Consider the following 144,179-nt stretch of genomic DNA (forward strand, 5'->3'; position numbering starts at 1 on the left):
CAGGATTAGAACTGTACAGTTTGACTTGACAGCACAGCTGGTAAATATCTGATCCAGCGAGGATAATTGAATGTGTGCACTGGAGAAGTAACACTGCCCGGCACACATATCTATTATATGCTGTAACAGAGAAGCACAAAAGCATGTTGGGTATGTACACATATAGAAAATTAAACTGGAAATAAGATCCTGAATGATCTTAAAGAATTTCCCCAAAAAACTTTGTTTTATCACATTTTCCTAAAGAAATAGTCATTATTAAACATTGATATTTTTATTATATAAAAAACATTCATTCCCCATTGCTGTGAAACATTGCTATATTTTTAATTTCCTTATCACAAATGCAAAGCATATAGTTCTATAATATGAAACAAATATTACACAACCGAATCTATTTAGAATACCATTAAATGTAAAGGTCACATTTAGCTGAATACAGTCATCACACCGGCTTACGTTAAATTTTATTTATAGACTGCACATTCTGTAGCACTATTTACAATAGGGGGAAAATACTGGTGCAGAATGAAAAGAATACCCTGTTCTTGCAAACCCACAATCTATTTGGACGTTCAGGGAGAATAAGACTTCTTGGAAGAGAATATAAAGATTCTGAGCTGAATTTCACACCTCAAAGCAGAAGATCATATGGATTCAAAATGCATGTTGTTGATATTAGATGTAAGGGATGGGATGGTGGTTAACTCAAAGTCAGTGAGCTTGAGCTGTTGAGTAGATGTGGAATTTTCAAATTAAAGAATTAGGAACAGCCGATCTTAGTGAGTTTCTGTTGAGAGTAGGGTGAAATGTCTCCATATTAAATAGTCTGTATTAATTATATCAGACTCCTCCAAGGATATAGTTGGTAATCGTTTTAAGGGTTAGATTAATTGGCATATAATTAAATCATTTATATTTATTCTAAGAGCTGTATGACTCTAGCATACCATAAATATCATACCTTTTGATAAAACTGCATAGTCATAGGGTGGTTAATGTGGCTAATGTTTGTTTAAATATTGTTACACAGTAAACTTTTTCCTAAAAAGACTTGTTATTTTGTAAGATGAAATAGTTCATAAATGTACAGCGTGCAATGATAAACACTTATTGGAGAACACACGTCATATTTGTCAAGGCATAATATGAGCTATTAAACAGAAGAATATTGTTGGGATCAATTAGGGTTTTTTTGGGGAGTTTCTCCACATTTAGCACTCTATGCTTTCATTATTCTTATTGTCTTGATAAATGTGATCATCTGTAACCAAAAAAAATGCAAGGTTCGTAAAAAAAAAAAAATAGGAACACAGAAACAGGATAGCTGGAAAGATGGGTCAGTCTATTACAGTAGAGGATAGTATTAGAAAATTTTTTTGAAGATGAAGTTGAAATGGTAGGCATATATGCCATAAATATGCCTTTTGGTGACAGCTTTGAGTTTTAATTATCTTTTTTAGTCTTGGTGCATTGTTTCATATGATCTAGTTTATTTAATAGAAAAAAACTGAACAGGAGCGAGTACATGTGCTTTAGGAAAAAGGCTTCTAATGTCCCACCAAAAAGATGAGCTATGATGGAAGCATGAAAATATGTATGGGTATGGTCAAAAGTTAAGCTACACTAAGCCATTACATGTTGTGCTTGAAACAAACGCTCGCTAGTGTAATGCATACACTGCCTTACACGACATTTATTCCTGGATGTACCTGTTTCAAAGCCTACAAATCAGAGAAACAGCCTAGACTACAGTAGCCCTATGGCACAGGGAGGGAGGGGGTTAAGAGGCTTCTTGGTGCAGGAGTGGGTTCTGTGAACCTAGCCCTAATCTATTGTTTAGGACATCTGTAATATTTTATACTCATCAAATATTAAGTGTTAACATTTCACTGATTAATATTTTATATTTCCACTTACATGAAATCATATATATTAATTCCTCAAAATAGACTACAGTTTGAATGACGAGCACTTAAACTATGGGTTTACAAAATAATATGTTTGAAGCTCACATTAGTCCAAGATAGAGACATGTTATTTAGAAGCCTATTTGTTATTAGTAAATTAAAGCTTTCTTGCTCTTGGACCAGGTTAAGAGAACAAATTATAGGAAGTTATTACAACATTTAGTGACTTTAATGTAGCCGAAGGTTTGCGTTCCTTTCATCTTTCACGTGTCACATCTGCTACTATCCATGTACTCTCAGACCTCCGTAACACCAGCTGGTCAAGACAAGCAGAACATAAAGTAGCTCAAAATAGCTGATTAAGAACGGTCTTTCAATATTTATCTGCACTGTCCATGAAATTTATACAATAGAATTATATATACCTGTACATGGGAAAGGGATGTGAAACATAAACAATGGGTCCCTAGTTTTTCCATACACAAGCTAGAACTAAAAAGGATCCTTTTGTAGAATTTGTAAGCATTTTGCTTATGATAAAATTGTGGATCAATCTGCAAATTGCTGAAAATATTCAGGTCAGGGGCAAATCCAGCCAAGTGGCCCAGAAAAATCAAGACAGCTTCCACCTTGCTTTAGATTCAAAGATACAAGCCCCCTCTTGGACGTTAGGTTGCATGCTGTAGTCACCGATACTCCCACCGGTCAAAAGCAGGATATGACTCCATGCCAACAATAAATGAAACACTGGGCAAATAGAAGCTTGTGCAAAAAAAAATGCATTTATTTTCGACACTTGTCCTGGTGGATGGCGTCATAACCTGTTTGTTTGTTTTTTTAACATATTGGGTTAGGCCTAGGGCAGCACCACCGTTACAGGGTCCTGTCCTAGACCTGCTGTCCTAGACCTGGGCCTATTCGGCCTATGCCAGAATATGTCACTAGCCTCGGTAACAAAGTAGCCAAACACACATTCAGCAGACAATGCATTCACTATGCACACAACTGCCTTCGCCAGGGTCCGTTACATAAGAAACTGCAAGAAAAACACACAAAACGGGTCCAAGCAGTGTTATAAAATATTCAAACAAGGAATAGTTATGAACTGCCATTGCAAAAGTATTCATTTTGGACATATGAGAGAGAGCATGAACAAACTTTTGTAAGCACACCCACCAGAAAACCGCTGGGGCTACCAGTTGCAGTTGCATAGGAGTATTAATGGCCATAGGAAAAAGTCCTCTAAGAAACACTTCTATAACAGGTAATGTGCAACATACACAGATTAATAAACTTTACATGTGTGGAAAAGCATGGAAAATACTACAAAATGTGTACTTACTAAATCTGTCTTAGCCAGAAGATAAACAGTGCTATCAAGCAAAAACGTTACAACGGATACTTAGAGGCAGTTTTGTTTAAAGTAGGTATCCTGAAACAGTGTATATTCAATTACTTTGTTATGACAACCAATGCTCCCAACATTTCTCAAGTGAAGTGGAAGAAAGGGGTAGCAATTTATAGTGCCTTGAGCAATCCTAGATTCCTTTTGATATTCCATGGCCTGGAAAGAAAGGAAGTATTATGATAATAATACGATTATAATGATCATCTTGCCTTTTTTTTCTGCACCCAATACTGCTATACTTTTTAAATGTATTTATTGAACTTTAGCAGAACCGTCAAAGCCCCAAAAACCACAAAACACAATGCTTACCTTCAGTTTCATTATATAACTTGCCACGTGTATAGAACTCAGTCTTACGTTCAATGAGTATGATGATTAATTAAGATCCGAACGTACCCATAAGGAAACAAAATGAACATCAACAGATGTTAATAGAAGTCAACATCTATGGTGTGTATTGATTAGTTTTGCACCAAAAATTCCTATCTGGACACTGAACTATTCTATTCTTTTCTTCTAAAATGCATATTAACTACCTATCAGGATGCATTGTTTGAATTACATTTCACTTTTTTAGATTACTTTAAGAATGCAACTTCACATAACACCTATCAGGACTGGACTGAGGATGATTATGTGGCCCTGGTACCATTGGCCATGACCCATGTGGTCTAGTGCCAGATGGCCAGTTTGTGCACTCACTGCCCTTGTATTTGTCAGGAAATTAGTCACAATAGGGTTACTTGAATATCTTCCAACATCTAATAATGCTCAGAAATCAATTGTAATACCCAATATTGTGCAAGAATTGCCTGTCCATCTGTTATCACACAGATAATTATTATTAGGGGAATAGTCACAAAACTAGTTTCTTTTTAAAATAGTCTCAGGCACTTATTATGTTGAGTAAATATAACAAATTATGCATGCGTAGAATAAAAGAACAATCCACACACACACACGGATATAAATACCGCATGTTCTATAGAATCAGGATCTGAACCACATATTTAGTTGTTATCTGAGCTAATTGTTGTGCAGACAAGTAGAAAATGTTGTATTATGAAGACAGCTGTTATTTCTCTTTCTGTTAATGTGGATGTTAAGACCGGGAAAGCCCCCATAGTTAATCTCCTCTTTTTTCAGTTAAGAACCAAAGGAAAGAGAATTCCTTGTAAAACCCAACTTTAGGCGTGTATGAACAAAGAGCATTGTAGTAGACCCTCCACAAATAATATACCTGAATGCTCAATTGCAGGAAAAAAATGTGGAATATCCTGCCTGCACAATACCAGTGATTAGAACTTATGTAGTTGTCAATGAAAATGTTTTTGTGACTTAGGCAAGTTCTATTTCCAAAACATTGATGTAATATTTGCACATAATGTTAGTCATAAAAGCTTTCAAGGGAGACTTCAGCCATCATACACACTTTAATGTATATGATAGCTAAGGGCTCACTTAAAATTTACATGGTGTCCTCCTTGCACCTACATACAGGGATTTGTCAAAATCCACCCATATGCATTTGGCCACTGCCAGCTATTTTCTATTCAGGACATGTGTTCGACCAAATACATCTCCTGACACATTATATACTTACTGCCAATCAGCTCCAGTACTGGCTTCAAAAACTACAAATGCTGAGCCGCAGCTTCTACCTATATTTTTCAATAATGCCCAATCAGAGAGTACTTGCTTTGTTCGTTAAAATAGCTCCTTGGGAGATTCCATTCCAACAGTCCATTTGATTGCTCAGATTTAACTAAACATTCTATTAATTGTATGCATATCTTCATTAAAAGTATTAGTGAGGTATGAATGCAAGCAATGTCTCCTATACAGCATTAAGTATAATTATAGTGAAGTTCAGGTATCTGCATTTTGATGACACTTGAAGGAGCTGATTGGAAAACTAGTGAGCTGTCCTTTGAGAGAGAAGTAATGAGGAACCTTCTGTACAGAGAGAGATAGACATGCAAAGACACTGATAGAAACTCAGGAACGAATGTGATGTATGATAAAGATAAAAAACATGGAAATCCAAATAACTCTAACAAGGCTTGTGGGCATCATAATTGCGTATGGGGCATTCAGTGAAATATCCTTTATCAAACCTGTTGCTGCCTACCCCTATAGAGATGCATGTGAAACAGAGAGAGAGAGAGAGAGAGAGAGAGAGAGATTTGGTTGGGAGTGGAAAGCAGAGTGCAGAAGAAGTGGCAGGGGGGGCCATGATTGAGATTAATAGGCGATGTAACCCAACTTTATCTAGGTTTGCATATCTGGTCTATATCAATGTAAAATGAATTCATGCAACGAAAGCAACTGCATTAAATTATTTTAAGCTTTGTCATTCTTTATGTTCTTCCTAAACAAATAGTGGCTAAGGAATGTTAGAGCTTCCCAGACTTAGAAATGTCTATATTGTAGCAAGCACTGCTACTGAGATAAATATCTGGGGCCCGTTGCTTACATATTGCTATTGCCAAAATGACCACTATATGAAAAAGGAGTCTGCAGTACACCATTTTTTGTTTTCTTCCCTCCAAAATGTTAATGAGCAGCTTTGGGAGATAAGTGATCCCCCCTTTTAACTGACCTGCTGAGCACTGCTGCTGCAGGGAACAGTCAACAGGTCTGAATATCCCACTGCCTTTATCTCCATGAGGGTTGTGCTATCTTAAATGTGGTGGTTTCCTTAAGACTTTTCTTATAAAAAATTTCACAACTTTCCAAATCAGTAAGAATGTAATACCGAGAGCAGTTTTCTAGTAGAAATGGAGCAGATCCAGGCCAAGGCATTTCTGAGAAAAAAGAGACAACGCAGAGCTATGGAGGAGAGTGGGATTGGCATTCACAACAAGTGAGAGATACAACCTTAGATAAGGTCCTTTAATAAATGGGGACTCTTGTAAGTTGCTTAACCAAATTACATAATACCTCTTCTTCTATACAAATTCCGATTTCTCACATGTACAATTAATTTTATATGTGCAGTCTTTGTATATTTATTGATGTAAATATGTGAGGAAAAGGGATAAACAATATAGTCGTTTATCCAAGTGCAACAGCACCTTTAAGAGGTTAATTAGCAGTATTAGACAATGTTTTCACAAATAAAATCCTTGTCAGTGAAGGTTCTTACAATCCTTAAACGCATGCCACCCACTAAGAGTTTTATGTCTTACCATTACCATGAAATCTTTTCAGATACATTCCATTTTAAATATGAAAGGAATGGTTCTATATGGTGAGAAACCAACGCAGTTCTTTGATCCATTTGCTCTGTAGGGTAGTATAGGATTGCAGCTCTCTTCTATGTGCTCGGCGTTAGACTGACAACTGTTTTGATAGTTGTGTGATAATGAGAACACCTGTTCTCTGTTATTTTCTTATTATATACCAAATAATCACATAGTTAAAAAAATTATATGTGCGTCTTAATAAAGAATGGCGCTCATCCATCTTGGCCAATTTCACATTGTGTTGGACTTGCCGTTGACGTCAATGGCCACAAATATGTGTTGTGCGACCTGAGTAAGATTATTGTATATAAGACAAACTTTTATCAGTTTATCCTTTTATTTTTTCTTCTTAAGTTTTAATCTCATTCAAACAACTAAGAAACACCAGTTTTAATGGGAATGGTCTATCATTGTCCACCCTTGTGTCATGGCAATTAAGTGTTCTCAGCAAAATTAAAAGAATAAGATAAACTTTTACACGATTATAGTGAAGCAAAAAATTGGTTAGTACTTTAAATGTGCAAAAGTAAAATTGATATTGATACTCCAAAGACCTATGATGTGCTGAATGATTCTAAGCAAAAAGACCCCCATGTTTAACCTAACATTTCAGTTTTTGTCAAACTAAATAGTAACAGGTGCCAGAGGTTCCAATCGAGTAATACCAACAGGAGGTTTGTATGGAACTAGAAAGGGGTCAAATCTTTCCTTCGAAATCTTACATATATTATTTCTATTTTTGTCCTTGAGGTATAATGTTACAGGTATCTGTCTTCCATCCATCAGAAAACTTCCATTTAAAGGCTCCCCGCCTTGAACTCCAGCTTCCATTAATGATAGCTCTGTAACAGCAAGTTCTAGTTCTGTTAACATAGTGACAAAAATGACATGCAGTGACTAAACTTGGGAATTCTCCGGGTTTCACCCAGAAACTCAGAAAGAAGTGCTGCTTCTATGTGTCACTACCAGAAAACTCTGGGTTGTGGAAGCGGTGTTGTTTCACTCCCCGCCTATTTCCCCCTTAAACAGCTTTGTGTCCTGCAACGTCAATGGGACTTCCTGCCTGCTTCTCACAATGGAGGGCTCCGGATAGCCGGAGCCATAAAGATCCCAGCTATGGCAGTGACCAGGTGGGGAGAAGCCTTTCTAGTACACAACTGGGGCAGATCGCCCTCTCGGGCAATCAAGCCTCCCCCAGTGTCCAACTGCACAGTGAGCGAGTTACAAGGGAGATCTCACTGACTTGCCTACTTATGCTATGGAGGTGGTTCAGTCTATTTGTCTTTCAAGGTGTACTTAATATGTGACTAGGCTGCTTTGCACTTTTCAAGGTTAAAAGATTTGTTCAAGATTGGAAGTGAGAGCCACAGTGAAGCCGATTCCTCAATCTTCGCTTTCTTAAACAGCAAGTTGAAGCTGATTTCAGAGTCGGCTCGGCATTGTCCTCCATAATCTAAATATGGCCATTGGGGAGATCCAAGATCTCATGCCATCCATATTTCTTTAAGAGCAAGGTTGGTAGGGAGGTGTTTCACTTGGATCATTGAATGCCACGAAAGAATTGAAGCAAGGTACAAAAATGGCAGTTGATATGATGTTAGATGTAGATCCCTCAACAAGTACTATTTAGAGTAGATTGAAAGGATTGTCTGCTGTTTCATGCACTAATAAAGAATGCATATTGAAGTACTTGGTAAAAATGAATGGCGGTGAATACACCACATGAGCTCAAACAACGGAAGATGTGTTAGGTCAAACAAATCTCCGGCAAATCAAGGAGCTAGGGTTGGAGAAAGAGGCAAATGCATACAAAGGAATACTAGAGCATTCACCATGCACTTCCAAGGGGACCACACAAACATTTAAAGGGACTACTGAGCTGTCAAATGTATTAAAGCATATATGATGGCTAGAGTGTACCTTTACTGTATTGTCAAATTTCCTCATTTATATGGTTTGATCTATCTACTCTACTTTGATCTAATTTTTTAATTAAATGCAGTATTGTAAATGTTGTTATCAGTATTGCTGAAAGCCCAAACCTTCCCAGACATAATAATTAAATCCTAAAATGTTACTGAATTAATAATTTTTGTATAAACTGCAATATTATTGCCATAAAAACTGGAATAAATATATGTCTTCTAATGTTTATGTACTTAGCATACCAGAGAGAACAATCATTTATCTTTCAAAATGTTTTAGTGTGCACCTCTCCCAGACTTGAGCATCACTTAAGGCCCTAACCAGAAAATCTGCCTGTCAAAACTATGTGAGACTGACATGCTACCCCTAAGCAATTACAAAAGTACTATTTCATAGTGAATTGTTACCATTCTGTTGTTTTGCAGAGACCTGTATTGCTGAAATTTGCTATTTTACACTTTAACTATTCTTATGTTACTCGTAGTAATATTAGCTAGGGTACACTGCTCATTTTCTTTGATATATATGTCAAAGGAGAAGGTATGAGAGGTAGGAGAAAATCACACATGAACTTTCAACTGTGATCTTCTGGTGATACTGCTTCACTTGAAATTATAATATCCTGTGAACTTAAAATACCACTTTTGAACAACCTCTCATGATATTTCAGCCAAATTCCATTCTCATTATCCAGCGGTTTAAGTGCTAGTATTGTTATGCAATGGGGTTTATCAAATTAAGTGGATGTTTTGAAATATCAAAAGGTAGAGCAGGGCAGAAAAAAATACCAAGTTATCACATTAAATATCACTTATGTTAAATCCCTTCTCAAAGGAACATTCACAATTCTCCCAAGTACCTTTGATTTTAACGAAAATAATGTCACAAAAATTAAGATGTATTTAATATAATTGGCAAAGCTATACCAGTGGCTGTAACTAGAAGATAAAACAAGAGTTCCCAAGGAATAGAGGCTTAGTGTCAGGGCCGGCCCAAGACAAAATAATGCCTGGGGCGAATTTTAAAATGCCGCCCCCCCCTTATCTACCCTTCCTCTCCCTCCGTCCCTGCCGCCCCCCCCCATTATCTACCCTTCCTCTCCCTCCCTCCCTTTTATCTACCCTTACCCCCCCCCCTTGTACTTACCTTTCAGCAGTCCTGCGGCGAGTCTCCCTGTTCGGTCTCGGTGCCGGCTTGTAATGCTGAGTGCCGGAAATGAGGTAATCTTCCGGCACTCAGCATTACAAGCCGGCACCGAGACCGAACAGGGAGACTCGCCGCAGAGGAGGGAGAGAGAGGGCGCCGAGCGGGTACTGACAGCTTGGTAAGCGAAAACCACTCGGCGCCCTCTCTCTCTCTCTCTCTTTTGCTTTAAAAAAAAAAAGGTGCCGCCTGGAGAGGTTGCCCCACTCGGCTCCATTGTCGGGCCGGCCCTGCTTAGTGTGCCTCTTTACTATTATGAAATTCTGGCTAGAGAATGGTTGGAAACTATTTGGTGATATGCAAAAATGATCTGTATGGACAGTGAGTATGACGATGAGATTGTGTGCAAAAGCCATCATCAATTAAGAAGGTTTTAAAGGGACATTCCAGTCCCTCGTTTAAGTAAAATGCATACTGGGACCTAGTGCATCTTAGTACATTCATTGTATTGCTATTGGAGTTAAAAATATATTTCTGTCAGATTTCTGATTTCTGTCAGAATAAAAATATTTTAATATTTTTTTTTTTAGACTCTGAATTTTAAGAAATAAAGGTGGATAAATTTCGAATTTGACATACAGCATTGCAGCATTTACAGATTTTTTTTGTATGAAGGAAATATCCTATTTCATAATAATCACCATCTTCAAATAAGGAATAATAATATTCTTTAACAAAGAATATGTATACAAATATTATGCAGAACAATCAATGTGCAATTATAAACCAACATTAACATAAAGTTGGCAGTGTAACAGTCCACTAAACATCACATACATTAGTTAACACACTGCCTCAAAAGGTTTAGCCACTTTTATAACTTAATTAAAAGAACACTGATTTCGGTAAATATTTTAAATTGGGCAAATTGTAACACAAAATATTCATATTAATTCATTAAATCACCTTTAAGTCATCAAAATTAGATACATTTAATCCAATAATAATTGAACTAAATTTGATTTTATGTACAATAACTATATATATATACATATTTCTACCAGTAAAAGGCATAAGCATCTGCAAGCCACCATCTATCTATAAGCTACTTGCAAGATAGAACAGCATTTTCTGTAGACCTGTGCATTTGGATGCATATGATTTGCAAATGTAACAAAATTTGCATATCTTGTCAAATTTCCAAAAATAAGGAAAAGCCCACACAAAATTAACAAAAGCAAAGCAATTACCTCCATTCATTCCCACTCTCTCATACTCTCATTGACATTCTCTCACACTATTATTCACTCTCACACTCTGTCTGAATGTCTCTGGGGACATGATCCCCATTTAACACAAAAATGGCGGAGGCTCACTTGACATTGTCTCCACCGATTGGAGCATCGTGGGAGAAGATGTTTCCAGAAGGTCTGCTCTTTTACCTGAAGATAACCTCCCATGAACTTTTACAAAAATGGTGGAGCGTCTGGTGACATCTGATTGGAGAATGTCACGGGAAGCGCCGTCATTTTGCAGAAGTTCAGTGGGAGTTCATGTCTGCAGAGATGCAGAAAAAAAAAAGAAGATGGAATACAGAAGAGATAGAAGAACAAAAAGATACAGAGGATGCTAGAGAAGAAGGGGAACTGCAAGACAGGGAAGCCGAAGCGCATAGTAGAGACTTGATGGTTTTCAACTTGAACTCTCCCCCCCTCGATTTTCATCCAAAACGAATGGGCAGGAAACAGAATTCGTCTGAAAACAAACCGAAAATTGAATTGTTTTTGGTCCATTTGCACATACCTAGTTTTCTGTAATATCTGAAATTTCTGCAAGCTACCACCTTGCCACAAGCTTCTTGCAAGATAGAAAGTCTCATGAGCCTTTTTGGAATGATTAGCCAGACTTGCAATACATTTATCCATTTGTATTTCATCCTACAATGTATTTCTCATGTGTAAGTACCAAATATGTATTTTGGGGACATTGTTTCTTTTTTCCAAATGTTTGCCTCTTCAAGTGTACAGTCTTTCCATCCTGATCTCCTTCTCACACTGGCCTCTTTCACATTTCCACAGTCTACTAGGAAACAAAATTCTCAAAAATGACATGACAGGAGTTGCACGGTAACCATAGGACTGTGATAGGGCTCAATGGTGTTATTAAGTCTGTGCAACATTTCCTCCATGCCCCTGTGCTGTTCAAGTAATTTAATATCAGTCATAGATGGGATGCGTGGGGACTTCCCCTTTCTAGCTAATAGGAGTTTAGTGGAAAGGAAAATTTGAATAGAGAGCTTTCAAAATGATTTGGGCAAATTATCAGGAAACATATGTAAAATTGTCACCTGGAAGAAAACGTAGTTCCTCTCAAAACAGAAAAAATCACTCAGCATACTGTGGTCCACATAGTGGCCAGCAAAGGGCAACTCCACCAAACATGCAAGCTTCATGTAGTTGTTACATTGGGAGACCTCTCTCATTTTTAATTCCCCCTCTATCCATGGCTCTCTAGGGAGGCCTTTGGCTAATTCTTTCTCCTTCGCTATCATGTAACCCGGTTTAGGCATAGACTGCCATTCTCTTATTCCTCTTTCTCTTCCCCTTCTTGATTTTCCTCAAGCATCTGCAAGACATCATGTTGAAAGCCTACCCTATGCTGAGGGCTCTGGTAGTGGGATAGGGACCATCCAAGTACCCTTGGGTATCATGAAATCGGCACCCAAAGAGTCCCACCTGTAGGAGAAAAAAAGGTTCACTTGCAACTTCTTAAGGGACCATCCAGAAGTTAAAAAAAAGCCTGTCGAAAAAAAGTTATCTATTTTGAGCTGATGATTTATATATTCCTGTGCATTAGCAGCCCTCAAAATAAACCTATATTACATCCTCCATTGACTTTAGTGGTACTTCATTGAAGTCAATTGAATATGTAATATAGGCTTCTAACACTTCTTACAATTGTAGCTGATATAAAATATTTAGGGTAACAGGTGCCAAAGATTATATAATTGTTCCTATATCTCATTTCTCCTCTGCCTGCTTCTGTTAAAACAGGATGCATACTTAAGTATGATTCCCATAAATGTTATACATGTATACAAGCTGAACTCCTGGTGCTTGCATATACCTAAGTAGGCTTCATTATAATTATTATTATGACCTATTATTTATAAAGCACCAACAAATTATGCAGGACTGTACAATTTAATTGGGGCAGTTAACACACACATAACAAATGCACATTAATACATACAGACACATCGGGAGCTGGTGTTGCTTTACTCCATACAAGTTCAATAAAATTAGGAAGCATTTACTAAAATTTCTCTCTAAGCAAGACCCAGATCATGTCCATTTATGTATAATTAGTTAGAAAACACATGGATAATCAGATATTTGTAAGTAAATGTAAAATTTGCAATTCATAAATTCTAGCACAGAACATGTAAAACTAATTTGATTAAAGCTAGTACCAAAAAAAAAATAAAAAAATATGTATATATATATATATATATATATATATATTAATATTGTGTTTTACCTTGAGACATCATTGCATGCAAACATGCATAGTTCCATTCCTTTTGAAGAATGGCTATTAATTCCGTGCCATTTCTGTATTAGTTATGAGAGGAGTGCTGATGAACAGGGCTTTGTTTTGTTTTGGCGGTTGCTGTTTTGTTGGTGAATAAATAGTCAGCTTTATTTGGCAACCAGTAAAGTGTCAGTTGTAGTACTCAATTTCTAATTTTGAGAAGAAACTGGAAGTGATGAATTGTGAAAAGAGAAAAGAGGGCCTTGCGGCCAGGCTTTCTTCATAGTTAATAGCCAGGCAAATACATAATTATTTATGATGCAATAGAATCATTATTCTATAGAACATTTTCGTTTTAATGCAATATCATATTCTTTATGTGTACAAGAATGGTGTAATAGTAAAAATTATACATAATGTTGATTTCCTCTGTGGCATTTTATGCTCTAAAATAAAAGTAGGAATGGAAGGCTGATGAAAGACTCGATAAGGCAAGATAGCTATTGAAACAGCAGCTAAGAGCATCTAAGGACATGTCTCAGTTTAATTTAATTATGGTTAGCACGACAAGACTGTGCAGGAACTTCCAGAAGCAGATGAGAGGGTGAGTGAGACACAGTACCAGAAAAAGATGTGGAAGAAGCCTATATTTAGGAAATGGTGTTAATCCTGTACTATATACTCCATCGTAACCCAGAGGTGGCCATGCATTGTATGGAGAAAAAATGTCAATGGGATACAGCAGGTTAAAATAATTTCTGCAAATTAGTAAGTGTTAATAAAATGTGGAGAGGTTGGCAAAACTACATTATGCTTTGTTGGAATCAAGTAACTGGAGGGTATAGTTTTAGGCAATGGTTCCTTGGAAGTTTGTTGCTTGATTATATTGGTTCAGGTAAAAATGTAGAAAAACATATAACTTCTCATTATTACCTTTCTAGCTATAAAAATTGTTATGTTGACGATAATACATGTGCAAATGGGCCAAAAACTATTTGGTTCGCTTTTGGCCCATTTGTTTTCGGACAACCAATTTACTCTCACTCCCTCTGAGTTTCAATCACCCTCTCACACTCACATTTTCGTTCACTTTCTCTCTCATGCTCTCCCATTCTCTCCCTACCTTTTTTGCCCACCACTTTAGCTTCCATGTCTCACAGCTCCGCTTCCATGTCTAGTACCTTCTTGTTCTACATCTTCTTCTCCTCCTGTCTCCTCTCTTCTGTCTTCTCTTTTATCTCTTCTTTCTTCTATCTTTGACTGAATCTCCACCGGCATAACCTCCCATTGAACTTCTACTGGAATGACCGAGCTTCCAGTGATGTCCTCTCCCCCAATCTTCCAGAAGCTCCGCCATTTTGGCAAAAGCTTACACGAGGTTATCATAGCGCAAAGTGGTAGAGTATATTTAAAGGGTAGTTCAGACACTTGCATTTGAATTACATCACAGAAGTGACTGCTATAAACTGACTGAAAATCCACAGACCTCTCACATTGTATGATTGATTGGATGATTGTGATGGGACTGCTGACAAATAGTTTTCAGATGAATCGGAATCAGCTTTAATAATACCAACCTTGGTGAGCTTCTCCTGCAAGAAGAACCAAATTGGCAATGTATAGATCAATAGGTGAAATTACTTTCAAGAACAGTCACTGGTTTTACAATGCATTATATTCTTCTTATGGGAAGATCATGATCCATAAAAAAGCTGTTAAATCCAAATCGTTTTAGTAGTTATGAAAACTTATGAAATGCATTGTCGTTAAAACCATAAACTGAGAAGGCAAGGTGGTCAGCACAGCTAGATTTTACCATCATGAATTGCCACACAAATATCTTTAAATTACAATACGCTCATCTACAATACGCTCATATAACCATTGATCAAAACACAGGAGCCTTAGCGATTCTAAGCATGGACATCTGTATGAGCTGCATATAAGGGGCATAATTCCTATATGTTTTGTATCATTACACATAATACAATAAATAACTATTCTCTAAGCTATAGATGACCCTCCCCCTTGAGGTTAAATAGAAAGAGTACTTGTTAATGAGCAGATAGATAAGCAGGACTTTGGCACTGAAAGGGTTAATGTGTGTATATATATATATATATATATATATATATATATATATGTGTGTGTATATATATATATATATATGTATAAATATACATAAAGGGTTAATGTGTGTGTATATATGTATCCATACTTCCCGTGGATTAATGAATCACTTTGTCATCTTTAAAGACAGTAACAGAACAAGATACATTATAGCAATAATAAAAAGGTTACTGTGCATGTAGCTTTTCACGCTGACCCACTGTGGGTTTATATTATTTCCTTTTGAGAATGATGTGATGATCCATTTATAACATAACTGAACTTCGAATCATAATACGGTTAACCCTTTAGGCACCCAGTAGGTTCCAGGTAAGGACACCAGACAGGAGCTCTCAGTCCTACTGGGTGAAGAGGGGGCTGCCAGGCGTGGGGTTATTACCTTCCACCTGTCCCTGTGCAGTCCCGCAGGGTGACCGCACAGCGCTGTCCCCTTGGACATTCTCCTCTGCAGGTCACCTCTCAGGCAACCTGCTAGCGGCGGCCCCAGATGGGAAGACTGACAGATCTTCCAGCTACTCCCGGACCGTCTTACGGTTTCCCCGGGGGCCATCGAACCAATCAGCGCGCCGGGAGACTGAGCGCCCCTCCCACTTGTTGCTCTGGGACTAACAGGAGATTAAAACCCTGCCTCCCAGCGAGAGACCGGTGCACTGGGAGAGGGGAGGGAGCTGACTCCGGGACCCGGCTGGCTTTCTCTGCGGGTGCTGCTGCTTCTGGTTAAATGCCCCCCGCCGTGATTTAACGGACTTGGCAGAACACTTTGCTGGGACTTTTCCTGACGGGCACCTGATTTGAGGGGCTGAAAGCATGAATGTCCAGGGACTTGGCAGCAGGGCGGCTCTTCTCAGGACACACACAGTGCTGGTGTTATGGCTGCTGGTGGCTGCAGAAGTCAGCGCCCAGAAGGGGGTCGTGGACTGGTCTCCCTTGTCTTATGGACCTTTAGAAGACGACATCTTGGCAGCTAACAACGGCATCCGAGTACCCTTCGGGAGGTCGGTGTATCTGGATCCCATCAATGATTTAGTGATCCAAGTACAGCCAGGAGACAAGTGTCACATTAGCGTTCTGGACAACGATCCACTGTCTCAGGGACCTGGCCACCTGTCTCCCAACAGGTTCCCGTGTGAATTCGGTGCTCGGGAAGTGAAATATTCCCACTTGGGAGCCCGCAGCCCTTCAAAGGACAGAATCAAGCTTCAACTCCGCTATGACACGCACACCCGGACCGTGATTATACCATTTATGATCGAAGTGGATGTATTGTTCACCCAGCTGGAAGTGGTGACCAGGAATATGCCACTGACAGTGGAAAAGCTCCTGACCACCAGCAACCCCATTGACAGAAAGATTTTGGAGTTTACCTTTGATAGAACGTCGGAAGATTGCAGGATCACCCCGCTGGTGGGACTGGGTGGTCTTCCTCGGTACGGAGGGTTGCTAAATAGCCCTGGGCAGATGATGAACTGTGGGGATTTCTTACAGCAGGGGGTTCGCTATCAGCACACCGCTACCACACAGTCACCCAACAAGGATTTCATCCCTATGCTGGTGGAACTCTATGATAAAGGAGGGAATCTGTTGAAGCAGGAGCACTTCCAGATTCTGGTAAGAATCAGAGAAGGTCTGGAGAACACTCAACCAAAACCTAGTTTCATAGCCATGATGATGATGGAAGTGGACCAGTTTGTCATGACTGCTATTACTCCTGATATGCTTGCTGCTGAGGATGCAGAATCAGACCCTGGGGATCTCATCTTCAACATCACTTCTACGTTTGGCCCTAAGCAGGGGCAAATTGTAAGTACAGATGATCGCAATTTACCAATCACTTCTTTCTACCAGCGAGACTTGCAGGAGTTCAGGATAGCCTATAAGCCACCACCCGAGGACTCAGACACTGAGCGAGTCTTTGAAGTGGAGCTGGAAGTCGTGGATACAGAGGGTGCAGTGTCTGACCCATTTGCTTTCATGATCGTTGTAAAGCCAATGAATACTCTAGCTCCAGTGGTCACTCGAAACACCGGACAGCTCTTGTATGAGGGACAATCCAGACCTCTTTCCAGTGCCCAGAATCTCCAGATCAGCGATGAAGACAATCTGAGTGAAGTGACGGTTACTGTTCTGGATGGCCTCAGACGCGGCCAGCTGTCACTGCTCAATTCCCCACCTGGAGGCTCCAAGTTCTTCACAGCTTCAGACTTGGACCAAGGTAGGGTAATCTATCAACATGACGGTAGTGACACCTACAGTGACAACATCATATTTCGTATGAGCGATGGACAGCACGAAGTAGAGTTCCTTTTTCCCATCACTGTGGTGCCAACCGATGATGAGCCCCCTATTATAAACGCCAACACTGGGTTGATGATCTCAGAAAAGGAAATAGCCCCTCTGACTCCATTTGTGCTCAGTGCCACAGATATTGACTCTGAAGACACTACTATACTTTTTACCTTGGAGCCCGCTTACTCTACCATGGGGCAGATGGTGCTACGGCAATCAGAGATTCCTCTTGATCCCTCCGAGTGGCATTTAATTCCCGAGCTGAATGTGTACGAAAAGGTGGTGAGAGAGTGGACTCAGCAGGATATATTAGATGGGAAACTTCACTATAAACACACGGGGCCACACAGTACCGAACCGGTCATGGACCAGATTGTCTTCAGAGTTCAAGATGATAACGACCCACCAAACCAGTCTGGAGAACATATCTTTGTCATTAAAATAAATCCTATAGATGATTTACCACCAGAGATATACCCTGGTACAACCCTGAAGATGATAGTGCAGGAATATCATCTAACCCACTTTAGGAGGAAATTTCTTCGTTATACTGATCTGGATTCTGATGACAGGGACCTTAAATACACAGTGACTGCCCCACCATCAGACACAGACCAGAACAACCCAGTTCTTATGGGATTCATAGTCCTCACTGAAAATCCAGACCAGGTTGTTACCGAGTTCACTCAAGCCCAGATAAACCACCACAAGATTGCCTACAAACCCCCTGATTTAGAGCTTGGCATCACCCCACGCGTAGTACAGTTTCGCTTCACGGTGGAGGATACATCAGGGAATGTAGCTGAAGGAGATTTTACAATATTTCTTCAACCTGTGGACAACAAACCTCCCAGTATTGTTAATACAGGATTTACAGTATCAGAAAGGGGAATTCACTATTTCAGCCTAGCAGAACTAGATGCCACTGATGCAGACACCGATAGGGATAAAATTACATTTACTCTCACACAGTCGCCAAGACATGGGCAGATCTTGTACTCTAGCCATGTCATGGATGTTGGTGAAGCTTTTACTTTGGACGACATAAAAAAAGGAAGAATAGCCTACCAGCACAATGGTGAGGAATCTTCAAGCGATTCGTGTACTTTGGATGTGAGTGATGGTGTACATGTCCTCACCATCATTGTGAAGATCAGTGTGCGCTTAGTGGACGATGAGGTGCCACAGCTAATGTTGCCAGCAGGTACCATTGGTTCTTATTTAGATGTTTTAGAAGGGGGTTCTGCAGAAATCACAGCAAATGTTATCCAAGGTACAGATGCCGACACCGATGACCTAATGCTTACTTTTATAGTAGAGGACCCACCTCTCCTTGGAGAAATCCTGCTTAATGGGGTACCTACAGAACGCTTTTCTCAGAGGGATATCATTGATGGCTCTGTTGTGTATACCCACACATCTGGCGAGATTGGTCTGCAGAAGAAGGAAGATTCCTTTAACTTAACCTTATCTGACCTGTCAGAGGAGTGGACCTTTGGGGGCAATACTGTCAGAGGTGTACAAGTTCAGGTCACCATTCTGCCCTTAGACAATCACCCTCCAGTAGTTTTCGTGGATGATCAGTTTACTGTTACAGAGGGTGAAAAGAATGTTATTACACCTTCACACCTTAGTGTGCAAGATACTGACACTCCTAATGATGATATACTTTGCACTATCGTTGTGCAGCCGACGTCAGGATATATTGAGAATATCTCCCCTGCCCCAGGCTCTGAGAAATCAAGGGCAGGAACTGCTATTAGTGCTTTCACTATAAAAGATATCCGACTGGGGCATATTTATTATGTGCAAAGCATCCATAAAGGCGTGGAGCCACTAGAAGACAGATTGACTTTTACTTGCTCTGATGGTATAAACTATTCCCAAAGACATTTCTTCCCAATAGTGATTATTCCATGCAATGATGAAAAACCTGAGATTTACATGAGGGAATTTGTTGTGATGGAAGGAATGAGCCTTGTGATTGACACCCCAATATTAAATGCTGCAGATGCTGATATCCCAACAGATGAACTTGTATTCTTTATTACGAAGCCACCAAAACATGGACATATAGTAAATCAGCTATCGAATGGAACTGTAAAGGTCAACAGTTTCAGCTTGGATGACATCAAGGAGAGCTCTACCATTCTATACGAACATGATGACACCGAAACCAAAGAGGACATCTTTGAAATCAAGCTTACTGATGGGAAACACTGGGTGGTCAAAAACGTGCTGATTATGATTATTCCAGTGGATGACGAGACTCCCAGAATGACTATCAATGATGGACTGGAAATTGAAATTGGAGAAACTAAGCTGATCAATAACAAAGTCCTTAAAGCAACAGACCTAGATTCAGATGACAAGACTTTGACTTACATAATACGCTATGGACCTGGCCAGGGTCTCCTACAGAGGAGGACGCCACATGGGGGTGTTGAGAACATCACATTAGGTATGAACTTTACACAAGACGAAGTAGACAGAGATCTAATACAATATCACCACTTTGGTCAAGAGGGCATCCGAGACCTCTTTAAATTTGATGTCACCGATGGCATTAACCCTCTAATCGATAGATATTTTTATGTCACTGTGGGTGGCATTGACATGGTCTTTCCTGATGTGATAAGCAAGGGGGTGTCTTTGAAAGAAGGAGGAAAGGTCACCCTCACCACTGACCTGTTGAGCACAAGTGACCTAAACAGCCCAGATGAGCACTTGGTTTTCACCATTACCAGAGCACCCATCCGTGGTCACCTGGAATGCACAGACTTTCCAGGAGTTCCTATCACCTCCTTCACTCAACTGCAGCTTGCAGGTAATAAAATCTACTACACGCACACATCAGATGACGAAATCAAGATGGACAGCTTTGAATTCGAAGTTACTGATGGCTATAACCCTGTTTTCCGCACATTCAGGATATCAATCAGCGATGTGGATAACAAAAAGCCAGTGTTGACCATCCATGAACTGTCTGTGAGAGAGAGCGAGAATAGACTGATAACCCCCTTTGAGCTTACAGTAGAAGACAGGGATACCCCAGATAAGCTCCTAAAATTCATTATCACTCAAGTACCAGTTCATGGAAAGATCATGTTTAACAACAGCAGAGCAGTGACATCCTTCACTAAGCAAGACCTGAATGACAATCTTATCAGCTACAAACATGATGGCACCGAGTCAACCGAGGACAGCTTCTCGTTCACAGTTACAGATGGCACCCACACCGATTTCTATGTGTTTCCTAATACAGTCTATGAAACGAGGAAGCCTCAGATGATGAGAATTCGAATCATAGCTGTTGATAATGGGGTGCCGCAAATTGTAGTGAACAAAGGGGCTCCAACATTGCGCATTCTAAGCACAGGGCATTTGGGGTATATGATCACCAATAAAGCCCTTAAAGTAGAGGACAGAGACAGCAACCACCTTACCCTGCTTATCAGAATCACACAAGGTCCAAGTCATGGGTTCCTCATTAACCTGGACAAAGGCAATCACAGTATCAATCAATTTGCTCAAGGTAAGCTTCATCATTATTCCTCTGTATTTTACTGTCTAGAACCATCTGTATGTATGCCATATGATCTCTTTCTCATCCTTTCCTTCATTCTTTCTGCCTTATGAGTCTAAATTTTAGTGTTGGAAATCTTTCTCTCTAGTGATGTAGACTTTTTTTTTTAAATAATTCTGCAAAATTTTACATCTTTATATTATATTATTACATCATTTAATGTATTTTATGAAATATATAATAACTTTGTGCTTAATATGCTTAGAAATTTAGTCACACAACTAATTTATGTAGCTCCAAATGAACATAATCATATACTTAAAAAAGCACATGTTACCAACTGGTTAATAACTAAATGGATCCACTTCAATGTGACTATGTGAACCTGTTTTTATATCCATGATGTGCTCATAAATGTAATACAGGACTACACTGTAATCCTTTTTGAAAGGGGTATGTCAGATTGACAAGTGCCAAGTCTTAAATGTATGCACAAACTCAATATCCTACTGGCAATATTCATACCAACAACGTATTCATTAACTAATTTAACTTAATTGCTGAGGGCATTAATTATTAATTGTACTAATTAATATTAAATAAGCTTCATAGGATCATATGGGAATTGGACATCATTCCATCTTGTTACATCTTAGCTGGTGTTTTAAATGTGCTAAAGGGTACCTAGCTAGAAGCCATTTGCTAGTGCCTTGTTTGGTTAACCCTTTGAGGACTTGTACTCACCTGTAAAGTAAATATCCTCACCTAAATAGTTATTCGTGGTTTGTGAGTGTAATGTATCCGTTTCTGAAACAGTTAAAGGTTAATGAAATTCAAGCTAGTAATTGTTACTAGGAATTTGAAACATTACAAAAACAGTCTCACTTCTTATTTTTCATTTAACCCCTTTTCCTACTGCTACAGCTCCTGACTGCATTTTCTAGGTAAAACCTATAATTTAGGCTGTGAAGTCTACTGGCACAGTCTGCTGGCACTTCTGTGTCTTGTCTGAACTAGCATGTCTTCCCTTTGGTTTTATACTTACCATCTACTTCAAAAAGTAACTAATCACACATAGCTATTTACATTATTCTGTATATTAAATATTGATATTACAGGTCGAAATACATACAGGTCAAGAATTAGGAGTTTTTTCAATTAAGGATTTTTCTTTCATACACGTATTTTGGGAGACGTGTGGCTCTCTATCCAATCTCTGTATACAGCAGAACCATATCAGACATGTAATAATTGATTTAGTAAATTCCCTGCTTCCACTGCAAGTTTCTAGACCCTCAGTGCTGTTAAATAAAAATATTCTATGTATGAATCTTCAAAGCTCAAAAAAGAAATACATACAGCTGCTGAGACTTGTATGTATCTGGCATCACAGACAGATTAAAATGCATGGAAGTGCACAATTACTCTACAAAATGTGTTAAGGTGCCTAGGATGGACTTCCACAGCAGGTAGACCTTTATTAAACTTCCACTGGGTGCGAAACAAGGTCTCTGACAGTGTTAATGCATGAAATTTAATAGGTCTCTTTATCAGCATTATTCATTTAATTTACTATACTTACTGAGCCTTATTGAACTAAGCATTAAATACAAGTCTACAAGCAAGTGTACATACAAGTAACAATATGAATGTATGCACTACATCATAATGATATTCATATAAACTAAGCACATGTCTGTATCTATCCATCTATCTATCTATCCATTACCACTAACTTCCTTGGCTATATCCTTTCCTTCCTCTACGATTATTTGCCCAGGGATAGTCCTGTACCCAACACCACAGGAAAACTGTTCCTCTGTCTTCCCCAACCACACACCCTTACTTAGAACGTGGAGGGTATTGTGCCCTCTTGTGCCCACGCTCTCCTTGCATTGCAGAGGTTTTCATTGCAACCCTGGTAGGCACCAGGTCTACTTACACACATTGGTGACATTTTGTGGGGTAACAGCTGGTGTCCCTTCCCCAGACCAGTCTCCCAAGTGAGTTGCCTTGGTCCCCTGGCACTAAGATCAGCCCTGATTTTATCTCATTTCTCAGCCTTACTCAAACCCTTTTTCTCCAATCTTTTTTCAATAAGTCATCTTGGTCTTTGTCACCTTTCCTTCCAAAGTCCTCCTCACTTCCCCCCACAATGTCTTTTTTCCCAACTGCAAGCCTCCACACCCTCCATATCCATTAGGTATTCACCTTCCTTACCTATCATCTCTTTACCAGCCTCTTGTTCTTATCAGCCCACCAGCCATAATATTAATCCACAGACAAAGATAAATGAGTAACTTGTTACGATGTACAATTTGCTAGTAGTTAATACAATGTTTTTGTTTTCCTACAGCGGATATTGATGAAATGAGGATTTGTTACATTTTACGGGACAAAGAAAACGCAACTAGTGACATTTTCTACTTTACTGTTGAAGACACTGGTAAGTGCATGGAGAAGTGGAAATGAACATTTCACGTATATTTAGGAAAGTGACTCAGGGAACATCTATGTGAAGGCAGCTGGATTTGAAAATGATACACGTGTTTGAGTATATTTAGGCTCTTTTCAGGGAGGGGTTTGTTTTTAGTGCGTAATGTTTGATTGTGTTTTATTACCGCCTAAACCCAGTGGTTGGCGCACGTGAAATGACTCTCTGGGTTGATAAATCAATATATGGCATCAAGAATGGTGCTAAAAAGACATAGCCCTAAATGTGCTATACATTCCCGCAGAGCATATATTTTTATGAATTATACCTTAGGAGTACCACTAATGATTTGTTAACTATTGTTGCTATTTTTAACCTCTCCCAAAGCTGTTTCTGTTCCATATCATTGTAACATAAAAATGCAAAAGGCAAAGTATACCTACAGCTAGAAATATGTCATGGATACGGGCGCCGCCATGGTGGCGCTGGACTCAGGGAACCTTTAGGGCTTCAGCACCCGTCTTGAAATCACTTGATTTTAGCGTTTTCCTCTAGTGTCTCGGCCTGTCTGGTGTACACGGTGTCTGGGATTTTCTCACCAGCAAATGCTTGACCATTCTACATAGAATTTGATGGCAGATAAGAACCATTTGACCTAGCCTGCCCAGTTTTCCGTATACATGACTCGGGTCCTTCATCCTGTCTTAGATACAGGAGGGCTTTATGCCTATCTCATGCACATTTAAATTCCCTCACTGTTAGCCTTTACCACATATGGTGGGAGGCTGTTCCATTTATCTACCACCCTCTCAGTCAATTAGAACTTCCTTACATTATTAGACTACACCACCAGTGTTTTCAGTTTCTCACAGTCCACGAGAAATGCTGACAGTTCACTTTTCTTGAGTGATGTGTGGGGCCCAGCAAAGTGCATGGCCTTGGGCAACTCCTCTGGTTTGCCATTTATAAAGGAAGACCCTGGGAGTCAGCACATCACAGATGCAGTTTCCAATAAACATACACTCCTACACGAACACACACATATATATATGTAATGTATATATGAGTCTGGTATGGGAGATGCTCTAAAACAAAACCTATTTGGATTTTGGCTTTTTGGATGCCAGCGTTGTGCGGTTCTGTCCATTTTTTATCTCTGTCATCTCTTTGCACGAAAGTCTGATGCATGTTATTATTAATGTTCATGAAGGAAAAGCCTCAGAGCCACCCGACACTCCGACTGGGATCACACCTTACTTTGTTCAGACACGTTGGCCGAATATGTTCTGCAGACACCCCAGCATGGAAAACATTTGAACAATATTCTTCTTAATAAACGCGTGTCATTGTTACCTTCACATTCCGCATTTATTACTTTGGTTGAATAGAATAGCTTAACCCTTACAGTACCCTACTGCTGCATATTGCATTGTGCAGAACAATTAATATCGCCACTGATTTTGAGTATAAAATCTAGAGGTTTTAAGGTTTATTTTTATACATTGTGACAAAGAAATGGCAGAGAAGAACCATTTAGCACATCTAGCCTGACCATGTACTGGCCTCTACCACTTCTGCTGGGAGGCTGTTCCACCTATTTACCACCCTCTGAGTAAAGTACAACTTCCTTTTGTTAAACATTGTATAGAAGAATCTCTACATTAGTATGGAATATCGTGATGCTTCCTTCAGAGAACTGTTATTTTGCAGTAACGCTCTACAGGAGGATTCATAATATCCTCTAAAACCGTACTGTATGTATATGAAAGTATTAACCAAAAAAAAGTAACCATATTTTTTTAATTCTGTATTTTTAAGAGCACAGTATTGCTTTTACTTATTTAGTTAATGTATGTAATATGTACTCAAATATTCAAAATATTTAGAGTCATATATGTGACAGTGTACAGAAGAAATAAGTGGAAATCAGATCAAGCAGCGGCACTAATGGCAGTCTTTGTTGAGCTCAACTAGTGACTAACGCCATCAGTCTGCTAGGAATCTATTATTTCGCTCCAGAATAAAATGCTTATCTTTCTGTGGTTTGACCCTCCCATAAAAAATAGACATCAAAGCTTCATGCAGTGCGGCTCAGGTAGATTCTGGCATAATGTCAGCATTGCAGACGTTTGTTTTTATGTTCCTGGGAAAAATCCAAGTTCTGAAAGAATAAACACATTACCGAGAGGACTCAAGGACTCTTTATCGAGTACAACAAAAAAACTAGTGCTTTGAAAAAAAACACTTAGAATTGCCTCATGTCTCAGTTTTCTCCAGTTTGTGTTGACTCTTGGACTCAGAGATACATTAAGTGACTGGTCATCCCGGTGCACATATTGAGCATGGCCATTCACAAAGGATTTTTTACATCATTTTGTAACAATAATTTTTTCTTTAAATAGATATAAGTTGGATCCAACCAAATTAATGTAACCGTTATCAGCAATGGTTTCTGTACTATACAAAATTGTCTGTCTAGGGGCACTTTAAGTAGACATACAGGAATTATGTTAGAAACTCAAAGGTCCAATATAAATTGTAGTCACCAGTCTTTAAATACCGAAGGGGTTTATTCACTGATGAAGGAGTTTGTAGGCGAGTTGATCCTTGAAATCACCTGTTTCCTTATGTGTTCTTAAGGTGGGATGCCCCGGTTTCTTGATTGAGGACACTGTCCCTGGATCAAGATGCATGTTTGCACAGAATTCCAGACATTTTTAACTGCTATACAAGAAATTCTTACTTTTTAATTTAACATTTAAATATATGTTGTTCTACATAAAACGATGTAGCTGCCTCAGTCTGGACTTTTGCCCACTAACACTCAGTTTACTTGATAGGCCTCCCCCAGCCTACTCAGTATTTTCATTCTCTAATTATTACCCTCATTAACCTAATTTCCACATTGCCCTGCCATTCTGCTTGTAGATTAATAGTCTTTGTTTTCTATAGATTTCAGTACAATGTTGATAATACCAGAGCGTTGAACCCTGTTTCCAAATTTGTTAGCTTAGCTAAACAATGGAAAACTATGTAACATGCTTCTGACCCATGCCCTCAGGGCCGGCTTTAACTCAGGGCAAATAAGGGTAGCTGTGCCAGGCCCAGGCTTATCTTAGAGGCTCACAGCAGCCGTCCTTTGAGCCCTTCAACGGCCACCATAGTTTGGTGGTGGTCTGTGCGCCTGCCAGCACAGACCTCTAAGACTTCCTCCATCATGTGTGTACCCTCTTGCATATCATCTACTGTTAAAGAGTGATGATCCTATATCCCCATGCCTAGAAGCAGGTGGCACACAGATCTAATAGTAAATGTTAGTGGAGAGGTCTGTGGTAGTAGCTGCACAAAACTCCACTCAAGTAGAGTAGAAATTGGGTCATTTGGGAAGCTTCTTTCTGTTGACTAACAGAGAAATGGTAGAAAAAAGGTTATATTTATGGTACACCAAGCTACAGTCCCTTATTTTAACATAGCTTGTTTGCCAGCTTGTCCACAATTATGGATTGGTAATATCTGGTTCTTACCACATCAAAACCATTGTCCCTGTCCTCAGGGACACCTTATCTATATTCTATTAATGAAATAGTTTTACTCAGTGTTTCATTACTGGAATTTGAAATGAAATCTTCTCCATGTGTTATTACCACATACCAGATCCATACTTCATGACACTAAAATGGCCTTCCTGGAATCTGTAAGCATCTGGCTTGAAATAGAATGAAAAGGAAGCTTATTGTAATGTGACCCAAGATGAGAAGCCATGAATGCATTGGACGTTTGTAAATGCAGACATTGCTTAGCTGAAATTATATTGCGTGCTTGTTATTCCTGGAAGTCCTGGTTGGGAAACTATCATAGTTTTGCAAAAAAATATAAAACAATGAATTATTCTTATTACAAAAGTTTATTTACTGTAGCCCGTGTTACTATTGTTAGATCCCTGCATGTGAACCATGTGGCTCTGCAGGTATTAGTTAGCTCCATCATATGTAAACATTACATTTACTAATAAACAGAGACTTATATATTAGACAGTGTGCTTCACTTGTGGTTCAACATATAGCCACCAGTTATCTAGCGTAACAAGGACTTGTTACTCCAAATGCCATTAGCCCCTCTCTGCCACCCCTTGCTAGTTTAAATTTTCTTTGTTTAGCGGATTTGCAGAAAGCTCACCCTCTGATTGCAATGGGAGCACTTTCCTGCCACTGATTAGCTGCTGAAAACTACCTCTGATCTTGCTAGGGTTCATAAACTGAATGCTCGGTACATGCGCACCCATTATTTCGGGTACAAATTTTATAGCAATGGTAGTATTTTTTTTTAAAAGGTGTCTAGCTGCTAATCCAGATTTATTGTTAATTATTATGTCTTCTACTAAAATATTTATAATAAGTATTTTTAGAATGTATCACAAAGTAAAACTTCTAGTTTTATGTTCTTATTAAGCTGAAGTGGATTTATTGCAGTATTTTTGGGTGATTTAAAGAAAAGTTATAGCTGCTACATTATATTAATGTATTGAATAATTAATTCCATATACTCCTTTGAGTGGCTAATCTACTATTGATTTACTATCCCAGCATAAACCTGGGGATCTCTCATAGTTAGAATATTATTATTATTATTAAAAAAATATTTTTAGGAAAAATATGTTCTAGTGTCCTTAAAGGACCTTTATTTTTCTTCTAAATATGAATCTGCAAGTTTCAGCTTATTGACTATCATTATTTATTAAAAAAATTCTTGAAAATAATATATCCTTTCCACACCTTCACATTGAGATATTTGTAGCATGACTTAAAGTTGTGAGACAGTAAAAGGGCAGGTGTCTTTTGCACCTGGTGGACTCAAAACAAGAAGGGTCAAAAGATACAAAGGAGGCTTAAGGCATTTTTCTTTTTTTTTTTTACAGAACATTTGCTTGGAATGACTTTTCCATTTTTTCAAATTAAATAGGAAAAGGAAATCATCAAGACCCAAATTAATCATTTTTATTTATTGCAATCCATCTCTTTAAAATATCTAGCTAGGTGTCTCATATTCTTTTAGGTGATATTTCGCTTATTCCTCTTTCTAGGAGTTAAGAATATTTAAGTTGCATTTAAGTGCTTCTAAATGGCAATGAAACTCACCTTGTGATGGAAAAACATAGATAGTAGGGTCCATTTAAACAGATGTGTATTTATAGTAGTTATAGTAATATTTTTTAAGGGTTCACAATAAACATTTTTTTTTTAGTATTTTTTTTTTTAATGTGATACACACAGCATGTTATAAGTACCTATCAGCATTGCATGTTTCCAGCTTAAAGAGCAGTAGCACCATTCATGAACACATTGAGGGGATACACAGAAAGAGAGCCTGTTATGGAGTTTGAAAAGTGGTTTTATTTGTTTTCCTGCATATTAAGATGTTATATCACCAAATGCACCAAAATCACTTTTATATTATAATATGTTATTATTTGACCACTGTAACTTTAGTAGAAGTTATACATAAAGATCAGTTCTCATAGATGATAAAGTGGTGATGTCACCATGGCATCCAAATGATTATTCTTGCTGACTGCTCCACTTTTACCACTAATATATAATTTGGAGCGGCAAAATATTGTATCGTTATTTATACTCCCACATCTCGTTATGTTTGAAGTATCCAAGCCATGGGACTTCAGTTCTTCTTAGCATCTTGTTTTTTGAGCTTGTTATGGCATCACATGGTTTGCCAACTTGTAAGGTGTTACCACTCCTGGGTTAAATGAAAATAGATTGTGTGACAGTTCCAAGCACCAAGCTTTCCTAATATACATATTCACAGAAACACAATCTATATTTACAGGGTTGGTGCTAAATGGCACCCCAGGCAAGCTGCCCCACATACGCACTCATCATACCTTTTTTCATACTTTACATTTTATGTATTTAGAATACCAATGTAGGCATAGAGCTGCTGTTCACACATATTGTAGTTGCGCTCGCTGCACCCCAGACCAAATTCTACACCCTACAGACATTTTCTTGGGTGACTTGCCAGTGCCCTCCTGGTCCAGGCACCCCGGACAGCTGCCTGACGCTTCGGGCTTTAAGACCAGGCCTGTATATTTTGTATTAAGTATAATATTTTTTTTACTACCCACAAAGAACTCTGCGAATCACATAATTTGCCACCCATATTAAGTTAAATTGCTTGATTTCTGGTTAGCTTTAATGATAACTGGATGACACTGGATATATGCAGGCATGAATCACGGCTTGTTCCCAAGGGTCCATGTGGCTTCTAATCTAGGACTCTGAGCATTTGACTTTAACCTGTGTGATAGGAGAACAATGTGCCTAAAGCCAGCAGTGAGCTATCTGATTTAAAGACCTTACCTGATCCCCCCCACCCCCAAACTGCCACAATGTCCTCTGCCTACCAGTGACAACATAAGCAAATAGGAAATCATATGCTATTCTGTAGATTCTAGGCACAATCTCTCTATACATTTAACTTCCTAGGTCCTTGTAAACATGAACGAGACTGAGGGATGTATTAACGACTCCTGGATGTTTCAGTTAAAAGCTTAATGTGTTTGCTTTTGTTTTAAACCTTTCCATTCTACACTTGAATTCTTTACATGCCTGGACTGGTATTGTACCTGCTGATAAGTAAATGTTCCTCTCTCAGGCTGAGATTTACGCAAACTACCTGCGTTCCTTTTACCTTTTGTGTTTTAGCAAATGTTTAGCAATTTCATATTTCATACTTTAATCTGTGCATAAAAAGGGGAAATTTACTCCCAATATAATGTATTTAACATGCGTTACTTTCTAAACATTTTCTATAAAATGTAGATTTACGTTGTGCTGCTTCTACATTTTTATCACTACTTGCATCAAATGATTTTTTTAGAATAATATAGCAAAATTTAACTGATTTTTACTTCCTAAAGTTGGGCGATCAGAAATACAGAGTATACGGCTATTTTGAAGGCCTTCCGTACACATTTAGAATGGTCCAGTCAGTAGGCTCATCCTTTTAGTTTCTAAAGTGTTTATTATTCTTAGTCTATTATTAATAATTTTGCAGATACCGTATTGGCTCGGATATAGGCCGCACTTTTTTCCCCCACTTTAAGTCTTTAAAGTGGGGGTGCGGCCTATATTCGGGGTCTAGCGCCCGACGCCCGGGACATGCAGTCCCGGGCGCCGGGCAGGCAGCGGGGTTAGGATACAGATCCCCCGCAGCGGTGCAGGGGACCTGCATCCTACTCCCCGATACGCTCAGACAGCCTCCCCTGCCAGCACTTCCCACGGGGGGGGTGCCGGCACGGGAGGTTGTCTAAGCGCATCGTGCGGTTGTCTAACCGCACGATGCGTTTTACCTCTGGCCCCCGCCTGACTTACCGGAGCAGACTCCCGGGTGTCTTGCGGGGCCGGCGGGGGACATCTACGCAATACGCGTATACAACTTCCAGTGCCGGCACATCCGGCACCGGAAGTTGTGTACGCGTATTGCGTAGATGTCCCCCGCCGGCCTCGCAAGACACCCGGGAGTCAGCTCCGGTAAGTCGGGGGGCAGAGGAGGACAGTGGCAGCATATCTCGGGGAGGGAGGAGGACAGTGGTAGCATATCTCGGGGAGGGAGGACAGTGACAGCATATCTCGGGGGGGGGGGGCAGAGTGGCAGCATGTTTTTTTGGTGCTTTTTTAAAGAAAAAAACTTTTTCTTTAAAAAAGCACCAAACTTTTAGGGTGCGGCCTATATACGGGGGCGGCCTATATCCGAGCCAATACGGTATATCTTTTATTAATATGATGCAAACAAAAATTTGCTATTCTCTAGAATGGGTTATACATATAATACAGTGAAATACAACCAGAAGGCAAGAGGGTGCGATATTTCATCATAAAGGCCTTTTTTTTTCTCCAAATAAACCTAGCGTGAAGTCGTGAAGGAACTCTTGATCAAATTTCATTGTATTTGTGTACCAGCCAAGGACCAGCAACAGTTACCGAGAGCAGAAAAATGTGATGGCAACTTATAATTTACTTAATAGCTGAGCCCCAACAATAGGCAAGGGTGGTTAACAGGACTTTACTGAACTCAGAAGATGTATATAACAGAGTTCAGCGGCATAATACAAAGTGAAATCCGTGATGAATATACAAAGCTGTATTTGGGATTGGCAGTATAGTTTAAGATATGCATGATTTTAATACAGAACCATCCAAACAAGTTATATTCTTCCTAGGCATCTTATCTTTGCTTCTATGATCGGTATCCTTGCTCATGGGAGCGTATGATAGGGATGCCTTTAGAAATGTATCTATATAACAGAGAATTCAAGTTATTGATAAACTATTCTATGTGCGTTACCATTTATGGTGTTTCAGTAATGTTGATACGTTATATGTATTAAAGAATTTTGAAAATATTACATAATAGATGCAAAGATGTTGTGTATCATATAGCTGACATTAACCCACAAAGATTGGCACATCTCATAAAACCTTATTCTTCCATAGACCCATGGTTAATACAAGATTTTTGTTCTGTGCTCTCAAAACCCATGCATTGGCCACACACCACACACACACGCCTCAGTTAACAATGTGGAGAGCGGTGGAAGTCGCAGGACCTGCTATCACAGTGCTTGGCTCACTTATATGATTCACTGTACTCAAGAAGCACACTCGCAGATCATAGTGTTTGTTTCATCCTGTTCTTGGTGCAGGGATCTTTCTGATGCTGCATTTGCACTAGTTGTTTATCTTAGTCTTATTTATTCTAAACCAAGTAATAGCAATGATAAACACCATAAAATGAACAAAAGAACAAAACTACTTTAGCTTTCATTTATCTTGACATTCATTCTCAAAGGAAAATGTGGCATTAAGCAGTTCTAAGATTCTAGCCCCTTCTGGACTAATTAAGATTAATGTCACATAGTTCCACATGCTTGGCCAGAGCCCAGTTGCACAAGGCCACTGTTCTAGGGAGCCTTTTTTAAGATTTTGCAGAGCCCCTTAATGACATGCTAGTATTATATCACAGGCTGCATGAGTAGGCATGTTCAGCCACCAGACCAGGGCTGTGGCTGCAGAGGTGGCCACCATAGCATACCATTGGCCTTGTTCCATGAACAACTACAAATGAAATGAGTAGAACTCAGTATGATGTTGATCAATTCAGCAAATAGTGGTTTGAATCCATTGTACCAGTGTTCTCTATAATGTTAACTGGCCAAAGCTCTAACCAGTGAAGACAAAAAAACATGCACTGACACACAAACACAATATACAGTTTGCATAGGAAGAATAGGTCATCAATACAGCAACGTGCAATGTGGTTTTCAGGAGGAATATCTGTTAACTGTTTCCATCATGGACCAGGGCCCTAGAGACAATATTGTTTGCAGGTCCAAATATCTTCTTGACTTCAAGGTGCACTCATGCAACAAGTATTTGGTGGGATAAGTAAATTAAACTATGTTGGTCTTAGTCTTTGTGAGAAATGCTGCTCAGTTACTTACCTGGTAGTTCTTCTTATCATCTGTCTGGTCCTGTACTCTTTGGTACCCTCTGGGTTCTGCAATAATCCCAGTGACCCCTTTATGTTCCCAGGGTACAGCAAGCCTAAAGACAGGCTGAAGTACCAGTGTAGGCAGATTTTGGGGTTTTCATTTTTTAAAGCCTGATCACCACACCAACCAGTTAGCAGAACTAACAGAAACTACTAATATATTTTTGCTAATTGCTTAGCATTTACTTAATTCATTCACCTAACATATCCCAGGCAATGTAGTTCAATTAATCTGTATCCTGAGTCACAACTAGAAGGAAACAACAGAATACCCAATGCTAACCTAAATCAGTGGAAATTTTTATTTTTGCTGTTAATTATCTTGCCAATAGCACGGATGTAGGTTTGCGTGCGATTTCCAATATGTTTTGTCTACATGGAAAGCCTTCTCTGCTCATTTTTCCTTTAAATGTTTTTATGTGTAATCCTACCTCATATTTTCACACAAATCTTTCATGATAACACCATGAGCGAAACATGCACATGCAATTCACATATTGTTTTAGCCTGAAGAAATACCAATTTCTTTAGCCCCAGAAATATTCTTGGTTTTCTTAACATTCCAAGCCAATATTTTTATGCATTAGCTCCTCGCAGCTGTCATCATGTTTAAAATCCTGATGCAGTATGTCCGGACAAAAAAAAAAAAGGATTGAGATCAAGCTTCCCCTGTCCTCAAGCCCAATTGGTTCATTGAGTTTTTTAAAGTTCTTGTCATTCTTTAGATCCCATGATTACTAATCCCTTTATTGGTTTTAATATTGCATTCACACTAAATAGGACTGTATGAAAAAAAATCCTATCATGTTTCAAAAAAGAATGTGTATTTGTATAAAAAAATAAAAATAAAAATACTTCCCAGGGAAAGGTTATGCTGGGCTGCCAAACAGAGGTATATGTAAAGTTGGTATGTTGATGTACCTCGAAGTCCTTTAGGTAGGATAGTTTCTATTCTACTATCTATATCTATCTCAACTATCTTTAGAGGATAGTTGAGACCTAATACCTATGTCCCCCTTTTCTGAATTTCTGGTGGGTTTTGAAACAGTAGGTAATGTGTTAATAAATTTAAATATTTACATAAAACATATTTTCTTCTCTTATTTGCCATACAGAATTTAATAAACACATATCAATATGCCAGATAGCCAAATGAAAGGTCTCAGTAAACCTCCACCTCCTAGGAATGCTGTGAATCAAATGTCCCTTTTTGAAATGTTGCCCATTATGGAAAAAGCTGCCGTAGGGTAGGGATTTACGTTTGTATTAAGGCCACTCGCTGTGCCGTCCAATGTACCAGTGTCCTAAAGGGCCACCTTCCAAATACTAATGAGTGCCAGGAAGAACGCAGAACATACTGACCTTACTGTGATTTGTGGGTGAAAAATCACATCAACAGCTATATAATTAATGCTATATACATTATAATATGCTTTTCCTGCAAGTGTTGAGTTGTCCCTAATGCATAGTTAAGTAGCAATTAGAAATGTTCAATGCCATACAGCCACATATTAATGAATAAAAACAGTATTGTCTGTAGGAATGGTAACATATACATGCATCGAGAGGGATTTCTCTATCCCCATCAGGGATGGGATCAAAAATATCAGTAACCCTAAATATCTATATATGTACTCTTTTATTCATTTTATACATTGTTTATAGCAACCTTAGATGCCCTATTAACGCGTTAATATTTCAAGAATCTCTGGTTAGCTAATTTAGAAAGTACATATAATAAATCTTTCATAAAGCTCTGAAATTTATGGTTCCTCGCTTCTATCTACATTCATTAATTTGTCATTGAAGGAAACTGTATGCTGTTGCTTTTCTTTTACGTAAGCCTCCAAGAAATCATTTATTTTTAGGTATTGCCAGATATGCATAACTAATTGTGCACAGAAGGTTATGGATGGGTGAAGCCCTTGTCCGGACATGTTTGTCCAATTGTGATGTTCCTAAAGCCTTCCAGGTCTATTAGTCATTCCACTTTTGTAAATGAAGAATATGCCCTGTGGAAACATTGTTTTACTCAGTATCCATTAAATGAAATAATCTTCTGACAACTTCAGAGTTTGAATGTGTCATAATTATGGAGGGTTGTCCAAATACATTCCCTATTTTCAAGATCTGCCTCATTATGATGGTAAAGACAATGGCCAACAAAGAACTCTTACACTCTTGTCAATTTTGCTCAAAAAGAAGAAGTTAATACATGAATGCCCACCTTTGGCAAAATAAATCTTAAAATGATACACACTGCCTGTCTTCTGGTGGTCCACCCTAATTGTGGAGAAGCCTAGAAAAGAGAAAAAAATGGCATGTGATTGAAACATTTCAATTTATAAAGGAATTCAACGAGTAAAAGTAGGTATATTTCAAACAAGGGGAAAAGTTAGGACAAAAGGTTGTACACTAAAATTAGAGGGTCGAAGACTTAAATGTAAGGTAAGAGGGTAATACGTGTAAAAGACTTCTAGTAGATGATGTAGAGGTTAATACAGTGAAGAAATATAAACATGCATGGAATCGACTTAACACTATCCTAAACATATGAAAACAGCAAAAACAAAGTAAAATGTAGCTTTTTTTTTATCAGGACAAAATGTGCATTCTACATAGGCTATATAGTTATATCTGCTGTCACATTCTGTATGGTTATACCTGCATCTGCGACGACTTCAATCAAATATGTGGCTTCTTGTTACCTACACATTATTAATGGGGTTGAAAATGGCCCCTGTTGCACATTTTTTATTCAACGTTTTATCCAGGGCTTTTGGATCTACTACATACAATTTTCTATGCTAGCATAAATAAACCCAGTTTAGCTGCAACCTCTGAATAAATTGTTTCTTTCATTATATATCCCCTTTATAACATTAACGATTTTTTTTCCGTGTATGAATCTAACTTCTGGGTCCTTAATATGGACTTTCCTAACAATCCAAAGATGCCATGGTTATCCTGCCTACACAAAAGCTCTTGCATGGAGACCTAATTTGGCTACTGCTCTGTTTATATAGCTCTCAATGCATACCACAGTTGCCAGATTTTGCATTGTATACATTATTACACTATATATGTCATAAGAATAAAATAAAAAGCCTTGTTAGAGAAATGGCCGTGCTATTTGTTCAACTGCTCTTCCTATTAGCCGTCCATGAAAAAATCTCAAGCAATTCACTACGCAATGTTGAATATGTGGAAATTAGCAAAACAATTAAATCCCCTGAGCCATTGGATCTCATAGATTGTAACATACAAAGCATCCCTAAAGTGACCTATTAAGATTTCAGTTGATATAAATAAAATATGCATGGCAAACAGATATGAGATAGAGGCACATCAGATATATATCACATAAGAGACATGAGTTCAGCACAGGTATTTAGAATGCCCAGGTGAAGGTGCTCATTTTAAACATTTGTCTAGATAACAAAGTTGTATAATTTGTTTGCTCTGGCCTTTAAACTCTATACAACTCTGTAAAGTCAGGATCAAAGGAAACTAATGCTAATACCATGTTTCCTATGGCAGGCTTTAGCTCTTTTGCTGTATGTGCACAATAATGAGTACATAAACAGCTGAAATGTGTAAAGTAAAATGCATTATTTTTATGCAATATAAATGTCATATAATATATATATATCTCACATGCATAGCTATCAATGTAAACCTCCATCCACTATATGATAGTTACCTGCCTACTCCTTTTATATCATTATATCATTATTTCTAAACATGGTACACATTCTACCAATAGCGTTATCTTTTTTACAAAACTTCACTGGGGGGGCTGGCATGGGAGAGAGGGTAGGAGGGCAATTGCTGCCTTGGCTCGTCTGGCAGTCATGTTCTCACTTCCCAGTTGGTCTAGAGGTTCCTCTCTCATGGAAACATAGAATTTGATAGCAGATAAGAACAATTCTGCTCATCTAGCTTGCCTTTTTTTCCTGATGTAAGGCTAGTTTTATGTTTGTGGCAAACATGTTTAAATTCGTTTACTGTATTAGCCTCTACCACTTCTTGTGGAAGGCTTTTTTATTTATCTACCACCCTCTCAGTAAAGTAAAGCTTCCTTGCATTCTGTTACATTATGTTATGTGACCCTGCTGCGCTCCTGCTTCTCCTGGAAGGCAAAAGAGAAGTTGCTCACACAGTGCATGGGCACCACAGAGAAAGCTGCATGTGAGGAAGGGGATTGGCAGAGGTAGTATGAATGAGTATGTGTGTGTGAATGATTATGTATGTGTGTGATAGGTTGATTTAGATGTGTTAGTGTTTGTGTGTTTGCATGGCAGGGTGTTTGGGGACAAAGATGGTCCAGGCCGTTTTGGTAAAAAGAAGGCAGAGACATACTGTTTGGGGAAAAATATGATAAGTCTTTTGTGTCTAATCTGGGTGCTGGACAGGTCCTGTGGATGCAATCTGGGTGCTGGTGCTAGTCCTGATCATGACTCACATGTCCTTTTCGGCCACTTGCTGGACTTGCACCATTAATTTTCTATGTTTTGTTTTTGTGATGTTGGGGTAAACGGTGTGATTGCATGCTAGGGAGCATGGAGGGGGGTCAGATGCTTACCAAGGGTCCAATCAATATTAAAGACGGCCCTGCTTACATTACATCTAATCAGTAGGATTAGTAAATAGGGAAGATCAGAGATTGGAAACCGAACTGCTGCTCCACTTCTGATAGCATTAAAGTTCCAAAAAATAGTCAAATCTGGAAGAATTTCAAGATTCGTTAAATGTGAAGCCATATTTCAAGTTCACTGCACAGGTGGGAAAAATACTAAAAACGTCTCTTGCATTAAAATGATAAACAATATTGTTCAGCTAACTGGTAAAGACTTTTTACTTATTAGTTTCCAGGAATGTGGTTCTGTTTTACTGCCATTTTCTGCACGGCAGCTGCTGACTAAAGAATGTGAGATGGAAGATAATATTTAAACAAGTTATGTATTAGAAGGCATGAGAGACACTAAAAAACACTTTACAAATATATGAGAATATGATGGTGCCATCACTGTGCAAATATGATTATTAAAATTAACAGATAGATATGAAAGTAGACTTTACAGTTCCTAGATTCCTATCAGGATTCCTGTAAACAATATAAAGACACAAAAAAAAATAAAAAGGTGAAGGGTCCTTAAAGAGAATTTATTATAACTGTAAAAATATTGGTGGTTCAGTAAATTTACATTTTTTTAATATTTATAATTGACAATGCAAGTCATTAATATAGAATATATCAGTTTATCAGAAGGGGAACTTTCACATATGTGGGTAGGATAAGCTCAGAATAACTCAACTACCTACAAAGTAGTTGATGGTGATTTCACCTTTAGCAATAATATTTCCTTGCATGATCCTATGACCCTTGCCTTAGGGTAATGAAAGTTTAAGAAGGGCAACATGTACTAGAAATGTTGCTAATGGGCAGTTCATTTTCAGCACAAAGAAAGATTATGTTTTTGTAATCTTAAATATAGCAAACATAAAAAAACATAAAAAAGTGCTGAACCCATACCTACTATTCACGTAAAGAGAATTGCGACGTTTGGTGGTTTCGTAAGCATGTCCACCAATGACGTGAGTGATTAAATATAAACTAGGTGTCTTCTAGGAAACAAAGTTATATATTCACCCAAAGTTGTAGCAAATAGCAATAAAAATCACTGTTTTTTGGCAAGTAATTAATAAACATTTTCTGTACGATAGAATGTATCCACGGTAGATCTGATTTACATGGAAAGTGTGTACAGATAGCGGGCCAGACGCACTTGTAAAATAAATAGGGCAACCTACTTATGATTAAATGAAAGGGTTATTTTGACTGATAAAAGATCAGCATTATATGTGTAATGCTAGGGAGATACAATATTACACATTTTTTTCTAAAAGCGAGAATCCATCATGATGATGCCATCACAGTGTTCTATAGCCATTTAACAATAATATCACAATAATGGGTACTTACACAACAGAAAGTGTCTTTATACATGATATGGTATAAATAAAATGCCTCAGTTTTACGTAAACTTCTACCAATGCCCCTAAAAAGTCCCCTTTTTCTATCTGAACTGTTGGGTTGTATGCTTGTCAAACTATGTGTGTAATTCCAGGTTTATATGCACATAGCTGGGAACATTGAAGGGTAAGTTACCAGGAGTGGGTATGTCTTAGATGCCCCGGGTAAAGAAGAGAGTGACTCAGAGACTCGGGGAAGCAGGGTTCACCTGTAGACTCCGGGTCAAACCCCAAGAGTACGAAGGTATATATAGACAGGGGCACAAGGTTTCATCATTTTAAGTTTAAAAATTCACATAAGCTTACACTGACTTGTACCAAATGTACTTATTAGAGGATTATAAAATCAGTTTAACCATAAATCATTACAGATGTGCTGAGGATTTGAAGAAAATGCTCGGTTTGCTTGTCTGCTTTTTTTTGTGATGAGAAAACTGATTGCTTTGATAGAACTCTATCTGTTATGACTGAAGTTGATGGAACATACTCTGCACATGTCAGGGATATGTGATCAGGAAAGTCCATTTTACGAAATAACAGACAGATCTGTCACCTCTCGCACTTTGATCTGTAACATGCACATCTTATTTAGCTACTTATAAGATAAGGCAAAAACAGATAACATTGCTGATTCCAGTGCATACAGCATAGAATATATTTATGCTAAAAAATAAATTACTGAGGAAGTCATTGTGAAGGCAAAGCTAGGACACATATATTTTCTCTAATTGACCTTTCTTCTGTGTTGCTGTTTTAACATCTGCATTTAGTGCAAAATGAGCATACAGACCTGGCAGGGCTAAATACGTTTCTATATTCTATTGGGGCACTCTTAGGCTATCTTTGCCAACCATACTTTTGTACTTTATACGTCCTGACGTTATGAACAAGCCATCTGCGCCAGAGAGAAGGAAAAAGACAAGGAAATATAAATGTCTGTCTCCTTCAGCTAGACATTAATCAATAATAGCACAAAAGGCTTGCCTGTGTGCTGTATTTACATTTTTAGCATATCATATGGTAGTTTTTAAGTGGAACCATTATTATCTTTTATTTGTATTATGTGAACAATTTACTTAGTGTTTTATGCACCACATGGAGTATTCAAAGTCAAACTGACAGACAGACATAGCACAGATAACAAATTGTCCTCTGCTGTCCTTTGAGTTTCTAGCTCTCTGTCATCACCATTAACATGTACTTAGTAGCCAAAATTAGGAGCAGGAGCATTATCTCATTGGTGTAGGTAGTAGCCTGTGTGGCTTTTATGGAAGGGCCAGCCCTCGTCAACACACACATCAGGGTAGGTTCCAGGAAATTATATAGCATGAAATCATACAAGTAAAGTCTATTTTCAATACAGAAATAAATTATACATAAGGTGATGTTCCTTACGTAATGTCTTTTACCCCATAGTACAATGTTCCAATTCCTTTTTCTCCTCTTCAGGGCAGCCCTTCAATACAAGTGGCCAAAGTGGCTGCCCAGAAGACTGAATTTGCAGGGGACACTGCTACCAGTTTCTCTCCTACATTAGTAAGTGTATACAAGATGAGAAGACATTGTTCACTGACAACACTGGAAGCCCTGCTTCTTCTAAACTCAAATTCCTAAAACCTTGCTTACTGTAAATGCTCCCCATTTATTGAAATGGCCTTTAGATTAATTGCAGGGTTGTTTGGAGGGTGATACCCCTATGGTCACCCATAGATGTTTCAAGTGTTCTGTTTATCCATATATGTTATTCATAAGCAGTTTTATGACCTTCTGATCATAGTTGGCAACTCTAGATTCTGGCTTGGACAAGGAGGCTGATGTTTGTGCTCCGGATTTTTTTTTTCCCAATACCTACCCCTTGTCTTTTGTGACTCTGTAGGCATCAGATCTGTCTCATCCCTACTGTATCCTACCCTGGGCCATCTTTAACCAGGGAGGCCAAAGGGGCAGCTGCTCCCGGTCCAGTCATTCCTGAGGGACCCAATTTGTTGGCCACCACCACAACTGACCTGATCAATAATTGGCCTGGTCTTCTCTAATTATAATATATGGATACCTATTGGTCATTAGTAGCAATTATAGATGAGTAAGCTGAAATGGCTCAAGCCAGACTTGAGCCTAATTCCTGGCTTGGCCTAAATTGTGAAAAGTGTTGGAGTGCAAGCCAGAGCGAAGCCAGCTAACACACATCATCTCATCTAGTATTATGGTTCTTGCAAAGATCTGTACGGACTTTTCTTGGGCAGCAGGAAACTTGGCTACTTGGCAGATTGTCTACTTCTAGTAATAATTTTGAGTGAGTGAACATGAATCCTGTTTTTAAATATACCTAATGTAAAATAAATCGATACTTCATTTAAGTAACATTTTGTAATTAAGAAAGCAAATAGCCGAGATAATTTGCTTTATAGTATTGTGGATATTTTGCCATCTTCTGCTCATTTATCTCATGGTACAATTTTAATAGTGAAATGATAACTGTATATGTGCAGAGGCTCCACAAGTAATAAGCTACATCCTACATACCAGTCAAACAAACAATGAAAGTAACTCTGGACAATATCATTTAATCTAAACATTGACCGGGAATATCTATATTATATTTAGGTTTAGAAGAATGAATAGAGATTTCATACTCCAGATCTCAGAAACATCACAATTAATTCCAGCTATTTATAGATTTTAGTTATACATTTAAACAAATCCAAGAGTAGCTCAAATGGTAAGTCTGTAATGTGCGGTACCTAGACATTGTACTAATTAGAGGATATTGTCTTAATATAATCATCACCACCACCACGAAATATGACTTTCCATAAAGTAAGCATGCCTTCTGTATTAAGAATAGAAGCTAAAGTATACTTCTACAAAAAGAAAAACAACGTTGTAATATTTGTAAACATGTTCATTCGATTTTATCTCGATTTTATCACAAGAAAGCAGATGTACCATTTCAAGATGATCTTACCTTGCCAAGTAAGGTCTTCAAGCCAAGTAAGGTTTTCCTTGTGAACTGTCAGCAGTTCTAGCCTGGCGAGGTTAACGTAAACATGAGTAGAAAGGATTCTTACATAACTTGTGCCCACTCAACATTGAAGGCTAATCTTTACATTTACTTATCTGGCTGGAGATGTCTAATGAAGGCTTCTCTTCCCTTATGATGAGATGTTAGCAGGTGAATTAAGCACATTTTGTTTTGGCTTACAGCCATGTCATTTGGGAATCTGTTAATTAAAATAAAAGAGTGAAAAGTTTACAGTAAAATGTTTCACGTTGTTACTTTACTACTTGTGTACCTTAAGCATTAGAGCATGATGCTGGTTAATTTATATTTATTGCTATTTTTGTTTCACATCTTCAAAGATGTTAACGTTGTTTAAAGGCTATCCTAAACATAAGACATGGGCAAGGACCAAGAAAGGCTTGAAAACCTACTATAAGGATAGACAACATTGGCAGAACAGTACATTGTATTACGAAGATGAGAAAAAATATCTATTTTTATGGGCCTATTTTTATGTGTGCAAAAAAACTATTTGCATTAGAAATTCATTTTGTGATATGTACTTTTGAATTTTTCTTAAATATGTAATACTTTTACATTTATTTCTTAGATGTTTTAAAGGAATCACACAGCAAAATTATAATTTTGGATACTTTTTGAATAGATTAATTGATTGTCTCAAAAAGCAAAAGGGAGTGCTAAAAGTTCTCATACTTAATCATTTATACTAAAATTTCTCTATTCACACTACCCAGGGCACTGAAATCCAAATATAATTAAATGAAAGTTCACAAGATATAATTCATCTTTCACAGATCACGGAGGGGTCTTCTTTTAACTGAAAATTTAAGTTGGTACAAAAATATGTAGGGGTACCCCACCAATGTAAGTGCACCAAATATAGTATAAACAACTGCTTTAACTCCCACCACAAAGATTTGAGATTAAAAAAATTACGCTCAGGATAATGAAAGACTGGTAATAAAATTATTTTATAGAATTTGTAACTTACAGAGTATGCCAGCAGATTTTACTCATAAAAACTTAGAAACATAGACCTCAACATCAGATAAGAAACATTTGGCCCATCTAGTCTGCTGGTTTTACCTGCTGTAAAGACTTAAACCTTAATCAGCCCTTGGTCTTGGCTTACGTCCAAGAAGTCATATGCCTATCCAATGCGTGTTTAGATTCCCTTACTGTATTAACCTATACCACTTCTGGCAGGAGGCTGTTCTACCTATCTACCATCCTCCTACTAAAGTAAAATTTCCTTGTATTACATCTAAGTCACTGCATTTTAATGATTTAGTCATTGGAAAGGTGTGGCAGATCTGTGTCATACATAGGCGTACCTAGAGTATTTGGCACTCGGGGCCAACCCTGTATGTGGCACACGCCACCTACACTTTGAAATGTAAAGACACGCACAAAAAATAATGTTGGCAAGAATATTTATTTTACTAATTTGTAAACTGTATGTCAGCTGGAAAAAAACTAGAAATCTAAAAAAATTATTAACTTAGAAATAAATGAAATACATTTAAATAAATAAAATGTACTGAACATATATGGTACAGCATAACTCCTATCATGATATACTGAGCCAGGCATTAATGGTGCTACAGCATAACCCCTATCACTATATACTGAGCCAGACATTGAAGGTTGTACAGTGTAACCCCCATCACTATATACTAAGCCAGACATTTATGTGGTAGGCCTCTGCCCCTGATGCAGCCTGTCTGTGCTGCCCCTGCCCCTGAAACAGCCTTCCTGTGCCCTTTTAGCCCCTGAAACAGCCTGCCAGTACCCCTTCTGCCCCTGAAACAGCCTGCATGTGTCACCCCTGCCCCTGACACAGCCTTCCTGTGCCACCTCTGCCCTTTGAGAAGTCTGCCTATGCAACCCCTGCCCATTAAGCCCATTAAGCTTACCACTGTGGTGCCTGCACATTGTTTGAGGAAACTCTCTTTTTCTGTCCAGGAGAAGCAGGAACCTGGGCAAGGAAAGCGTTTCCTTGCACTGTGTATGAGTTCCACAGCAGTAAGCTGCAGGCCCGCATTAGGCATCCATTCAGTTTTCCTGTAGGTGGCACCCTCCTTATGAGTGGCAGCCGGGGCAGACCATCACCCCCCCTTAGGTACACTACTGGTGTCATACTTAAGTAGGTCTTTCTACGGAATCTTCTTATGGAACCCCCATGTGCACTACTAAAAGTCCTCTTAATGGAAAAGTCCATTGTATTTTGTTGTATCAATATTTATGAATTATTTAAAAATATAGTCTGTATAAATATTCACTTTTTCCTATACCTCTACGAGAAACAAATGAAAACAAAGCATACTTTGTAGATTGCATTGAACTACTGTACTGTATGGTACATAATAAAACCCTTTTCATGGTAGTATCACTAGAGTGTTTGAACAGCAAAACAGCTTTGCCGTTCAAAAAAAAAACTTTTTGAAGATACTTGGACCACTTTTGTTATGTAGTGACCACTGCAGTCTGGGAACACCCCAAAGTGCTGCCATTTTGTAAATGCTGTGACCCAGTTGTCTATCCATCACAATATGGCCCTTGTCATTTTTCCTTCGTCTAGCACATTGACTTTGAGGATGAAATGTCCACTTGCTGCCTAATATATCCCAGTCAGGTGCCATGATAACAAAATTATCAGTGTTATTCACTTCACCTGTTAGTGGTCATATTTTCATGGCTGATCGGTGTATTTACAAGCACAGACATGTCAGGTTTTTTTTCTATAAAAACTGGTCTATTTCAGAAGAGTGGAATTATCAAATTCCTCATTCTCATAGAAAGGTTTACTACAGTATCTCTGTTTCCATCTCTTTTTTTTAGATTAAAATTTCCACCGTAGAATGTTTTGCTAAATCCACAATGTTGTTAGAACCTTGTTAAATCTGCTTTCTTCCACACCTCAAATGTTTGCACTTTTGCTATCATGGAAAGTCAACTTTGGGATTTTGTCATGCAAATACTTGTTATACATTTCAGACTTCTAAGGTGTCTAATTATGTGGCTGAACATGTGGATAGAAATAAACAACGCCAGGGATTAGGCTGTCAAATTGTAAAAAAATAAAATAAAAAAAAAAACAAGGCAAATCATCTAGGCAAGTCTCTACATCCATGGGTATTAAGAGTATTTGTCAAAAGATACCAAATGGTTATTTTGACAAATTAGGCAATTCAGTTACATTACGTTGGATTTGTCATTGTATTTTTATCATCCGCCATTATTTAACCTGCTAATACCTGCCTAGTCTTGTCTTCCAGGTTCTTTTAAAACATATACTCCAGATTTTTTTCGTTGATTTTATTAATAAGAGGAGAAGCCCTGTTTGAAGCCCAAATCACCTCCCTTTCACTCCCTTTCCTGTTTGGCTGATCACAGACTAAAGAACTACCACAACTCATAATGTCTCGTTCTGCCCGAGGCACACCTCATGTACCCAGTACTTTGACAATAGTAGTTGGCCATTCAGGCAATTTCTCATAGCGATATTAAAAATATTTTTAAATTGCTTTTATCATTCTGTTTGTTCTTTTCTTTATAATATATGCCCTAACATTTTAATTATAGCTTGGTATACTGTAACCCAACCACCCCCTTCCCTGTCTCTTCTTCTTTGATGAATTAGTTTTTCTTACTGTAAAATGTAATTCCCCTTTCATACCATAACACATGAAATACAACTTTTGATTGAAGGAAATCAGTGCTTTTATTTCTTATACAGACTTATTAACATTTATATCTTAACGAAGCTGTTCGGCCATCATATTTTTTGTTAGATTTTGTTTATTGCTGGTGATGATTTTTATTTTTAAAAACTCCCACCGTAGTTCTTCCCTTTTTTTACTAAAATCACTCAAAGTAACAGACAACGAAATGTTATTTTTATATTTTACTCCATGCATCATTTATTTCTTACGCCGATGTCAAGAAAAAAACAAACATATTTTTCAAAGATTGACATAACATTAGCAGGAGACAAAAAAAAAGGAGTTTGCCTATTCATGCATTATTAAACGTTAAATAGTCCAGATTATGCAGCACAATTAATCTGAAATAAATTAAAACTAGAATGCAGAAACACACACGTGGCATTTATCCACCACCTTTCAGTTTGGCATTTAAGTGTTTTTCTGCCAAAACACAGTGAAGTGCAAAGAGAAAAAAAAAACATTTAACATTCCTCTAGAAGATTAATCTTACAAGGCAGCTGACAATAACACAGAATTAATCAGATTTAAAAGGGTTAAAAGCAGTCATAATGTGAGTTGGGTGGAAAGGTCATGGTTATTGTTCTTTTTTTTTGTTCTGATGATTTTTTTATTTTTTCGATGTTTTTTGTGTGTAATTGAAGTCTAATTGAATACCAATAAATATATTATAAGAAGAAGAGTATTTTAAAGGGCAATGTTGGGGTTATTTTTTAAACTTTATCTGATTAAGCAGAGGATCTGGGATCTCCTGTGCTACAACCTTTTCTGGCGTGAACAGGAATGCTGAGAATTTAATCAATTTCAATCAGTACTGGGCAAATCATCGGTTACACGGATATTTCACCTCTAGATGGCCTACAGCCTAAAACAACAATGAATGTTCTCAGTGTAAATCTCCAGTGCGTCACAGTTAATATTTTATTGTCATCTCCAATATTTCCCCAGCCTCTTATTTTTGCAGGATAGACAGATAACCCTTGTTTTTACTCCTCCGATAATTTTACACGCAGTGTTACAAACTGTCTGGCGCCACCAGGGGTTTTTACACTGCCGGGTGAACATATACCTGTAGGCTACAAGGTTTCTTTTAAGAACTCCTATCCACACTTTCAACAGAATGTTTGTAGCTCCAGGCTGTGTATTTATATCCGTCTCAGCCAGGTGCCTTTTAGAAGAAAAGAGAGGGGGGAAAAGCCAGGGTGTGTTCCATAGTGACAAATGAGTGGCGGCCTTATTGTTTTAACGCCTAAACTTGTCTGCTGTACCTTCCTGCGTGGCTTTCGTTTAAAGGGTAGTAGTGATTTTGCTGTTAACATCCACTTTTATAGACTTTCTTTGTGGAACGTGCAATGCGGCATCACCTGTAAGACTCTCAATACACAAAAATCCGTTCTTCTAGATCAACTACCCTTTTATTGGTGTATTTTATCTGAAGCTGTTTTGATATGGAATTCCTAATACCAAGTGTTAAGGCATTTAATAAATTATTCCTTTGTTTATGAAACGGTATACATTTTTACGGAAGCTGATCCATAAACTCTAGTGGATGCTATCTTGGAAGTGCTGAATAACTATGATTTTCCATGATTTGTGGAATAAAAAGTCACAGTGTTAACTAGTATATCAATTTACTTAGAAAGCTGCAATGTACACTATATCCATTTATTATATATAAATATATATATATATATATATATATATATATATATTACGGTATATAAACTAAAAAATATAACTAGCTGGATTTGTATATGTCTCTATATTAGGCTTAAAATACATAGTTTCTACTACTGTACCTCTGTTAACAGTTTCTCCATTTCATGTATTTATAACAAATTCATACATCAATAAATATGCATTTCTTCAATCCCTCTACCCCATATCCCCATATTTTACTAAAAAGTTATGTATGTTTGTTATTTCTATATACTTTACTGTTATCTGTGTGTGTAAAATGTATACTCACATAAGATTTTGGGACCCCAAAGGCCCCTTCCTTGTTCCATTTGAGGAAGTGATTTCTGAGTTCCCCGAAACCTTACGTTACTTGGTCTATGTTGATACAGAATAATATATAGGACAGTACATGGCAGATAAAGTTATACTCTTGAGTTTAGTTTTACTCTTTTTGATACATATGACGCATTGTATATATTTTATGGGTTCCCCAGATACTCTTGGCCTTGACCTTGGAATTAATTTCTTGCTTAATCCCTTTTTTGGTAAAGGCTACAGGGATCAGTGATGCATGTCTCACCTTTTCCTGAACACTTGGGATAAAAGAGACACATGGTATTTGTTATGTGTAACCAGGTTAGGATTTTCTGATAAGATTATTTTTCATTATTCATTTATCAAAGCAGCTTTTACGATACAGAGATCAGAGGCATTTGTATTGTAGTGATGGACAGAAAGCAGAAAACAGACCATGCTGAATTAATAAGTTCTCTCGAGTGATAGCTAATTACATATTTCAGGGGAAAAAAGACGCTGCAGTAAAAAAAAAATGTTCTAAAGCTTCCAATTTCAAATGAGATTAGAGGAGAAAGATTGACACACAGGATAGACAGTACCAAAAACTTCAGATAAGAACTCTGATACATACATCTAGTCAGCGCAGAAATGTTTTTTCCTATTGTTAAACCATTGTTTGTGCTAGATTAACTAGTTTGTGCTAGATTAAACAGACCGACTAACTACCACTAGTTAACAGACCTTTGAGACCCCAAAAAACATATGCTACTTGATACCCTTTCTATGTTCACCCAATAAAATATATCGACTTTTACTTAAAACTGAAATTGGGCTAACACTTTGGTCCTATAAGATTCTGATTTACAAGAGTTTTTACTCTTATTGAATATTAGTACGATATATTCATAGTCTAAACCTATTTATGACACCTCTATTTAGATAAAAATATTACAGCAGGAGGCATTGGCTAGCAGAATATTGATTCAGTCCATCTAGTCTAGGTTTAGAGATGATGGGCTTTAGGCGATCGCCCGCATTGTCATTTGAATAACACCTCTGTCTTGAAATGGAGAATATAAATTGTGTGCTTATGTTGTGTCTACAGGAGGGAATAAGCTGAAGAATCAGCACTTCCGTCTGAACTGGGCTTGGATATCTATCGAGAAGGAGCATTATGTTGTGAATGAAGATGCAAAACATTTGGAGGTTACTCTTAAACGCAGAGGATACCTAGGAGAAACATCATTCGTCAGTAAGTATTGTTAAAACCTGTGTTTATCTGTGTTGTGCATACTCATGGGCATTTAATAAAAGGACACATAATAGTCAAATGATCAAAACATTTAAAATGTGCTTATTCAAGCAAAATCAGAGAAAGCACTGTTTTGGTTGATTAATAACTTAACAATCCTAGAATGTAAGCTGTATGGGACCGGGCCTACCCCAATCAAAATGTCAGTGGACTAAAGCACTGTAGTGCATCTGTTTGCACTAAATAAATAAAAAATATACATATTATGGACCACAACTGTGCTTGTCACCATTGATTTGAATTACTGTATTTTCAGAATAACATCTACCCTCAAGTCTGGTACACTTTTATAAGTAACAGTATGATAGGTATGATGTCATAACATAACATAGTTTTCTCCCTATATATATGGATAAACATTGCATAGAAATACTGGCAGCTACTCGTAGACCTCAGATTTCCTGCCACCTGAGTATACTACTTTGGGTGTCCTGTGAATTAAATCCTTCACCACTATAATCATTTAACCATTGGAAATGAAGCATTTGATCATATTAACGCATGAATTAAACAATTAAGGAAAAGTCAAGTTAATACATCAGTTGCCCGTTTGCTGCTGTGAGATTTCATCAAGTGCTAAGGAAATTCCCGGTCCCCTGGAGCTGGCTCCTGTACATCTACTCAGTCCGTTTGGGAGGTCAAGCTGATATAAGAGGTGTTGAAAACTAATCAGTGTTCAATGAGCCAAACGGTAAAACTGAGCTCCCTATCACGTTCCGCTGCCTGACATTTACTTCTGGATCCTGCTGTGTGTTTTTAAACACATTGTTATTTATTTATTTTTTTAAAGTAGTGGTTAAAATCTCTCATAAGTTTAGAGATCTTTGAAAATGTAGTATCACAGAATAATATACAAAAATTCTTGCTTTTTGTGTTGTTTTAACACAATGTTAATACATTTTAAAGAGGAATTCTCATGTTTGAGTATCTTAAATAATCATTATACAGTTGAATCCATATGTGTATTGATTTGATATTTCAAGAGCTCCAGGGCTAAGTTTAAACAGAACCAAAGAGCCTCTGCCCAGCACCAAAGCATTGCACAGGGCCCCGCGGATGGATGGTGCTTAGTGACTTTGTGAGCGGGTGATACAGAACTTGTCTATGGTCCATTATTATTATTCAAGATGGTTGGAGTAATTACTAATGCATATTATTAAGCAAAATTAGCATGTAAATAATCAAGTTGTGAATAGGAGGGCAGCTAGATCCTGGGAATATATATTAATATATATGTTATTAGAAATATATTTCAATACTTTTTACTATTACAGAGTTCAGTGTTTAGGAGTTACAAAAAAAATGCAAAAAGAGAACTTGATTTCTCAAACCATAAGACTGGTGCACAAAAGGCTATTCTATTGACGGTCCGTGTTTTGTGGAATATCGAAGTATTGTGTATCACAGATAATGTAGGATGTTGTAAAAGGTTCAGTGGAACCATTAGGGTACAATACAGTTTATTATGAAGCAGAGAAGTCCATTGCTTTTTTTACGGCACTGTTTCTTCAGCTAATTTCAGATAAATGTTTGCCAGGAATTCCACAGGCCATTCCAAGGTAGTAACAAATTTTATGATTAAAACTCACGGCTTACATTATGATACAAAGCAAATCAACGTTAATGCACTTGCCCTGTTATAACCTTTGGAAAACTCTTTGGCAAAGTATACAGGATCAAATTGTTCAAACCAGTTCTAAATACTTAAATTTGCCCCTAGAAAAAAAGGCATTTTATGGCTACTTTTGCTTGGAGCAGTTTTACAAACTTTCAGTTGTTTTAAATGCTGATATTTTCAAAATGTTGCTAAGAAGGTTTTAGCGCTAATTTAACAATTTGTACTTCTTCAAAGGCATTGGCACGGTTGATGGGACAGCAGAAAAGGACAAAGATTTCAGAGGGAAGGCTCAAAAGCAAGTGCAATTCAACCCTGGACAAACAACCGCAACTTGGCGAGTACGGATCCTGACGGATGGAAAATATGAACAATCCGAAACATTCCAGATTGTTCTATCGGAGCCTGTCATGTCTGCCCTGGAATACCCAGATATAGCAACTGTGGAGATTGTAGATCCTGGAGATGGTAAACAAATATCTCAGTTATTTCCCATTTTATTTCTCTGACCATGAAGCTCATTAATATGATTTCTTAACACAAAAGCCATTTTTGTAGCAACTGGCAGTTTGCAGAGTACATATTGTGTGATCAAGTTTAATGGCTTTAGAATATATTGGTGTTTTCAGTGATCGACTCGTCACACCTTGTCAACTTTACGTTACGTCAGCGTTACGTCACTTTTTAGGTCACTGGTTTGGACAATCCAATACGCATTTGTCCAGTAAATGTACTTTTAAAAAGGAATAATATTGCTTCTACAGTCATAGAATCAAGTTCAGTAAAATCAGAATATCCTTAGAAAAATGTCAGTAACACTGTATGAAATGCAAAATGCTCCTTCGGAAAACTTTCCAAGTGGGGTTTCTTTGGGAGCTCTGAGAAAATAACAGTGTGAAAATAAAACCATTTCTCCACAGAACGCAGAGTACAGATATAGAGGAACTGGTCTGTGTGAGGTGATTCATTTAAAAAGCTCAGGAGTGAAGAGGTGATAAAAAGATTGCTAAATGCAACTTAGAAGAGATAACTGATAGGGGAGGCATGCGCTGGCAAGAAGCCCACTCAACATTTGTTTTTTTATTTCTGGATTCTGTTGAAGAGATGAAAGCTTTTGGGTTATGATAGTAAGATTTGGCTTTGTAGAAGAGGCCAACTACTCACTGGTAGCTTATATATATATATATATATATATATATATATATATATATATATATATATATATATACGTATATATGTGTGTGTATGGGAAATGTCATGTAGACTGCAAGGCTCTGTAAAAAGATGCTCTAAATATTTTTTATTTTTAAATAGTTACATAGTTAATTAGGTTGGATATTCCATCAAGATCAATAATTCCACAAACTCATATTAGTTGCAAAAAAAAAAACCACTGAGACAATAATGTCATCTCAAAGGGAATAAAATTCTTCTTGACTCCAAGGCAGTCAGACTCTCCTTGGATCGACATTGCCTTAACTACCTTTACCTGTGATAACCCTGTGTGCATTTCATATTTAGAAAACCATCCAAACTTTTTAAAATATATTGATTGAATTGGCCAAAACTACTTCAGATAGAAGTGTATTATACTTATTAACCTCCCTAACAGTTAAGAAACATTCTCCATGTTTAAGCCAAAAGCTTCTTTTTTCTACATTCAGGGATTTTTGTTAAAATATAATTTAATTCATATATATACAGAGAAACTTCTTATAATGTTGTATTTTCTATAATAAGAGGTAAAATTAAAGGATTAACAACAATATAGGATATTAAAGTGTATTTTGGGGGATTGAGAAAATGGTTTACGCAATTGTTCCTTAAGAGTTTAAAAGAAAAAAAACCACAGACAGAGGCTGTATTATCAAATACCGGCTTCTGTGGAGGAGAGCCTACAAAAAGTGTCAGGCGGAAGTTAAATAAAGGGACTTTTCCCTCAAACTCTTGAAGGAACAATTGTGGAAACCTAATTTTTGCTTTATCATTTTATTAAAAGTGATGTATAGATTGGAAGAATGTTGACAAAAAACCTTTAAATACACAAATTAAAAAAATAACAGGAGGAAACAAAGAACAGTAGTGAAATTTATTTTAAAAAAGAAATATTGCGGCAGGAGGCAATTGCTTAACTTGAGGCATATATGTGATGTAAGAAAGTCTTACTGCACTGAGATGGTTTGGGATAAGTGTAATAGCCTTCCTGCAGTCGGTGAATATACAGACTTTGTCTGGGCAGAGCTTCTATGTAAACTACTACAAGCCACAAGGCTCCAAGTCCTACCAATGGCACGATTAAACAGTACTGGACCCCTGGAGTCTTTTATGATTAAAATATGGTACTCTCGAAATACAGCTTTGATTTTCTTGGCACAGAAAAACTATGGCGGCTTAACAGTGAAACCAATTAATTGTACCTCTCAACAAGCCGTCTCAATTATTATTCCCTATATTGAATATTTCAAAGGTTTTCACACGAGAACAAAGAGAAAACAGGGCTTTTGGATGGACACCTCCTGTGTAGTTGCACCATTATGACAGTTTTAGTTTCAAATGACCCACAGTATGTGTAATCTATGAGGCACAAGTGTTTCTTGGTGGGAACGTATCAATTTTGCTATCCTTACACTTTTATATATCCAAAATTCATAACGTCTTTAGAGAACGTATCTCCCTCTTAAACGTTTCAGGTAGATGTAACTAGCTATTGACATGGTATTAATGAAGTTTGTCCGCTAAGCCTGGTGAAGATGATATGTTTATTGGCTAATTGAAATGTAATAGAGAATAAAAACTATTGTTTACAGAAATATAAACCAAATAATAATCTGGATTTTCTTCTATCTCCTTAGAATCAACTGTGTTTATACCCCAGTCCATCTTTAAAATTCAAGAAGACATTGGTGAACTGTTGATTCCAGTCAGAAGAAGTGGAGATGTGAATGAGGAGCTCATGGTAATCTGTTATACTCATCAAGGTAGGAAGATGTTTCTAACACAAAATATACTTTTTATATTAAAAAAAATGAATCTAAAGCAAAATGTAAATTCTTATTTTCTCATAACTCTTAATTTATTAAATAAACATAAGTATTTTTTATTAAAGAAAAGGTTGGAGGCACATAGTCTAGACACAGTAGTCCTAATAAAGCCATTTTCTTTTTTACAAAGCCAATTAATTTGCTGAAGTTCATGTTGTGGACAGATTTATTCACACTAACCAGTCATACTATACATATATTATATTGCAATAGATTAAGCTATCACATCAGCAATTTACAGTAGTGGGGCGATGAAAAGGACTAATAACATTAAAATTGACAATATACAATTTGACAATAACATTAGCACACGTTAAGACATACCGGTACAGAAGGAGAACAGAAGGAGAACAGGCCCTGCTCTTGCGAACTTAAAATTCATGTGTTGCACCTGTGTTATAAATAAAAAGAAAAGTTAGCTTTAAATTAAAAATGGACCGTTTATAATGTATTTTTTTTTGTTCTGTGCCTCCCAGACATATCAAAGTTTGACAAATTGGAAATGTATAATACATTCCAATCATGTGTTTTACAGGTACAGCTTCTGGAACGGTCCCAACATCTGTTTTATCATACTCCGATTACATATCCAGGCCTGAGGATCACAACAGCGTGCTGAGATTTGATAAAGGCGAGCAGGAGAAATCGTGCCGGGTGGTTATCATTGATGACTCCTTGTACGAGGAGGCTGAGTTCTTCAATGTCACTTTGAGTATGCCAATGGGTGGGAGGATTGGAGCCGAATTCCCTTCTGCTCAAGTCATTATTTTACCTGACAAAGATGACGGTAAGACCTTTACAGGTTATCATAACAAGACTCACTAACAAGTATAATTTGCATCATAGAAGGTGCGGGTTTCCTGCAATCCCATACGCCACCAGTTTTCAGGATATTTCATGGTTTTGTCTGAACTTTGGTGGACGAGGCATGTAGTTATAGTTTAATAATGGCCATTTACCTTTGTGCTTCTATAGCTTCGCATTATTGAAAACGTTTCCTCTTGCTTTCTCCTGGCAGTGTCTCCACACAAACTATATGTTTATTTCATATAAAGTATTTTAAAGTGCACGTAGTCCTTCAAGTCAGAGACACTTAATAATAACATGTAATGCTCTGGAGCGAATTGCACACCGGATAAAGATATCCGCATACATTATGGGCAATGTATTTTGAGATTATCAGATATTCATCTTCGGACATGGTGGGACATAAATTCTATTAATGATATTATACAACAACAAGGATCTGGGTAATAACTTTGACACAGTGCATATTTCTTCAAACATGGGCATGTCAAAGCTCATTCCTCCACCGCGTTATACAACCTACCCCTTACACATTCCCACCACATGGGTGCCATAGAACATTCTAACCCCTCTACATTATCTACTTGAATTGTATACATAACTTATTGCTCTTAATGATCTAGTAGAGGCTGTGGAAGATGTATAAAAAGTGTCCGTTTCTTCCTATGTATTGAGTGCAGGATCATGTAAATTGTATCATTTTAGTATCATGTAAAATGTATCATCAGTGGTGTATTTAATAGGGTAGCTCCTCCTGGTCTGGAAAGAAACCAAAATTCCCCCTTGACTGACATGTGAGGTTCTGTTGGTGAAGTCTGCCGGTGAAATCTCATACGATCAGTATTATATCACTAGTGCGAGGAATGCTGCTGGAGGGTTGGGGTTATCCTTATACTTTTATTAGCATACATTAGGATTACATTTAAGTTTAGAGGTTAGAGGAGAGCATACATCTGGTCATCTCCTCTTCTACACCTGTCATGGAAAGTTGCCAAAGGGAGTTTACCAGTGATTTGGACATAATCCTCATTCTACTCTTTAAAACATGCTATTGAATAAACAAAGATCCAGTACGTGATCTATATCGGTGTAACTATTTGAAGGGAAACGTAGTACATTGCAGAAACAGCAGTGAATTTTTATAATTTTCTTAACTCAAATGTAAAGTCCATCAATAAATACAGTATAAATGTTGTAAAAACTATAGGTCAAAAATAAACTACAATGATATTGACTATTTATGAAGGCAAACCAATGACAATTTTGGAGCAGCATATTTCACATGTGAAAAAACACTCTGAAATGTATTGTGTTGATGGCTCTTTAAACTTTTTTTCGAAACTGGATCATTACAAGCTAGCAATAATCAGATGTATAATCCTCAAACTGCAACAATGGGTAATTCCCCATACCTGCAACAATGATTGATCCAGGGCTAGTTTTATGGCAAATATTCTTATTTCATCTCCCTCCTAGAACATCTAATACATTATATTTTAGATACACTGGTAAGGATGATGGTATGTATTTTAAAAAAACACTGAAATACATGAATTTGACATCCTCTTAAAATTTTTGGCATGCTCGTGAGGCATATACTATGAAGCCATCTACATGCTGCAAGCTAGAGTACATTTGCCTTAAAAAAAATTGTCTGAAATCCACAGAAACAGAAATTGTGGAAAAATAATAGGGGCAGAATTAAATGGGAATCAGCGCCTTGAACAATTTAACAAAAAGGGAAGGATAACTTAATTTGGAGGAATAATCATGCAGTTCTCAAGAATAGAACAATATTGCGATGGCTGTTCCCATGGTATACAAGTAAGGTGTGCCTCATACATATACACTGGCGTAGGTTCATTTAGTGGATTGAACTGAGAGATCTCCTTTAAGGAGGGTAATTTAAGAAATGAGCTGTTCTGAAATTAAATGAGGCATGGATGATGGGGAAATTAAATAAGCAGAGAATGTTTTGAAAATCAAGCAGAGGAGCATACAAGTGGAGGAAAGATAGAATAATTGAGATATTTCTTATATGTGATCACATGCTCTCCCACTGTTCACTGCACCAGCTAATGTATTTCCGTGGATGTATATATATATATATATGTCTGCTTAAAACAATGTATGGAAAAGTAGCAGGTGTGTATATATGTATGGTACATAAATATATCCAAGGATAGCTTAAAGTATCCATAACATTTATCCTGATGCTTGGCAGGATGATAAATGCATTAAAGTGCGTTTGTAGTTTCCACAAACTGATGACGTGTGAGCTAATTCACTCTCTTCAATACCACGATAATTTCTTCGTGACTTATACTTCAACTCAACTCCCACTTGAATGTATCCTACAAAATCAGCAAATTGCTCAATCTCACAGAAAAGTGAATCCCCATGGGGGAGTAGAAAGCTCAAGCTGCCATAGGGATGATATTAATTACTCAAAATGACAAAAGAAATTGCACTGCTCATTAGAACTGGCCAGTGAGGTGTATGCTAGAAAAACACAATTATTAGTAATATATACAAAAAACATAGAGGCAGCAAAGACACCGCATGCTTAAAAGGGCACAGCTCAGAATAATTTTACTCGGTGTCAGTAATGAGGGGTAAAGGGCAAAATGAATGGTCGATTTGTAAGAATGTAAGTGCACCTCCCTGGTAATGGGAGTGGGAGTCAGCTACATCAATCAGGGTACCGAGTGCAGCAATGGGAATGGAAATTGGGAGTCATTGATAAAAATGATCATGATGTAAAGCAGACATAATTAGGCATTTCTAGTGGATTTGTTTAAGTTAGGATATGCTTGACCTGTGAAACCAAAAGAACTTATGACATCACTGCAGATGAAAGGCAAATGTTATTTAATTTCAAAATATTGTTTCTTAACGCTTTCCTTGTTTCAGCCAGTGAGCTGTCACTAATAGTTTCCTTATCAAAAGGTCTTGAAAGAAGTAATCTGCATAAATGTATGTCCAATACAATCTACTAACAAACATTACTTCAAAATATTTTCCTACCTAAACCTAAAACAAACAAAAAAATCCAAAACAGGAAAGCATACCCGAACATCCTTAGAAAAACAGCTTCCTTTTTCTGCTTCTTTTTCCGCAACTCTGCTTCTTGCCTGTTGTCCTTTTTCTTGGTCCGTTTCTTGGGCCTTGGCGCACAACCACAGGGACAACTACCCACACGATTGGAGGAATGGGTCAGAGACGTTCCATGTGATATGCACAGAATAATGTAGGGGGATTCACGGAGAAAGAGGTGCAGAAACCTTCTGCATTATTGTGGTCTCGTTGATTACTTATGCAAAAGAGCCATGGCAGGCACCAAGGGGGCCAAATTCTCCTCCATTCCCCGAATTGGAGAAAGGGTGTGTGTAGAGGCTCCAGGTTGTTGCGGAACTACAACAGAAGGCCAAGATAACAGAGTGGATAGTGGGAAGAAGCTGGCCAAGAAAGAAGACATCATTTCATCTGAGCCAATAGGGCAGGAAACTAAATTTGTTGTCCAAAAATGAATGGACACAAGTCTATTGTTCACAAGTCTATTGCTTAGCCTGCCTCTGTGTTTAGTTCAGTGGCCTACTTTCCAAGATCACACACAAGAAGAATCCAGTGAGTGTCATGTCATGTGAAGAATCACCTACAATAAGGAGGTGGTGGGGTCGTTGTTCTCTGCTCATTTAATGTTATTATGATTTCATACGGCGTTCTGCCACATTTTACTGCGTATGGACAGTCCATGCAGTGCTGTCCCAAGTATATAGCATTTGCTGGGGAATCTGACACAAAAGTATATTTTCCCTTCAAAACAACTATGCAATGAAAAACACATTTTATAATCATTTCATGAATAAAGGTAGACAATATAAGTGTAGTAGATAAATGCAACAGCCTCCCATCAGAACAGGTAGAGGCTAATACAGTAAATTAATTTAAAGATGCATGGGATAGGCATAAAGCTATACTGAATCTAAGACAAACTAAAGACTCTACATCAGGAAAAATAGGCTGACTAGATGAGTGAAATGTTTTTTTTCTTCTAACAAATGCTATGTTTCTATAAGGTCACAAAGTTATTCCCTGGCCAGTATGAATTATATTAATGATTAGTTTGATTTAAGAAGGAGGGAGGGAGAGAAATAATGGAGCAGGTGCACATTTTACTATCAACCCTTTTCAATAGGTGGAAGTGTGCCAAGGAAAACAAACTACCAACAGAAATGTTGGCAAACCTTAAAGATAGGGAAACCCAAGGACGGCTTTAAGTATATTTGAATGAACATTTGTTATGTGAATTACAGTGTCAAGCACAACACATGGCATTAGTTTGGCTGCAAGACAGTTCTATTTGTGAATGGATAAGCTAGTTAATTCCTGACTGGAGATGTGTTCTGTGTAATATACTGTAAGATCAGGACATGCCTTCACAGTGGCTCTGGCCAGTTTTTTTTTTATCAATCTAAGTAGACATCTCAGAGTTAAGGCAATTGTGTTAATTTAGGATGTTCCAAGGGTTCCCATTATTATTCCTCCGCATTTTATTTAGAACTTCAGGGCAGGAGATTGATTGGGTAATTCTAGTTCTGCCACATTTAGAGGCTACTCCAGACATTGAAGGGCATAGAAATACATTGTTAGAAGTTTGATTTGGTGTTTAGAGGGATCTGGAAACCTGTAGAACGGAACTATATTCTGAGATCTCATAATTAAATAAGAGTATTTGGAGATGAACAGTCAACAATTATATTGCTAAGAAAAACATGTTTTAAAAAAATACACCATGTCCCTTAAGCAAACAGCCAGATCTCTTCTAGCACATCGCTTTGTGAAGATGTTACATGCAGATATTTAATTGCATTACCTGGATACAGAGATACAGAGATACAGAGATTAATTTCCTGTTTGATTGAACAAGTTATGCCAACAATGAAAAGAAGATGAAAGGTGCTAAGATTACTGCCTGGGACCTCAGAAGCTAATTTAAACCACATCAAACAAAGTGTCTCTGGCAACGTAACAAAAGATTTTCACTCTGAAACTATAGACAGACTCCAGTAATGACCTTCAGTTCAAAATTTAGGCAGCTCATTCTTGGTTTGGCAAAAGAATGGCTAATATATTTTACCAATCAGGAGCGTTAATCTTTTAAGTTGAAACACAAACGAAAGCGCAGATGTCCGACGTGAAGATTTTATTCTTAATGGATTCTGCTTCAATTAGTCTAGTCGTGGAATGTAATGTATATGTTTCATCGCTTGCACTATACATAGAACTTAAGTGGTTTACAGTATGTTAATCTACTTTAACCCATTACGTGTGGACTGGTACTTGTTCCAGGCCACTTGACTTGGCAAGTGGACAGCTGCTTTGTATTGCTTTAATTTCCGAGGAATGTGGAAGCTGTGTTTGCCAAGATCTTTTGACAGCAGTAGCAATGTTGGGCATGATTGGTTTGGTGATATCTTGAGTTAGTTGACTGGGTTAAAGGTAGCTTCTCCACCTTTTTTTAGGTACCCTAGTCACCTCTGTCTTGGTACAGATAGTAATGTGAAATTATTATGTTAAACTCATTTTGTTTAAAAAGTATTTCACAGAGTAGACAAACCTATGGTTGAGGGGCTTGTTCATGATGCCCAAAGCTGCCCTACTTTTCTTAGTAAATATTGAAAGACAACCAGATTCATATTATTAGCAGGCAAAGCTATGGAACAAGGATAAATCTCCACTAGCATATCAAATTGCCCCTAAATGGCAGTCCAGATCAAAAACAGGTGAATTACAGAACCATATACAACAAGAAGCAGATCCCAATATGTAACCCCTCTATTAAGTGAGGCACAAATATACCAGTGCAAAATACCTTACCACATGTGACCACATGACGACTGCACAAAAATAAATGAATAAATAATTAAAGAGGAAAATCAATGTTTGTTGGTGACATGCTTTGGGAACCTCTTTAGGTAAGATGAGCAAGGGGTCCATATCTGGCCTGACCCATAAGAGGACACTAGTGTTTGTCTGGTCTGTTGGCAGCAGCAATATAGAATTAAAACAGCAACCGTATGCCGCCGTCCAGGACTCTTTACTTATGCTTGAAGAGCTTTGTGTTCTTTTGACACAAACTTGAAGTTGGACACATTTCAAAAGGAGCATTGGCACAGCCTGACCCGGCCAATCCATTGTGTGTTTTAGGGTATAGAATGGATTGCAGATGAAAGCTGGCAACTATAATCCATCACATTATAAATATATCCAGTACATTATTGAAATGCTTTCTGTACCTAATTATAATGTATCTAGTTTAATATATAATATACATATATATATATAACTATTATTATTATATATTTTATAAGTGTTTCTCTGTAAATGTAGAAATTGCAATGGGAAGGGCACATTTTTATTTGCATGTACAAGATAATTTGCTCTGCTTTCTTCAGCACCACCTTACAAATTGGTTCTAAAAAATTAAAGGGTAAAGAGAATAACAAATTACTCCAGAATACTCAAGATCAACCTGGATTTTCAACTATATATTATATTTAATTTATATGTTTTCTGTTTTATTGTTCATATAGTAGGATATGGCCATTAAAGCAACGTAACTTTCTCTTTTGGATGCAACGAGGGAGGAAATGGTGGTTTTATGATTACATGTTGTACATGATAAGAGGCTAGTTGCTTTTTGTAAGAAAATAAGAACAGGATACGAATGAACAAAAGAAAGACTTTGGTTCTTTATCACGGTCAATACAAACTGCCTGGCTTCTCAGTTTACTAATTGGCTGTGCTTTAAGCTGGTCCTTCCGTCCTGTCTTCGCCTACAAATCTGCTTTATATGCTTAAAAAAGTTTTTTTTTTTTCTCCTGTATAAAGCAAGGTCATTAATATTTGAACTTTATTCATTTAGACAGCTTAGTAGATTAAAGTTCTGCCTCATCTGTGGCCACATTCATTGTATGCTGCTCCCTTTGTGATCCATGAAGGCCAGTGCTACTCTATACTAATCGTGGATTTTAAACTTCCCCTGTAGATCTGCTAAAAGAGCTTTCAGGAAATTAGCTATGAAACAGAAGTATGAGTTAGGTACTGGGTTAATGTTTAGGTTGAGCAATCTCGGAAACGTATTTGTAAAAAAAACAAACAGGAATTCAATACCTGTATAGTGTCTGAATTTCGGGGTACATTGCGGGACCTTAAAAAGGTTTATCAAATAGCTAACTTTACAAGCTGGAAATAAAATATTACATACATCAGCGTATCTCTGGCACATTAAGCTAAATGTGAGAAAATCCTACTTTACAGAAAGAGTGGCAGATAACTAGAATAGATTTCTAGAAGAAGAAGTGCAAAGTAAAGGAGTCCAACAAAGCTTGGCATGTGTATACAGCTATCCTAAAAAGTTTATAGGCGTTATTAAGTAAGAAGTGACATTAAAAAGGGCAGACTGGATGAACCAATTCGACCAACTAACCTCTTCTATGTTGAAACCAAGGGGACCTAGACCATAGGACTAAGCATTACTTAGTCAATGGTGTCACTTTAGTCTACTATATAAATATCCTTTGATCTGCCTGTTATTGAGCAGATGGCAAATAAGGCATGAAAAGCATGACCACTTCACATTGATAGACACGCTCAACTGTATATTTCCAGCAAAGATCAGCAATTAAATTAGCTACATGTATACATTTTTACCTACTAACCTAATACTATTTCAAAGAAATGTCAGTTCCTATATGTGGAATTAATATATTAATTATGCCATACATATTGAAAGAGAGTAAGAAAGCAGAAAATATCTTCATATGTGATGTGCCCCTACACTGTGCTAGAGAAAAGTGATAATATGGGTAGAAATAGGTCCTGTTATAACCAAAAACACACAAAATTACAAGTTTTAACAAACAAAGGTAATGGTGTTATTTTTTTAGCTGACTTTTATCTTTAAAGTCAGCTAAAAAAAATATGCGTGTATGTGAGTATGTGACTGACTATACTGTAAAAAAAATAGTTTTCTGAGTTTTTTAGTTTTTTCTTTTTTTCCCCTTTTTAACTGCTACCTAACCCTAACACAAAATTTAACCCTACCTAACAAATCCCCCACTAATTCACCACCAACCGTTCTAACTATACGCAATTAAATAAAATAATAACACAACCATGCATGTCAATAGTCACATTGGAAACATTCAAGTATTTAGTATTTAGTAAAATGGTGAATGTGCATATGACATGTATTTTTTTCATCTAAAATTTGGTTAATTAAACTAAATTACATAGTACTTTTTTTTTCCCTTTGAAAGAAAATGTACAGTTTGTTACTTTATCCTATTTTTCCGAATGTGGCATGTATATGAACTAACAGATATTGTTAATCGCTAAAATATCTCTTAAAATGTAATGTTGGATTCATGTTATACAGTTCTTTCATACCTGCTATTGGGTACATAGCTGATTTAGTTAAAACACCTTTATACCAAGAGTTTTATTATAGTGTACATCACAAGATTATAGAAACGCGTAAGGACATACGCACTAAATATGTCGACAAACCCAGTAGGTAGGTTTCATCTAATCTTTATCAAATTCCCTAAAATCCTAGGTCACGATTGAAGTCCTGTTAGCTGCCGCAGTCACGCATTAGTGTATTAGAACACACATGCTTTTAAACAGATGGTAAAGCTCTTGTCACATGAAAGCATATATTATATTGTCAACTTCTAATGTAGTGGATCTCCTTTCATACCGATTTGGAAAGCAATTCATGGAACTTACTATGTGAACCTCAAATTGTAAATAAAAGCCCATCCTAATTGTAAATAGAGCCCAGGCATACTCTGCTGACTAGCCCCTCTAAATATATTTTCTGTAAGGTTGAGACGTACAAGAGAGGAAACAACCATATAAGATCTATAAAGAAAAATACATACGGTATATAAGAAAAATGGGGGGTAAGATAGGCCGGGGAGATGGAGGCTGAAATAGAGGATGGGCCATGGCAGGACATCAACAAGTTTCCAAAGCAAAGATTAAGAAAATGCAGGGGCTGACGTCTTAACCCCTTAATGACAAAGCCCATACATATACGAGCTCAAAATGCATTGTTTTCAATGGGTTTAGGGACCGCCCATTGTCCTTAAGGGGTTAAAGGCAAAAGAGTATGTGACTCTGATCCAAGCAAACAATGTGGCCACAAACTATTGAGTCTTGTCAGAAACTCCTTCATTTCACTAATCTTCTCAAATGCCCCTAGATATACTAATATAACTGACACCAATCAATCCCCTTCACACATAAATCGTTACCACAGTACACCGTGTACCTCTTCCAGTCTTCATTTATTTCATACTCAACCTCTCTCCCCCTGCACACTCCACACATTTATTCTCCCTTACCCTGCGTGGCGAGACTACAAAACAGCACAACATATTTGTGATATTATACAAATATCAAAAATAGTGAGTTAGCTTCCACCAATGCATCAATACACTCTTTAATGAAATGTACAGTATATTGTGTTTTACCGATGTTCAAGTTATTTAACTCTTGCTATATATCTTGTACTTTCAGCCCGACATGGAAATTAAGTGAATAATGTTAGGAATTTACAAGATCTGACGGAGTCATGAATTTCTTTTAGAACTTAGATAATAAGCTTATATTTATATATACATACTCTCTTGTGTTGGCACCATCCAGCTAAAACAGCCAGAACAGATAAAGCAGGAATGAGAGTGAGATTCTTAAAGTACAAAAAAATGCAAGACTTCCATTATATTTAACTCCTCCTAAATTACATGTGTGTTTACTTTAGTAATTTAGCTGTTCCAAGCATTAACGACATTGTATGTAAAATGATATTTTAAACTTCCAAACATCAGTATGAAACAATTTCTTCTTTTGTATGCATTTCTTCAATTTAAATATGTAAATGTTTTATGATATTTAATTAAAAATTATTTCCTATAACAAATTGTAGCAGGTCACCTGAGTCAGGGTCGTTGCTCGCATCTTGCATATGCTTAGGCTCGATTCCTGTCGATTCATGTCCCATGGTCCTTCAATTGTGAGCCTGGAGTGTTCCAGCTTAAAAATCAGCATCATATTTCACTGTCCCATCTTTTTTCCAAGGTGTTAATGTTTGGGTTGTGAACTCCTTATATCAATGTTTCTCAAAGTGGTTCCCAAGCACTACCAAGGTCTTGTTTTTACCCCCATCCCTACTGGGAGAGCATTAGAAGTCTTTTGTACGATTTTAGTGTAGCGTCCTTGTTTATTTTTTAAATTTTCAGTATTCTTTTGGAGCTTCTACCAGTGTTATATGAAGTGGCATACATATTTATTTTCTTGCACATGATACTCTTGTCTGTGGAACCTAACGTCTTTTTGGCTTCCAGGTTCTCTACCTATCCTGGCTTTTTTTCTGTCGCAGCTCTGCGGAATCGGCCGGCGCTTTATAAATAAATATAATGTAATGTATTTAACCTTTTAGATTAGAAATTTTAGAAATGGGGTCAGCCCTCAGCCAACTATGTTTAACCCCTTAAGGACAATGTGCGGTCCCTAAACCCATTGAAAACATGTAGGGGCTTTGTCATTAAGGGGTTAAACGCATACCAATGGCATGTTTGTAAAGGGTATCGTAGGCATAAAAGTAAGTGTCATTGTATTTAATGGTGGGAGACTAAGCTTGGACCAAACCAACAACTTGTGTTGCATATCACGAAAAAGACACTCGGGTCTCTAAATGTGTTAGCCCTTACTTTGTACACTGTGCTGCCTTTGGGCTCAGTACTAAACAATACAAGTTATGAATGAACTTATTGTGTGAGACCGTGTCAAATGCTTTAGAAACTGATAAGCTATATTGATTTAAGATAAGTGATATATATACTGTTTCACACATGATACAGTAACAGAGAACGCTGCCTATTTCATAAGGTGCATGTTTTTAGGTTTTAACATGCGATGTTACAAATAAACATTGTAATGGTTGTTAGCCGGCCGGGCATGTTCCAGTGTTAAACCAATTTAGTGTAAATTCTGGATACAGTACATAATGAGTCGAAATCTCTTTCTTCAGAACCAGCTTTCTACTTTGGAGATATTGAATATCACGTTGATGAAAGTGCAGGATTCATTGAAGTACGGGTATGGAGGACTGGCACCGACCTTTCAAAAACGGCAACTGTAACAGTGCGTTCACAAAAGACAGAGCCCGTATCAGCGATAGGTAAGCCACCCATAGGTATTTACGCAACCAACTAAGGCATTTAGAAGATCTTTTAAAGAAGATCTGCCACTTTCCTAAATACCTAATTTAAAACTTAAGGAAAGTTAACAAACTTATGTCATGTTACCAAGCAAAATTATATATATATATATATATATATATATATATATATATATATATATTAAAGTTTTTCTAACTATGAGTTATCCACTAAACAGCTTCACTCATATAAAATAGCCCAATATTTTAAAATCAATTATCACTAAAGCAAATATATAGATTGAAAACCAAAAATTACTGACTTTAACCACAAAATATAGTCAAGTATTGTGACAGAGATAATGCTCTTGGTGTAATATAAAACTTGGTGGTCACAACCACTTGTCTTTTCAGCTGGCATAGATTACGTGGGTATTAGTCGGAACCTGGATTTTGCTCCTGGTGTCAACATGCAAACATTTCGTGTAATCATCCTGGATGACTTGGGACAGCCAGTATTGGAGGGGGTAGAAAAGTTCGAGCTTGTGTTACGCATGCCAATGAATGCTGTCCTCGGCGAGCCAAGCAAAGCCACGGTGTTTATCAATGACACTGTCTCTGACTGTAAGTACCCATAATCCCTTTTTGATTTTACATGTATTGAAAAACTTCATTTATTTTTAAAATATTGAAATTATCGAAGTAAAAATATGACTTGCCACCATTAATTGTATATATTTATTTTTTTTGCAAGATAAAAATATTGACATCAAGTTCTGGACACCATAATTAGCATTAAATATCACCCAGCACAGGTTTAAGTCTGACATATTGCATTTGTAATGGTTTTACAGTGCCAAAGGTACAGTTTAGAGAACCAGTGTACACAGGCAATGAAAAGGATGGACAGATTGCAGCAATGGTGTACAGGAGCGGTGATATTAATCACAGGTCTACGGTGCGCTGTTACTCACGCCAGGGGTCCGCACAGGTGATGATGGACTTTGAAGAGCGTCCAAATACTGACAGCTCCATAATCACATTCCTCCCAGGTAAATGTTTGTCTGTCTGGTTACCATTAATCTGCAGTAATATATTCCAATCTAAAAGTCAAGTGTATATGTGCATATTGTTTTTACAGTATGTATATATATATTTTTTTTTTTTTTTTATTATTATTATTATTATTTTATTATTAAACAATTAGGTCCAGAGATCTTTTATTTTTTTTATTAGAACTTGTGTTAATTAAGGAGTATTGAGAGAAAAAACAGTATGCGTGTATTTCAAATGTGCTTTACAAGACTATTAAACCATTACCTAAATATTGTTAAAATAATTTATATTCCTTGATAGGTACATGTTCATTGCATTCATACACTCAAATCAACATCCCATGCAAATTCTTCTTTTCATTCCCTTTGAATATTGTTAACTTATTATACCTTATGAGGTTGTTTAAGATATTTGAGAGAAATTCTAACTCTATAATGTGCTGTTTTAGCATTACCTAAATTCTCTTCTTTCTTTATAAGCAACTCAGACTCTTACTGTAATGGTAAGTTAATGTACATTTAAATTTATAAATAAAAAAATTGACACAAGATGGTTGATTGCATGTTTTATGCTGCTGCTAAAGTCTATATCACATATTTTTTAACTTAAGTTAATGTTAACTTAAAGTGGTAGTGTTTAGAAATGCATTAATATTGCTATCTTTTATATAGTGTCAATAGTTTTTACAGAGCTAGAATGAAGAAATAAAGGATGTTGGAGGAATTTGTAGAATTTTAGATTATGAAACACAGTGCTTGCACTCTGCAATATATTATAAGGAATATCATCCTCACTTTTTATAATTAGTACACACCTTGAAATAAATCTCAAGAAACAAGTCATTGGATTACATTGTTTGTTTGAAAATACACTAAATCTATGAAAAACTTAGGGGTTTTTTTTTTTTCTACCACTATGCGTTTTTCATTAATTAAAACATTCAAAACAATAATTTTGTGGCCATTTTGTTTGGTGAGTAAAATCATTTTTCCAAATTGGATTTCAGGGGAGGCAGAACGTCCTTGCATTCTGAAGCTGATTGATGACTCTGTTCACGAGGACGAGGAAGAGCTGCGTCTCGTTCTTGGCACTCCAAAAAGTGAATCACCATTTGGCGCCTCCATTGGTGAACTAAATGAAACCTTGATCAAGATCAAAGATGATGCAGACAGTAAGATGCTTGTAACGCTACAGATGGAATTTTGAACCAACGTAAGCATCATACCAACATTAATGCCCGTATTAATCTCTTCTATTTTTCAGAGGCAATAATTAAATTTGGAGACACCAAGTTTAGTGTGAGCGAGCCAAAGGAACAAGGACAGATAGTTGTTGTAAAAATTCCAGTCATTCGTCTGGGAGACACATCAAAGGTTTCCATTGTGCGTGTGCACACAAAGGATGGCTCTGCTACCTCTGGAGAAGATTACAACCCTATCTCAGAAGGTACACCTGATTTTATTTATAGTGTTCCAATGAAAACTCGCAAACATATTAAATGTTCGGCAATTGCATTCACTTTGTGATCCAAGAAATTGGGCCATAGGAAAACACAAAGATCACAACATATCAGTCATGTCCCGGGCTTATTTACAGAAGAGATGGCCAACAGGTAGTCATCTGGTTGTTTTACACTACAACCCCCAAAAATGTCAGCCACCTCTGCAGCAGCTGGTGAGCTATATTTTAGTTTACGCTATATATTTACATTATCCAGACAACTACATTATATTATATTATCCTTTTTTTAATAAAACACTAGCGTTTTTCATAGTTCTACTACAATGGGGAAAGTGATGGTTTCGTGTCAGAGAGTAGGATAGATTTTATGCTTCTTTGAACAAGTTGTTTTTTAGTTATTGTTTAACCCCTTTGCAACCAATGACATACAATGACATACGTCCTGGAAATTTGTCCCTAGAGGACCAAAGATGCTGGTAAAAAAAGAGAGAAACTGTTCCATGTCATCGCATAGCAGATCCCTTGCACTTCTGTGCATGTGATCATGCTACAGCCAATCACATGCATAGATACAGTCAATACATTTTTTTAATGTTTTACCTGACCCTAAGGGGTTAGCTTTTAATGTATAATTTTAATGCATATTGGGTAGTTAGTGTTCTGGGGGTTCATTAGTGGGGAATAGGTAATAATAGGGTAAGAGTTAGGTTTAGGGTTAGGTAGACATTAAATATTTAACATTTATACTAGCTGTGGATAATTTGTATACCTGTAAAATTTTGAATTAATGTGTTTTTTAGTTTCTTTCATAAAAAATAAACTTTCTTGTTGCAAAAATGTATATGTAATTTGAGTGGGTAAACTAAATAAGAAAGAAGCAAATCATGGTTGAAGAAAATTGCTCTGTGCCTATAGTGTTAAAAAGTCCTGGCCCTTAAGGGGTTAACGTTATAAATAATGAAGGTAGGGTCTGACAGAACAAGGTACGAGATTCCAGAGAATATCTACAGCGCAGGTAAAATCCTGAATATACAAGTTGGAACGTTTGAAGAAAACATTTAATTTATTTTATTTTGCAGAAATTGAATTCAAGGAAGGTGAAACCCAGCACATTGTTGAGATTGAGGTTCTTTATGATGGAGTACGAGAAATGAGGGAGGCTTTTACAGTGCATCTTAAACCTGATGAAAATATGGTCGCTGAAACACAGGTACTAAGACAAAATGTGCAAATGTCCTTTATTTGGCAAAAAAAAATGCGGGGGGGGGTACCAGTTTATTACATAAGTAAATATATTAGGGGTTAGGTATGAAAGGTTATTCTGGTGCACAGTATAAAAAAATAACCTTATTACCGTAGCAATGAAATGTTCGTTGCACCAGAATTACTTTGTATACATAACCCCGGATGGGCTGCGTTCATTAAGCTTTGCAATCTGCACTCATGCAGTAAAGAAAAAACGTAACAAAGTACTCAGCGATTTATTCCCCTGGGCACACGTTCAAGTAACTAGCGCTAACTGCCCTGCATTCCTATTTTAAATTTAAAATCACTGCTTGTCCAGATAAAGACAATTCAGATCAAAGTCATTGAACAATTAGGTTCAATTAAACTAAATTAGCCGTTAAAATGTGTCCAGATCCACTCAATCTCATAGGAAACCGATACTACCTTTGCAGATATATTTAAATCCATACATATTATCTGCGTGTAGCAATCAAATGTGCCAAAAAACATATATAAACATTTTAAACTACATGGATTACATTTATATTAAAATGTTCCATTATTGCAAAGATTATTGTGAATATGTTTTTTAGCTTTCCTCCTTCATCCGGTTAGACAGTCTGACAATTCTCACCACTTGTAATATGCAAAGTGAAGTATGTAATAAATGGTTTGTGAAGTCGTTATTTAAAAGTATACTTTTGCAGCAATACTGACATAGAAAACAATTGAGAGAGCCAGTAAATTGGACAAGTTAAAAAAACATTAAAAAGCATTTTAGAAATGCCCCTTGCAATACTGTTACTTGGAAACGCTCTAGTTTTAGATTATCACCTCTTCTTTCCTCCGATATATATATATATATATATATATATATACATATATATATATATTAAGATTCCTTAGTCTTTCCTAATAATGTTTATCCTGCAAACCGTTTACTATTTTATTAGCCCTTCTCTGAACTCTCTAATATGTCTGTATCCATCTGTAGATTGGGGGTCTCCAGAACTGTACAGTACCTTATTTGTTATTACAAATAGATTAAAACCAGGCAATTAGTAATGTAATTACTATTATTTACATATGCATTTCATAACCTTCACAATTCTATATTACATCGCAATGATGTCACAATTAAAATTTTATATGCCAAAGAAAAGGTTTACTTGTCAAGGCTAAAATGTGTTTTTACTCTTCCGCGCAGGCGATGAATGCTCGTTTTTTCCTTTAACATAGTGTTTAGGCTTGTTTATAAAAACGGACTAAAATGTATCATTTTAACGTGCCGTATCACTAAAGACCCTTTCTATTAGATTTCATTGTAGCATTTTTTTAGAGGCTGTTGTCTCTTTTTCTACCTGAGATTTTAATTTTAGATAGGTCATCACAAACCACGCATTATTCACCTCCAATCAGTTAAGGTTTCGATGGGTCATTGTAACTGCTCATCGTGTCTCCCATCATTATTTACTGGACAACAGCACTGACATTAAATTTAACCATATTTAACAAACGAAGAACAAATTATTACTCCAAATATTGAAATATACTCACTAAATAAACATAACACCTTAGTGCTGTATTTTGGCCAAAGCACACAAGCTGACCCGCCACATCGAGACACTTTATTGGAGGTAAGTGGCACTTGGCTAAGGTACAATGTCTGGCCTTGAGACCAAGTAGACTTTTTATGTCTCACTCAATTAACCCTTAATAGGTAGCTCAGACCAAAAGGAGAGAGAAGGATTTCCGATTTAAATATAATTACTTTTTAATTAAAGGAAAAAAAAATTGAGCCAAAATAGTAGGTTTTCAAAGTAAAATATAGCCATATTTAACAAACAAAGAAGAACACATTTCTATCATCCATCGAGGTATTAAAACCTCATGTTTACTTAATATATATTTTTGAACATTTGGATTTGATCACTGATAATTTGTTTTCTCTCTCTCTATATATATATATATATATATATATGTGTGTGAATCAGATTCACCAAATGGAACTGTAGGGCTCAAATAGTATACAATTTGATGTTTTATTGTATAATTCTGTATAAGAAAGGGACAGTGATGCTGGAGCCGGAATATATTACCAACGCTTAACATGAATGAAATGGCTATTTTAGTTTTAGCATTTAGCTCCCTTCTATCATACAGAATGCTGATCACATGTGAGAGCGCCACTTTATGACCATATGGCAAAGTTTATCAGTCACTAATCTGCTGCTGTCATAAATACATGTGTATGGTCAAAGTTCTTCGTCTATTTTTGGTAGGTATTTCAGTAGAAGGAATGCAACAACAGAAAATGTCAGTCATTATGAATTATGCTCATTGTGCCATTTCTGAAAAAAATAATTTCAGATGACCAAAGCGATCGTGTACATTGAGGAAATAAACAGCATGGCCGATGTCACCTTTCCTTCAGTCCCTCAAGTGGTCTCTCTCATGATATATGATGACACCTCAAGAGCTAAAGACAACCCCAACCCTATTGCTGGCTATCCAGTTGTCTGTATTACAGTGAGTACAACATATACAATTCACTCACAAAATGCTGAGGTTACAATCTTTTAAACAAAAATACAGAGATTTTAGGATGTCCTTAATCAAGCAGTGTGTGTTCTAAGGCAAGGGTCCCCAACCACTGGGCCGCGGACCGGTACTGGTCCGTTGCCTATAAGCAACTGGGCCGCACAGCAGTTCTAGGCGCCGGGCGGGTGTTCATTTTTTTCATTTTAGCTCTGCTACAGGGGACTCGGATCCTCCTCTCCGGTGGACATCTGTGCGAGGCAGACAACCCCGCTGCTGACGGCACTTCCCATGGGGCTTCTATGAAGAGCGCCGGTGTTACATGACCTTCCGGTGCTCCACCATAGAAGCCCCGGCAGCAGTGGAGGTTGTCTGAGCGCATTGCACAGAATTCCCCCGACTGCCAGAGATGAGGATCCCCCCGCAGGGGACCTGTAGCTTCATCTCTGGCAGCCAGGGAAGGTCTGCAGGATGCCGCTGCTGCCGACACTTCCATTGGGGGTTCTATGACAGAGCACCGGCATAGAAGCCCCAGCGGATGTGACAAGTAGCAGCAGAAGTTGTCTACGCGCATCGCGCAGACATACATCGGCTGCCCCATGAGGCACCAGGGAGTCTGGGGGTGCATTGGTAAGTCGGGGCGCATAAAGCATATCAGGAGGCAGCGTGGCATATCTAGGGGGGCAGGGGTGCATAAAGCATATCAGGAGGCAAAGTGGCATATCGGGGGGGTCAGAGTGGCATATCTAAGAGGGCAGGGGGCATAAAGCATATCTGGGGACAGAGTGGCATATCTGGGGACAGAGTGGCATATCAGGGGGCATAGTGGAATATCTAGGGGGGCATAAAGCATATCAGGAGCAGAGTGTCATATCATGGGAGCATAAAGCATATCTGGGCGAATAAAGCATATCAAGAGGCAGAGTGTCATATCAGGGGGCAGAGTGGCACAATTTTATATGCTTTTTATGGATGAAAAGACAACCAGCTGTTCTAAGGGACAATTAGATTTAAATTATGGCTTCAAAAAACTAGACTACAATGCACATGATAAAAAATATTATTAAAACATCCTAACATTATATTTGATTAGTAGATAATATATTGTTAAACATAACATTATACAATGTTATACATTATTTATTAGTAGAGGGCCAGCAATTTCTATAGCGCTATTACAATAGGGAAGCAGGGAAAAGCTATCAAATCTCCTTTATTTGTATTTATTTTTTTTATAGGCATGTAACCCTAAATATTCTGACTATGACAAAACCGGATCCATATGCACTAGTGAAAATATAAATGACACTTTGACTCGCTACCGCTGGCTGGTTAGCGCCCCCACTGGTTCCGACGGAGTGACCAGCCCCATGAAGGAGGTGGACTTTGACACTTTTTTTACGACCTCCAAAATGATTTCGCTGGATTCCATTTACTTCCAAGCTGGATCTCGTGTGCAGTGCGCAGCGCGGGCTGTAAATTCAGATGGAAATGAAGGTCTGGAGCTGATGAGTCCTATTATTACAATTAGTTCAGAAGATGGTAAGTAATACGAATGGGGTACTATATTAGCTGTATTAGAAGGATTCACTTATTCACTCAAAAAATACACAGATGCTCTCCAGAGTTTATACTGTTGCAATATATTCAATTACAGAAGCCTGTACATGGTTTATGGTACACACTTTATAGAAGCATTTAAAAATATTTTAATCAGATCTCATTTTGTGTGTACATTCGTAATAAGAAATTTCAAACTACCTGTCATGAAACATGTTATGCTTTGGGTACTTTCAACACTCATCTGAACGTCCTCGTATTTTCTGCTTTCTGCTCCGCTTTTATTATTATTATTATTATTATTATTATCTTTTATTTATATAGCGCCAACAATTTGCGCTAAGTTCTAATTACTTAAATGGTTTCAAATGCCATAACATGAGATTAGTTACTTTTATCATTTAAACAAAAGTCACAGAAAATATAAGCACCAATCTTTTTTAGAGATGTTTAAAAGATTTCATATAGTAGGATAAAATGCTAACAATACCACCGGTCACATCTTTCGTGATTCTAGATTTATGCCTCTTTGTGAAAGCTGCTTCAAGGACTAAAAAAGCAATAGAAGTTTTTTTGTTTCCCCTAAACTAAATGTGCAAGTGCTATATTAATTTCAGTCATATAGATGTTTGTATTTTTTTTTAAGTGACAAGTATTGAATGAAGAGAATTAGTATGGCTTCATATCCTGCTACTATTCTGTTTTTTTTCTCCCTAGGACTTTGTCACCCTAGAGTACCAGGGGTGGTTGGTGCTGAACCTTTCTCTGCTAAAATGCGCTACACAGGCTCTGATGACCCAGATCATTCGAACCTCATAAAAGTCATAGTTACCCTTCCTCATATTGACGGTAATTAAACAAGCTCTGATACATCTTTGGGTTGTGACAGTTCCATCTTAGCGGTAGATGTACACATAAACATAAATGTATTAACAGAAAATGCTATATACTGATATTTATTTTATTTTTTTCCAAAAATGGTCCTATATCCCATTGGCGTCATAATATTTTTGAAAGCATAACAATGAATTAATAAATTGTATAAATATCAACATAACTGATTACATACCTGATTAAATAAATTTTTATATTTTCAAGGAATGCTACCTGTTATATCTACAAGAGAAATGTCCAACTTTGAACTCACCCTGAGTCCCGATGGTACCAGAGCTGGAAACCATAAGTGCTCTAACCTTCTGGATTACAATGAAGTTAGAACTCGGTATGGATTCCTAACAAACTCAACCAAGAATCCAGAGTTAATTGGTGAAACCTCTCCTTACCAATACAGCCCGCAGCTCCGAGGATCCAACACTCTGCGATTCTATCGAAATCTTAACCTGGAGGCCTGCTTGTGGGAGTTTACCAGCTATTACGACATGTCTGAACTCCTGACCGAATGTGGAGGCACAATTGGCACAGATGGACAGGTACTTCACGTGATATTTTGTTGCTGTTATCATTTGATATTCAAATCATATGAAGGTTCCTTCAAAAAGTGGCTCATCTTGAGGTTGCTCGTCTAGAGTGGGTCATCTAGTGGGCAGACATTGTCATATGATACAATCATAAGCTGTAGATTACATGTTAAAGACCTCTCATAATAATTAACATAATAACTACAAGAAAACATCTCTGTTGTCTTAAAACCTTGTAACCCTATATATTTTCAACAATTTTACCTCAGGAATGCTAATACTTTTTATTTTTATATTCAACAAAACAGATTTCAATGAAATTCAATAATATTAGCAAAAATATAAGTTTGCTTTCCTAGGGTTTCCCTTGATGAAAAAAGTCTTCATGATTTGTTTTTATGTTTCTATGTTGCATTTGTATTCGCCAGCCAGTCCCAGTGCAGTAAAATATTCCCATGACCCCATCAAGTCATTATATTTGTTTGATATGTGAGCTCTTCCCAGAAGCTCATTGTATGGGTTTCATTTAAAGACTTAATAGTCTCTCTGTGCTTTTGAAATTCCCATTTTCCTATTGGTAGCATAATTAACCATGCAGGGAACTTATACGTTCTGTTAATCAAATTGTTCCAAACAAATCATTTTTTATTCTTTATTTTATTGTATTATTTTTCTTATTTAATAATGTTTATATTATTGATTTTGCTTCTATTAATTTTTGTAGAAAAAAAACACAATTTGGGGCGACATATAAAAAAATATTTTTTTTTTTCATACTATAATGCCAATAATAATGTAATTGAAGTACAAAAAATACCTATAGCATGTGGGCTATTATTTTCACTCCCAGTGAAATTGCACATGTGTACAAAGGGTATTGTGAAGCCCTCTGGAAATCTCACACAAAGCAGTGCTGGAGCTGGTTGGCCTTGAATGTGTTTTCCATCTACACTGCTGAGCAAGAGATGAGTTCAATGGAACACATCTTCTGCAGGACAAATAGCTGGAGGGGAACAGGTCAGGTGTATAGAGGGGTCTGTGATGAGCAGTGGCCCCTGCTCTTGTAATGTGCATGGAGGTTGAAGGGGAAAGAGACAGAAGAAGCACTGCTTGGGCAAGGATGATTTGATTGTAGTGAGGGTCATGTAGAGAAGTCAGTGGTGTCACAGGTGGGCGAAATATTTGATTTCCTTTCTCGAAGCAGGTTGTGGGTATTAAAAGAACAGATTGTATGCTTCTCTTGTCGGATCAGGTGGGCTTATAGTCAGAATTCCTAGTTACAATAGGAGTAGAAATGGGACTGAGTTCTTGGATATTATGTAGAGCATAAAGAAATGTTGTATGTGTCAAAACATTCTCTTTTCATTTAGTCACGGGATGGTAGATATGAAGCTTTCATCTCACAATCACCCACCCATAGCTGTGCGTCAAATTCTCCCTATTATTTATTTGTTTAGTCTCACACCATCTGGTCTGTATCTTCTCATGACCCCGTCAAGCTCTAATGGCTGGTTACTGATGAGGTTTATCTATGAAGTATTTTTTTTTTCTTTTCTACCCAATAAAATGATCACTATAAGCTTCAAACCATAGCACATTTCTTCAATTCAAAGAGCAAACTGGACAATGGAAACTAATAGAGTAGAGACTCAGACCTAATAGAGTATAGACTCAGACCTTAATCACTCCTTGGTCTTGTCTTAGATTTAGGAGATCTTTATGCCTAACCCATGCGTGTTTAACCTCCCTCACTGCATTAGCCTCCACTGTTTCTACCACCCTCACACTAATGTAGAATATTCTTACATTGGATCTAAACCTCTGGCATTCTAGTTTTAGATCTAACATTTTTCATCCTTTGAAATAAACTTCTGTACTTTGCTAAATTTCCATTTATCCATTCTGTAGGACCAAAATGTACATAATTCCTGCTCAATGTCCAAGTGTCTCTGTCCTCCTTTCCTCACCTCATATACCTTTACTCTGAGAGCTTATTTTTGTGGGTTCATGATACTGTAGGAACTTCTCGCTTATGTGAGCCAAAGCAGTCTTTTTGTAAAAAATGTCAATACTTTAAGATAAATTGATATATTACAAATCCAGCAAAAGCCAACCCAACATTTTATTAAGGCCAGTGCTGGAAGGGTCCACATTAGTATATATGTTTCTTACAGGATTTAATAGAGTTCAGCACATAATTATAAACTGTCTATTGTTCCTAATCAACCAACCTCGGGAAAGGCTAATACACTAGAATATTTACACAATTTAATTCTTAAAAGTCTTGCTAGGTTATTAATTTAATTCATAGTACGAAATAATGTAGGACATTTTGAAGCTTTCTATTCAGGTGGATGGTTGTCCACTTTAAGAAAGTGTTGCCACTTGGCACACACTATACCATTGTAAATTGTGCCCAACATGTGGAGTGCCAGTAGTTTGATTACATTTTATAAAGGAACACAATAGCATGAAGCTGTAACACAGACATTCCACTTGCTATATGCTCTTACTTTAATTTAATGACTTTAATCATGTTAACTTAGGTCAAGTTGGTGGTTGGAGATACAGTGACTTGCAAAAATATTTAACCCCCCCTGGCATTTTTCCTAATTTGTTGCATTACAAACTGAAATTCATTTATTTTTTTATTATTTGCATTTCATGTAATGGACATACCCACAATTGTCCAAATTGGTGAAATGAAATAAAGGTAATAACATGTTTTAAAAAATCTAAAAAAGAAAAAAACTGAAAAGTTTTCACCCCCCTTTGCTATGAAGTCCCTAAATTAGATCTGGTGCAACTAATTACCTTAAGTTAAATACAGTCCACCTGTGTGCAATAGAAGGACAAAGTTGCGGAGAAGTACAGATCAGGGTTGGGTTATAAAAAAAAATAATTAAATCCATTATTGAGAAATGGAAATAATACATCACCACCAAAAAACTCCGCGACAGGCAGACCAAAAAACTCAGCGACAGGCAGACCAAAAAACTCAGCGACAGGCAGACCAAAAAAATCTGTGACAGGCAGACCAAAAAACTACTTGCACCAGGCAAGGAGGGCATTAATCACAGAGGCTTCACAGCAGAGATTGCAGTATCTGTTTATAGGACCACTTTAAGCCATACACGCCACAGAGCTGGGCTTAACGGAAGAGTGGCCAGAAAAAATCCAGTGCTTAAAGAAAAAAAATAAGCAAACACGTGTAGGAGACTCCCCAAAAATATGGAAGATGGTATTCTGGTCAGATGAGACTAAAATTGAACCTTTTGGCAATCAAGGAAAACGTTATGTCTGTCACAAACCCAACACCTCTCATCACCCCAAGATACCATCCCTACAGTGAAGCATGGTGGTGGCAGCATCATGTTGTGGGGATGTTTTTCATCTTCAGGGACTGAGAAACTGGTGAAGATTAAAGGAATGATGGGGCTAAATAAGGGGAAATTCTTGAGGGAAACCTGTTTCAGTCTTCCAGAGATTTGAGACTGGGACGGAGGTTCACCTTCCAGCAGGACAATGACCCTATGCATACTGCTAAAGCAACACTTGAGTGGTTTAAGGGAACCGTTTAAATGTCATGGAGTGGCCTAGTCAAAGCCCAAACCTCAATTGAGAATCTGTGGTATGACTTAAAGATTGCTGTACACCAGCGGAACTCATCCAATTTAGGGAAGCTGGAGCAGATTTGTCTTGAAGAACGGGCAAAAATCCCAGTGGCTGGATGTGCCAGACTTATAGAGATGTACCCAAAGAGGTAATTGCTGCAAAAGGTGGCTCTACTAAGTATTGACTTTGGCGAGGGTGAGTAGTTACGCACACTCAAGTTTATGATTTTTTATGTCTTGTTTCTTGTTTGTTTCACAAAAATGTTTTGCATCTTCAAAGTGGTAGCCACGTTGTGTAAATCAAATTATACAAACCCCCAACAAATCCATTTGTTCCAGGTAATGCGACAAAATAGGAAAGTGCTAGGTACTGTACTGCTCTAGCGTGAGGCTATTACTCTCAGTATGACTATATGCACATGTTATTATTAAAAGGACAGTCTAATGTCCCGTGTAGCCTCATGAATTAAGGCACTTTGTGAGTACTTTAATATGAATTCTTTAAAATGTAAAAAAAATAAAATAATAATAATGTAATCACCTTTAGTAGTTGAAGCAAAAATGCCTCTTCTGTGGTCCAATGTTTCACACAGCAATCAGCGGCAAGAAAGAGCTCCCACTGAATGTAATTTCAGATTTAAAGGGATCACCCAGCTATCGTATACATTAAAGTGCATATAATAGCTGAAGTCTCCCTTTAATTGCTAACAGATATACAGGCATAACCCGCTTTAAGGACATTCACTAGCAAGGGAACCATTTCCATTTACATACACTCGCTTAGCGAGAAAGGACACGTAACAGCATGACGCCAGCACGTCACTTCGTCTTTCGAGGATATTTTGTGTCTTTTGAGTGTTTTGTGCTGGAAATGACCTGACGATTACGTTTTCATTTTACATACACGCTAAGGACTCTATTAACCTTATAACCTTTCCTGAAAAAAATATTTCAAGCCGCATTTTTATCAGAAATGTGTACTAATGAGCAACAAATGCCCAGTATATGTACTGTCGAGTTGGTTTTTCCTCTTAAGATGGCCAAAGTAAACATCAATGTTGTACGTCTTTCTTTAAAAGAGTTATCACTTGGTCCAAACGGAATGCTAATCCTCAATATGGTGAATTACAGTACATTCTGCGCTTTACTGTAAGATGCCCGATTTCTAAACATCCCCTTAAAAGTAAGATCCTTGAATGCTATGAGACCCGAAGCCCTGTTACTCTCCTGTGACGTAAAGGGTTGAAGGGAATATTTTGAAATCTAAGAGGATAGGCTGGGCAGTCCTTGTATTGTACTTTGTCCTATGTAAACATCACCACTTGTTCAACTAGTTGCATTGTGTTTTAAATGATTTACTTTTTAAACATTCAGAGCAAGAGTTTTGGTTACTTGCTCATAATCCTAAAAACAAGATATACTGTATATTTATATTATTTTCTGCAGTTTTGGGATCTTTTATTTTGCCGGCTTGCTTTAAATAATTTTGTTAGCTGTTATTTGTGCATTGTTTCATCAGAAGAGTCTGTATTGCTAATAAACCTTTAAGGGGCAGTCCCCATCACATTTCTTTTCTGTTTGTTTATTAACCAGGAGTTATTACTAAATAATCTTGTTTAGCTCTACTAAGAAGAAAATGATCAAATGTTCTGGTCTCCTCATGTTTAATACCACCATTGCAATAAGTGCCAACTTCCAATTGTATGAACAGCACTAACCTGTAGAATATGTAAGTGTATTCTAGTGAGCGAGATTTAATCAAGTTACTATTTGTCTTTTGCGCTACCCAAATGGACATGGCTAAATAAACTCTTTTTTATTTCAAGGTCCTGAATCTCGTGCAATCCTACGTGACCTTACGAGTTCCCTTGTACGTGTCCTATGTGTTCCACTCCCCAGTGGGAGTGGGTGGCTGGCAGCATTTTGATCTCCACTCGGAGCTGCGCTTGACATTTGTGTACGATACTGCCATCTTGTGGAAGGATGGAATTGGCAGCCCTCCTGAAGCAGAACTACAAGGTACTCATCTGTAACCCTCAAATCAGCACAGCCAGATCTGCAGCTCAAATTCCTCTAGGATTAGTATATTCTAGATTATGTAGCCTGAATGCATCATAATGCAACATATCGGGAAAACCTGGATAAACGTCCGTTTCACTATGGTTCCATAAAATGCTAATTGCAAGTTTCTATACTGTGCAAATTTGACAAATAGATTGGTACCTCCTGACTCAGAGACCTTTAAATACATGCATGGCCAAAAGGAAGATGTTGTATTTTCCTTTTTTAGCCACAGATTGTTTCAATCATAAAAAATCATGTCGACATGAATATGAGAATCACATTTATTAAATAACTGCATTTCCAGTTCCCAATATCCTTCATTTAATAATTCTAAAATTACAAATTAGGCGTGAGATAAAGTAAGTAGATTGATTGAATGAATATACAAAGTCTTAGTATTTGAAATCTCAGACATATGACAAACATAAAGCATCTATGACCTCCTTTTAAAACAAATGCCATAGTATGTAGGGGATTTTAAAGCAAATCGTGTATGCAGACACAGGTCAATATCTGAGACAATGACTTTTGAGACAAAAAGTCACAACATTTAAGACTATTAACTAAAAACAAAATAAACATGTTTAATACTAAATTTTATATAGTACTTAACAAATATTGTAATTGTTATTTTACTATTATTTTATTATAGTTGTATTTTATTACAACTATAAATAATTATATTTTTTCTGTTTTCTTATTTTTTTCAGGCTCTCTTTACCCAACCAGCATGCGTATTAATGAAGAGGGGCGATTAGTCGTCAATTTTAAAACAGAAGCTCGGTTCAATGGTGTATTTGTTATGTCACACCCTGGTAAGAATAGTTATCCTTTAACAAGTATCTTAACCCCTTCGCGATGATGGATGTAGTGTTACGTCACGAGATAAAGGGATTTGACTCCAAAGGACATAGTACTTCATCCTGGCATTTTAGGCATTGATTAATCTGGTCTCCTAGCAGGTTTCCCTGCTGCTGATCACACTTTTACTAACACTTATAGTGTTCACTTACATTAAAACAAACTTCTCACTTTCTCACATGTATGTGTTACGTGACCCAGCTGCATTCTCACCTCCAATTTTGTTTGATAAATTTTGGACCAGTTTGGGGTCCACATGAATGCCGCTTCAATTACAGGAAATCCCAAAAATTTCAGGAATGTACGTATCATATATTCAATTCCTAAATGTATCATAAAGTGCTCCAAAAAGCCAGATAGGAGGGGGTTCTCCCCAACCAGCTAGAAATGCCTCTTTTAGTTTATTTACATTCATACAAGGGCATCTTAGTTCCCGAGTCATAATTACTGCTTATATTTCGGTTGACAAGTAGGGGAGTACAATACTTTTGATTTAAATTTTAGTGAACTTTCTAATAATGTCCTCCTTTTTTTTTTAGCAACTTCTCTGACTTCAATGATTATGTCGGCGGACCATCTGGGACTGACCTTTACCCTTAGCTTAGTACGGAGTGAGCCAACCTATAACCAGCCAATTCAACAATGGAGTTTTGTATCTGATTTTGCTGTGAGTGGATTACCAGTTCTCAGTATTCTCTACTGTATTTTGGTTAAAAAAAATACAATTAGCAGAAAACAGGAAAAATAGCCATGAACAGCTATAACAGTGTTCCTTAACCATCGTATTAGGTGGCTACTCTAGCATGGAATTACCGGTATTTCCTTATTATTTAAATACAGCCAATGTATCTATTATGCATACTAGCAATTATATTAAGAATTATTGTTCTAACCCTTATTTCATTAGGTCCGAGACTACTCAGGAACCTACACAGTCAAGCTCATTGCCTGCACAACAGCACCTTACCAGGAGTACAGTTTACCCACTGTTTGCAATCCTCGAGAGCCCATAACTTTTGATATTGACATCCGATTCCAACAGGTATGTCACAAGGGAATACGGGCCATCGTTCTTCCCATGGTGTCTTTGCCTCATGAGGGATGTAGGTGTTTACCCTAGCCCCAGTATTAATGGAGGCTATGCCACTCTGCCCAATGTCTACAGAGAATGGATTGAGCAGCGACTTGAATTTTTATAGTTACATGTATTTATGACTTTATGTTGATAGTCAAACAACCAATGAAAAATGAGGGCTCACCACTGGCTTTAAGCAATTCTGAATCCTCTAAAATGTATTATTCTTCCTTTAAGAACATATACAAAGCCTTACGTTCCATATTGTTATGTATTTTGTTATGGCATTTACATAACTTCAAAGTTCTCTATTGATTTTAAAATGTACCTTACAACTAGAGAACTTGGCCCTTGTTCATTGTCTCAGAATAACCTTGCACCTTATTAACTTAATTTCTGCCAGGTATCCTCCTCTTATGCTATATCTGGAATAACTAACAATTTAAGTTTTATCCTCCTCTTATGCTACGTCTAGAATAACTAACAATTTCAGTTTAGGTATTCAGAATGTTTATTGCTTTTCTTTTCAAGATTGTTCTCAAATATATATATATATATATATGTAGCACTGACAATGAAATCTCCCTCATGGTTCTCAAGTGAGAAAATGGTGCAAAACACAGAGATAAAACATAATACCCTGTGCTTTGTGTAAGACAGCCTGTAGGATCACTCAAGAGCATTTAAAAAGGTATCACAGAAGCTGCAGAAACCTTAGATCCTCAAGAATAGTAGACCAAGAGTAAAAAGGGCCTGAGGATTTCTTTTGTTTCATGAAAAGTGGGTAATGACACAGAGTAAGAGAGAGACAAAAAGTTAAGGAGCAGATTGGCCTGGGAAATAAGCTGGTAGAACATGACATGACATCACAACTCTAGGTAATGTGTGAGGGGCATGTGAGGCACCTTAGGTCACCTATGCCCATTAGCCCCAATAAACTCAAGTACAATATTAGCAAGTGTGAGACAGAAACCATGTGCATGTGTGAAAATTTGGAGAAGGCAAGATTAAACACTGGGGTAAAATAAAGGATTAAAATGATTCTTCTGACAGCATCAGGCAAAGGCCTACAATCTTTAGATTGGAGCAGTATATATATATATATATATATATATATATATATATATATATATATATTTATATATAATCTCCAATTCCTCCTCTGCCCTCCACATGAGAAAGAGTAAAAGAGAAGCCAGAGAAAAGGCTTGAAATGAAGGTTGGAAATGGCTAGCGAATTCAGATAGGGGCATAAGGCTAGAGAAACAATGGAATTATTATTTATATACAATAAAGTGCAAACTGGATTCCTAATGTATACAAAAAATCCACTCTTACACTATTGCTCCCTCCTGGTTCTTCTATATTTCCATACAAAAAATCTGTTCATATATAAATATTTAAATTCATAGTGATTATGTGCGGACAGCCCTAGAAAGATATCGGACACGAAAATGACCTGCCACCAGGCCCGGACTGGGACAAAAAATAGGCCCGGGCATTTAAGCCTGAGCAGCCCATATTAATTTATTTATTTATTGTTAAAGCCCACCCTTCATGTACCATCTTTGCATTTAATCATTCACACAAATCATTAACACATTCATTAATGCAGTCTCACAAATCATTCAAGCAATTCATCCACACATGAATTAATTAATTGTCATACGCATTCACACAATTCATCCACACATTTATTCATTCATTCATTCATTCATATACGCATTCACACTACCCCCTCTCCACATCTTATCTGCCCCTTCTCACTATGTAACCCCCTTCCCCACTTCTCACTGCACCCCCCTCCCTCACCCTACTTACCTTGTTGCCGGAGCAAGCAGCAACTGCGACCGCGCCTGTGGCAGGGCAGGATTGACTTAGGGGCTGATGGAGCTGCAGCTCCAGGCCCCCACCTTAAAATAGGCCCAGTCAGGACCAGACTGGCTGGTCCTATATGGCCACATTAATGCAGAGCCCCTTAAGCCCGCCGCAACTACCCCCTCCTAACTATCTACCCTCTCCCTCTTTGAAGTTCACTTACCTTTCAGGAGTCCTGCGGCGGGGGTGCAAGGCCTCTGCCTCCCAGCTCTGCCACTGTATGGAACAGTATAGAATGATGGGAGTTATGATGTACTTTTAGAGCATAATTATATAATGAAAAATTCATTGGAAATGGTACAGCATAACACCCATCACTCTCACGCATTTACCAATCCACACGTACATCAATCCACACGTATACACCAATCCACACGCATACACCAATCCACACGCATACACCAATCCACACACATATATACCAATCCATACATATATACCAATCCACCCATATATACCAATCCACACATATACCAATCCACACATATATACTAATCCACACATATACCAATCCACACGTACACACCAATCCACACGTACACACGTACACACTAATCCACACGTATATACACCAACCCACACACATATACACCAATCCACACATATATATACCAATCCACACACACACACACACACACACACACCAATCCACACGTACACACCAATCCACACGTACACACCAATCCACACGTATATACACCAACCCACACGTATATACACCAACCCACACGTATATATACCAATCCACACACATATACCAATCCACACACATATACCAATCCACACACACATATACCAATCCACACACATACACCAATCCACACGTATATACACCAACCCACACGTATATACACCAACCCACACACATATACCACACAACACGTATATGCCACATAACACGTATATACTAATCCACACACATATACCAATCCACACACATATACCAATCCACACGTATATATACCACACAACACATATATACCAATCCACACACATATACCAATCCACACACATATACCAATCCACACGTATATATACCACACAACACATATATACCAATCCACACATATACACCAATCAACATATATACCAAACCACACATACATACCAATCCACTCTCACTTAATGCTTTCCTACCTTTCCTTTCTTCTTTCCCTCTTCTTCAGTTCTTCTGTCTTCTCTTTCTTCTTCCGGGTCAGAGTAGTGATGTCCGGATCATGAACGAATCGTTCATTTGATCCGGTTCTTTTTAGTGATCCGGATGAGTCGGTTCACTAGACTGAACGATTCGTTTGTAGCGGTTCAGTCTGTGAATCATCATGCAGCTGTAACCTGATCCTAGAGCTGTGAGTCATCTGCAGAGCACTCTGGGGTCAGGTTACAGCTCATTAATTCTCACAGGAACGATGACTCATAGAGTCAGAGATTCGTTCAAAGAGTCGAATGATCCGAAGAGTCGAATGAACCGAAGAGTCGAATGAACCGAAGAGTCGAATGAACCGAAGAGTCGAATGAACCGAAGAGTCGAATGAACCGAAGAGTCGAATGATTCGAATCTTACAGGGATCCGGATCTTACAAGGATCCGAATCTTACAGAGATTCGAATCATTCAGAGAAAATCACTGATACCATACTTTTATAAATAAATACATTAATAATGTTCACACTGCCCCCAGGATTTAGATTCCCCTGAGTTTGCCCCCCTTTACCTATAACTGCACCTACAGTTAACTTTATTAAATTAATTAAATTAACCCTCAATCATCAGCATAAAATTAACCCTTATACCCCATCAACCATAACTGCCCCTGAAATTAACCGTAAAGATCCCATTAACCATAACGGCCCCTGAAATTAACCCTAAAGACCCCATTAACCACAACGGCCCCTGAAATTAACCCTAAATACTCCATTAACCATAACTGCCCCTAAATTAATTGCATGTACTCCAGATAAATTACCTAATAAATTGGTATGGTTGATGGGGTCTTTAGTGTTAATTTGGGGGCAGTTATGCTTAATGGGGTGTTTAAGGATAATTTAGGGGCAGTTATGCTTAATGGGGTCTTTAGTGTTAATTTAGGGGCAGTTATGCTTAATGGGGTGTTTAAGGATAATTTAGGGGCAGTTATGCTTAATGGGGTCTTTAGTGTTAATTTAGGGGCAGTTATGCTTAATGAGGTGTTTAGGGTTAATTTGGGGGCAGTTATGCTTAATGGGTCTTTAGTGTTAATTTAGGGGCAGTTATGCTTAATGAGGTGTTTAGGGTTAATTTGGGGGCAGTTATGCTTAATGGGGTTTTTAGTGTTAATTTAGGGGCATTTATGCTTAATGAGGTGTTTAGGGTTAATTTGGGGGCAGTTATGCTTAATGGGGTGTTTAGGGTTAATTTGGGGGCAGTTATGCTTAATGGGGTCTTTAGTGTTAATTTGGGGGCAGTTATGCTTAAAGGGGTCTTTAGTGTTAATTTGGGGGCAGTTATGCTTAATGGGGTCTTTAGTGTTTATTTGGGGGCAGTTATGCTTAATGGGGTGTTTAGGGTTAATTTGGGGGCAGTTATGCTTAATGGGGTGTTAAGGGTTAATTTTAGGGGCAGTCATGGTTGATGGGGTGTTAAGGGTTAATTTTAGGGCAGTCATGGTTGATGGGGTGTTTAGGGTTAATTTAATGGTGAGGGTTAATTTAATTAATTTAATAAAGTTAGCTTAAGGTGCAGTTGCAGGTAAAGGGGAATGTAAATCCTGGGGGCAGTGATTATGAATGTATTATTTATAACAGTATGGTGACATTCTCTGAATGATTACAATGCCAATGAAGGCAGAGAGTCGTTCAAAGATCCGGATCTTACAATGATCCGGATCTTACAATGATCCGGATCTTACAATGATCCGGATCTTACAATGATCCGGATCTTACAGTGATCCGGATCACTGTAAGATTCGGATCCCTGTAAGATCCGAATCTTTGAATGACTCTCTGCCTTCATTGACATCACTGGAGGCAGGGGGGAGGATTCATAATGAAAGGGGCGGGGCCAATCGTTAGTGTGCCTGCACGGAGTTACTGGAAAACAGTAACTCCGTGCAGACACACTGAGTGATCCGAAGATCCGGATCATGAATCGGATCATTTCAGTGAACGAATCGAAATGATCCGATTCACTTTAATGATCCGAACTTCCCATCACTAGGTCAGAGGGCACGGACAGCGGTGGGCGCGGCTTCAGTGCTGTGCGCCGGGATCTGACAACAGACCCCGGCGTACAGCAGCTGTTGCCGCACGGCTCACAAGGGAGCGGTATCGGAGGTCTTTAACAGACCTCCGGCTCCCTTGAGTGATTACTCAAGGGAGCCGGAGGTCTGTTAAAGACCTCCGATACCGCTCCCTTGCGAGCCTGCTCCTCCAGTGGCGGACATTACTGTCCGTCTCTGGAGGAGTGCCGGGTGCCGCAAGTCGGCACCCCCTGATGAGCGGCACCCGGTGCGGACCGCCCCCCGCCGCCCCCTGGAGTGTGGCGCCCTGTGCGGTCGCACACCCCAAAGGTCGGCCCTGCCCTAAGGGGCCGGGAAGCCCCCACCAGGGCCGGCCTTAGGGGTCTGCGGCCGCACAGGGTTTAAATTAAAACATCAGGGGTTTTTTTCCAACTTTATTTAACAACCTCCATCCACATGGAGGATGTTAAATAAAGTTGAAAAAAAAACCTGATGTTTTTATTTAAACCCTGTGCGGCCGGAGACCTGTAAGGCCGGCCTTGGTGGGGACTTCCCGGCCCACTAGAGTGGCGGACCTGCAGTTGCGGCGGGCTTAAGGGGCAGGTGCCCCTTATGCCCTGCGTTAATGCGGCCGTAGGTAGGGGCCTGGAGCTGCAGCTCCATCAGCCCCTAAGTAAATGCGGCCCTGCCGTGGCCCGGCCCACCGGGCAAATGCCCGGTGTGCCCGATGGCCAGTCCGGGCCTGCCTGCCACCATGCCATTTGCAGTCATGCAATTAGATATACATGCTTCTTTATCTGGTACAGACACACATATAGAATACAGAAACTAACTCACAAACTTTCTCTCATCCTAAAAGCCACCAAGAAGGTCCAATGTGTGATTCATTGTTTATGGCCACTAATGCGCAGTCTTCTGTCCCCTAGGTGAGTGATCCGGTACCTACAGAGTTCAGTTTGAATACACAGATGCTGCTTCTCTCAAAGAAATCTCTCTGGTTGTCGGACGGATCCATGGGCTTTGGACAGGAGAGTGATATCGCTTTTTCAGAAGGTATCCATTTATTAATTGTGTTACATTTTTTTTATAGTTGCTCAGTTTCAGGGATACTGTCAGAGTTTCCATGGTATTTACAAGAAAGATGTGAAATGTATCTATCTAGATCTATGTAAAAAGCAACAAGTTCAACTTTCAGTGCATTCCCTGCTAATTTCTTATTACCGTATTTCAGGTGATATAATTTACGGCCGCGTGATGGTGGATCCAGTGCAAAACCTGGGAAATTCCTTTTACTGCAGCATTGAAAAGGTTTTTCTATGTACGGGGGCTGATGGATATGTCCCCAAATACAGCCCAGATAACTATGAATATGGCTGCCTCGCAGATTCGTCTTCACTGTTGTATCAATTTAAGATTTTGGTAAGAGTCCTATACCTTAGAATCTGTGATTCCATCTAAACCGTGAATCCTAAATGGAAAAAACACTCATATTAAGAAATATACCTAAAAACTATATGCATGTTGTATCAAATAAATGGGCTGTATTTCTATGGATCAGTATTAAAAGGGGAACTCCAACCAAATTTTTTCATCATTAATCTGAAATAAAAAATACGTTTTCAAACAGTTTTGTTTTTTTTTAAACAGTCTAGTTTCTGCATAATATAATGTTTCCAGAGAGCTGCATATTATGTATGCGTCCTAGCTCTGTTATCTTATTCCAGTCTATTAGGCAAATACCTGTGGAAAAATTGACTTCATTAATATTGCCATAAAGAATCAATCCAATGTGGTGTTTCAGCAGGGAAGATCACCCAAAATATTGCATGCCTGACAATGATGGCAGCCTTGAGGTTTTTGCAGCAAATTAATTGTTTTAATTGTTTGTTTGTATATGTGTTATAGGACAAAGCTCAACCAGAAACACAAACTATTAAATTTGGGAGTGTTGCATTTAATGCCAGACTGGCTGTAGATGACCCTGAAGCTTTGCCATTGGTCAAGCAACCTGGATCTGATGGATTTAAGGTTGATTCGTCACCTCTTTTCCAGGTGAGTAGCAAATAACAGAGAACAGTAAGTAAATGCCTTAATTTGGGGTTTCCAACCAGAGGCCATCAGCCTTTTTTCCTTATCATAAGCTTTACTGTCTGCCTACATGACCAGCGGTTCATTAAACTGTGGGGATGTATGTATATGAACACAAATTGCTACAAAAATCATTTGAGTGTGGTGGTATTACTTGTGTAAATATGAATTTCAGGACTCCTGGAGAAAAAAACTGTAGCTTTTGTCACCCTCCTTTAAAAAGCCTTAAAAGTAACTTAAAGAAAGAACACCTTCCTTCATTATTCTTTCACCTGTTTTATATTCTAGAGCCAACAATTAAGGTATTCAGGTGGTCACAATTCAATATTCATAGTTTAAGTTTTTCCCTTTCAGATATCCTTGGGTCGTGAGTGGTACATGCACACAATTTATACAATGAGATCAAAGGAAAATGCCAACAGAGGTATTGGTAAAAGAAGTGTAGAGAACCAGTACCATTCCTTAAGTATTGCCGCACCTTCACTGACTAACCGTAAGAAGAGAGATGTCAGTGAAGCCCCTCAGATTGCCCAAGAAATTGGCATAGAAAACAACAGAGGCACCAACATTCAACATATTGCATTGGAACGCAGCAACAAGAGACAGATCCCTCAGAAAGAGGTCAACCTTGATGGTATTATCCCAAAAGAGGTCAATAATAAAGAGGGTGAGGTCAGCATTGTCACCATTCTGGTGGTCATCGCAGCTATACTTCTACTCGCAATCTGTCTCATCGTTATTGCTGTTTTATTACTCAAACAGAAGAAGAAATCCAAAAAGAAGGAAGACGGTAAAGAGTCTGGGAGCAGCGAGCCCATGATGCCTCCTCGTGGGTATAGTACGGACAGTTCAGAAGTTTAATAGCCAAGAACTCCTGGTGAAACCAATCAAGGTTGCCTCAAAACACAGCACACCAACCATTTGGTTCTGAAAAAAATGGAATTATGTTTTCTTTACTCAAGACTCATGGTTGGTCCGACTTCGAATGCCTTGCATATAGTTTGAGTTACAACCACGAGACACAAAAATGGAACCATCACTCATAATTATGATTTTTGTATTACAGCAATCCTGACAGCATTATAACATGCACTGCATGGAGAGGTGCGGAACAAAAACTGTCAACATGAAATGTGCTATTGTATTTCTTCTTTTTTTTATTATTTAAAACAAAATTATTCATTGGTGCTGATAACTCATCTCTACTCACAGAGAGAGGGTCTATTTTAATGTTATCTACTAACTTTGGAGGTTCAGTGATTATCCTATACATTTGTCTTTATTGCGTAAAAAAAAGTAATTGATGTGATTAGAAAGTATTAGAATGTGAAGGCATATTTATATGGGACTAGTTTCCCTACCGATCCTTTTACCAACTATTTACCGCACTAATAATTGTGGATGATGTACAGATAAACTATAATAATACTATAACATCAAGATCCAAGGGTCAATATTTTCTCCAACATGATGTACATCTCTGCAAAGAGTTACCACTCATATGGCTTTAGGGATGTTGGCGATGGTATTATCATGAGATCATTATTTAAAAAAATTGGGAGTTGCTATTGGTTGATAAAAATGACTACATGTGAACATAGTACTAATTTTGTAATTCTTCTGTAATCACTTTGTGACAATTATTGGCCATTTAGGTGACAGATTGCATACCATCTACAACTCGAAGGACAATAGAAAAACGTTCCGTACATTTCAGTAATAGATCACCAGATAATGGTATAGCTCTATTACAATAGAGGATATGCATAGAAAGGCTGGTTATTTGGTAAAAAAGTTATCAACTAAACAGGAGTACAAGTCTCCTGTAAAAAGTATTTTGGGAACACGTAACTTATTTTGGAAATCATTGAGCCTCCTAAAGGATATGTTGGTATTTAATATCATGTATTTGCATTTGTTATAATGTGCACAGTATATATTATATTCATATGAAATGTTTTACTTCCGATTAATGCTTCTAGGACACATCATGACCATCAAAGATATCCAGATTCTTACTGTACCTGGAATATGCAAGTTTTGTTCTTTTTACCCTTTGAGGGCCAGAGTGTAGGGTGCACAATTGCTTTATTATTCTGACCTTTAAAGAGTTAAACGTCTATTCATTTAGGCTTACGTGTTTATCTTTAAAAGTGCATGGGATTTGTGCTTGAAAATTGTTAATATTATCTGTAACTTTTAGTTCTCTGTTTTCTGTTTCTTTATACATAAACCAAAGTTAGAGATCAATGTAAACATGTTACAAAGTTCTTGTTACTGCCAGTTATTTTGGTGAATTTGTCTTTTTTCTAAACACACCTTTCATGTTTGTACTTCAGGAATTGTAGTCCATGATTGAGGCTTCTGTGAATCTGCTGATAGTTTTGCTTTTCTAGGCTATTGTGTATTTTTGGAGAGGGTTAAAAAAAAACTGTTCAAGTAAGCAGAACCCACTTGTCTGTTAATTGAAGATTTCTGGTAGCTACACCCACGATCGACCATTCTCACTCCAGTCTCCCATCCCTAATTTACTCCCAAAATGTGTCCTGTCTTCTCCCTACATCCACCTCAAGATTTAAAACAGGAAAGAGACAGTGGCCCCTGCTATGCCTATAGGCTCTCAAAAATAAATATATTTGTTCTTACTCCAGAGTGAACTCTAGATGCAAAGTGACATAAATTGGGTCCTGGGATTTTTCAAGTTTCGAGAATAATAGGTCTCTATCACAGAATACAGGGATATTTCACATTGCCTCAATATTAATGTCTAAAGGCTTTTTACATGACATTACATTTATTGATAAAGAGCCGGCAGATTCCGCAGCTCTGTTACAATCAGTAGAACAACACATACAATAACAAATTGGTGCAAAGGAAAAGAGGGCCCTGCTCTTGGGAGATTTGTACCATCATAAAGAGAAAAAAATGAATGAAAAAATCCATGTTTGCTGGATATTTATGAAGCGCATACAGTATTTAGCATATTGAACGGTACTGCTCTGTAGATGTCTTGTACTTTGCTTTCGCATAGGCTAGTTGGGTCATCCCAGGGTATGGTTTTCACTACTACATGTCTTCGGTGGCCACTTAGAATGCTAAATACCACCACTCTTGTTTGGCCAGTAGATGTAGAAGATAGCAAAAGCCTTCAAGTGCTTACTTTTGAAGACCTGCTTCTCTTCGATATATATGCATGTTTATGAAACTAAGATTTACAGTTCTGCTCTAGAGTGGTGCTACCTTGAAGGTTTATTTTCGTTGTATGAGATAAATGTCTAATACATTGGAACTATCTCTTCATTTATTTACTTGGGACATAATAGACTGTTCCCCTCTCAACAGTCAGTGGGGATATGTGGAATAACACATGCACAGTATAGAAATTTGGGTGGTGGGGTCTAACTGAGATTCATATAACGATGGATATCATATTTCATGTAAAGATGGATAACCTGAAAAGGGAATTCTATGACAAAGACACCTCTTCATATGTTAATGCAGCAAACACATAGTGCTGCTATATAGTTTATTAATATTTATTAATTATTCCATTGCTAGAATAGTGACGATTACCAAATTAGCGTTGCCATAGTGGAAAGTTATGGTTATTTTGGGTTAGTTTCACAAAGTGCAATATTAAAGGACCTGTATAAAATGCCATCTTTAAGGGTGTTGGACAATAGGTAAATAGTCATATCTTGTACGAGGACACATTTTAACATCATTTAAGGAATTTACTGTTCAGGGGATGTTCCATTTAAAATTGCATATGAAATATAAATGTATATCACCTCAAAATAGGACCATTGACATAAAGGTAAAATTGTGGGAAACGGTGCGTACAAATGGAGTCAAAACTACTGCAGTTTTAATGCTTTTATACCATATTTTATCAGTCTTGCATTGAGATAAATGTAGCCCTCTTTTTCAGTGATTTCCTGGCTGTGCATCAGAATTCCAAATGGTAATTTCTCGCACCTCAAAATAAAATCATTATTAATGTCATAGTAGTGTAGAAATTATGTTTCTCGCCATTACATTTCTTCAATATAGGTATATATTTTCTAGCTTTTTTTAGATGGTTCTCCCCTTTAATACATTTATATCTCTGTCAATATAGCCTTAAATATGTGCCTGAGAGAAATAGATGTATCGACATTTTCTATAATTGTATTTTTTACAGTTTTTTTATACACACCTAACTGATGTTCAGCCTGAAACGGTTTGTTTAAGACGTTTATAACAATATTTAAGAAATGTTCAATTAACTTTGAATTGTATAAGGTATGAAACGGGCTTGATCGAACATTTTGAATTGCAATTCGAAATAGCAGCTTTTGTAATGTCTAAGTTCATCTCTGACAGAACGACATCAATAAAGCAAACTGTAACATGGACCTCTAGCCACAATGTGGTCTGCAATAAACATTTGTTTTTCCATTATGTTTGTATTTTTTAACTCTATTTGCATTTCACATTCTGTATCCTGATATACTAATACTAAAACTAAGTAAACTTACTACAGAGCTACTACAGATAGTAAATCATTGGTAACCATTTATTGAAGAAACAAGATCCTAATAAATCAGAGGTGAGGTCCAGATTATTCGGCCCATCTAGTCTGCCCTTGACTTACTTCAACTAGCACGGTGGCCAAGTGGAGTCAAGACACCAGTAACAAAACGCTAACAGCCAGTTGGAGAATGGTTCTGTTGTTGGATACTATTCAGTCCTATTTGATACACCTTAACTAAGACTAAGAAGAGTAAATATGTTATAAATAATCTTTGGGAATGCATAAGGTCCTAAAGCCCCATCAATACTTTCCAAATTCATCAAAAAACATATCAAACACTAAAAACATTATTACAGTCTTGTGTATATGTATTTGTGTATTCCTACATTACTAAAAAAAAAGAGTGTCTTATGAGATTCTCTATGAGTTTCTTGAACGGGGACACACAGCACAAATGGTTATATTACACTGGGGGTACATATTCTGGTATAAAGTGACCTTATAAAACTGGAAACTAATGCAGTCTGCAGGAATATTTCATTGTTTTCTATTACTAAGATTATTTTTCAAGTAGTCACCTTTTATACATAACGTCAAGCTAAGCAGGGCATGATGCATGCCTGAACACAAGATCAAGCAATTATTTCAAGGTCACTGGGAAAAGGGAGCACAACAGCACAGCTTTTAGTGCTATTATAACAACTTGGTATTTTGTGTTTTCTAATAAGTGTAATCAACTCTATCAAGAGTGTGTGTGTGTGTGTGTGTGTCCTGCGCATACATTTATATGTTTATACATTTATTAAACAAACATGACAATGACAGATCTTTTGTTTATTGGTGTGTATCTTTTGCCTGTGACATAATAAGTGCTAAGGTATACAGTTTCTTCCAAGGCACAAAGTAATGGATTGATTTGAAATTTATCTTCACTGCTTTTTTACACTGCTTTTTATCATACGACAGTATATAAAAGTCAATATATTCAATAATAAATTCAATTTTTTTTAAAATTTTTGTCATCTGGTGTGCAAAAAAAATCAACTTTATACAGTTATATGTGAAGGAGCACAGGATTCCTTTAAAGCGATGCTTTCCGAAAAATAAAATGTTATGTTTGTGTGTATAAACACTGTGATTCAGCCACTATATATAAATGTCTCTGAGTTAAAAATTGATGTAAAAAGTTTATTAAGTTTATTAACTAAAGAGTGTCAACTCACTAACTTCACTTTATATTATTAAGTGGCAGCTCTGGCAATGAGCTGGTTCTGTATAATGTATAGTTCAATCAGTGATTTGCATGATTGCTCCCTAATTTAGCTATGTATTATACAGGATCAGCTAAACCTCTCGCAGTAGAAGCTTGCTATGATTGGCCCTTCATAATGCATAGTGAATTGGGTGACTTGAATCCGCTACCCTCCAGCCAACACCCTCTTTATTTAACAAACCCCTATATGAGAGGCTGTGCTACGGAATCTGTTGGAGTTATATAAATAAAATTAATAAATGTAATATAATGTGTATAATGAGGGCCGGGGTGGACCGCAAATGAAAAGCACATGAAAATGGTGTTACACTTTTATACTCTTGCAATGTGCAGTCATGTGTAGCCAGTTGACGATCACACACTGCCGGATCTGATCCGCCGTTGGAGCAACGGCATGGGTAAATATATAGGCATTTGCCCAGTGCGGTATACAACCAGTCTTGGCCTGTATACAACTGTGGCCGTTACATCTGAGATTATGCATTATACATATTGCCAGGTAACATTTAGCATGTGCTGGCATAATGCATGTTAATCTTGTATATCATGTTAACAACGGGCCACTGTGCAACCCTTTTGCTGAACTCTGCTCGAGCAAAACCATAATAAGATGTCAAATCCCATCAGGCTAATACAGTGAGGGAATTTATACATGAATGGGATAGGCATACAGCTCCTGATTCTAAGATAAGACCAAGCACTGATTAATGAATTAATGAATGGTTCTTACCTTTGATTAACTATGTTACTATGTTTTTATGTAAGCTACAGAGGAAACACAATTACAAAAGATGATATAAACAGGAGAAACATTTTTATGATAATGTTCCTATGTGATCATATTCAATAGTACCTCATAACCGTTACAGTATTAAAATGCCCCTCACCTGGGAAAACTGACATATAAACTGAAAATTCCACAAAAAACGTAAAAAACAAATAACACCAGCTGGAAAAAACTATACAGCAGAATCCATGAGCAATAAATATGTTCTGTCTATTGCAGGCACTGTATAAATTAATAGACGTAATACAGTTTATTAGTTACTGATGCTTGCACTGCTTCAGAAGCTGCTTATTTATTTTTGTGAAATAGGGTTTGCAGCATGTCAATAGGGAGAGGGAATACAATTGTAGAATTGTGTTCTGCTGCGATAGTGTTCAGCGTTTGCAGGTAACGCAGCTGCAGGGCTGCCGGAGACTCGGATATCACGATGGATGCTTCTTTTAAAGCCCGGGAAGCATTCATCTCACCTTCTGCTGCTACAACCTAAAACAATCACCAAAATATAGCCATCAAACACATAGCAACATTTCCATGAGATCAGTAATGTTTAGATAAGCATGTTTGGATGTTATAATTGGCAACAAAAACCCTACATGAGGCATCATTAGAGCCATCCAACCAACTTATTAGAGATCATGTCAAAAGAACTTTGACTGCTGTCTGTTCTAAACTCACACGTCTAGGTGTTTGCTAGAACACAATCTCTAGCATCTCTGTACGACCCCCACATGGGAAAGGCTTAATTAAAAAAAAAAACACATAAAGCCTCAAACAGTTGGCCAGTAACCAACCTCATGGTGACGAGGGTGATCTGGCTTCTGCACCTCTATCCTGGGCTTTGTTTACAACCTGTCTAGCACAACAGATATGAGCTCCAAGGGATCCATGCATATAGTGCATTTAGACGGATATCTAAATCTACTATAGATATATACCAAGAATCCCTTGCACTATTTTTGTGAGAAAAACAAGTCTTTAGGTGTGCCTGTAGATTTAAGTTTGGCAATGCTTCCTTATTTCTAGGCTATTTAGGGCAGTTCCCTTCCTCCCTGAGTTACCTGAACACGTAGCAGCTTCCCTCCCTGTTATTTTGATTGTATTTTGTTGTATTTATGGTAACACGGCCCTCACTCCCCTCATACATGAGTTAGGCCTAGACCAGCACCACTGCTTATCACCATAGTAACCAGTGAAATGTTTCTGATTGGATCATTTCACTGGTTGCTATGGTGATAAAAACAGTTGAATCAATATCACATAATCACCCTCAGTGGTGCAGAAATGCACCACTGAGCTGTATTCTGTGCTTTATTCTGTTTTTAGCTATGGGACTTAAAATTGAGCGATCAGTAAAGCAATTTATTACCTTAGCACGGGCTTCTCTCACAGCTTCTGCTTCGGCAGCCATAGCTCTCTGCATCTGTACAGGCAGGCGTACGTCTCTCATCTCTACACGGTCCACTCTCACCCCCCACTGGAGTGTGGCGGTATGCAATATTGACTTAAAAATAACAGTAACATACAAGAAATGTGTCACTAGGCACATTCAAAAATAATAGTATGACATATCTTCAAAGGTGTATTTTATTAACATGCTAAAAAATGCAATTTATGTTTTATGTAAGTGAAAGGGAACCCCCCTAAAAACTCGCCATTCCATGGGGCAATTACCCTCCCTGCCTCCTTGCCAGCCCTTTCCTGTTTTCAACACAGGCTAGATATGACAAGCCACACACTATATTTTATGTTCATGTAGCACGCAGCTGGGCAAACTCGGCTGGTGGCTACATACCGCAGCACCCGATCTATGGGGCGCTGTTGGCCACATGGCCAGTTCGGCCTGTATGGAGATGCAAGAGCATGGCCTTCCGTATATCTGAAATTAAAAAATAAATGCTAGGGTCATACGAAGTGATTCAACTCCCAGAGCACACAGTCAAGTAACACCTGCTTTTTGTAGGTGTCTCGAAAATTTTACTTATGTAGACACCTGTGAATGTACCTTGTACCTTGAGAGACACGTGCTAACCTACATTTAGAAAGGTCATTGAAAGGTCATTGAATCGCTAACCAGGAATTTTCCTCCTCTGTTATGTTCAATTAAGGATTAGACTGGTCCTTGAGCTGGACCCAATGTATTTAATAACAGAGCTGAGTTTTACCTGAATATTGTGTGCAATCTCCTCCCGGTTGGACAAGATACTGGATAGTGTTTGTGTTCCCAAAATATTTCTCAAAGTAGTTTGTGCTAATTGGTGTGTGGCTAAGTGAACATTATTAACATTGGCCACAGACTTGATTGCATTTTCAATCTTGTAGTAGACAACACCATCAACATTTGTAGTCACAGAATCTTTTGTGAGGATCTAAGATGCAAAACACAAAGAGATCAGCGTTGTTAAAAATTCTAATACAAGATATTGAAAAAAAACCCCCATCTCTTCCCATAAAATCTAAAACAATATTTAGGAGTAGAATATTAAAATATAACATTAGCCAGACGTTCTTTTAAAAGTGGAAGTAACCGTTGGTAGGGAACTGGGCAATTCACCTGCCCAAAGACTGGAACTTATGTTTTTGCTGTGAAAGCATTTATGATAACTTAAATATACATTGCAGTTGTTCTGAAAAGCCTAGTAAAAGTTGAAAAAGTTGGTAGTTGAATACCCCATTGTCTTTACCTATTTAAGGTATGACATCATCTGTTCTCTGTTCCAGTGAACCAAATTAGAATGCTGGGGAGTACAACATTTTCTGCTCATGTACAAATTGCATGAATATACAAACACCTACCTCTTGTGGAGGGATTGCAAATGAAATAACCCTGAGATCCACCTTAATAAAGGTATCTGTGCATGGAAGGACAAATATCAATCCTGTGTACAAGAAAGATAAAATCAGGATTTTTTATTTATCGTTGAAAATGCAAAAAAAACTGAAAAACATTGAGCCACACCTTGGGTCCAATGGGTAGAGGACACAAATGATCTCCAAGATCACCTGCCCCTTAAGACCACCGCAACTGCGACCGGGTCCGCCACTCTAAGGGGTCGGGAAGCCCCCACCAGGGCCCCCCGATGTTTTAATGTAAGCCCTGTGCGGCCGCAGACCCGTAAGGCCGGCCCTGGTGGGGGCTTCCCGACCCCTTAGAGTGGCGGACCCGGTCGCAGTTGCGGTGGTCTTAAGGGGCAGGTGCCCCTTATGCCCTGCGTTAATGCGGCCGTAGAGGCCGCATAGGCCCAGTCAGTCCGGTCCTGCCGCGGGCCCGGCCGCAGTTGCTGCTTGCTCCGGCAACAAAGTAAGTAGGGTGAGGGAGGGGGGTGCAGTGAGAAGGGGCAGAGGGAGGTTAGATAGTGAGAGATGGGGAGAGGGGGTACATAGTGAAAAGGGGGAACAGTGAGAAGGGGCAGATAAGATGGGGAGAGGGGGTAGTGTGAATGCGTATGAGAATTAATGAATGAATGAATAAATGTGTGGATGAATTGTGTGAATGCGTATGACAATTAATGAATTCATGTGTGGATGAATTGCTTGAATGATTTGTGAGACTGCATTAATGAATGTGTTAATGATTTGTGTGAGTAAATGCAAAGATGGTACATGAAGGGTGGGCTTTAACAATAAATAAATAAATAAATGCCCGGGCCTATTTTTTGTCCCAGTCCGAGCCTGTCCATGCCAAAAGAGGCTTAGTCTTCTACCTTCTATTGTCACTTCATTTTTAATATATGGGCAACCAAAAGCCTACAACTGGATTAAAGAGGTAAAATCCTCTTCAATAGTTTTACATTTTCCTTTGAGGAACACACCTGTCAATAACTACTTCAAGAATTCTCTGTCCCCATCATTTATTTAAGCTGAAATGGTAACTAAATGGTAAAACACCAAAGACTGATCAACACACATAGCGCACACAATGGACTGGAAATATTTAATGATCTTCAGTACTGGAATCAGTGTGTTCCGGTGTCTGTCATAGAGCTGAATTGTAGTGTAGACAGGTAAGCAGATTTACCTGGTCCTTTTGCTTTTCCTGAAGTGATACGGCCAAGTCGGAACACGACTGCACGCTCATATTCCTTAATAACCTGAAATGATTTAAATTAATGTGTAAGCTTGGGATTGTTTGGCCATGCCATTTTGATGTTAATGTATTAATGAATCTTCCAATTACCTTAACACAGAACCAGATGGAAAAGGGAAACATGATAGCTGCCAGGAATGCAGACAATATCAGTATCACCCAGCCACAGACACCAATTTCTCCTTTCACGGCATCTAGAATCATCACAGATAGAGTAGGATGTTAGAATACAGTAGTATTGACTAATATGGATGGCACAGAGATGGAATAAATGCATGTTTAGTCATCCTGGCCTCCTAGTATACTGTATGAAATGGATCCTACAGATCGTTACCCCACACACCCAACTTCTGCACACACATATGGCATAAAACACTATACACTGTGATAGTAGGAATGATTTTGGGGAAAACTCCAAAAGGCACCCTACAGAAGTAACTGTTTCAGAAGATATTTCTTAGGTGATCAGGCACTGTAACATTATTAATCTAATCAGGCAAATAGAAGCAACAGAATTTTTAGAAGGATATATGCCAGATTTGCAGTTCTAAGAAACTGAGAAATCAGTAATGGTAGCAGAGCACATAACTCGGGCACCAAACACAAAGTCTTGCTTAAAATCCCAAAGGACTGTATGTTTACCCTTGGTCATCAATCTTCAGGAAATGTTACTGAGGTATTTTGCATAGGGACAGACACGGTATAACTTGTGCACTCACTTAGTTGAGTGGGTCAAATGTTTGTAGCAGAGTTTTCAAAACGTTTAGGAGGGGATATAAGGTAACTAGTGTTCTTACAACAGATGGAGATTGGGGCCTTTAAAACCCTCGTGGTTCCCATCTGGTTTGTCAGTTTCCACAGAAACATACAGTAGAAAGTGGTAAGGGATAAGAACCATTCAGCCAACATAGTCTGACCAAATGGATAACTCAATTTAATGGCATGGAGTCCTTCTCCAGCTTTATTTACTGTATCTTTTGGACATTTTCTATGTAACTCACTACAACAAGAAGCAAACAATGCTAACGTTCCCAATATTCAACGCTGAGCAAACTTTTCACAGGTTGTGGAAAAACCTGCTCACTGATACAAAAGGAAACTATTCACAGGTTGTGATAAAACCCAATGACGGATAGAAAAAAGGAAACCTTTAGTTACTAGAAAAGCAAAAGGGAGTCACTGACACCTTTGTGTTGTTCTTTACTAGAGCCATGATATATGGTGATACAACACAAAAGTGCAAACATATTGACATTTTGTTTTGTATTCATAATGTATGAAGCATGACAGGTTTGGGTAACAAATATATGCAGCTTTCTATGAATACACATAATGTTCCTGTTGTGTTTTTAGCAACCAGCAATGTATAGTGTCTTAAGAATTGGTATATTTAATATACCCCAGCATAGACAGTTCTGTATTTCTTTTGTTAGTTGTTATGAACATTTAAAACACAAACCTGGAAAACCTGACTTGCCTGGTAACCAAAGTACTTATGTAACTTGACCCACAAATTCATACTTAACATACTTATAACATTCTTCCTCCCACAATAAACTTAATATACAAAACATGGATAACTAGATCAACTGCATTACGGTTTAATACAGTCAACTCAATAAGAAGACTATCAGGATAGTTAAAGTGGACGGATCCATGATTACTCAACCTGGAAACTCTCCAGATTTCAACTAAAGGCTCAGGAAATCAAAGTTGATTACTGGGTCAGTGTTTGTAATATTCTGGTGGGTTAGCTGCCATGTGACTATACCCACTCCATGCTCAGGTTCTGCAAAGTCTATTTCAGGCTAGCCCCAGTCACTTATTCTGTCTATACACGTCTTCTTGTCTACTAAGGAACATCAGAGGGTCAGAGTCAGGGTAAGGGTCAGCCCCGAGAAACTCCCAGGTCATACACTGGTCTTTCTAACATTTCAATTACAGATTCAGGTAGGATACCTCCTCTTTTTGAAGGAACAGTTATCTAAACGTCAATATTATTTACAGTGTGTTGCTTTACAGCCATCAATATGTGTGTACTCCTTACCCACGAACTCTTCTCTGGATTCTCGTTTCTCTTTGGTAATAGGAGCTTGCATGTCCAACTCCATGTTTAATCCCGTGCCCTGTAGCAATAAGATAAGTCAAATATGATACAGAGAATAAAATTATTTAAGATTCATGAATTAGTTTGAGTTTAAGTAGTTCTAGTCCATTCAAAATGTTCTAACATAGTTCTCAAATGACACATTCTTGGAGGTTTGGAGGTGCTTAGGACACATTCTTGGAGTTTCAGAAAACATTTTTCTGCACACACCATAAACATTTTTGAATAAGTATCATTTAAGAATTACAAAAATGTTAGAATGACACAATGCTATCACAATCATCATCATCAACTGAATTATCTTCGGAGAGATACTGAGCACAGATAAATCTGTATATATTTGGAATCGGTCACATATGCAGATGTCCATTAAAAGCACAGATAATACCGTGAGTTTCACACCATAATATTCACACCATAAATCATTGCACCCTCATTCTCTGTTATAGTGACAATATGCAAAGTGATCAACTAGATTTAGGTAGCAGTGTTTGATTTTGGATTTGATGACATTTGTAGAATTCAAGTAATCTGTTTCCTTTGATCCCTTCGGTGTTCAAGAGTATTCTTTTGTAGAGTAGAATTAGGGATTATCGGAAGCAGCTAATCAGTGTCAAGAAAGTGTTCCCATTGAATCCAGTGAGAGGTCTAGTTAGATTCCCATCAAAACTCCAGTGAGCCAGCACTGTGAGCATGCGCGCCATTGTGCAGAAGATGCATTTGGCAAAACACATCTCCTGCAATGCAAATAGCTTAGGAGTGAGTGAACACATCAAAATGTATATAAAGCATATTATTATAAATCTCTCTATGCACGTGCATGCAAAAAATATTAATTTAAAGTATAGAGTATAATAAGATGATGTCGGCCAGTGGCCCACTGGGCATTTACCCAGTATGCCAGATGACTAATCAGGGCCTGTCTCTAAAACAATGACACCAAATGAAAACTGTAGGTCATTTTAATAAATACCGTATTTGCTCGATTATAAGACGAGGTTTTTTCCAGAAAAAAACTTCTGAAAAACCGACCTCGTCTTATAATCGAGGTCGTCTTGTAATCAGGCCTCAGATCATCCCCCACGATACCTCACAATTCCATCGGCAGCCGCCGCCGCCGTATCAGCTGCAGCCACCGCCGCCGCTTCTGTATTCGCGGCAGCTGCCGCCGCCGCCGCTTCTGTATTCACGGCAGCCGCCGCCGCTTCTGTATTCGCGGCAGCCGTCGCCGTTTCTGTATTCGCGGGAGCCGCCGACTCCGTATCCGCGGCAGCCGCCGCTTCCGCCTCCGTAATCCGCGGCAGCAGCCGCCGCCTCCGTAATCCGCGGCAGCAGCCGCCGCCTCCGTAATCCGCGGCTTCAGCATCCTCCGATGCGGCCGAATCGGAAGCTGTGACCATAACAGATGCGCGGGTCACGTGGGTCGCGCTGTTCTCACCTGACCCAGCTTCGTTTTTTACGTTTTGTGCCTATGATTCTATGCAAATCAGTCCTACCTGACAGTCTGTGCTCCTGTTCACAATTTGTGAAGAGGAGCATAGACTGTCAGGTAGGAATGATTTGCATAGCTGGTTCAATTAGGGGCACAACCTAGTGAACTACATTTCCCATGATTCCCAGACCCCTTTAAGCGTGACTGAGGAGCATGGGACATGTTGATGGGACATGTTGATGGGACAAGTTGATGGGACATGTTGATGGGACATATAGATCTGCTATTCCCACTGACAGGTGAGAAAGAAAAAAGAAAAAAACACAAAAACAGTGGTTTTGATTTTTTTCCCATTAGGGTCGTCTTATATTCAGGCCTTTTCTTTTTTTCCCCAATAAGATCCAAAATTTGAGGGGTCGTCTTATAATCGGGGTCGTCTTATAATCGAGCAAATACGGTAAGTTTAATAATGTAAAAGCTAGGTGGGATGAGGATACTGGTGGTACTTCAATGTATTTATATTAGGGCCAAAGGTGTAACAGCGAAACACTGCTTATACAGATCTCTCACTGGATAGTTGTCACTGCCAACCAATTAGTGCACAGGGGTGGTTCCAAGTAAAAATCACCAATGAGATTGTATAAAAAGGTCTCATTAGCGGTAAATGAAGACAGCTGCTGCTGAGTTTATGGGATATTGGAGCACAGGCTTTCTCCAGATAGTTGTGACTGCTCTATGATGGTGCAACAACCCTCAAAATGTTACCAAATGTATCTTAACAATACCTGCTCAGTCACAAATATATTAACTGCGTACCACTTATGTGGTTAAATATGTCACAGTTTTTGTAAGCTGTATCTCCCTTTTGAACAGACCAGCAGAGTATGTTGAAATTTTCATATAAAGCAACAATAATATTATTGAGTTGATAGATATACAGATTTCTAAGCTGTGATGAACAGGGCCATGGTAGCAGGGGCGCCTGCCCGGGACTTAAATTAAAACATCGTTTGTTTTTTTAAACTTTATTTAACGTCATTCATGTTAAATAAAGTTTAAAAAAAAACAAAAAAAATACGATGCTTTAATCTAAGTCCCGGGCAGGGGCGCCGAGCGGTTGCTCGTGAAGTTCTCAGCAACCGCTCAGCGCCCCTTACTCTCCGTGACTCTGTCGCGGGTGCCGGCATCTCATGAAATGCCGGCACCGCGGCAGAGCGAGAAGACGGATGCCTCCCGCTCTCTCCGGCAACAAGGTTAGTGAGGGGGGGTGTAGTTTGAAGGGGCAGAGGGAAGGGTGTAGTTTGAAGGGGCAGAGGGGGGGGTGTAGTTTGAAGGGGCAGAGGGGGGGGTGTAGTTTGAAGGGGCAGAGGGGGGGTGTAGTTTGAAGGGGCAGGGGGGGTGTAGTTTGAGGGGGGTAGTTTGAAGGGGCAGGGGGGGGTAGTTTGAAGGGGCAGAGACGGGGGGTAGTGAAGGGGGGGGCGCCAGAGGAGTAGTCCGCACAGGGCGCCACAACGCCTAAGGCCGGCTCTGGTGATGAATAGCATGGGCATTATAAAACAAAAACATGTGCTTAAGTCAAATGCTAAAACCATACTCACTATTAAGAAATTCAATTCTCAAAAAATCTAAGATAACAATGTGTCCAGATCCCCTTGATACAAACAGAAAGACTACAAGACAAATACAACCTTCCCAGATATATTTAAAACCCTATAAATTATTGTCATACATACATACATTACAAGTGTTTTGAATGATATGTGGGTAGTAATTATGTATGTCATATGTATTGTACTGTGCAAAAGTGAAGAAAAATCAAATCAATATTTGGTGTGACATCCCTTTGCCTTTGAAAAAAAAAAAATTATTCATACACTTGCACAAAGTCATGTACTTACGTTTATTATTAAAAAATTATACCAAACAGGGGCTAATTATCATCAGTTTAATATGTAGGTTGAAACAGCTGTGTAGAAGGAATAAAACTGTTTGAGGAACAGACAAACTCGCTAACAATGTGAAGTTGCTGAAGACAGTTTAATGTCAATAGTCATGCACCATGGGAAGACTAAGCACAGCAAAAGAAACACAAGGGGTTTTCGGATGTTTTGTCCAAACTCTTTCAAAGCACCACGAAAAATTGGCAATATTGAGGACCATAGTTGCAGTGGTTGACTATTGGAAATTTAGTGCAGCAGATGAAAGACACATCTCAATTGGGAGATGTTCAACAGTGCCATAAGCTGAGCATTTGCAGCAAACAGTAGGAACCTGGTACACCCATCTACATTCTGTACAGAAATGGTCTTCATGGAAGACTTGCGGTCCAAAAACCCATATGTTCGACATGGAAACAAGGCCAAGCGACTCAACTATTCACGAAAACACATGCTGCAGATGTCATGTTTAGGTGCAATATAGCAACCTCAACAGGGGGGCTTTACTGAAATGGAAGTGAATATGAGGAAGGGATTCCAAGTGCAAACAGTATTAATAGGGAATATTCTAAGACTACATGAATAGATCTACTGCCTGCAACCAAAAAGAAAATGTCAAACATTGTGTTAACTTTAATGAATCTACCGTAATTATATGGCTTAAATTAAAAACAAAAAATGAAAATGTGTTATTTTAACAAAATGTTAAATCATTTCAAATCGCCAAGCCTCGTAACTGCCACAAAATGAGTATTTAATATTGTCTTATTTCCTCCTTTGGTGTAAACAAAGACATGTTTTACCTGTTACTTAAAGGGACACAGCAAACGGACGCATACAGTTTCTTAAGATAAATCAATCACCCCCATTATGTGATCCCTCTGTGGGTTCCAGGGAAATCTTGGAGATCTTAGGGTTGGGTGTCCTAGCCCCTGTCTAAACCAGCTTATAAATGTGAATGAAACGACAGTAACAAAGGTGACACAGCACTGAGAGAACGTAACAGAGATTACTATGATGACTGTGAAATACGGCTGTAGTAAGTGCATTAAAGCCCATGTACATACCTGCACAGGGATCTGGTCTGGAGGTGTGCACTGTGCAGTACTGTGTTCTTTCACTCTCACTTCTGTGTCTTCAGCAGGACCCACCCCAAGTTATGTCAACAAGGATGTGCTGAGAGTTGTAAAAGCACCTCTGGAGTCAGAGAGTTTATCCCTATAGAAACATCTGAGTCTCCATAGCGTCACTAACTTACTCTAAGGGCTTGTACACTGACGTTATTAACAGAAGGAGAAGTTAAAATACAATCTGAACTAAGCGTCACTGTGATATAAAGGCATAGGATAAATGGGTATATCATACAGGGCACAACAGAGCAAGAAATCATAATAAATAATACAAATATAACATAGAAATATTGGGGATTCTGTCACACTATATGACCATGTATTATTTAGCCCACCACTACGTCAAAGTTCCCCCAGTTTGGCGAGTCCTATCTCCTTTTTCATGGCCATATAGCTTATCTCAGAGCTAAATCAGTGGGACTGCACCGCATTTTAACACACTGAGACTCTCAAGCAATTTACAGCCTTCTGTGACCAAGGCATACCGGAAAGGAGTGCCCTAGAAGTATCTAAATAGACCATGTCTAATCCACTGAGCTTAAGTCTCTTAGCCTCATTTATTATAAAAGCAAACCTGGTCTTTTAAATATCAATAAATGTATTGAGAAAAATATATCAGTGATATATATATATATATATATATCAGAGCGCATTGACTTCTGTTTATTGTGTATTCTTCCTATTCATTTGTAAATAAATAAATACAATCCAGGGGAAGGCTGGCACCTTCTTACTTGAGGGGGCAGGCAAAGCCAAGTTGCTTGACCCCCCCCCCCAGCAATACATTTACACACTTATTCCCTCTTACCCCTCACCCTCTAACCTTGTTTGGAGCCCTTTTCTAATAGAATAACATAATGTGACCCTGCTGCATTCTTGCATCCGCCTGCAGACAATCGTCCACAGGCGGCCCACATAATTTTTGTTTATTTTTTTTTTAGAAAACTGATCAGTAGAGGTGTAACTCTGGTGATAAAGAAAACAGAAAACATAGAAATAAGGAAGCATAATTTAAGAACACATAAGAACCATTTGACCCATCTAGTCCTCATATCATGAACTTAATAGAATTCACTTGCACTGCACAAGTTTAAAACACAGCCTCTCTTGAGGACATTTGATATCTCATAGAAGGAGGCGAGGAGGCAGTTAACCTTAACCCTTAAGAATGTGGAAAAGTTACAATATGGAAAGTATTTTTCTGGAACCTACAGAATTTATGTTATTTGGAACTTGATTAGTTGGCCAGTTGGATAGAATTGATGTCTATTCTCTCTCTCTCTCTCTCTCTGAGAGAAAGATCTTCCAATTGACGGCACCAGTAGCTCCGCCAATTATGCAGAGGTTTACACATTACGGCGAAATGGCGGAGCTTCCAGTGACGTCCTCTACCCCTTAGGACCCATGTGTGTTGTCTGGGGGGGGTTCAGAGCCTGGCTTTGCTGGGTCTGGCAGGGAAGTGAAATGAGTAGTTAGGCTAATCAGTCTGGGCTACCAAAGTAACCAGAGAGGGATCCAATTGGGAGCTAGGCTTTTCTTTTAGGATTTGTTGGGGTGATTTGTGCACTTACAAATAAATCACAGTTTGCTACAAATGAGAGTTCCTGATCCTTATTGCCCTTGTAGACTGTGCTTGAGATCCCTAAAATTATTTGTCACAATATGTATATATATTGTAATCTTCACAGGGCCATATTTAACACTGATTGGACACTGGGCATTTTCTTGTACACCCCCCACCCCTAATAAATTACACTCTACCCCAACAGCAAAAAAAAAAAAAAAACATAAAAAAGAAGTTTGCCACACTGACACTGCGGATAAGGAAGAGACGTCTTCCCTCCAACTGACCCTAGCATGAGACGTCCTTACGCCAAACGTGCAGGGAAGGGAATGTGCACAATGCTATGAAAATTGCATAGTAAGTGTATATGCTGGTCAGGCTAGTGACCCGAAACGGATTTGCGAGCTGCTACCAGTACCGGCCATAGGTGTTCAGGCACCCTGTGCAGGGCACCCTGTGGTACCCACTCCCCCATCACCCCCAGTGCCGCATCTCTGTTTTCCTTCCCCTTGTATTTGGGGTACAGATCAAGTAAACAACAAATGGAAACACATCAATGCAGGTATAAACTGACTGAATACGATATACAGACCTTGTGTTTGCAGGTATAGAGTAAATAACATGGAACCATAACATTGCAGCTATAGATTGCCTGTGGTGTAACAACCATAGTTGCAGGGGTCGGAACTGTGACCAGGGCCACCATTCTAGGGAGCCCGGGCTATCCCTGTAACCTCTTCAGCCCCATTAAAGCTGAACTTCCTGCACGGCAAGGGCCTGCAGCTTACACACTGTGGGAGCAGCTGTGTTTTTAACACTGGGTCATGTAAAGACCATTGTGACCAATTTTGGATCATCAGAAAGCTGTGTTTCTGATGATATGTATATGCTAGAAGGAGAATGTATGCATAAGTATGTATGTGTGTTACCATGAATGTGTAACTGTGTACGATGGCACAGGCAGGCTGTTTGGGAGACTGAGAAACCGTTTGGGAAAGATGGAACAGACTGTTTGGGGTCACTGACAAGATGTTTTGGGACAGAAATGGCACATAGAAGCAATTTGGGAGAATTGACAAACTGGGGACACAGGCATGCTGTCTGGGGACTCAGATGGCACAGGGAAGCTTCCTCATAAACATTCTCTCCCGCCATAATACCTTACCTCAGGGATCAGCCTTTTGTAAAGAATTATGGACTGCTTTGCTATCTCCCTGGAGCTTTCAAAAGTACAATTGCTCCACTACCCCAGGCCAGGCCCCGGCCCCCACTTGATGACTAAGGTCTCCATTGGATCTTGTTTCTTTAGCTATGTACATAACCCATATTGCTACAGACTGCATACAATGTCGCAACAGATTGATCAGCTACGACAGTGAAGTACACAACAAACCTCACATTTGAAATGGTCAGAGAACAGATGTTTTTTCCTTGTTTTTGTTAGGCATCGCTAAGCAATGGAACTTCATCAAGACTTATGTAACTATGTCTGTTACTAAGTATGCATTTAACAGGCGAATAATGCATTTTATTTCGACAATTTTATTCATAAACTTGGTATGCTGTCTGTATACATATTTATGTGACTGAGAGCTTTACAATACTGTGATAAACTAATTTTAATTCTCCTTAATAAAAGTGAGACTGTACAAAATTAACTGTAACATGAGCAGACCCTTAACATACCGGAACAGAAGAAGAGGACCCTGAGAGGTTACAATTTATTAGGAGGTCGAGACGGAATGAAAGAGAAGGTGAGTGGCAGATTGGGTAAAAGATTTGTGAGATATATTGGAGGAGAACTTGGGCTGTTTGGTAGTTTGTTGAATTCTCTGTGATGAAGATTATCAGGAATTGAGGATCTATGAAATGGGGGAATTGCCAGTAGTTCAGTCTTTGAGATGTTTTGGTTTAGGTAGTAGTTTGCTATCCAGGGGAAAGTGGTCATGGATACCATAGGAATCAAGGGTGTACAAGAGAAGCTGGTGGTCTCTGTGTCAAAGGCTTTAGAAAGGTCAAAAAGGAGAATCGAGGAGACGTTTTGATGAGGGTTGTCCACTACAGTTTGAAACTGGATTGTAAAGGATCAGACAGAAAGTGAAGAAGAATTGATGTTGTTTCGAAGGCAAAAATATTGATTTCATTTAGATTTTTCTTCTGTTTAATCACTTTGCATTTTCTAAATGATAAACTTTTAACATGTTTATTTTTGAAAGCATTCTTACTTTACAGCATTTCTTCACACCTGCCCAAAACTTTTGCACAGTACTGTATATAGAAATATTACCCGATGAACAGTCACTGAAATGTTCAAACAATAAGCGGACTTACATTGTGTTTAAAACTTTGCCAGAGAGTTGATCTTTATAAAGTTGTTGCTACAGTTGTAAAGCCTTTTGAACTTTAATCTAGAAGTGTTCTTTACAAGGAAGCCTGTGGTGCTTTGATGTCCCTCATGGTCTTTTTCAAATTTTCTATAAAAAAAAAAAAAGTGGTGTTTTTCCCCCCCCTTTAGGGACTATCACAAGAGGATCAATTTGCAGTTACTTATAATAAATCGGTATAAAATTAGAGACCCTGGACAAAATGTGAACCTGCTAAGCATGCGGTGTCTTGGAAATGATCAAATTCGCCCAAACCACATTAAGCCTGCAGACAATGGTAAAACAAAAAAAGACCTACCATTATTTAGCATAATGTATTTAATGAAAATTACATAAATTGCGGGTTTTTTTTCTTTTGACTGCCTTGAAAGCTATTTTATTCTTGCCTAGAGTTCAGTTTTGCACAGAAACCACACCTATTTACCAAGCATGAAATATTTACAAGAGAAACTAAATATCCGGGGGGGGGGGGGGATCTGAAGGAAATAGGGGAACTATTACAATATGACACGCATAAATCTACCAGGGAACACAATTGTTTTGATGGGCATTGTTTTCTTTAAGTTGACGTCTTTAGTTACACGTTATGTCTTTTATTGGACCAGTATAGAAAAAGATAGAGCCACATGAGCTTTTAGAATGTCAGACATGCCCTCAACCTGATGAAAAGACCACTCAAGCCCTGAAAGCTTATGTCACTCTAGATGGAGTGAAGACCCCACCTTATCTTGATTGTGAAGCTTTGTGGAGCTCCACCACACCAGGCCCCATTCCACATGCCTCTTACAGGTGAAATATACCAGCCTGCCAATTAACCCATGTTATCATTGATCTGAAGGCATAGTGCTTTCACTTCATCATGTCACCATTGCTGTCATGTCACAATAAATGAGGTACTGCAAGCTAATGGCAGTAAAAGCAGACTTGACAGGCTGTAGATATTAGAGAAGACCAACAGCTATGGTTTCTGAAAAGACTTTTATAAGACACTGGCCATCAAGAGTGTATGTGTAATACACATGCTATATTTTAGCCTTTACAGGCAAGTGAAAACTTGACACATTGCATTCCTTTTATCATCACCAACAGGTTATTGGAGGAGCCGTTGAAATGTGTTATTTAATTATTCTTGTGGTTATTCTACCTCGCAAAACTGAATTATACACTAATATCTGCATTTAACAGATCAAATACTACTATTGTTATTTCCAGAAATGACTGCATAAGAATCAAATGCCACAAGTTCGGTGTTGGACTAAAAGCAAAAAAAACCAAAACAAAAATAATCAAATTTTTTAAATCCAAATTTACAAGTGATAAAAAAAAAAAAACAACTATTGCTAAAACTCAACCAAAAACTATTGTGTGTTGAAGAGTTTACAGCACATACCATAACAAATACATAACATACCAATTACATTAAAAAGGACACCAAGCTCTTCAATGCAAATGCTTAATTTTTAATAATTCACATTTGTTACTTGGTCCAAACATAACAATTTTATGATACAAGCATTAAGACACTTTTCAGAATCCCAGATTACAACGCGAGAATATATTGTACATAGAAAACTGTTGTAACCTCCATGCACCATAATAAAGGAAAATGTCTGTTCAGTGTTTTAGTATTTAAAACTGTATTGTAGTAAACTTTTTTTCTTCCTTCTTGAGTACATTAGTAAACCAGTTTATAAATAGATGTAAGAACGTTTGTTTTCTTACACTAAAGAGATTTTACTGTAAACTCACCATTTCATATGCTATCGAAAAATCCTAAATTAGTAATTGTATGTAAAATACAGCCATTTCGACATCCCAGACACTATGAGATTCGGTTGAAATGCTTATCTAAATGTCAGCATTAATTACACATGATTAAAAGTTTTTAAAAAAATACATCCTTAAGATTAAAATTTTTAGCCACGTGTTCTAAATCTTAAAAAGTTATTCAATGAGTGCGCTAAAGTTGCTTTGAGATTTCAGAACAGATGCCCCCTATTTCAAGTAACAGCCATGCAAGGGTTAAATTAAACACATAGATCCTCTCGCACCGAAATATGAAATTGGCTGATCCTTACAGTAACAGTTTTCAAAAATGCTTACTTTAAGCACAGGGCAATGTACAATCCGCAGGAATACAGATGCTTATGGGTTAAATAAAACCCAGTCCTCAATTCATAAAAAAAAGTTTGAACCGCGTTACTTTTTACCATACATTTTAAAGCACACAATAAATTTGTAATACAACTTGGGTTCTCAGCGCCACTTTGACATTGATCGTTTGAAAATCACATTTTTAGAATGTGCGATGTTATAAAGTAATCTTCCTTTAAATCAGCCTTTAAAGTAGGTGGTTGATTATTTCTTGAAAAACAAAAGCGTCTAAAATACAATAAGATCCTTATTTTCTCAAGTACATTATGTTTAAAATCGGAAACATTTTTTAGCGTCACTGCGCATCTAAAATAAATGTGAAGCCTCCCATTGCATCAAAGTTTTCTTCCTTAATTCATAATCTGTAAATTCATAAAAAGTTGCCTGCAATACTACTTTACATGAAATAAAAGCACTATTGAAATAGGTCAGTATAAAAGTATCTAATAAAATATTAGATTAGAAGCAAAATGTTAGTTATTTGAGAAGTGTTTTGTTCTTAACGTGTTAGATGCTTTTGGATTCTAATTATCTACTGGTTTTATACTATATTCAGTTTATGTTTTATAGAATTACATAACCCCATGAGATCATTTCATGGAAGCCCTATTTTACATCGCCAATTCTTAGAAGTTGTCAACTGCCACTCATGGGGTTAAACCATCTCCTTTTTACTGCCAGCCACGCTGCGGCAATCCTGGCTGAAGTGGGAACGGTGTACCAGGTCCTGCCGGGAAACCAGCGAAGGCATCTGGCTGAGGCGCAAATCCCTCTAGGGCCGATGCAGAATGAGCCTGGCGCAGAGATGGGAAGAAAACAAAAAGACAGAAGGATTAATATGCAGCATGTATAAGGGCAACAATGCTTGATGTATGTAATTATAATGTATGTAGTGCCTCACTGGTAACCGATACATATTAAAGCACAACCACTAGAAAACAAATACTATTAGTAAAACAGGGTAAAAATATTTTTGCAATTAAGAAATGTAAAAAAATATTGCTAAATATAGCATACCGACATTGTGCAAAATACAATAAAACGAAAAGGAGAGAGTGGAATGGAAAAAATAACTGTACCTTCCCCTACTAGAAGCATATAATTTAAGAAAAACATTTGTTGCACCTAACTGAAAATTTTGTAACAATAAAAACAAATGCAGTATGTAAGCCAATATTTAAATATAATTCTATCGACCCCTCGCTTTAGCCCTGCATAGGGTATTGAGATTTTATGAAATGTCATCTTTAACTACGAAGCACCAGCTCACTGTGATATTCATGGTCTTAAGGAGTAAATTGAAGTGGATGGGCTAAAGACCGGGTACCGCCTTGCCTCGCTCGGCTCTGAGCTACGCTTTACATTACCTGTAACAGTGCGGTCTGTGCTGCCGCAGCAGCTGCTGCACTTTGTTGGAGTCCTTGTAATGACTGTGAGGGACTTTGAGGAAATCCAGGAAGACCCGAAAGAGATAGGAGAGGAAATGCTGACGGCCTGAGAAGACAAACAAAACCATCATGATTTTTAAAGCGCAATTACTTTAGTGTGTTGCTCAACATTCAGTGAACGGACATATCGCATTATGCCTCTAGACAAATGACTGTTGGGACACTTGTTGGTCCAAACAGCCAGTCAGTAACATAAGAATGGAAGTAAAACTAGAACAGAATTAAGAGCATATTTATTATTTAAAACTATATAAGTTCCATACTCACTTACCATGTAATATGTGACCAATGGGTTACATATTTAATATATGATCAACTGATTACATGGGAAGGTAACAATGCAACTTCACATTAAGTGCTATATAGTTGTATCACTGTAACCAGTGTCATCATACAGGCACATTTTCCTTTGGTGGAGCCTGCAAGCGATTCTTTTAGGTTAAATATTGCCAATATTTAAAGAGTATCCGATACTCAAATCTGCTTAAATGTAAATATGTTATTGTGTACCATAACTGGAGCCAGTAGCAATAAATATACATTCAAATATGTGCTGCCCTAAGAGCAATAGTAAATTACATAAATGTCAATACTAACCCAGCTTGTCCGACCAGGGCAGAATTGAAGTTGGAACTAAACGCAGAAGCAAATCCCGGAAGAACTGAAGCTGGAGAGGGAGCTGTGGCAGCTGGTGGGACTGGAGGCACTCCTGCCAATGAGGAAGGAGCCTGCAGACCAGGAAAGTTTGGAAGAGTAGGTAGGGAAGGGTTGATAGGTGGTCCGCTAGAAACCGTGAAACCAGGAAATGATGGATTTGAAGAGACAAGAGGTGGTTGTGTTACAGAAAACAGTGAGGGGACACCAGCAGGTAAGTTCAGAGGAAAAGGTGAAGCAGCAGCAGCAGCAGCTGCAGCAGCAGAAAGGCCAGGAAAAACAGCTGAGGTAGGAGGAGGAGTTGCAGAAGCTGTAGTGGGGGCTAGCATGCTTACGTTAGGATTAAGAACTGGGCTACCAGCAAACGGAGACCCATTAGGAAGAGAAGTAAATGGAGGGAAAACAGGAGGCATTGTTGATATTGAAGACAGATTAGGGCTACCGATGTTCCCATTCATAGAAGAAAGGCCAGATAACCCTGGGTTCATGGAATTGGACAAGCTCCCAGGTCCAGGTGGAAAAACATGACCAAGAACACCAGGTAACCCCAAAGAGCCAAGTGAAGGAGTAGCGGAACGGGATGGACCTTTAAAGGCAGAAGGTGACGGACTTGATGGTTCACTTTTTACTAAAAGAGCAATGTTTGAAGCCGGAGAAGACGAACTATGATGTTCTGATATGGAGGATGGGGTGTGACAAGGAGGGGCAATAGGAAGACAACTCAGTGGAGATGGAGCGGCCAAAAGAGATTGACCTGAAGTTGAAATAGGATTGGTTATGGAAGGTGAAGCTGAGCTTGGAAACATTGACATTCCTGGAGTGGATGATCTCTGAGATGTGGGAGTAGAGCAGGGTGGGGTGTAACATTTGTTTAAAGCTGATGCAGAATCTGGGTTTTGAAGATTAGGTAATGGTAATAGTCCAGGTGCAGACACAGAAGGCATTGAAGGTGAATTCAGTAACGATGCATCACTTGACGCTAAAAATCCTTTAAGTACAGATAACAGTGGGTTCCCCAAGTTCATTGATCCAGCAGAAGCATTGGCAAGATCAGACAGGGTAGGACTCTGCATGCCTTGCAAGGAAGGATTTAGGGACAATGGAAGACCACCAAATATTGAGGACATCATGTTGGCAGAGCTCACTGAGGCAGTAGATGTTGTGGCAGAATATGGTAAGCTTGGAAGTGGCAGTGTCTCATTAAGCACTGGATTTGCACATGGAGTAGATGACCTGTGTGGTGTCTGAACATGAAGCGGAAGACTGGGAAACACTGCTGGGCTTGGTGTAGATGGTGCACTCATAACAGTTGTGGGTGTACCAGCAGACATTTGAAGACTTTTTATAACAGTAGGAGTTGGCGTAGAAGGTTTGGGCGATGCAACAGAAGCTCCTGTTTGCCCATGAAAAACTGGAGAAGGCATGTTGATTCCAGAAAGAGAAGTTGGAGTAGATGGAGGGTTTATAGTCTTGGCAGGAGAAGGAGCTGGTGCAGGAGTTGGTGTAGCAGAAGGTGTTGGTGGAGCATTGGTCCCATGTGGAGAAGCATGCTTATTTGCTGAAAGAAAAAAAAATCATTAAAAAAAAAGGTAAAAATATTAAATATTTTGTACAGCAAAAAAAACCAAAAAAAACAGTATACAAGATAGTACCCACAATTATACACGATTTTAGATTTTCAGTTTTCACTACCAATTTGCAAGCAAATAGAAAAAATAAAGTACAATAATATCAGGACTTACATTGGTTCTGTGTTGATTTCGATTGGGTAGAGCCATCTTCAATTCCTAGTATAGAACAAAAAATAATAAAATATACCATTCTTCTTAAATTCTCTAATTTCTTTACATAGGTTTTCTTCTTACCAGAGGCTAGGCCTGCAGGATTAGCAGCATACGGTGGAGGGAGAATTCCAGGGATCAGGCTACCATTGCTGTAGGCACCTATTGAATAAAAGCACAATATAAACAAAGCAGACATGGATGGAAGATAACAGGTTCAAATCTGCATTTTTTCTCTCTCTCTAGGATGGCGTTGTCCAATAGATGGTCCAACCCACTGAAATGGCCCTTGGTAGCATATACCTATGACTTCCCCCACTTGCCTGAAATATTGGTCCCACAGCATGCACTTAATATTTAGCAATATTCACAAACACCCTCACACACAATCTGTTCACAGACACATGAAATTATATATATACACACACACACACATGTATATCTCCTGATTTACATTTGAGAAAACTGTTTCAGGAGATGGGCGAGGTGCAAACTTCACGTGTAGTGGCCACCATGTAAAAGTGGAAGCACAGGAAGAGTGGGCACAAGGGTTTTTTTTACTGTTACTACAGTTTACCCCTATTAGCATCTACAGTTCTCATGCCGGAGTCCTTTGGTATGTTTACTAACTACACCTTCGAATGACAAAAACATAAAAAGTAAAAGTAGAGCCGTTTACATAGTCTATATAGATACCACCACATCTACTTATCACTCTGCAGACATCTTCCATTTGGCTGTCTGATTTTCAACAAATGTTTTCAATTAGCAAAACGTACAGCACACACTGTGGGAAGCCACCAGTCTTCTGATACTAAGTGGTGCTGTAGAATAAACCAAGCTTATATCCTCTCAGCTAGTGTAATTAATTTTGGAATTAAATGGAAAGCAACAGACGCTGAAGCAAAGCAGATGATGCAAACTGGCAGAGCTGTATGAAGCCAGCCGAAGCGAGGATCCTTCGCTCATTGGTTCCACGCAGCGTTCTCATTGCTAATATAGTAACGCAGATTCTTCAAAACTCATACACATTGAGGAACAAATACAAAATAAAGTGTTGCTACATTGACAAGTACACCATAGAAAGCATCCACATTTTCATACTAAATAAGAGAAGAAACTTAGTTACTGTAATTTTCGTTTCTTTTAGCCCAATCACGACCATTCACACTATGGGTTGTTGCCCCTCCCCCTTCAGATACACTTTGACCTTCTCCAGAGGTACTTAATTGTGACTGTTCCTTCTTTACCGTCAGTGTCTTCCCATAGTAATCTAGAAAATAGAAGAGCAAGAAAAACAGAGCCCTGACACATTCTCATATCTCGTCGTAGCCTAATTTGAATAATACCCACAGGACACAACATTTTGGTTTATCATTCTCGATACAAAGTCTAACGCAATCCATTCATGCCGACAGTGATTGATTTTGAAAATTTTGTAGCATTTGGAAAGTCTCTGAGCTTGTTCCACTTGAACTTGATTGGGGCATGCCGTCCCCCCTCCTCTTGGAGTTTTAATCACTAAAGGGAGAGTTCACAGGAGGGTTGTGCTTCAGCTACTTGGCTATACCTTATAAAGGGCCAATCCCAGTGAGCTCCGGCTGCAAGAAGAGCTTGGCTGGCCCTGTATAATGTATAGTTAAATCAGCAAGACTTCTTCAAGGTCTCTTTACACAATTATGGGACGCTCCAGTCATCATGCGCGCCTCTAAAGTTTTATGGTGTCCCTCTTCCAAATCCATCGGGTATTTTTGCAGAATCTCCAACTATACATGTGTCCCTTTGCCATGCAGGAGATTTTTTTTGTTAAAAAATGCATATTTAAGTACTCAGGGTACTTTAACATGCGTCCTTCCTTGGTGGGTCTTCATAACTGTTCTTTTAATTCTCTATTAAACAGAGCCAGCTCACACATGGAGAAAACGTACTAGTGTTGGCCCTTCATAATCAAAAGAGAAACAAGAGAGTTTAAACCACAACTCTCCATTTAGTGAATAAACCTTTTACTCTTGCACAGTCCTCTGATATGGAGTGAGCATGCACAACGGGATATCATCATTATGAAACATGCAATAAATGCATAATGTTGAGGAGGAAGAAATATAACGTTTACAATGTATAAGGAAGACATGTAATGTGTTCACCTTGTCCTGTGTATTGATTTCCCCAATATTGTAATCCTAAACTTGTTTCAAAGGAGTTGTGGAATATGATCTGGTTACTAATTAGTGTCCTTATTAGAGGATTACCTATAAAAAGTAATTCTGGTACAGAAACTTTGAACACTGCCGTTATCTCCATGGGAACCAATAGAATGATCTAAAAAATCTGTAGGTACTGACAGATAAATAACCCCTGGCGTAGCCAACTTGGAAGACAAAGCTGTCCAATGCTGGTCACATCTCCCAAGCTGGTGGCTGCCAATATGATTCTGGAAATATGTCATACAGTGGAACCTTCAGTCTTTGCATCAGGTTGTATGCATGACAACTAAGAAAGTAGTGCAAAGGATATGTAATATTAGGGCCAAAAATAAAGAAGTAGACTCCTTCCACCCTGGCAGCTTGATGGGATGAATTCCCTTCCAACCGAAGGACACTGCATTGCATCCTGCTACTAATTGATTCTGTGAATGCTGCCTGAACCAACGAACATCAGCAATTTAAAAGCACAGAGGTAACTTAATGGGGTGGAACAACCACACACATATCCAGAGAAAAAAGTAGGAGTAAGACGGCTGCTCTCATGCTATACACATAAAAGGCACGCGCTTCTAATACACGTTATGATTATTTCAATATATACTATTAGATTTATTAAGTGTGCAGTTTTGTAAATATTCAATATTTGAGAAGTGAAAAAGAGGAGAATGCTCTGCTACAAATATATTTTCCATTTTAAATGTGATAACATTGACAAAAAACACTGCTAGAAATGATTCAAATGAAACACTTTATGTTGGGTGGATAAAACATATGGCAGATTATCACATCTAAAAGACCGCTCACTAACAGGTGCAAGCGTATTGGTTTGTCTTATTCTGTTGGTTCTCATTTTGTCAGACCCTTTGAATGTATGGACTACAAGAAGTGAAGCAAAAAAATAAAAAGAACATTTTACTTCCTGTTCGTTGGGTAAAGTTATCCATAGGTTTACAAACATTTCTCATGAGGGCTGCTGTGTCTACAAGTCGTAATGACACTAAAATTGCAACCAACTTGCACAGGTACATTTGTACAGGTCTGTCTAACCCAGCAGAAGAGTGCAGTCTGGCCGAGTCTCCTTTCTTAACCGACAATGTCTTAATGGCATGATAAAGGCTCTACACAGCCAACTCCGATACGGTAATAAAGCACGTTATCTAACTACGGCACACCCAACGAGCCCCACAGTCTGACTGGCGAGTCCACGAGTTACTCTCAATATTTAGACGCAGAAGTTAACGAGATTCCCAACAATCTTGATTTTGAGTTGCAGGTTCCATTGAGGACACCCGCCAACATCCAAAAACAATCCAACTGCATACTCGAGGGAGAACTCAGCTTGTGATTATAAACACAGAGCCGCTTTATTGCACCATAGCAAGAAAAAAAAGAAAAGAAAAAAAAAACAGGCAACGTTCAACTCAAAGTACGATAGCGATTCCAATGACACAGCCATGCAACTAGTACAATAAAGAATAAAGCTGAACAGTACAAACCTAAAACATGTACAAAGATATACGAGAGGCGAGGTTTGATACAAAACGTTCGGACTGTGGCCACTTAACATAGAAAGTGTTGGCAGATAAGAACCATTCGGTCCATCCAGTCAGCCCAACATGCAGTCGATCTAGTCTGCCCAAGGTCACTGAAGGGCAACTGGACTCTGGTCAGATATCCTCTAAGCGCCAAAGAAAATATGGCCCTGACTTATTTCACAGGAATTAAATACCTTACACTTTCAACAACTCTGGAGAAGGTCAACATATACATATATTAAAGTAAACTGTAAAATAAGTGTCCATGACAATAACGTATGCCCTAGTTTATATACCGGCATACCATAAGAACACTCCTAGGGCACGGCTATGAATATTTCAGACATGCTTATATAACGAGATGTTCAGAGGAATCGATAAAATTATACATGCAAAGTTACCAACGTTTCTTAAAAAGTAAAGGTCCCAGTAATGAGGTGCTAAAGCTGCAAGTCATTATAATTAACAAGACAAAAGGAAACTAGTCTTTTATATTCCAAAATAAATCAAGCAATGTCTCCTGGAGCATTTACAGCTAAATGTGAAATTTTGAGGAAGAACAGAGGCTTTTGGCAAAAACTATCATTAGAGCAAACACAAAAGTGAGGAAAGTGAATATGTGGGTGTAATGCAATGGCTTCCTACAGTCGGAATATGGTACACAAAATGAACAGGTGGTTATCAGACCTGAAGAGAAGACATATACAGGCCACTGAAAGAATAATGAAAATTTAAACCAAGACATATTAGGAGAACAGTAAGAGCACAGGCTGCACCGCGAGACTAAGCTAAGGTACGGCAATGGCCCCGAGGGCACCTATTGAACAGCAAGGAGAGAGAAGGCATGCATTTTAGTCGTTTTATAGAGATCTATGGTAAGATGTACAAGAGTTTAGGAGGAACAAGAATTTAACAAGAGGAGGAGAGGAAGGCATTGAACACAGTGCCTAAGCATCAGAGTTTGAGGCCGTGTTACTCATGCAGATAGAACCATGGTAACACTGCTTGGATAAACAGCAGCCCCGGCTTATGTAGCTGCAGGGCAACCGCCGTTTATTCTTTCATTCGGTTAATATTATCACTGTTATAGAACTTGCCTACCCCATGTTTACTTAGATTACACTGCATTTATATTAACAGTCAACAAAACAAGAAGACACCTACTTGGTGCAATAGTTGGATGTGGCCGGCACGGTGGTATTGGGTACGGCACAGGCTTGTGCGGATTATACGTCGAAGGAGCCTTTATGGGAAAAATAAAGTGAGAAGTGAAGATATATATATATATATATATTCAACATGTAATCACTGCTGAAACATAATAATGGGAATATCAATTACAAGGACACTCCTTATCTGAGGGTTCAACAAAAAAGGCAACACCTGTAATACATACTTCAAAGAAAAAGCTGAAACACACACACACATATATATTTTTTTTTTATATATTCTCCATCCATATTTTGCTTAAACATTATATACATTTATAATATACAGAACTGTAAAATGATATAAATACTATATTTCAATTTCTCGTTTTATGTATCATTTCTATTTAAACCGTTCACAGCATCGCTGAACTTTTAAGGAAATTATTACGGTTCCTATTTACCGGCTTTGAAGGTCCAAGAATGCGTGCTGCAATTCCTTTGCCTTCGCCTGTACATTCTTCACCGTCCTTTTTCACGGACGTACCCTGTTTTAAAGTAAAATAAAAGAGTAGTGGTTAATTAGTTATTGTAATTGTGTGTTGATATCAATTTGAATTTTAGCAAATTATAGTGGGGATTTTGTATAAAAAGTGATGGTGGCACAGATTTAGAAGTGTCTCCAACACCATGGCCCCTGATCATGACTGAATGATTCCATTGTTTGCTTTGGTGAGGAGACTACGTCTCCGACTTTGCACCAGAATCACTTTTTATACATAACCCTCATTAAATAAATCATATAAAAATATAATAAAAGGCTCTTACTGGGAAGATTCCATTAATGCGACTAGGTTTCCCCTTGGGATAAGGATTGCCTGGTATCATTCCGCATGAAGAAATCATCGCATTCGGGGCCTTGCAGCCAATCTTTGCCGCCTATAAGAGAAAACAAAAACATTTCAAAGTCACTTAGAAGCAAATTAGTTAGGTAGGTGACTCAGACTGTATGGATTATACTCCAGACATACTCTGGGGCCAATCTATATCATAAGTTTCCCCTCAACCACGTAACAGATTGTAAACTCACAACCGCAGGACCCTCTTCTAGTTCTCTATGAATAATCTATCTTAATAGCCACAACTTGCATTCTGAAACAAATGTAGTTCTCCCAGCCTTTGAGGACTCCATATGATCCTCACTACAATGCGATCATCCTTCCAGCCCCTCAACTTGTCTCCTTCACCCTTAACCTCCGAATAGACTAAACTCGCAAGAGCAGGGTGCGCTTCTCCTTCTGTACCAATATATCTAATGAGCCTTTGTTACTGCCAATATTAATGTTATTATTTTTCACTTTCCCCATTGTAATAATTCTATGGAATCAACTGATATATATATATATTATATACATATTATATACACACACACACGAGTGACTAATTCTACAGTCTAGCGGATCTTCTCATCAGGGTGTTGTAAGTTTTACATTTAAGTTTAAATTTTGATAACTAGAAGCAATAACTAGCTATCCAAGGACATTTGGAGAATAATGGAAGAAAAGAGTGGTGGCAGACAGAAGTGTTATGGTGGATTGCAGAAAAAGACGATAAAAAACAGAATGGCTGCTGGTGGACAAAGTCAATGTAAGAGAACTGCACAACTTTAATATAACCAGGACTGAAAAATAGAAAATCTTAAACTAGCTTTAGAGGAAGAAAACCGATTACAGCACATTTAAATCTTTGAAACCAACATAAACTACAATCCTTTAACCAGGTTTAAGTACCAATTGATTCGATGGGTTAATAATCACCTGTTCCAGGATTCGTCGGCAGCGTTTTTTCTCAGTTAGGTTTATTCTAAAAAGATCTTCAATTGGTCGATAATTTGAAGCATCATGAATATTCCTACAAAAAAGTTAAGACAGAAACAAGGTCATGATCATTCTCTCATTCTCACAAAAGAAGCAGTTATTTGTATTACAAGCTTCTGTGTTGACTCCTGATTAGCCAAAGTGAATATACTATGCAGGGTAACGAAGGTCTCATTTTGCTGAAGTGTATCAAGGCCCGCAGCTGTCCAGAACATGCATAGAATGGGTTAATGTAAGCGATAAAGAAAGAAAGAAAAAAGTGCAATGATTCAAGACAAAAAATTTACTACCAGTAACATTTTTACACATAAAAGCAATTTAAACTAAAAGAGCTCACAAACGTAACCGGTAAGTTGGCAGACATTACAAATGTCCCATCCCTTGGGAAAATTACCTAAGCATTTCAAAGGTGCTTAGGGATGCAAACAAGCATTCCCATAGGGATCTTGTTGCTAAACCAGATTAGTCTAATTGCGATAAACATTGCAATTAGTGGCCTGTTTATTGTCATTGTTCCACTAATGATAGTTGATTTGAAAAATCAAAACACACTGAGTAAAAAATGTAGTTTAACAATGACAAAAAAGGAACACACACACCTTGTAAACCAAGGCTTGTTAAATAAACCATTTCATGGGGTGGCATTTACATCAGTGGTATCCCAATTTTTGGACATCTCATCTCCAGCAGAGGCACCTAAATTCCAGTAACCTACTTGTTTTCAGGAACGGATACACAGAATAAAAAAATAATTGTTGTGCAAGAAAACACCAAATTCGTGAGCAGCACCAACCAGTCTATAAATCATTAACACTTACATTCTGTAAAACTGAGGATTATTCGTCATATAAACATCCAAAAAGAAAATAGAAAAAAATGGATGCAATATTGTTGTTGAAATGTAAGTGAAATAAAGAGTAATCAATAACCTGGAGCTACGTATGATCACGGGCAATAAAGCATCAGGATCTTCTTGATAACATTGAAAAAAAGACTAATGTACAGTGTTCATTATTTATACATGCAGTGTTTTCGGGAATTTGGTGTTTTCTTGCAATTGTCTCACAATTATCTTTTGTACTGTTTATTTGTAGGTATTTGTGTATTATTGTTTCACTCTTGCGGCATAAAATCACTTTCATTCCATAGGCCCCCTGTTACCACCAGGGCCAGCCCCATATAGTTTATCTCGCGATTGAGCTCTTATACCCACACGCACCCCTTATACATACCCGAGTCACACTATTTGCCGTACAAATAACTATAAAACATTCTTTTTATCATATTATTTGTATTAAAATACCAGAAAGCAAAACTGTTAAAAAGGCCCTAATAAATGAAATATATTACACATAATGGAATCAAAACATTTACTACTGCAAACATTTTTAGATTGAGACATATTTTGTTTTTGTTTTTATTTCCTTTTATTTGCCAACCTGCCAACAGCCCCTTCTACCCCCTTTTTATTTTCTTTTGCACAGAGCCCCATGTCAAGGAGCTTTCAATTACTTAAGTTAATAGAACCTGGTTAAGTTAGTAGAATCTGATGTATTTTCGTATTGCAGGGTACATCCAGAAAACAAACGCAGATCAATTCTGGTGGAGTGCCAGACATCTGCACCAGGCTTGCGACTCTGCCCCCTTTTAACTCCCTATATGCCCCTCTGTCTGCAGAAATGCCTTATACCCCCTATATGCCACTCTGCCATATAGGGGGTTAAAAGGCATTTATAGAGGCAGAGTGACATATAGGGGGTTAAAAGGCATACCATGAGGCACTCCAGAAAAGCCTTATACCCTCCTATATGCCACTCTGCCCCATGATATGCATTTTAACCTCCTATATGCCACTTTGCCTCCAGAAATGCCTTATACCCCTATATGCCTCTCTGGCATTTAGGGGGTTAAAAGGCATATCATGGAACAGAGTGGCATATAGGGGTATAAGGCATTTCTGGAAGGAGAGTGGCATATAAGGGGCATAAGGCTTTTATATAAAAAAATATTATACAGTTTGTTAAAAAAAAAAAAATTAGTTTATTTACCTTCTACTTCTTCCACTTTGGGGCTTTTTCATCCTGGCCTCCGTCCTCTGGTAGCTGCAGCCCGCAGTTTTCTATGTTGACAGGATGTCAGTGACAGGACATCCGGTGCTCCAGCAGTCTGAGTGTGAGGGGGCGGAGCTTTCACCCCTCACGCTCCTCCCATCACTATGCGGCCATCAGATTAATGGAAATTGAATCGAAACGGCTGATGCGTGCTGACACCGCCGGCCGGAGCTACTTTAATTCTTTTTTTTTTTTTTAAATTGAATATGCCGGATTGGCTTGCCATATAAAGTAAAATAAAAAAAGTATTAAAGTAGCTCCGGCCGGTGGTGTCAGCACGCATCGGCCGTTTCGATTAAATTTCCATTAATCTGATGGCCGCATAGTGATGGGAGCGACATGAGGGGTGAAAGGTGAGTGCGAGGCTTTCACCCCTCACGCTGCTCCCATCAGTAGGCGGCCATCGCACACGGCCGCTAAGTGCTGATGCCGCCGGCCGGCGCTGCTTTAATACTTTATTAAAAAAAGAATTGAAGTAGCGCCGGCCGGTTAGATTAGATTTCGGGCAGCCGCCCGGCCTACGAATCTGCCGGCCCACCGGGAAATTTCCCGGTATCCCGGTGGGCCAGTCCGGCCCTGGTTACCACTATTACAGATACGCAGAATTGCTGGTCTGTCTGAGGTTTAGATTTCAGCAGCGCTGGATTATATACTTTAAAATTATATCTGTGGTGGAATGAAATTGCAGATTAAAAAAAAAAAAAAAAAGATACTTACACAGCCAGCAGCTCCAGTGCACTTAATCTGTCTTTACTAAACGTAAAACAGTTCAATATATTCACAACTTTAGTTGCAGGTATAGCAACCATTTTCTGAAAAAGATAATTTTTTTTTATTTTTTTTTAGAAATTATACCACAAAACAATGCATTATACTGAGGCATAGTAATGTTATAAAATATATTCCCACATACATCACGCATATGAAAATTTTCAACCCCAAAAAATAAAAAAGTGCTGGAGAGAGTATAAAACTAAATACCCACAATTTCAAATATTCTGCTCTCATGCCTGAATATACTAAGCAAGGATCCATCATTTTTCAAAAACTCATCTAAGTGAGATTAGAAACCAGACGGAAGAGTAACTCGAGGGAATACTCACATGCTGCAAAGCTTTCACGGCTTTAAGCTGGGGTTCTGCCCATGAAAAGTACCTCAATAATTCCACAACCTAAAAGAGAACGGTTGGAAAATGTCAGGAATAGACTGAAAACAACATCCGTACTCATCTGGTTTATCCAAGTATTACAACCTTGTTTCCACAATCTGATTTAGTGAACTTTACCCATAAGAACAATATGACAACATAGGTTTATTGCTAGAGCTATACTACAGTGCCTACATTCGGTGAACACATACTATATGAAAATCATAATGGGTTTTGGTTTCACCATAGACCCAACACTGATAGTTTGGTTCTCTAAATCTCACTTCAAAATGACTTTACTTTGTAACATATTGTTACCAGATACTCTAGAGAAAAACACCTAAGGCTGCATGGTGGATTTTAATTAGGAGCACAACGAGCAAGATGAATTGACATGTACAAATGTGTATGTGCAGACAACATACTAAGTATGCCTGCTGCAGCGAGAGGAGGAGGAAGAAAGAAACATCAAAACACCCATGTGCATTAGAATGAGGTGCTCACATGCCCTTTAACATGTGTGCGTACACATATATCATATATAGATAAATATATATTCTCAGTATGTAGAAGAGCATATGCTTTCAGTCCTTCAGGATGTTATAATACATTTGTTACATTGTCTTTATTAGGGGGTCACTACATCAGAAACAACCATGCTCAGTTTTCGGTACAGTTACCTGTTCACTGGAAAAATATCCATGGGAATATTCCAAGGCTTTCACTTTGTAATCCGTGAGAACAGCCTGGAAAATACAAGGAGATTGTAGAGATTAAAATTCATACTTCAAACCTAGATTTAATGTATAGTCGTACGATTAAGCCCTCTGATCCAGATAAACATACATACAGTATTAAAGATAAAGGGAACTCTCACATTGGTTGTAAGAAATTGCACGAATACTAAAGCTAGAACTTATTTCGATGTTGCATGTAAGTACTCACCTACCGACAATGCTCTCCTACTTGTGCAGGTAATTCTGTACCAAGACCATCCCTACCTAAATGTTAACATTTATAGAGACTGGCTATTCTTATTATTTTATATAGCACCATCAAATTCCATAGCGCTGTACAATCGGTAGACAGGACATAACAAGTAGTATCTAACATAACAAATTGACTTAGAGACAACAGGTGAGGAGGGCCCTGCTCAGACGAGCTTACAATCTTCTATTCTAAAAGAGATTCTTGCCTTCCAGAACTAAATGTTTGACCCCACATAAAAGGTAAAGTCTACTGATAATTGTGCTTTTATCCACATCTCAAGTCCTACCGTATGTCTTGCAGTTAGCGGAGCAAGTGAAAAAAATAAAGGGGCACTGCAGCCATCTTATACACTTTATTGAATACGAGAGCCGAGTGGACGCTTTAAATGTTTGTGTTGTCCATTATGCAAATATACACCCTTGCCACAACCCCAGCTAAATGCCAAACACAACTAAATGCTTATGAATGCTGCATACAACGGTGTGTTCAGGCACTTGTGAGAAGTTCCATGGAAGCACGTTCCTGTCACTCATGTTCTATCTCAAGCACCCAATGGAGTATGACGGAGGAGGGGGGCATCAGCTGCAGCAGGACTAATACTTCTAGATCAGGCAATATTTCTTTGTCTATTTGTGTTTTGTAAGCATGCATATTGAAGTATTCACTGGGTAATTCTATCTGCATTCTTCTATAGTGGGATGTCAGGGACACTAAACTTTCCTTCAGATCCCTGCCTAGAGAAGAGACTCAGCTTTTTGGTTTGTGTTTAGTTACATCCATCACAATAGCAGGGGGCTGGAAGTTGGCTTTTAATACACACACACACACACACTAAATATTGGATCTGGTTTTAAACACTACAACACTTGTGTACCTTAAAAAAGAACATGTGAGGTTCAGTAAAGAAGAAAAAGCTGTAAGAGAACCAAGTGACTGGTTTGTGAACCTTTTATTCCCAACTTTATTAAATATTTTTATTAATATAATGCTTATTATTATTGTTATTACCTTTCTCACTTCATCTAGCACCACTTCAAATGACTTCTTGTCCATGGCTGGGTCACAACTCTGCTTAAGCAAACAATAGCCGTCTCTTACACCACAGGTCAGAGAGATCCAAAAGTGATCCACAGATCTCCGAACGTCCGCTGTGATAATTAAGAACACCGATAATTCATTCTGGATCTCTAAAACAAGGGTGCAAACTCCAGTTGGCAAATTCAAACTGCAGAATTCACGACCACACGCGATACGGGCTATAGCTGGAGTCCATTTTCATTTGAAGGAACATGAGCTGAAACCGCTCCCGAGATGCACCTTTGCGTATCGGTAAAGACTGGAGGTTTGATCTGGAAGAAAGTTTGAGAACAACGCTTTTATTTTGTAAACAGCTAATACGCAAAGAAATGTTACAAACACAACCCAGTTTAAAGAGTTAAAGTTTGAATGTAAAAATTCTCCAACTATTGTCATTTACAGTCTATGTAGCTTAATAATGATTTAGTAGTTCTCAGATAAAGGCAGTTTGGGCAATAAAGGAATCCCATGCTATAGCCATCAGAATGCAACAAATAAAAGCAGGTTGTAGATTTTGGCGACCGCATAAGATACATAATAAGAAAACTAGCTTAGATTTAAAGTAAAAGCCCTTTCAGTTTTGTGCTGTGACCTGGTTTTTCATGTTAACACCCATTTTTCTAAAATCTACTAGTAATGTAGTGCTACTTGTATACTGTGTTAATATGCAAAGGATGGATAAAGTGCGGAGGAGTGTATTAGACAAACTAAATGATGGAAAATCCATGTAACCGCTGGCCGCCATTTATTATATAAAACTATGAGGCCCTATATCAATCTATTCATAATAACAATAAAGTCCGATGCAGTACTTCAACTTCGGACAGCCTCTGGGAACATAATAAATAACAGAGCATAACTTTCAACATTCAAATAGCCAACAAGGTCTATTCACTAGTTGGCAAGAGTGTTGAATATTTATCATATCACTACACATCTGGATCCACTCACTTAAGGGAGAGTTAGCAGGAGGGTTGCAGTTTCAACTTCTTGACTGCACCATACATGACCCAATTGAGATTCTGCCCAGGTATAATAGTAAAAATAGTTACATCGATGACATTTCTTCAAAGTTGAATTACGGAGGGCCAACTTAACCCTTTGTGCTGGAGAAACTTGCCACTGTTGGCCTTTCATAACGGACAGATAACCACAACACTCAAGCAAACTTTCAGTGGAGGCCCGCTATAAATTCCCTCACTGTAAGCGGAGACTGTTTGTTTAATAACGTTGTATTGCATTTCTTTTTCCCATGTGAGAGATTCTTTCCACAGACTATCCGCCCGCGAGGCATATCAGAGCGATCACCAGCTGCTTTTACACCAGTCCTGGATTACCTGCTTTTGTGAAACAAGTCAAAAGAAACAGTAATTGGCCTTTAACTTGTCAGGATACTTCTTGTACCGCACACTGTACTGTACGGCCATCTCTCATGTGCTTTAAAGAAAATAAAGTTTAAAAATAAATTCCTTTCCTGTATTAGCCTCTACCACTTCTGATGGGAGGCTGATCCACTTTCCCACTCTCAGTAAATTAAAACTTCCTCACATTACATGCAAGTCTCTGACCCTTCAGTTTCAGATTATGACCTCCTGTTCTAGTATTTCTCCCCCTTTAAGACATTCTTCCCTCTTGTACTTTTGTCACATTGAATAATGTATTTAAATGTTGCTATCACATCTCCCCTCTCTCCCACTTAAATAATTTTATTTACAGAGGATGGTCTGTTACTTACATACAGCTTGTTGTGACCTTAAAGCGATATGCTGTATGTATACTTTCCAAACACATTCATTTCTTAGAAGACATGGGCATCAGGGAAGGGGATTTAAGCCCCAATGAGGAACATTCCCTCCCAAAATGGAAGTCACACCAGTTATACTCACTGCGTCCTGCGCAGCCACCAGAGAGGGCAGATAAAGAACATAAGAATAAATGAGAATCGAGGTGATTGCTGACAGAAATAAAAGGGGCTCCCCACCAAATGAGCGGCATATGAATAACTATTTATTAAATAAACACACAATGACCCAAAGGACGTACACAGTGGGCTATACTTACCACCTGTCCCCTGCATGCAGAAAGCACATTATATCGTCTCACACAATAGCCATAGGAGCCCCACGCGTGTCCTGCAGGGCCACTCTATAGGAACTTTTATTTAAGATACACACGTACGATTTACGAACATTATCCCGACGGTGTCACAATGTATCCGAAGCGGGACACACATTGAAGAGCTCTTCCGGAGCACATACACACAAAGCGTGGGGCTCCATGAAGGGGGAACCCATCACACAGAAACACAACACACCAGGGACATACATAAAAGAGACTTTTAGGCTTATTGCCGAATACAGGCTGAGAACCAATCATACAATAAAAATAAATAGTTTATGCTGCCAAAAGACTACGTTAGCAGGGTTTGCAGTACGATGTCGGACATCGCACAGTCCTTTGTGGACCCCTCTCGATAAGTCGCATTATAATGCTGTAACATTATTACGCGCTACACGAGGGCGTATAGTGATGACGTAGTCAGGTCTTGTGTTGATATGTATTCAGGATGTCGTGATCCCAGGAAGTGGTAGGACGTTTAACTCACTCAATACCGAAAAATACTTTATGTTACTGAAACCCGATTAACCTGACTTAAATTGCTCTTTATAATATCTTAGTGTCTCCCCTCTCCATTCAAGCGTTCTTAATATAGTTATATACGCCTTTTGTACACTTTATAATTACTATTTATTTATATATATATATATATATATATTATATGTGGGTTTACCAGGTCAGTACATTTATACCTGGCTCCAAATATGCTTCCTCACTATTCAGCGTTTTAACTGGTAAGCCCCTTGATAAAAGTGGCCTGCAACATGTATAGCAATATAGGTCTTCGATTTTAAACAGCTGACCTGTCACTGCTAATTATATTTGATCGTTTTAGTGTCAGAAGAATGCGATGCTCATCTCTCTGGCAGTGAAAGGGTTAATACGTGGTTGTCAATCTTGTAATGTTTGTGGCGCTGATGCGGCTTGTTGTTTTTCCTTAGGAGGATCATACTTCCGCAGGATTGGTAACGTGCAGCTTGTTTAATGCAGACAATATTTAAAATGAGCAGAGACCCATCCGACAGGATTTTGTAGGAGGAGTGAATACCAGGAAGCAGGAAAAGATGTGTCGGTAATATCTGTTTAATAACATTGTCATGAGACAATGACGAGAGATATGAGGATGAAGCCTAGTCTGAAGATTTGGGTGTTCGCCTTGATTGGAGGCCTAGCGCTTCTCTTATTACACTGCTGCCAACTCAAAGCAGAGGTGAGTGATATACACCTGTCCTAATAAATAACCATGCAATTAAATTATAAGGTTAAAAACCCAACTTTATTAAATTGTCTTTTGCTTTGTTTTGCATTAAGATGCTTATCTTTCGAGTGAAATTATTATTATTATTATTATTGGGTATCAAGGGTATGATAAAACTAGAACTGGCAAATTAAGATAGACTGATACAATAGGTATCTGGGCCCTGCTCGTGAGTTTACATCTAGAGGATAATCATGAAACATACACTGCACTCATAAAGTGTATAAAATGCATAGCAACCCCCCTCCAAAAAAAAAACAAAACTTTTTTAATTTAATTGTAACCAGGGATAGATCTAGAAAGAGTACCAGAATGAGTGCAGGGAACTTGCATCAAAAGGTCATGTGTATAACCTCTGGGATCAGCAGGCCTTTCCCTGGCATAGTGTCAACTTTTCACCTTCCGGCGCCCACAGAGGCTCTGCCCTTGTTTTGGAAGTGCTCCGGGTGGCTGGGTTAATAAAACTGATTCAGGGGAGAAGTGGATGCAGAAAGAAGACAGAAGAACAAGAAGAGGCAAGACAACATTACATTTATTTATATAGAGCCATCACATGCAATAACAAACCAGTACAAGAGAAGAAGAGGGCAACGGAGTTGCAGAAAAGGAGACAGGGACATGGAAGCAGTGGTAGGAGAAGGTAGGGAGATATTGAGTGAGGGAGTGAGAGTGACAACGAATATCGGTTCCAAATGGAAAAAGCCCTCTGAATTTTGCCTGAACCGAAAGGGCAGCAAACTAAATTCGTAGTCTGAAAACGAATAGGACAAAAGCAAAAAAAAGAAATTGATCTAATTGTTTTTGGTCTGTTTGCACAAGTTTCGTAGCATGTATTTTCATGCAACTCTACAGTTGCAACATTAACTTAATGAGTGAGGGCTGTTTTTGTGGCAGAACATTATTTTCTCCTGCTTTTTACTAATTTACTAGATTATAAACCTGTTTTAGCAGGGCCCCCTCATCAGTTCTTTCTGTAAATCAAATTGTTACATTATATACTACTTGTTATGTCCTGTTTACCCATTGTACAGCGATACAGAATATGATGGCACTATATCCAACAATTATTAATAATAAAAACACTACTGCTGTAATTTTTTTCTATTCTTCACTCTGTTTAACAATCACACAAACAGCAGCTTGAGATTTTTCATTTTTACAGGGTTGGTATTCACTGGTGTTTTATTATTATCCCTGGGAAGAAAAAACGCAACTGTTTAAACTAGATGTAGACTGGCCAAAAAATCCAGAGTACCTGGGTGGTGTAGCCTATGGTGTGGCAGTCGATCCCTTCAATTCATTGGTCTACGTAGCACAGGTATGACATTTAAATATAGTTTGAATTCAGTTTTTAAACTTTAATTGTAATATTAAGTACATTGCTTTGGTATTTTAGCTTTCTGTGTTTTTTTATTTTATAGCCATGTCTATATTTTTTAACCCCTTAACGACCTTTGCCGGTTCAGGACCGTCATGGAAAAACGGTCGCTTAACGACCTTTGACGGTCCTGAACCGTCAAAAAATTAAATAAGCTTAGAAAGTGATCAACGATCACTTTCTTCGCTTAAACGGCGTTACTGTAATGCCTCGATGTCGAGGCATTCAGCAAGGCCGAGATCGGCATCGGGGGCCATGTCTGGCCCCTCCCCGGGGCGTCAACAGCCGCCATACATTGTATGTTTTAAAAGCGTATCTATTATTCTTTAACCCCTTGATGACAATTGCCGGTCCGGGCACGTCACGGAAATTCAAGTCGATAACGACAAATGACGTGCCAGGACCGGCACGTCATTAAACGGGTGCAGAAAGCGATCTATTTTCGCTTTCTGCACCGAAACGGCATTGCTGTAATGCCTCGACCTCGAGGCATTCAGCAACGCCATTATCGGCACAAAGGGGCCATCTCTGGCCCCTCCCCGGGGCGTCAACATCCGCCATACTTTGTATGGCGGCGGACGCCCGTTTTAAAAGCGTTTAGGAGGCAATCAACGATCGCCTCCTAAACTTAAATGGTGTCGCTGGAATGCCTCGATCAGGAGGCATCCAGCGACACCTAACACTTACCTCTGGGTGGGCTGTGACCGCTCCGGAGAGCGGTCACACCCGCAGCTGCCTGGTGATCTTCGCCATCAGCAAGATGGCGGCGGCCCGGGAAAAAAACCAATAAAGAAGAAAGAGTTCGCTAGACGGTCTCCTGACCCTCTAGAGAACTCTGGCTCCACTTGCAGGTTGAATACAGGTACTGCACTCAACCATGCAAGTCAATGGAGCCCAGCTTTCTAATCACAATGTGATTAGTAAAATATAAAAAAAATAATAAAAAAAAAATGTGCTAACATTTAAAAATAATTATGCAGTGATGTCACTAGATGAACCATCCAGTACCAGCAAAATGTGTAAAAAATATAAAAAAAAGTATTAAAAAAATAAAATAAAAAAATAAAGTTTATTATTTTGAGCAAGTGCTAAGATTTCTCAAAAATATCAACAAAGAGTTAAAATAAAAGCACTTCAAATACCCAAGGGGTGTCTAATATAAAAAAAAATGGCTGATGGGGTAAATTGGAGTGGCCGAGCTCAAAGATAGGGCATAGGTACAGACTGACCAAAATGGAGAAAAAAAGCGCACTTCCCAAATGTGGCATTTTAAATCTCAAACAACACGACAAACCCATGCATGTCGGGTATCACTGCACTCAGGAGATGTTCCTGAACACACATTGGGGGGTTGTTTGACAGTGACATATACCAGAATCTGTATATCTATAACTAAAGTACAATTTGTGTGGGGGAAAAAAAAAAAATTACTATTACAAAGTTTGACAAAGTGTAGTTGTATAATTGGTGCATGGAAAGGGTTAAAATAACAGCATTTGGAATACCCTGGGGTGTCTAGTTTTCAAAAATATATGGTTTGACAGGGTTAAATTGAGTTAACCGGCTTCAAAGATGTTCCAAAGAGGAGATGGAGGCAGACTGACCAGATTTGTTAAAAAAGATTTGGAAATCATAAAACGCTGCTTGTACTTATTGCCCTATAACTTACAAAAAACAGCAAAAAAAATAAAAACATTGGGTATTTCTAAACTCAGGACAAGTAGTAGAATCTATTTAGCTAGTTTTTTTACTTGCTTTTTTAGGTGAGTAAAAGATTTTTCAAATAAAAGTCATAAAATGTGTTTTTTTTTCAATTTTTCACCATGTTTTTTTTATTTTTTTTATAGTAAATAAGATGATACGATCAAAATAATAAAGTATCAAAATATTGAAGCACCTCCACTCTTATAGAAAAGTATAATGTTTTTAAAAGAAACAATATGCTTTTTTTCCCTTAAGATTTTGCCATTAATGCTACCATCACATCAACCTGGTTAGGGCTGCAATAACTAATCAATAATTATCGATTAGCTGAATCGATTTGAATATAAGACAAGGTTTTTGGGTTTTTTTCAGAAAAATACCCCTCGTCTTATAATCCGACCTCAAATAGAAGTCGGACTATAAGAGTAAGATCCGGATCCCCCGCAGCGCTGTAGGGGACCTGGATCCTCCTCTCTGGCAGCCGGTGAACGTCTGTGTGATGCGCATAGGCAACCTCTGCTTCTGCACGGCACTTCTGCCGGGGGTTCTATGACGGAGCATCGGTGTGACATGACCTTCTGGTGCTCTGTCATAGAAGCCGTGGCGGGCAGCAGCAGAGGTTGTCTATGTGCGTTGCGCAGACGTCCACTGGCTGCCTCCGCTAGACACCAGGGAGTCTGGAGCACAGGGGCAAGTCTGGAGATGCACTGGTAAGTCTGGTTGGGCAAGCTTGTGTGTAATAGTTTCATAATATATAATACGGTGCTTTTTTTATGAATTCTCACTAAGATGAGATGGAATTAATATTTTCAGAGAGGGGAAAATGTATCAAAAGTTGTGGTGTTTACAGAAGAAGGATATTTTAAAGAAATGTGGGATACCGATAAAATCGAAATGCCTCATGGGATATTTGCAGTCAGCACTGCTAAAGAGCAGTCGGTATGGATCACAGATGTTGGTCAAGGTAAGCACACTAACACAATACTGGAAGCATCTTTGCAATAGATGGATATGAACATTTTTGTGTCAGTGCTATGAGAATTGATTCCTCTGGCATTCAAATGATTAAAATGTTGCCTATTCTTTGCGCTAAATGTGACTACAAGAAAATTCAAGAAAATGTGTTCTTGTTTTGCTCTGTTTTCTATTCCATCTACGGAATTAATACTTTTGTAGCTAAATGTAGCATTAGGAACAACATTCCTTGTATTGTGGAATGGCCAAACCTTTCCCATAAACAATTCCTTAATCATGTCATATTTTGCCTGATTTCTCATTTTTGCCAGGAATACTTTTCAGGTGCCAAAAAGCAGGTACTGATAGGCTGTTGCCATAGGAACTAAAAAAAACCTTATTAAGCATTTCAATGTTGTTTTTATGTTATTAAACCTTCAGAGGAAAGACTGAAATTACAGATCTTCTCATTTTTACTTGATCAGCATGCAAGTGAGTGAAATGAGTGGAACAGCACCTTCAATGCAATTTTAGTAATTTAACTTTCATTAACCCCTTCGCGACCTTTGCCGGTTCAGGACCGTCATGACAGGAAGGTCACTAAATGACCTTTGACGGTCCTGAACCGTCAAAAAATTAAATAAGCTTAGAAAGTGATCAACGATCACTTTCTTCGCTTAAACGGCGTTACTGTAATGCCTCGATGTCGAGGCATTCAGTAACGCCGAGATCGGCATCGGGGGCCATGTCTGGCCCCTCCCCGGGGCGTCAACAGCCGCCATACATTGTATGGCGGCGGACGCCCGTTTTAAAAGCGTTTAGGAGGCGATCAACGATCGCCTCCTAAACTTAAATGGTGTCGCTGGAATGCCTCGATCAGGAGGCATCCAGCGACACCAAACACTTACCTTTGGATGGGCTGTGACCGCTCCGGAGAGCGGTCACAGCCGCAGCTGCCGGTGATCTTCGCCATCAACAAGATGGCGGCGGCCCGGGAAAAAAAATAATAAAGAAAGAGTTCGCTAGACGGTCTCCTGACCCTCTAGAGAACTCTGGCTCCACTTGCAGGTTGAATACAGGTACTGCATTCAACCAAGCAAGTCAATGGAACCCAGCTTTCTAATCACTATGTGATTAGTAAAATATTAAAAAAAAAAAAAAAAAAATGGGAAAAAAAATATTTAAAAATAATTATGCAGTGATGTCACTTGATGAACCATCCAGTACCAGCAAAATGTGTAAAAAAAATATAAGTATTAAAAAAATAAAATAAAAAAATAAAGTTTATTATTTTGAGCAAGTGCTAACATTTCTCAAAAATCTCAACAAAGAGTTAAAATAAAAGCACTTCAAATACCCAAGGGGTGTCTAATATATAAAAAAATGGCTTATGGGGTAAATTGGAGTGGCAGAGCTCAGATAGGGCATAGGTACAGACTGAACAAAATGGAGAAAAAAAAGCGCACTTCCCAAATGTGGCATTTTTAAATCTCAAACAACCCGACAAACCCATGCATGTCGGGTATCACTGCACTCAGGAGATGTTCCTGAACACACATTGGGGGGTTGTTTGACAGTGACATATACCAGAACCTGTATATATATAACTAAAGTACAATTTGTGTGAAAAAAAAAATAAAAAAAATTACTATTACAAAGTTTGACAAAGTGTAGTTCTATAATTGGTGCATGGAAAGGGTTAAAATAACAGCATTTGGAATACCCTGGGGTGTCTAGTGTATGGTTTGACAGGGTTAAATTGAGTTAACCGGCTTCAAAGATGTTCCAAAGAGGAGATGGAGGCAGACTGACCAGATTTGTTAAAAAAGATTTGGAAATCATAAAACGCTGCTTGTACTTATTGCCCTATAACTTACAAAAAACAGCAAAAAAACATAAAAACATTGGGTATTTCTAAACTCAGGACAAGTAGTAGAATCTATTTAGCTAGTTTTTTTACTTGCTTTTTTAGGTGAGTAAAAGATTTTTCAAATAAAAGTCATAAAATGTGTTTTTTTTCAATTTTTCACCATGTTTTTTTAATTTTTTTTATAGTAAATAAGATGATACGATCAAAATAATGGTATCTGAAGAAAGCCCATCTTGTCCTGAAAAAAACAATATATAACTTATGTGGGTACACTAAATGGGTGATGAGAAAATTACAGCTGAACACAAGCACCACAAAAGTGTCAAAACAGCCTCGGTCCCACAGGGTACAAAACGAAAAATGAGCCCGGTCCTTAAGGGGTTAAACCAGCTAGAACATATTGGTTGTTTTGTTTTTTTTGTTATGTTTCTAGATTTAATGTAATCACTGCATAAATGCATATGCAATCTACAGGAGAATATGGCCACACAATAAAACAGTTTTCGCCCTCTGGAAACCTTCTTCGTGTACTGGGTACAGCAGGAAACGCAGGATCAAGTTTAAATCCACTTCAGTTCGATCAGCCAGCAGAAATATTTGTTGAAGAAACTGGGGAACTGTATATTGTGGATGGAGATGGGGGACTGAATAACAGGCTTCTTAAATTAACAAACAGTAAGTGCTTACTTTTCCTTGGTATGTAAAGGTTTCAGGAGCAATAGTGGAAAAACAGTGTTTTAGCCATATAATGGAGTGATTATCATATAGTTAAAAATGTATACTGCTGCTTAACCCTCAAAAAGTTATCCTGAAATGCAACTTTAAAAAGGGATTAGAGATCAAGGGCCACCTCCCTCCCTACTTCATGTAATTTTTAAATACTGAGCAATAAAATATATTGATATAAATGAATTGCTCCCTTAGTTATTCTGAATGTTTTGGTTGGAGGCCAGGAAAGGTTTCTTATTGTTTTTCCTTTTTCTCTCTCATTTCTTTAGATTTTTATATTGATTTATATTTTTCAATTTTTCCCCCACTGTTTTTTATGAGAGTAACAATAGGGTGCCTTCTAAATGATTGCATGATGACATTACTGTGGCCCCTATAAATATTTCCAGCATTATTTAATTGTTTTTTATTATTTTGTTCACTCTGAAAAAGGAGAAACTCTGCTTCTGTCTTGTTCCAGAGTGATCTCACTGTGCTGATCACACAGTGTTAAAGAAGCAGGGAGCCCTGCTTTGCTGCTCGGGGATTATTTACATGATCAACAGTGAAAAGAGTTGCCATGCACTTTATCTGACCTCTTTTTATCCATCTCATGGAGAAGAGAGGCATTGATTAACACTGAAATCAATGGGAGCTCTTTCTGTGCATGCATGCTGGGGGGACTCATTAGACCCCTGGAACTCTCGCACAAGCTGGCACTGGAGCTGGTTGGTTGTGAGAATACTGCACATGCATTTTGGCTGATCACATCTCTTGCAGAATTCCCCATGCATTTGCAAGAGTGTCTGCACGAAAATGTAAAGTGGACATTAAGCTATTATTCACCGATCAGCCATAGAATTATGACCACTGACAGGTGAAGAGAATAACGCTGATAATCTTGTTATCGTGGCACATGTCTGGGATATATTAGGCAGCAAGTGAACATTTCATCCTCAAAACTGATGTGTTAGAAGCAGGAAAAATGGGCAAACTTAAGGATCTGAGCGATTTTGACAAGGGCAAGACAACTGGGTCAGAGCATCTCCAAAACTGCAACTCTTGTGGGGTGTCCCCGGGCTGCAGTGGTCACTACCAATCAAAAGTGGTCCAAGGAAGGAAAAGGTGTGAACCGGTGGCCAAGGTTAATTGATGCACATGGGGTGAAGACTGGCCTGTGTGGGCAAAACAACAAGCTACTGTAGCTCAAATTGCTGAAAAGGTTAGTGCTGGTTCTGATAGAGTGCCCATGCTGACCCCCGTCCACTGGCGAAAGTGCCTACAATGGGCACGTGAGCATAAGAACTGAAACACAGAGCAATGGAAGAAAGTAGCCTGGTCTGATGAATAACATTTTTATTTACATCATGTGGATGGCATGGTGCGTGTGCGTCTCTTCACCTGGAAAACACACGGTACCAGGGTGCATGCATGGAAGCCTCACCTCACAACTTACAGGACTTAATGGATCTTGGTGCCAGATACCACAACACTCCTTCAGAGGTCTAATGGAGTAAATGCCTCGACGGGTCAGGGATGTTTTGGCAGCAAAATGGGGACCTACGCGATAATGGCCAGGTGGTCATAATGTTATGGCTGATTGGTGTATGTGCATATGAGAGCCAGATGATTCCTGTGTGATAATATTTATAGACCAAATAACCAGTATATACATTTTACAAATTATTTATCGTATTGTCTGAAGAGCGGTCGTATGTGTTGCAGTATTATTCCCCACAAATAAGATCATTTTCACTTCTGAGTATTCTCTACTGTGTTTAAGAAGCTTCTGTCAAAAAACTCACCAGAGCCACTCACAACCTCTGTCTCTGTGTTCTTCGTGTAATCTGGTGATACTGTTCATCAGTTGAAACTTGCAGTAGCTCAGATCCCAAATTTTCTGAACTGAGTTTCTGTGTTTGTTGATAGGAGCTCAGATCAGCTCGCATGCTCGTAAAATACTGAATCCACCAAGTGTTGCAATTGTAGCAAATTGCTCCAAGGCAATCCTGCGTTTTACCTTTCCAAACCCCCCCAGGCCTTAGTAGAATGGACTGTCGAGTTCATTCCCCTTTGTTGGCTGTTGTGGGTACAGCAACCTTCCAGGAAAGTGACATGAGATCAGAAAATTCAATTAGGTTCTTTTTGCCATGCATGTCAGTTAAATTCATGTCGTTTTTTTACATGAATTTGACCTGAAAATTTTGTTTTGTATCATTTTAGATTTCTGGCTTTTGTGGACATTGGGTGGAAATGGTACAAACCCCGGCCAGTTCTACATCCCACACAGTGTAGCAGTGGATAACGTTGGCCGAGTAAGTCATTTACAACTTTTGCCTTAATATTTTCACTAGTATGTTTGTTTATGGTTTCCCAGTTAGACTTTGTTTCCGGTGCTGGACCTAAACACACACTGTCAGGCACCACCGGGATTCAAACCTGCAACCCTGTGGATTCTGGGTTTATCACCTATCCACTACTCCACCAGGTGGATCTTGGACCGCAGTGTCCTTCTGCCTCTCCTTGGACCATGCTGTTCCCTAATGCTCTTGAAACACCTGCCCCTCGTTTGGTCAATTAAGGCTTAATATAAACCAGGCATCAGCCTAGCCTCATTGCTAGAGCATTGTGTTCCTGGCCCTTTATACTGAGCTACTGCTTTGCTGCATTTGATCTGTCTCCTGTGTATGACTCTTGGCTACGTCAACGATCCAGTTTTGTGTACCAGACCCCGGCGTGTTCCAGACGTACCTACCTGTCCAGCTGCTTCCAAGCCTTGTGTCCTGCCTGAGAGTTTCCTAGCCGCGTGCCCTGCCTGAGGGCTTTCTAGCCGTCTGCCCTGCCCGTGGGCTTTCAGTTTCCTGCCTGTTTTTCTCCTGCTCTCTCTGAACACCTAAAGATGGCGCCTAATAGAACATCTAAAGCTAAAGTAGCGCACAGCCCTGAACTGGACACATCAGCCGGCCTACATCCATGTTCTGAACCTGCCCCTGCATTGAGACTCCTACCTGATCCGACACACACACACACACACACACACACACACACACACACACACACACACACCAAGATTACACCTAGATGAAGACTTGTTTACCATATACACTTTTAACTCCTGTGTTTTCATTTACAAGAACGAACTACAGATTGTCGCTCATGTTTACTTGCATGCGTGAATATTGTCATCACATAGTAACACCGACTGCAGATCAAGTAATGAGTAAAGATATTCAGGGTTAACATCTGCAAAGTGCATGGATCACAATTCAGGGTGTACATGTCACAGATTTCAGAGCTGGAAACATCTAAATAATTTTATCAGATTATTATTAACTTTTTATTTATGAAGTGCCAACAAATTATGCAATGCTGTACAATTTAAATGGGGCAGTTAACACACATATATAACAAACATAACTTAACACACACAGACACAGCAGAAGTTGAGAACCCTGTCTGTGAGTTTGCCATATGGCCTTTATACAAAGTTCCTGGCAAGAATGTGGTGGGCTTTTGAGGGCCCCGCTCAAGAGCTTACAATCTAAAAGTGTTATCTGGGTAATTGAAACAAACAAGCATGAAATGAGGGAATAGTCACTCGCTTGAAGCAGTAATTAAGGGGTAAGTGGGTTCAGGATGCAAAAGAGGATGTATAACATTCAGTTTGTCTCTGTTTCTAGGTATGGGTGGCAGATCGAGGAAATAAAAGGATACAGGTGTTTGATAAAATTTCAGGAGAGTGGATTGGATCTTGGAGCACCTGTTTCTCAGAAGATGCACCCTATTCAGTCAGGTACAGTTGAATACTTATGATGAAATATTGCCAAAATTAAAGAGCAATTTAACTTGTTTACTCTGAAAATACACATTTTTAGGAAATTCCCAGTTGTAACAACAAAACATTAAAAGCGCTTTGTGAACCATCCGGGATGCACATAAGGTATTGTAAGCTTTTAACTGCCATCTGGCCACTGGTGAAAATGATCCGTAAAAGGTAGAAATCCTTATGGTAACTCGCATAAAGTATTGTGATGACAAGCTAAAGCAATAGACTGAATAATTTATCATGTTCCCTGCATAAACACCAGGTAACAAGCTTCTGGAACACACTGTATCCTGGTTTAATACACCAGGCTCTATTTAACTGCTAGCAGTATCCCCATTGCAGCCAGTCATAGTGCAGACAAAATATGAAGACTATAATAATTTTTCAAATGCAGCAAAAATCAGTGCTGTAAATTTCAAAATTCTAAAAGTTATAGTTTTGTGTTTGTCATTTGCTTGAGGTTAGCATTCCAGTTTAGTTTACTGCATAGGCCTCAGAAAAAGGTTATTTCATTGGCTTCAATGTTTTATGACATTTGTTAATCTCCTGTATTTCTTTCCTGAAGAGTATTCACTTTGGCCCATCCACACAGGTTCATCATATTCGGGTGGTGCATGTTGATGTTAGTTGTGGATGTATTAATTAAATCTAAAATGTATTCTGATTCTTAATCAGCTATAACTATTAGTAGAATGTAAAGTGGCTGTCCTTAAAACCCATTAATGACTATGCATTGTGAGCCTGTGCAGGTACGGGCTTTGTCGTGAATGGGTTAAAGGGGAACCCACCAAAATATTTATCTTGTGTTTAAGACGTCACCCAAAATATCACATGATCAGCAACAATGGCAGCCTCCAGGTTTGTTCAGTTGGACCAAAATTAGATAATACCAAGTGTGAAAACTGCCAGTGTGTGGCTATAACCCACTGTACTCTAAGGACCCTGTGGACGCGTTATCATGTCCACCAAAAGGTGTGAAGATTACTCTTAGGACGTGATTGTATGCCTTGTGTTTCTTGCATCAAGGGAGATCTCACTTGGGGCTTCCCTTGTCAACAGGATCCTGCATCTCTGGCTCTAAGTTGACAG

At 38.3% G+C, this 144,179-nt stretch overlaps 4 protein-coding genes across 4 annotated transcripts in view; 2 read left to right on the top strand and 2 right to left on the bottom strand.

Annotated features, from left to right (window-relative positions):
* Window positions 1-16,106: 16,106 nt before the first annotated feature.
* FREM2 (FRAS1 related extracellular matrix 2) lies at window positions 16,107-90,794 on the top strand. The gene is made up of 24 exons (XM_089493907.1): window positions 16,107-21,120; window positions 23,468-23,557; window positions 48,978-49,124; window positions 51,037-51,267; window positions 53,652-53,777; window positions 54,376-54,627; window positions 65,752-65,901; window positions 66,295-66,504; window positions 66,735-66,932; window positions 67,943-68,107; window positions 68,200-68,382; window positions 69,477-69,607; window positions 71,995-72,153; window positions 73,401-73,704; window positions 74,440-74,571; window positions 74,821-75,152; window positions 80,581-80,773; window positions 81,529-81,633; window positions 82,219-82,346; window positions 82,587-82,721; window positions 88,772-88,898; window positions 89,077-89,264; window positions 89,751-89,897; window positions 90,288-90,794. The coding sequence occupies exons 1-24, from the start codon at window positions 16,107-16,109 to the stop codon at window positions 90,792-90,794; spliced, it is 9,354 nt and encodes a 3,117-aa protein (XP_089350033.1).
* Window positions 90,795-96,797: 6,003 nt separating this feature from the next.
* On the bottom strand, window positions 96,798-102,704 carry LOC149286478 (stomatin-like). Its single transcript, XM_089493908.1, has 7 exons — window positions 102,641-102,704; window positions 100,684-100,787; window positions 100,525-100,597; window positions 99,303-99,385; window positions 98,672-98,875; window positions 97,876-98,010; window positions 96,798-96,992 (listed from the first exon to the last, which is right to left on the bottom strand). The coding sequence occupies exons 1-7, from the start codon at window positions 102,702-102,704 to the stop codon at window positions 96,798-96,800; spliced, it is 858 nt and encodes a 285-aa protein (XP_089350034.1).
* Window positions 102,705-113,972: 11,268 nt separating this feature from the next.
* Window positions 113,973-129,250, bottom strand: LOC149286479 (proline and serine-rich protein 1-like). Its single transcript, XM_089493909.1, has 12 exons — window positions 129,206-129,250; window positions 127,888-127,953; window positions 127,163-127,231; window positions 126,777-126,871; window positions 123,889-123,982; window positions 122,900-123,010; window positions 122,536-122,619; window positions 122,088-122,166; window positions 117,269-117,346; window positions 115,329-116,961; window positions 114,669-114,795; window positions 113,973-114,095 (listed from the first exon to the last, which is right to left on the bottom strand). Exons 1-12 carry the CDS (start codon window positions 129,248-129,250, stop codon window positions 113,973-113,975), a joined length of 2,604 nt encoding a protein of 867 aa, XP_089350035.1.
* Window positions 129,251-132,497: 3,247 nt separating this feature from the next.
* LOC149286480 (NHL repeat-containing protein 3-like) overlaps window positions 132,498-144,179 on the top strand; it is a 32,751-nt gene continuing 21,069 nt past the window's right edge. Inside the window, exons 1-6 of the mRNA XM_089493911.1 lie at window positions 132,498-132,602; window positions 133,813-133,968; window positions 136,546-136,696; window positions 139,031-139,231; window positions 141,488-141,579; window positions 142,945-143,057. Of these exons, the coding sequence (XP_089350037.1) occupies window positions 132,498-132,602; window positions 133,813-133,968; window positions 136,546-136,696; window positions 139,031-139,231; window positions 141,488-141,579; window positions 142,945-143,057 (818 nt within the window). The remainder of the gene's footprint in view (window positions 132,603-133,812; window positions 133,969-136,545; window positions 136,697-139,030; window positions 139,232-141,487; window positions 141,580-142,944; window positions 143,058-144,179) is intronic.

This window comes from Sceloporus occidentalis, unplaced genomic scaffold, assembly GCF_023333645.1.
Source record: "Sceloporus occidentalis isolate IW3139 unplaced genomic scaffold, rSceOcc1.0.p SCAF_68, whole genome shotgun sequence".
Classification (NCBI taxonomy): Eukaryota; Metazoa; Chordata; class Lepidosauria; order Squamata; family Phrynosomatidae; genus Sceloporus; species Sceloporus occidentalis.

Bases quoted from the DNA above. Each gene is read 5' to 3' on its own strand.
- FREM2 (XM_089493907.1), top strand. From the start codon at position 16,107: ATGAATGTCCAGGGACTTGGCAGCAGGGCGGCTCTTCTCAGGACACAC. The intron at 65,902-66,294 runs GTAAGCCACCCA...TTGTCTTTTCAG, and splicing joins AGAGCCCGTATCAGCGATAG to CTGGCATAGATTACGTGGGT. The intron at 73,705-74,439 runs GTAAGTAATACG...TTTTCTCCCTAG, and splicing joins TACAATTAGTTCAGAAGATG to GACTTTGTCACCCTAGAGTA.
- LOC149286478 (XM_089493908.1), bottom strand. From the start codon at position 102,704: ATGGAGTTGGACATGCAAGCTCCTATTACCAAAGAGAAACGAGAATCC. The intron at 100,788-102,640 runs GTAAGGAGTACA...TGATGATTCTAG, and splicing joins ATCCAGAGAAGAGTTCGTGG to ATGCCGTGAAAGGAGAAATT. The intron at 96,993-97,875 runs GTAATAAATTGC...TGATTGTTTTAG, and splicing joins TGAGAGAAGCCCGTGCTAAG to GTTGTAGCAGCAGAAGGTGA.
- LOC149286479 (XM_089493909.1), bottom strand. From the start codon at position 129,250: ATGGACAAGAAGTCATTTGAAGTGGTGCTAGATGAAGTGAGAAAG. The intron at 127,954-129,205 runs GTAATAACAATA...TGTATTTTCCAG, and splicing joins TGCTAGATGAAGTGAGAAAG to GCTGTTCTCACGGATTACAA. The intron at 123,011-123,888 runs GTGATTATTAAC...TTTCTCTTATAG, and splicing joins GCCGACGAATCCTGGAACAG to GCGGCAAAGATTGGCTGCAA.